General features: G+C 37.3%; 1 protein-coding gene, 1 long non-coding RNA gene, 1 other non-coding gene and 1 pseudogene across 3 annotated transcripts; 2 read left to right on the top strand and 2 right to left on the bottom strand.

Moving 5' to 3' along the window:
* Positions 1 to 54,962: 54,962 nt before the first annotated feature.
* LOC140517955 (serine palmitoyltransferase small subunit A) lies at positions 54,963 to 87,756 on the bottom strand. Its single transcript, XM_072629639.1, has 2 exons — positions 87,560 to 87,756; positions 54,963 to 57,015 (listed from the first exon to the last, which is right to left on the bottom strand). The coding sequence occupies exons 1-2, from the start codon at positions 87,669 to 87,671 to the stop codon at positions 56,912 to 56,914; spliced, it is 216 nt and encodes a 71-aa protein (XP_072485740.1). The 5' UTR covers positions 87,672 to 87,756; the 3' UTR covers positions 54,963 to 56,911.
* LOC140517954 (ferritin heavy chain-like) lies at positions 74,723 to 75,783 on the top strand (annotated as a pseudogene).
* Positions 87,757 to 99,091: 11,335 nt separating the features above from the next.
* On the bottom strand, positions 99,092 to 101,950 carry LOC140517953 (uncharacterized). Its single transcript, XR_011971793.1, has 2 exons — positions 101,817 to 101,950; positions 99,092 to 99,519 (listed from the first exon to the last, which is right to left on the bottom strand). It is a non-coding gene; the product is annotated as an uncharacterized lncRNA (long non-coding RNA).
* A 4,216-nt stretch (positions 101,951 to 106,166) lies between these two features.
* On the top strand, positions 106,167 to 106,329 carry LOC140521920 (U1 spliceosomal RNA). Its single transcript, XR_011973187.1, has one exon. It is a non-coding gene; the product is annotated as a U1 spliceosomal RNA (small nuclear RNA).
* Positions 106,330 to 116,058: the final 9,729 nt, after the last annotated feature.

The raw sequence follows: 116,058 nt of genomic DNA, 5'->3' as shown, positions 1-116,058 counted from the left end.
GTTTGGACTGAGTAAGCAGGCATAATTAGGGCTTAAAAAAAAATTTCTATTGGAGTCTCCTATTTATTACATTATAATAATTATCCCAACTATCTGTTCCCCTACCCCTTCCAGAGAGTCATCCCATATAACAGTATTTTTTAAATAGAAAAAAAATCAGCACAACTGATACATACATTGGGAAAATGTCCAAAAACATGTAGAATATGTAGCACCTGTTGATTTCCACCTCCATGAATGAGTAGATTAGGGGCTGCTTCTAATATTTTTCAATAGAGTCGTGCTTGATCTTTATGATTTTGTTACATTCACTGGTAATTTTTTGGTGTGAGGATGTTCTTTCCACTTATATTATTGTAGTTGTCCTTTCTTGGTTCTGGTTACTAAACTTTATGTAGATAAAGATTTATGTAGATCTTTCCATGCTTCTCTATTAATCACATACCTGATTTCTTATAGCACAACAATACTTTATTACATTTATCTACCACAGTTTGGTTAGATATTCACCAAATAATAGGTATCTACCATGCTTACAATTCTTAGTTATCACAAAAAGTACTGCTTCAAATTTTGGAGTATATGGGGATTTTCTTCTTAGCAATGACTTCCTTGGTCTGTAATCCAATAATGGAGTCTTTGGTTCAAAGAGTATAGCTCCTTTAGTCATTTTAATCATTCCAATTTGATTTTCAAAATGGTTACCATTTCTCAGCTCCCGTATTTCACAAAATATCTCAAAAGTTGACAAAATAATCTATCCTTTATGAGATAAATTTACTAAAGTGGGAAAAAAAGTTTGCAAGAGAAATTTTAGTAAATAGAAGTGGGAGTAAAATGGATGGAAATTCAAAGAAAATTGAAGTCTATTTGCACTGACAGTATGAATACAGGGGTTTGAAAACCAAGGGTTTGAAGCTTTGAAAAGAACTTTGTGGCAGGGGGGAGAGGGGGTTATTCTATTGACATGGATCACAGAAACTTTTGGGAGAAATATCTTGTAGTAATTTCAGACAGACAATATTCCATCAATTTATAGCATCTACAAAATGGAACCACAGAAATACATTTGCAGGGGGGTGGAGCCAAGATGGCGGAGTAGAAAGATGAACCAGTTGTAGTTCCACGCCCCCCATAGCCCATAAAATACCTGTAAAAATGACTCTAAACAAATTCTAGAGTAGCAGAAGCAACAAAACAACGGAGTGAAAGAGATTTCCAGCCCAGGGCAGCCTGGAAGACCAACAGAAAAGATCTATCACACCAGTCTCAGAGTGCAGTGCAGCCCATGAGCATAGCCCAGCCTTGGCCATGAGGCACTACACAGACAGGACCAGAGCAGGCTTCAGGGTGCAGAATCAGGTAGCAGCTGCGGTTGCCAGACATCTCAACTCACAAATGCCAAAGGCAGCTTCAGAAGTCAGGGAGAAAGATCTTTCACCTGAGTGAGAAGGGAGCAAGGTCCCCCCCAAGCCCTGGTCCTAGGTGGGAGCAGTATCCATTTTTGGAGCCCTTGGCCTAAAGACCCTGGGGAAATTGAGCCACTGATCTGGATCTCAACCCTGAGTGGTGGTCCTGGGGTGAGGAGGAGCACTGGCTGGTGAGCTGGTGGAGGCTGTGGAGAGAATCCTACTCAGAGATCCTGGGCAGAAATGTTTGTGGTTGCTCCTAGACCAGAGCACAGGCCAAGAGAAGAGTAAACTCCTCTCCCTTGACTGTGCCACCTTGGAGGAACTGAGAACTTACAGGTCCCTAGAGTATACTCTTCACTTGACAAAGGACTCAAAAGTCAAGTAACTGGCTAGGGAAATGCCCCACAAAAGGGGGAAAATGAGACTATGGAAGGTTACTTTCTTGGTGAACAGGTATTTTTCTCCATCCTTTCAGATGAGGAAGAACAATGCATACCATCAGAAGAAGACATAATTGTCAAGGCTTCTGCATCCAAAACCTCCAAAATAAATGCACAGTGCCCTCAGGCCATGGAAGAGCTCTAAAAGCATTTTTAAAATCAAGTAAGAGAGGTAGAACAAAAATTGGGAAGAGAAATGAGAGTGATTTTAAAAAATCATGAAAAGCAAGTCAACAGCTTGCTAAAGGAGACCCCAAAAAATGCTAAAGAAAATAACACCTTTAAAAATAGACTAACTTAAATGGCAAAAGAGGTCCAAAAAGCCAATGAGAAGAATGCATTAAAAAGCAGAATTAGCGAAATGGAAAAGGAGACTGAAAAGCTCACTGAATAAAATAGTTATTTAAAAATTACAGTGGAACAAATGGAAGCTAATGACTTTATGAGAAACCAAGAAATTACAAAACAAAACCCAAAGAATGAAAAAATAGAAGACAATATGAAATATCTCCTTGGAAAAGCAATTGACCTGAAAAATAAATTCAGGAAAGACAATTCTAAAATTAAGGGACTACCTGAAATCCGTGATCAAAAAAAGAGCCTAGATATCATCTTTCATGAAATTATCAAGGAAAACTGCACTGATATTTTAGAACCAGAAGGTAAAATAAATATTGAAAGAATAAACCGATCACCTCCTGAAAGAGATCCAAAAAGAACAACTCCTAGGAATACTGTAGCCAAATTTCAGAGTTCCCAGGTCAAGGAGAAAATATTGCAAGCAGCTAGAAAGAAATAACTCGAGTATTGTGGAAATGCAATCAGGATAGCACAAGATCTAGCAGCTTCTACCTTAAGGGATCAAAGAGCTTGGAACATGATACTCCAGAAGTCAAAGGAAATAGGATTAAAACCAAGAATCACCTACCTAGCAAAACTGAGTATAATACTTCAGGGGAAAAAAATTGTCATTCAGTGAAATAGAGGAGTTTCAAGCATTCTTGATGAAAAGTCCAGAGCTGAATAGAAAATTTGACTTTCAAATACAAGAATCAAGAGAAGCATGAAAAGGTAAACAGGAAAGAGAAATCCTAAGGGACTTACTAAAGTTGAACTGTTTACATTCCTACATGGAAAGATCATATTTGTAACTCTTGAAATTTTTCTCAGTATTTGGGTAGTTGGAGGGATTATATACACACATATATAGACAGAGGGCACAGGAGTAAGTTGAATAGGAAGGGATGATATCTAAAAAGTAAAATTAAGGGGTGAGAGATGAATATATGGAGAAGAGAAAGGGAGAAATGGAATGGGGCAAATTATGTCTCATAGAAGAGGCAAAAGCTTTTTCAATGGAGGGGAAAAGGGGGGAGGTGTGAAGGGGAAAAGTGAAGCTTTCTCACATCACATGTGGCTTAAGGAGAGAATGACATGCACACTCAATTTGGTATGAAAATCTATCTTACACTACAGGAAAATAGGGGAGAAGGGTATGAGTGGGGTGTGGGGGGATGATAGAAGGGAGGGCAAATGGGAGGAGGGAGTAATTAGAAGTAAACACTTGGGGAGGGACAAAGTCAAAAGAGACAATAGAATATATGGGGGGCAGGATAGGATGGAGGAAAATATAGTTAGTCTTTCACAACATGACTGTTATGGAAGTCTTTTGCATAAGTACACATATATGGTCTCTACTGAATTATTTGCCTTCTCAGTGAGATTGGGTGGGGAGGGAGGAAGGGAAAGAAGTTGGAACTCAAAGTTTTTAAGGAATGAATGTTGAGAATTGTTTTTGCATGCAACTGGGAAATAAGAAATACAGATAAATAGAGTATAGAAATCTATCTTGCCCTACAAGAAAAGAGAGAAGATGGGGACAAGGGAAGGGAGAGGTATGATAGAAGGGAGAACAGATTGGGGGAAGGGGTAATCAGAATGCATGGTGTCTTGGGGTAGAGGGAGGGGAGAAATGGGGAGAAAATTTGGAACTCAAAATCTTGTGGAAATGAATGTTGAAAACTAAAAATAAAGAAGGAAAGAACACAAAGTGTTAGAGGAACAACTCCAAGGAGGTTACTGAAAGTAAGAAAACATGTGTGAGAAAGTATTCACAGATGTACTATTTAGAATAGAAAAAAATCGGAACTGGATTCTGAAATATTGGAGAATGACTGATCAAATTGTGGCATCAGAATGTGATTAAATATTACTGTGATATAACAAGACAAATATGCAGAATTTTAAAAATGGAAAGGCTATCAAGTGATAAAGAGTAAGCAAAGCATAACCATAACTCTATATGTGTGTACACATACAACTATGTAAATGAGATATTGAATGATAATAAAATTTAAGTAAAAAACATGTTATAACATTGGTACTAATTAAGAAAGCATATTCCTCATTCTTTTACACCACCTTGAGATGTGAAGGTGGTAAGAAAAAGCAACTATGGATCAATTGAAAAACTGCTGAAATGAAAGGGTGCATATATTATTAGTTGCAATCACTTCTTTATATTGTTCCTGTTTTTATTAAACTATTTTAGGAATTGTCCATGGTTGTGAATAAAAACCCTTTGGAAACCATAAAGATCTAAAAAAGAAAAATTTGCAGCACAGAATCATTTGAGTACAGCTACTAAAATTTTGTCCTTGAAGGACCATTAGAAGGGCATGTGCCAATGCTTAGAGACTCTTGGGATTAAAAAAAAAATGACTGCCACCATGTTTCTTTGAAAATGAGCTTACTGGAAGCAGTGGGCTCTGTAATTTTACATCGTGGTCCTTTCGATATCTGAGATTTTGAATGTTACTATTAGTGACTGTAAATCTAGATTTGATTTGGTTGAAATTTGTTCTGAAACTTATACTGTGGTCTCCTTAAAAGTAAGATGTGTTCTACTGTTAGGATAATTAGGGAACTCAGAACTTAATGCAAAATAGATTTCGTATTTAGCATTAAGGTAATATCATTGGAATCTGAGTTTAAATTCAGTCTCAGAAATTTAGAAATTATAAGTCACTTCACCTGTTTGCCACAGTTCACTCATCTGTAAAATGAGATAATTGCACCTACCTCCCAAGGAAGATTAAAGGATAAAATAAGATAATAATTATAAAGTGTTTAATACAATTCCTGGCACATGTGACATACTATTTAAATGTCAGCTGTTACACTAGGTGCAATTATTCTGTGCTGGTTTTTTAGTATGATTAGCATAGAATGCCAAATTGATAGATGATTATTTTCTATATGAGAGTATTTGAAAATGCATCCAAATGAATTGATACTATTTGACAGGCAAAAAGTTTTATTTTTAAAAATCCATAATACTGTGTGTGTTATTGTTAGAATTCTAACTCTTCTTGTCATTTGGGGGAATCTATTTTATAAGAAATGCTATTAATCTGAAAAATTATACCCAGAGAGTTGTGGTTACAATTTTGGAAAACTCTTAGCAAAGGGTATATTTTGATATTTGGGTATGTTTTGTTTTAAAATAGACAAAGTTTGGGGACTTTCTATTTGCATTTTGTCATAGGATATACCAGCCAAATATTGTAAAATTATAAAGCAATTCAGTTTTAGAAAACAGAATCATGTTTCTTGGCTTCTAGGAGCCAAGATGGTACAATAAAGAGTGAGTCATTCTCACTCTCCCTTATTGAACTCTAAAAACCTGGAAAATATTGCCCCAGGAATAATCCTGGAATAGCTGATCTAGCAGAAAAATGGAGAGGAGCATTCTCTTAGACCAAGAGACTTGGGAGAACAGTGGGAAAGACCCCTTTTGCTCTGGGAGGAGAGCAAGGTGGAAGTAGAGTGGAAGAAGAGCACAGTCCAGGACTGGAGACATCCCAGCAAGTCAGCAACAAGTCCCACCTCAGCAAACCAGTGGGAGATCCTGAGCCCTAGGGTGGTGGAGCAGGCAATGACGACACCAGAAGCTTTTGTGTGCCTTGGTGCAGCCAGGGGAACTGGCAGACTCCAGAACAGAGAACCACTATGTGTGCCAGCGGGCAAGCATTCTGCTGGGGGGCAGGGCCCAACCCCTCCCACCCCCCGGGGTCCCCCAGGCCAACAGGTCTCTGATCAGCAGAGCCTGTCAGTCTTGGTTGAGTGAACTGTGAGCAATGAATGAGGCTGGAGACAAGATGAAAAGCAACTCCATTTATTCAGCTGAAAGCCAGGGTTTATAAAGGCTGTAACCATACTCACATGCAGGCTGAGCTCATCCCATTACTTCACCAATTACTTCACCATCTCATGACTATCCCACATCCTTATACCAGAAGTAAGTAAGGAAGCTTATCTTGTTCCTGAAGCTAGTTCCTGGGTTCCCAGGCCCACTTGTAACTTTACTGTACAGAACATCAGTATCCACAGGAACATCAGGTTCCAGGGTCATGGAGAGCTTCTGCCAGGGTTTGAGTAAGCACAAGTCCCATGGGAACAGGCTTTGCCTCAGCTATAGCTTTGATCATGGGACTCGCACCCCCCTGGGCCCTCTACACATTCTCCAGCAGCCACACCTCTCCATACTCAATGCAGCTCCAGGCAGACAGGTGCCTTCCAACAGTCAGATCCCACCCCAACCCCATCCCGTGAGCTTCAGTGTAGCCCTGGGGAAATGCAGAAAAAACCCAGGACACCACCTCTAGAACCCCAGCTCAGCACCAAGTGAGCTGCCATGTAACTACAGCCTCCATATGACAGCACCTAAAGCCCATAAGGCAAAAGAGCTTAGATTACAATTCAGGATCAACTACCCAGCAAAACTGAGCATAAGCTTTCAGGGGAGAAGATGCACGTTCAGTGAAATAGGGGACTTCTAAATTTTCTTGACGAAAAATCCAGAGCTGAACTGAAAACTTAATCTTCAAATACAAGACTCAAGAGAAGCATAAAAAGATAATTAAACTGTTTACATCCCTACATGGGAAGATGATACTTGTAGCTCTTGAGAACTGTACTTTATTATGAAATTTAGAAGGGGTTTATATAGACAAAGGTCTGGACAATAGTTAACTCATGTGATGATAAAAATATTAAAGGGGGGGATATACTGGGAGAAGAGGAAAGGAGACAGAAAAGGGTAAATTAAGTCACATGAAATAGTGCAAAGACCTGTTATATTAGAGGGAAAAAAGAGAGGGAGGCAAGTATAGTTTGAACCTTACTCTCATCAGATTGCTTCAAAGAAGGAATATCATAAACACTTGGGTAAAGAAATCTATCTTATCCTATTGGAAGTAGGTAGGGAAAGGGGGAAGAAAATGGAGGGGTTCAATAGAAGGGAGGGAAGAAGCAGTAGGGGGAAGGTAAAAGAAAAGGGAAGGGGGGCTGATAGAAGGGAGGGCAGATTGAGGGAGGTGGTGGTCAGAAGCAGAACACAGGTGAGGAGGAAAAGATAAAGTGGAAAGAAAAACATAAGTGGGGAAAATAGAGTGCAAAGAAAGACACAGTAATCATAGCTATGAATGTGAATGGTATGAACTCTTCTATAAAATGGAAATGGATAGGAGAATGGATTAAAAACCACAATCCCACAACATGTTGTTTACAAGAAACACCTTTGAAGCAGAGAGTTACATACAGAGTAAAGTTAAAAGACTAGAGCAGGATATGTTATGCTTTAGCAGAAGTTAAAAAAAAAAAAAACAGGGACAGCAATCTTGATCTCAGACAAAGCAAAAGCAAAAATAGATCTAATTAAAATGGATAAGGAAGGAAACTACATCCTGTTAAAAGGTACCATAGACAATGAAGTAATATCAGTATTAAACATATATTTACCAAGTGGTATAGCATTATTAATTTCTTAGAGAAATTAACTGAGTTACAGGAAGAAATAGAAAAACAGTACTAATGAGGGGCCTCAACCTCCTCTCTAGATAAATATAACTAGATAAATATAAGCACAAAATAAATAAGAAAGAAATTAAAGAGTTAAACAGAATCTTAGAAAACTTATATATGGTAGACCTCTGGAGAGAATTGAATAGGAATAGCAAGTAATATACTCAGCAGTATATGGCACCTTCACAAAAATTGATCATATACTAGATCATAAAAATTTCACAATCCAATGCAGAAAGGAAGAAATATTAAATGCATCCTTTTCAGACCATGATGCAATAAAAATCACAAGTAATAAAGGGCCTTGGAAAGATAGGCTAAAAATTAATTGGAAATTCAGTAATCTAATCTGAAACAATGAGTAGGTCAAACAACAAATCATAGAAATACTCAGCAACTTCATATAAGAGCATGACAAAAATGAGACAACATACCAAAAATTAGGGGTTGCTGCCAGAGAGGTTCTAAGGGAAATTTTCTCTTTCTCAATACTTACATGAATAAAATAGAGAAAGAGGAGATCAATGAATTGAATATGCAACTAAAAAAGCTAGGAAAAGAACAAATTAAAAATCTCCAATTAAATACCAAATTAGAAATGTTAAACAGGTGAACTGTAGAAAAATCTGTAAAGATGTACATAAACTGATGCAGAGTGAAGTGAGCAGAACCAGGAGAACATTGTAAACAACAGCAACATTGTTAACAGCAACACTAACTTGGTAGACTTAGCTCTTCTCTGCAATGCACAAATCTAAGATAATTCCAAAAGACTAATGATGGAAAATGCTTTCCACATCCAGAAAAAGAAATGGAATCTGAATGCATGCTATTTTCTTTTTTGTTGTTTCTTCTTTCTTGTAGTTTCTCCCATTGTTTCTATTTCTTCTTTTACAATATGACTAATGTAAAAATGTTTAATATGAATGTATATGCATAGCCTATATCAGATTTCATGCCATCTTGGGGAGGGGGGAGGTGAAGGAAGGGGAGAAAATTTAGAATTCCAAATCTTATGGAAGTGAATGTTGAAAGTTAAAACTAACAAAAGAAAGAAAAATTTAAAAGAAAATAGAATCACTCTCAAAGTGGGGGAACACAAGTTTGCTTGTAGTAAAGAGAGAGTTTTATTTTATAGTTTCATCATTGTTTATAAAAATTATGAATGTACATAGAATAGTATGTGTTGACATAATATCTTTGATCCAACTTAGTAATAGATTTCAAATATTTCATTTTGGCCCTAAAAGTTAATAAAAAATACAGATGTTTGTCTGCTTTTGAGTAATCATTGTGTATGTGAAACTGCAAAATGTGGTTATTCTTAATTTATAAAAGAAGGATGAATACGATGTCCTCATATGTGATTATTGTTAACCATTATCACAGTGTGAGAAAAATAATAATAACCTAGCCCTGAGCTGTAATTAGTAAAATTTTGCTACTTGGGATAATACCAAGGACAGTAAACTTGAAATCAGTTTTGATTTCAGGTATATTTGTCTGAATTGTCATGAAAACAACAATCTACCACTCATGGGGAATGATATATGCTTCCCAAAGGGACTGTGGTCTGAGAACTGCAGGTATAGTAGGTGTGCCTGTGCCTGCGAAATGGAATCACCTTGCATGGATGAAGGTAGGATCCTCTTGACTCAGGTTCCCCATCATGGTATTTCTTTTCTGAACAAGATTTTTCCCACCTGCTTAAGTCTGAGCCTGGCTATGATACCCTGTGAATAATGTGGAACTTTGCTGTATGATTTGCTGTTAACTAGAATCAAACAGAGCTAAGGAAGTTTTCCCCCTGTTATGCTTATATCAGTTCAATCTGTAACCTTGATACAGATCTGTAGTCTTGATACTGTTGCCTCTCCTTGAACCAATAATCAGGGCAGATAAACTATAGAAGTGTTTATCATGGTAATACTAGATCTATTAGTTAATAGATCAATACTAAAACATCTCTGAGTTATTGTAATAGGATATAAATATGAGAGATCTCACTATTTTTAATCTTAATTTGTGGTCTGTTCTATATCTTAAGTTACTAGGTAAACGAGTTCTTAGGTTTTCTAACCTCTTGCTGATAGTTATATATTCATGTACAAAATTAGGTCATTAAAGTTTCTCATTCTTTCAGAATAATATGTATGCTCAAAAGAAAAGGATAATATAAAGATATGAAAATTTTTAAACTTGATGGAGTAGTAAACTTTAGGAAAGCAAAAAGATTAGACTTTTCTCTAAGAACTGGGATATATGTTTCTGTGTATGTATATTTGAATGTTTGTATATAAATATATATTTCTATGCATACATGCACATCCTTAAATATACATACATATACATATGTGTGTGTGTTTTTAATGGCACAGGATTTCACAAGTAAATTTTCATTAATAATTTTAAATTGTGATTTTTTTCCTATTTAAATCCCAGTCATAACAGTTCATGGGGTCATTAAGAGTCAAATATGACTGAATGACTGAATAACAACAGCAAACATGAAGGTCTGAATTCCATATAATGTAAAACTTCTAGAGAGGGAGCCACACCTCTTTTCTAGCTAATTCTCCTCTACCAAATAACCTAATAAATTTTTTTCTAAAAAAGTATGTCAGATTTTGGGGTTGGTTCTCATGAATAACACTTATTGATATTTTATTGACTTGGTTTTTCTCCTGTCTTTTAAAAAAATTAAAGTAACTAAGCATTTATCAATTTTATTAGTCTTTTCAAAGATCTAGCTTTTAGTATGTCATTTCATGGATATTTTGTTTCCAATGTATTTCTCATTTTTAATATCTCCTCTCTTGTGTTTATTTTAGGTTTGTTTTAGTTGTTGGCTTTCAAATTTTAAATATACATTAAAAAATGTATATTCAGTTCATGAATCCCTTTTTCCCCCTATTTTGTTAATGTATTGTGAAAGAGGGTATGTGTGTTTCCTGAAGATTACTTCAACTGCTTTCCAAAAATTTTGATATGTTTCATCATTATCATTTTCTTTTATACAATTATTGTTTCTTTTATTCTTTGATACACACCTTGTTTATGATTTTAATTGTTTCCATTTGAGTCTGTTGCTTTTGGTCCTTGAACCAGTCATTATTTTTATTGCTTTATGATTTGCAAAGGCTGTTTTAAGTATTTCTGTTTTTTATATTTTTTGCAGTGTCTTTCTGCCACAGTACATGGCCCATTTTTGTCAAAGTTCTATCTGATTCTGAGAAATACGAGTTCTCTTTTGCAGTCACATATTGGACATGCCATAAGTCGTCTAACTAGTTCCTTCAGAAATTTATTCTGTTCCACATTTTCCCTTTTATTTATCCTTGTTAGACTTAAAACTGAGAGTAGGTTACTGAAGTCTCTTGTCATTGTTGTGTTACTGTCAATATCTTCTTGTTAATGTTTCCTTTGTGAATTTGGATCATAAAGCATTTGGAGTGTATAAATTTCTTACTGATACTGGTTTGTTTTCTGTGGCTTCTTGCATCATAATTCAGGTTTTTTTTGTCCCTTTTCATTTTTTGAATAAAAGCATTCATTTGTAATAAAATCTTGCTTTTTCTGTTAGTATGATGGCAAGTCTTACTTTTTTTGGATTCACTTGATGCATAGTAAATTTTTCCATCTTCTCAGTTTTTATTTTGTGTAAATCTTTGTTTTTTAAATGCATTTCTTGTAAGCAATAGATCATAGTGTTTTGTTTTCTTATTATTTTTTTTGTTCTTGTTGTATTGATTAATCCATTAGCTTTTCAAGTTATATTTTCCTTCAGGTTTTGGGTTTTTTTTCAAGTTGTATTTCTCCCTATTCTTCTGTAGATATAGTACCATGTTCCTTCAGTTCCTTTATCTTAAATCTTTTTTTTTAAGGTGACTATTTCATCCGGCCCTCTTCTGCCCATTCTTGATTCTCCTTTCTGTGTTACCCTTCTCTTTTTGTGGTTTTGCTTTTTATATATTTTTCTTTTCTGCCTTTACCTAGTTATTTAATTTTTCCACCCACCCTCTTTCCTTTCTTTTCTTTCTTTCAGTGCTATTCAATAGTGTTAATATTTCATTTTGGGGGGGCTCCTTTCTGGAGAGAATTTCTCTCATGCTCTTCATTATCCATCCTTTCTTTCTGTCTACTCTCAATCTCTGATTCATGACCCTTGTAATTAGCTAATCTTTCTCTTTGTATCCTTCATGCAATCAAAATTTCCAATGCATCCATTCTGGTTATCCAATCCAACAGTTTCTGTCACTGCTTTGCAGAGCTTTTCCCAGGAACTCCCCTTTTCCATTGTGCCTTACTCCCAGAACAATGCCATTTACTACAAGTGTCAGAGAGTTCACTGTCCAATGGTAAGATTGCCCCCTCCTCACAATATTGATTATACAGCCCAGTTGTTGTTCAGTCATTTTTCATTCATGTCTGACTCTTTGTGACCCCATTTGGAGTTTTCTTGGCAAAAATACTGGAGTGGTTTGCCTTTTCCTTCTCCAGTTCACTTTACAAATGAGAAAACTGAGGTAAACAGGGTTAAGTTACACAGCTAGTGAGTATCTGAGGTCAGGATGAGTCTTCCTGACTGCGAATCTGGCACTCTATTCACTATACCACCTAGCTGCACTATTATACAGCCCACCACTGTTTTATTCCCTCCCCCTTGTTAACTTCTTTCATTTGCCTCAAAATATCATCCCTGGTTTCATGCCTTCCAACTCCCCTGAGTGTCATTTGTTTCCAGGAGTTACAACTCTCTTACCTCTCCAGGTAGGATGAGTGAGATTTTCAAGCACCAGATTTCCCAGACCACACTCATTGCAAGGTCCTCCAACTTCCTTCACAAAATATCTCTCTTCACTCATAGAAACATTCATCCATGGAACCCCTTCCCACAACAAAAGCAAGGTCTCCATTTTTCCTCATCCCTTTTCAGTCCTTTTCCTCTGCTTCTCACCTACTCCCTTACAGGCTTTTCTTTCCTGAAGACTGTGGAAATCATCTTCCCCACATTTTGTGCCCTCAATTTGACCACAGCATCTGAAAAACTCCTCTCTATCAATTCCCTCCTTTAATGCACCGTCTCTTTTTGTAACTTAGTCCCATCAAATAACAACAACAAAACAGTGATTCATCCATTGGCATGGTTGTTACTAGATTCTGTCCTTAATAGCCCAGGCCTGCCTCTTCACTATTACCTCCACTGGATTTCTGTCTTTAGCACAATCTTGCTGTGTACGTTTAGAAAGAAGTCTTTTTTTTTTCTGATCTCTCTGTTGACACTCTATTATTGTTGTCCTTTGCTGAGCATTTATTCACTCTTTTTGTATTTCTGTTATCTGGGGTGTTAGAGAAGCAAACAATCTCTTCAGGTCTAGTTTTCCCTTTAAGAATGTTTCAGATGCCTCTTTATTATTGGCTGTTCATTTTTTTCATTTATGGTTAAGCTCAGGTTTGCAATGTTTATCACTCTGGGCAGCATCTTGACTTCCATTTCTCTTCAGAACTCATTATTCCATTCCCTCCTGCTTTTTCTGGTGAATTCAAAATAATCTTGTGTTATTCTAATTTCCTTTCCTTTTATTTGAAGGTCTTTCTCATGGTCACTTGCAGAACTTTTTTCTGAATCAAATTGTTAAATTTAACCACTATGTGTCTTTGAGTTTGCAGATTTGTTTCCACTCTTTTTCTCCCAACTCCCCCTCTCCCCATCCCCTCACACTGAGGGATGATCTATGAATTCTTTTAATTGGTATTGCATTTCCTGTGTGCAGAAGTTCTGGACAGTTCTCTTGTATTATTGCTTGCACTAACAGTGTTCAGGTTCTTTGTCTTGTCGTATTCTTCTAGGAGAGTATTGATCCTTAGTTTGTCCCTATGTATTCAGTTTTCAAATATGTTTTACTTTGAGGGAATTGAGGATTAGGACAGCAAGTGGTTAATTATGGGAACTGACTGAACCACACTGATTCCATTTTGTGACTCAGTTCTGGAGGTAGATCAGTTCCCTTTCTATTCAATTATGGGTCTAGTCCAACTCTTGTCTTCTGAGAAAACATGATTCAGGTGTGGGAATAGGGAGAAAACCTTATTGCATTGTTTGAACCTAGCTGTGAGTGACTAGAAAACTGGACTACCTCTATCCTATCTGCTGTTTAGAGACCCTTAACCAAGGCTCTAGGTCATGCTGACTAAAAGCCAGTCAGATCCAAAGACTGACTGATGCAAGGAGTTTCTCACAGTTTATGTTTCTTTGATTGTTCAGAAACACTTGGGAAGAGTGTGACACCTCTTTTTCTAAATTCAAGGAATTCCACCTGTGCATTCACCCCTTTCCAACTTGAAAAGTCCCTAATCTTTTCACCAATTAGAAATCAGGTTGCCTATATCGTGTTGTTTCTTTTTACTTAATTGACCCTATTTGATTGTTTTCAATATATAAAAATCTGTCTACCCCTGTATTCATAGTCCAGACCTAGGCAAATGGTAAGCATTGTTTAATAAATTGATATGCTCAGAAGATCAAACCTAATCTCAGTCATTTCATCTTTTTCCCACCACAACTTGGATAGTGAGTATATTTTCTTTTAATTTGTGATGTATGAAAAGTTTGAGAGATAGTTTCTAGATAATTAATCATTTTATTAATTATGGCTAGTGAATAATGAATAAAAGGATGGTCATTGGCTTTCTCTTGTAAACCAAAGACAAATCATGGAGGCCTCTCAACACTCATATGCCCTTAGAAGAGTGGATGTTCCCAACAGGTGGAAATAAACTCTGATTGGTTAAGAATTAGCAAGGGGGTACACATATTAATGAAAAGGTGAGCAAAAAGTCTTGAGTTCCTCCATGACCTAATCCTGATACTCAGTCACTTCCAGCAATCTGGGCAAAGGAATCCATCTCTACCCAGACCTGGCTGATTGATTTTCCCTTTCAGAAGCTAGGCCACCTCAAATTCTGATGGAAGGTTCCAAGGACAGACAGGTGTTTATTTCCTAAGGGCAAGATCTCACTTAGACTGGATTCTGTTTGTAAATCCTCCTAGTTGGGTGCCCCCTTGAGATAAAAAAGCATGTACCCCAAGGAGTGGACAGTCTCATACATCAGCAATGTCCTTCAGATACTGGATGAATATTAAATAGAAATGAATAATAAAATAAAATAATAAATACAATATAATAAAATAAATAGAAAAGGGGAAATTTTAATATCAACAATTGCTTATTAAGAGAGAAATAATTTCTCCATTTTATTGTTTCTTATTTTACTTCTTCCAGATTGTTCTTCAGTTCTGTGTATTTACATTACCAATCTATTGTTCTCTAGGTTAAAAAAAAAGTGTGGACAGTTTAATCACTTTATTTGCATAATTCCAAATGGTTTTCCACAACCATTGTGCTGATTCATACCTCTACCAACAATGCATAAGTTGTTTCTTGCCCTCACTACTGACTATTCCATCTTTTGTCATTTTTGCCAATTTTCTAGATGTGAGGTTAAGACTTCAGAGTTGTTTTGATTGGCATTTCTCTACTAATGATTGGAAACTTCTTTCCAAATTATTATTAATAATTGCAAGTCTTCTCTTGAGAAGTCATTTTTCCTATCTTTTGACTATTTTGACAATTTTGTTTTATACATACATAAATACATACATATATGTATACCTCTTAATTGTCTACATATGTTTCTGTTAGTTGTCTGTATATTTTAAGTACAAATCTTTATCAAGGACATTTCATACAATGATTTTCCCCCATTGACTACTTTCCATAATATCCTATATGCATTCATTTTATTTGTGCTTTTCAACTTCATGTATTCAAGGTTATCCATTTTACCATTTGTAATTGCCTCTGTCCATTGTTTTATTCAGAATACATGATACGATATCTATTTCTTTTTTTTTTTTTTTTGTATATCCTTTAATATTCAGTTCAGGTATCAATTTTGAATTTGTTGTGCAAAATGGCCTAAGGCATTGGTCTTAGCCTGGTTTCTTTCTACCAGACTGAGTTCTGGTTTTTCCAGGATTTCTTATAAAAAAGTGATTTCTTTCCTACACAATTTATGGTTTTGGATTTGTCAAATTGTTAATCAGTGCATGCTTTGTTTCTGCTTTTTCGTTATCTAGTCTGTTCCATTAATCAAGTTCACTGTTTTTAACCAATATGAAGTGTTTTTGATGGCTGCTGCCTTTTAAGATAACTTGTATTCTCTTCTATTTTTTCCAATCTTGTAATTTTATTCTTATATTTCTTGGTGCCCCATGGAACCATTGATTTCTGTTTAGTCTGTTTCAATTTCAGAAATGTTTTTTCTTCAATAAGATATACCATTTTCTCTTCTAAGCCACTTACTCCAAGAATTCTGTCTTCCAAAGATTTAATTTTAAATTTCTAGGTTAATTTCTTATTTGTATCCATCTAGTCCCTCAATTTCTTGCTCTTGTTTTATTATTACACAAACATTTCTAGCACTGTGTTTAATACTAGTGGATGATAATGAGTATTTTTTGTAATATGAAGGCTTCCAAACTTTCACATATACATATGTGTATATTATGTATACATATGTATATATATATACATACAAACATATATATATACATACATATATATATACATACAGGCTTATATTCTCCAGTTCTAGAAAAATACTCTAATTTCACAAAGACCACAAAAATAATAGGAAATGTAAGTATTCATCTATTTCTTCTACACTATCAGTCTTGTCGGAACGTAGTTGGGCAAAATAATTTCTAGTCATTTCTTTTATTTGTTTTTCATTTGTTTTTGAACATCTTACTGATCTCTTTATAGATTTTTAGTTGTTTGTTTTTTTCCTGTGCAAAACTTTGATTTCCTTTGTATTATATATTTGAACACAGAACCCTCTCATACCTGTTGTGAGTTCCTTTGTCATGCCTCCTACTGACTGACACATTAAGAATCAAACTGTCCTTTTTTAGTAAATATTGTCCTTTGTAATAAATAATCACTAATTTTAAGTAAAATTTAAAAATATGAAAAATAGTATTCTTTGATCTCCATTCAGATTCTTTGTCTGGAAGTGGCTAGCATTTTTCATCCTAGTTCCTTCAGAATTGTCTTGGATCACTGTATTTCTGAGAAAAACTGTCTCAACATTCACAGTTGATCATCGTACAAAATTGCTGTTACTGTGTACCATGTTCTCCTGGTTCTGCTCACTTCATTTTGATTCAATTAGTGTAAGTCTTTTCAGGTTTTTCTGAAATTATCTTTCTCATCATTTTTTGTAGCAATCACAACTTGTTCAACCATTCCCCACTCTATGGGCATCCTCTCACTTTGCAATTCTTTGCCAACACAAAAAGAGCTGCTATACTTATTTCTGTACAAGTAGGTCTTTTCCCTGCCCTGCACTGCACTTTTTTATATATCTTTGGGATAGATATCTAGAAGTGATATGACTGGATGAAAGGGTGGGAATAGCTCCAAATTGCTCTTCAGAATGGTCAGATCAGTTACCAATTTTCCCATCTCTCACATCATTTATCATTTTCCTTTTCTGTCACATTAACCAATCTGATAAGTGCCTCAGAGTTGTTTAAATTTGCATTTTCTCTAATCAAAATTTAGATGAAACATTTTTTCACATTTTTTTCACATTTTTTTTTTACTATAGATGGTAAAGGACTTTTTCTTAATTGTTTCAACTTCTTGATTTTCTCAATTTCTCAATTTTCCATTTCTCTAAATTTTCATGACTACTTTCTTCTGGTTCTACTACATATCCAACAGTTTCTTCTTAGTCTCGTTTGTTGCATCATCATCTAGGTCATATGAAGTTAGTGAGTACTAACCATACTGTGTCCCAGGGTTTTGTCTGGACCCTCTCTACTATTTCACTTTGCAATTTCCCCAGTTTCCCTGGATTAAATTATCATAGCTATGCAGATACTTAGATCTATTTATCATGTTCTAACCTCTCTCCTGATCTCCATTCTTACATCTCCAACTGTCATTTGGCCATCTTGAACTGGATGTCTGATAGACAATTCTTAAATTCAACCTATCAAAGCCTTCCCTCCCTTCTTTCTTTTGTATTTATTTTTATTAATTTATTTTTAGTTTTCAACATTAAGTTCCACAAGCTTTTGAGTTTAAAGTTTTCTCCACCTCCCTCCACTACCCTTCCCCAAGATGGCATGCAATCTGATATAGGCTCTATATATGCATTCATATTAAACATATTTTCTCATTAGTCCTGTTATAAAGAAGACTTAGAACCAATGAATGAACCACAAGAAAGAAGAAACAAAACAAAACAAGAGAGAGAGAGTGAGCAAATTGTATACTTGGATCTGTATTCTGCATTCAGACTCCCTACTTCTTTCCCTGAATGTGGGTAGCACTTCCATAATGAGCTTTTTGGAGTTGTCTTAGAACATTGCATTGCTGAGAAGACAGATAAGTCTATCAAAATGAATCATCACACAATGTGTCTGTAACTATATAAAATGTTCTGGTTCTGCTCACCTCACTCGGCTTCAGGTCATATATCCTCCTTTCTTCCTAACTTCCCTATTTCTGTAGAGGGCATGTCACTCAAGTTCACAACCTATTATTTCTACCTTCATAACATCTCTCACTTTTCTCCTCTGATACTGCTACCACTCCAATGCAAACCCTTATCACCTCATTCTTGGATTATTTTTTCCTCCCTTCCTCTCCTACCACTTTATTCCATTCTCCACTTAAATTGATTTTCATAAGCTTAGAGTCTGAACATGTCATTCGTGTGTGTGTGTGTGTGTGTGTGTGTGTGTGTGTGTGTGTCTTTAGTATCTCCTTATTATCTCCAGGGTCAAATATAAATCCTCTGGTTGACTTTTTAATATTCTCTGTAACTTCCTATTTTTCCAGACTTCTTACACTTTACTTGCCACCATGTCATATGTGATCTATCCATACTGGCTTTGCTCTACTTTACGCAAGACACTCTAGCTCTAGAATTCATGCATTTTCACTGACTACAGCCTCGCTCCCTTTTCATTTCTACCTCCTACCTTGCCTGGCTTTGTCCAAGTCTCACTGAAAATCTTTCTAGATTCTGCAAGAAGCATTTCCCAGCTGTCTTGAATATTGGTACCTTCTCTCTGTTAATTCTCTCCAACTTATCCTTTGTGTGTGTGTGTGTGTGTGTGTGTGTGTGTGTGTGTGTGTGTGTGTGTGTGTGTGTGTGTGTGTGTGTGTGTGTGTGTATACATATATCTTGTTTGCACAAAATTATTTTCATGTTGTCTCCTCCGTTAGGATGTGACCTCCTTGATACCAGGGATTTCTTTTCTCCTTTTTTTTATCCTCAGCATTTAACACAGTGACTAGCACATAATAGCTGCCTAATAAATGCTTGTTTATGTGACTTGACTTGATGTAAGGAAGTGTTCATTTTTGGTGTATATGTTCAAAACTTAAAAATACTAATGATGTTTTTTTTATTGTATCCTTGTCTATAATCATGATTGTTATCCCTTCTCTTCTGACACATAGTAGATTCAGCTCCAACTTCTTACTTTAACTCTATTGGAATATGTTTAAAGTATTTTGGGAAGTAATTTTTGTTGGATTCTGCTTATTAATCCATTCTTCTTTGAGTACATTCACAATTGTGTTATTAGTTCTGACTGTTAATTGTTTATTTCCATTCATCCTATCCTCTTATACTTTTCATTTTTTTGACCCCTCTTTACAAAGAAAAAGTTGGTGAAAGAGGAGTTTCCTTAACACTTGTGATCCACAAATTACCTTGCCTGATTCTATTCTTTCATTTCTTCACCATGCTCTACTCTCTATCATAGATTTTTACTTTTGTTTCTTTCCCATTAAAACCCTATTTATGCTCCTTCTGCTGACTTTTGTCTTGCTTATCACTATTCCTTCAGCTATCAGCCCTCCCTCTTAAACTTCCCTCTCCCTGCCCATCCATTTCACTGTCATTTTAATATATTTCTACATTATATTTTGTGTTTGTGTTTGTACAAGTGTCCTAACTCTTGATTGTTCAGATACTTGTTACTTGAACCCCTCTTGCCATATTTATATAGTCTCCATTTCATGAGATACTGAGTTCCTGCTCTTTCTTCCTTTCTTTCCCAATGTAGTGTCCTCTCCCTCTTTCCTTCTTTTCTTAAACTCATCAAAATGGAACAAAACCACACAAAACATGCACTTGTCTTCATAACTTCCTCCATGATTTCAGAAAACTTCAAGATGTTGAGAAGATATTTATTTCTTCTGCCTTTTTCCTCCCTAGCTATGTTTTGTTGAGTTTCTTCGAGGTACTCTTGTAGTACCTGTGGTCAGGACAGTCTTTCTGTGAGTCTTTACTTGGAATTGTAGGGGCAGCTAGGTGGTGCAGTGGATAGAGCACCAGTGCAGGAGTCAGGAGGATCTGAGTTCAAATCTCACCTCAGACATTTGACCCTCACTAGCTGTGTGATCTTGGGCAAGTCACTTAACCCCAATTGCCTCATCCTGGGTCATCTCTAGTCATCCTGATGAATATCTGGTCACTGGATTCAGATGGCTCTGGAGGAGAAGTGAGGCTGGTGACCTGCATAGCCCTCCCTCACTCAAAACAAAGTCAAGTGCAAGTCATGTCATTATTTCTCTAATGGCATGGTCTTCTTCGGCAATGAAAAATGAACACACACATACTTGGAATTGTGGAGTTACTATCTTTTCTTTGTCGAAAGTATTGCATTCTCAAATAATCCTTTTGAACTGATTTTTTCTTTTGCTTCCTATAATTTAACTTCAAAGTGTCTACACCTGGCTGTTTCATCAGGAACACTTAGACATCTTCGATTTCATTAAAAATCTGTTTCTCTCCCTTGGGAAAAGACAGACAGATAGAGACAGACAGAGAGAGAAAGAGAGACAAAGAGATATAGAGAGAGGAGTGATATTAAGGGCTCACTATATACCAAGCATGGAGGTAGAAATATAAACAAGCAATATTGTCTCTACTCTTAAGGAACTTAAATTCTTGATGAGAAGGACTGGGGGAGAATCCAGGTGTGAATCCAATGAAGCTTAACTGGGGCCCTGGCTTAAAATGGTTATCCCTGGGAGGGAACCACTGAGGAGCAGAGGAGAGGCTCAGAATCCTTGGGGCCTTCTCACTGTGAAAAAAGGACTCAAATGTAGCGAGTTCTTCATAGGAACTTTTGAGAAAATTTGAGAAAATGCCCAAGTCACTTATCCTCAGTCTTCTCTTGGATCTGCTCCTGATGATTGAGCTTCCCCACTTTTTCCCTTCTCAGGTACCTCAACCCCTACATATATGCACATGTGCACACACACCAGCCACTCCAGCACCCTTTCATATGTTGTTTCCCCTATTAGAATGTGGATTTCTTAAGAGATTGTCATTCTTTTTGCTTTTATTTTCATTCCCAATACTTAACACAATACTTGTTAATTGCACCTTAAAATTGCTTTACCTATCCGTATCTCGGACAGAAGTTACTCAGGGTAGCAATGCAGTAGGCAAACAGTGGATAATTACAAAGAACTCCAGGTGTGAGTGAAGTTTATACTCAGTCTTTCTGAATAACATCTTTCTGTGGTAACCTTTGTCTTTGGCCTTATGGAATACTGTATTTGAAACTATTTTCTCCTTTACTATAATAGCTGCCAAGCCTCGAGTGATCCTGACTATAACCCCTTGTTATTTGAACACTCTTTCTGGCTTCTTGCAATATTTGTTCAATGACTTCAAACTTTCAAATTTGTTCCATGATCGTCCTAAGGAGTTTTCTTCTTTCTGTTATATATTGTCTTGGGTTTTCTTTAGAAAGTGACCAGTGGGTTCTTTTTATTTTCAATTTGCCCTCTGATTCTAAGAAATCTGGAAAGTTTTTGTTGGTGAATTATTGAAATAAGAGATCCATTGTTTTGGTTTTCTTAGTCAGAATTTTCAGGTAGTTTAACAGCACTTAGAGTATCTCTCCTGGACCTGTTTTCTACATCAACTATTTTAGATAAATTACAGTATATTTGCTTCTGTTTGATTTTTTTTACTTTTATACTACTTTTGGCTTTTAAATTTGGTTTTCAATATCTTTGTGCACTAATAGGTGGTTAATGGTTTTTTTTTTCTCTTTCTTTTTTTCATTAAATTTATTTATTTATTTTTAATTTTCAACATTCATTTCCACAAGATTTTGAGTTCCAAATTTTCTCTCCATCTCTCTCCTCACCCACCCCAAAACACCATGCATTCTGATTGCCCCTTCCCCCAATCTGCTCTCCCTTCTATCACACCCCTCCCTTCCCTTATCCCCATCTTCTCTCTTTTCTTGTAGGGCAAGATAGATTTCTATACTCTATTATCTGTATTTCTTATTTCCCAGTTGCATGCAAAAACAATTCTCAACATTCATTCCTTAAAAACTTTGAGTTCCAACTTCTTTCCCTTCCTCCCTCCCCACCCAATCTCACTGAGAAGGCAAGTAATTCAATAGAGACCACATATGTGTACTTATGTAAAAGACTTCCATAACAGTCATGTTGTGAAAGACTAACTATATTTTCCTCCATCCTATCCTGCCCCCTATATATTCTATTGTCTCTTTTGACTTTGTCCCTCCCCAAGTGTTTACTTCTAATTACTCCCTCCTCCCATTTGCCCTCCCTTCTATCATCCCCCCACACCCCACTCATACCCTTCTCCCCTATTTTCCTGTAGTGTAAGATAGATTTTCATACCAAATTGAGTGTGCATGTCATTCTCTCCTTAAGCCACATGTGATGTGAGAAAGCTTCACTTTTCCCCTTCACACCTCCCCCCTTTTCCCCTCCATTGAAAAAGCTTTTACCTCTTCTATGAGACATAATTTTCCCCATTCCATTTCTCCCTTTCTCTTCTCCATATATTCATTTCTCATCCCTTTACTTTTTAGATATCATCCCTTCCTATTCAACTTACTCCTGTGCCCTCTGTCTATATATGTATGTATATAATCCCTCCAACTACCCAAATACTGAGAAAAATTTCAAGAGTTACAAATATGATCTTTCCATGTAGGAATGTAAACAGTTCAACTTTAGTAAGTCCCTTAGGATTTCTCTTTCCTGTTTACCTTTTCATGCTTCTCTTGATTCTTGTATTTGAAAGTCAAATTTTCTATTCAGCTCTGGACTTTTCATCAAGAAAGCTTGAAAGTCCTCTATTTCATTGAATGACTATTTTTTCCCCTGAAGTATTATACTCAGTTTTGCTGGGTAGGTGATTCTTGGTTTTAATCCTATTTCCTTTGATTTCTGGAGTATCATGTTCCAAGCCCTTTGATCCCTTAATGTAGAAGCTGCTAGATCTTTTGTTATCCTGATTGTATTTCCACAATACTCGAATTGTTTCTATCTGGTTGCTTACCTTGCTTTTCTCCTTGACCCGGGAACTCTGAAATTTGACTACAATATTCCTAAGAGTTTCTCTTTTTGGATCTCTTTCGGGAGGTGATCAGTTGATCCTCTCAATATTTACTTTACCCCCAGTTCTAGAATATCAGGGCAGTTTCCCTTGATAATTTCATGAGAAATGATGTTTAGCCTCTCTTTCTGATCAGGGATTTCAGGTAGTCCAATCAAAACTGTCTCTCCTGGATCTATTTTCCAAGTCAGTTGTTTTTGCAATGAGATATTTCACATTGTCTTCTATTTTTTCATTCTTTGCGTTCTGTTTTGTAATTTTTTGGTTTCTCATGAAGCTTCCATCAGCTCCATTGTAATTATTTTATTCAGTGAGCTTTTGAACCTCCTTTTCCATTTGGCTAATTCTGCTTTTTAAAGCATTTTTCTCCTCATTGGTTTTTTCAGCCTCTTTTGCCATTTGAGTTACTCTATTTTTAAAAGTGTTATTTTCTTCAGCATTTTTTGGGATCTCCTTTAGCAAGCTGTTGAGTTTGACTCTATTTTCATGATTTCCTTGCATTGCTCCCATTTCTCTTCCCAATTTTTGTTCCACTTCTCTTACTTGATTTTCAAAATCCTTTTTGTGCTCTTCCATGGTCTGAGACCATTGCATATTTATTTTGGAACTTTTGGATGCAGAAGCCTTGACTTTTATGTCTTCCTCTGATGGTATGCATTGTTCTTCTTCATCCAAAAGGATAGAAAAAAAACCTGTTCACCAAGAAAGTAACCTTCTGTAGTCTTATTTTTTTTCCTCTTTGTGAGGCATTTTCCCAGTCAGGTACTTGATTTTTTGAGTCCTTTAAGAGGAGGGTATACTTATACTCTGGGGACCTGTAAGTTCTCAGTTACTTCAGGGTGGCACAATCAAGGGAGAGGAGTTTACTCCTCTCCTGTCCTGTGCACTGGTCTGGGAGCAACCAAAAACTTTTCTGCCCAGTATCTATGAATAGAATTCCCTCTCCAAAACCATCTCCAGCTCCAGCACGCCAGCGCTCCTCTTCACCCCAGGGCCACTACTCAGGGTTAAGACCCAGATCAGCATCTTGATTACCCCAGGGTATTTAAGCCAAGGGCTCCAAAAATGGACACTGCTGTGTGGGGCTGCCTGGGGCCAGGGCTGGGACAGGAGCGCCCTGTTCCCTTGTCACCCAGGTGAAAGAACTTTCTCACTGACCTTTGAAGCTGTCTCTGGCATTTGTGGGTTGAGGGATCTGGGAACCACAGCTACTGCTGGTGGCACCCTGAAGCCTGCTTTGGTCCTGTCCCTGCCACACCAAGGCCAAGGCTGGGCTGCACTACACTCTGAGACCAGTGTGATAGATCTTTCCTGTCAGCCTTTAAGGCTGCTTTGTGTTGGAAATCTTTTTCACTCTGTCATTTTGTGGCTTCTGCTGCTCTAGAATTTGTTTAGACTCATTTTCTACAGGTATTTTATGGGCTGTGGAGGGAGAGCTCTTACACGTCATCCTTCTACTCTGCTATTTTGACTCCATCCCCCAGTTAATGTTTTGTAAAGGTTGCCTTGCCATGCTAATATTTTAATAATCTTTAATAATTTAACAATTCCTTAGCTTTAGTTTTGTTAGCAATTAGTTCAGTTCTATTTCCATGTTTAATCTGTTATATTTGTCCAAAACTGAGAAAACGTTAAAATCTTTTGCTATTATATTAATTTCTATGTCTTCTTGTACTTCAGTAAATTTTTCCTTTACAAATTAATACAATAAGGTAGTTGGAACACGTAAGCTTAATATCGATACTGTCTATGATTCTGTACAATACAATGTAGTTTCATTATTGATCTCTTTTTTGTATTTTGAATTTTTGTTTTTTGCTTCCTCTGAGAGCATAAGTTCAATGTATTGCTTTTTCTGAGATGTCTGGTGAAGAATAGATTATATTCCACTCCATTATTCTGCAGATGTCTTTGCTTCATAGGAACACTTTTTGTACATAACAGATTGTAGTTTTGTTTTCTTAGCTAACCTCTCTCATTATGTTGGGTTTTTGACATATTCAAAGTTAAAGTTTTCATAGTTAGGTTTCCATTTCCCTCCATATGTCTTTAATTTTTTTTTTTAATCTAGAATTTTTTTGCCTTCCTCTGTAAACAGAGGACTTTGTCTCTTCAATTTTTTTTTTTTGTTTTGTTTAATACATCTTAAACCAACTCTATATCTATAGGCTCTCCTCCCTAATCCTGAAATCCTATTCTTGTTTCTCACATCTTTTTCTAGTTTTGGAATTTTACTTAACTTAATCTTTCTTTTTTCCTTTGTTCCATTTATCTGGCTATCTAATTCCTTTTTTTTCCTCAGTTAAGTAATTAAGTAAAATTCTGCTTCCTTTTCTTCTCTTCAGCTTCGTTTGTTTGTTACCATCTCCTCTTCCACATTTTCTGCACCTTTTTCTAGACAACACTTCTTTCCCTCTTTCTCTTAATTCTCTTCCCTTTTCTCCTACTCTAGACTTTCATTATTTGATTCATTGCTCTTATTTATTCCTTATGTAGTTTCTATACTCTTCATGGAATTAGGTACCTATTTTGAGATCCCTCTTCTAATCAAATTCTAAGTTATTGCTTTGTAGTTCTTGTTCCTTCTCCTCTTTTTCTGTTGTGCCTCATCTTTAGGAATATCAATTCTTGCAGGAGACATAGAGACAGAAGTATTGTAAAAGAGTAAAAATTTTCCTGTGTCCCTAATTATGTCGTTCATTCCTAACCCTTACACTCATCATGATAAATTTTCCCCATTTCCCATTAAATCTCTTTTCTCATTATATGTCTTCAAACTTTGCTGTTGTCAATTTCCTCCAGGAACTCTGATTACTCTGCTCCTGAGTAAGAATGCTATCCATGAAGGTATAAGATTCTCAGAAGTCTTTTAAAGCACCAAATTCTTACTAACTATATCCATTAAAGCACCTCATTTCCTATTACAGAATCTCTCAACCTCCCTCATTGAGGGCACTTATTCAATAAGACCTTCCCCCTTACCACTGAATCAAGATTTCCTATTTTCTTCCATCCCACTCTGTTTCAGTCCCTACCTTTGTCAGGTGGCACTCATTGTGTCTGTCCTCTTAATAGAGAATAGAGAAGTTGTTTTCTTTTCATTGACTTGACTGGGGTACATTGCTGGGCCTTATATTCCAGGTCTACCCTCTCGTTTTGTTCACCTTTCCATTGTGCACTTTACTCTTACCAAAAATTTTTTTTTTTATTTACCCACTGATAGGCAGTATTGTGAGTTTCCAGCCACATGGAATTTTTAGATAAGGCCATCCACCATCATTTCTGTTTAAATTCTACTTTCACCCTTATCTTGTTGTGTACTTTTTGAAAGAAATTCTTAATGGTCCCTCTGTTGCAGTTTTTCCTTGTTTGTTTTGCTTACTTTTTTTTGTTGTTTTTAGAAAGTAAAATTAAATTGGGAGGGAGATCATGAGGAACAGGGAGTGAGGAATCAGGAACCAAAGATTAGATTAATTAGAAATGATCAGTGGAAAAGACTGACATTTGTTCCATTATTATTTTAGCACATATCAGACATTACAAGAATACAATATAGGAGAGAAAACTTTTGACCTGGAAGAAGTCTGGAGCATGAGTTACTTCTGGGAAATTCTGGAAGGGGATCTAGGACAGGATGAATTTACTCAGGCCTAAAAATCTGTGAATCTCTGAAATTTGTATTCGATTCTACTGCACCTCAGTTTGACCTCTGAGCTTTCTTCTCTGACTGGATCAGAGTCTCTCCCTCTGTAAAATAGAGGTCTTAGATGAGATGATCCGTGATGTTCCTGCCAGTTCTAATATTGTTTTGATACTTTGGCTGTTTTGATAGAGTGGATTTAAAGCCACTTTCAGTCCCCAAAGCATTAGTTAAGTTACTTGGATGCCAAATTCAAAGAAACCATTGATCTAATACCTAATTATTAAGATTAGGAAGCAGTCAGAAAGCTTTCTTCATCTCCTCTGGGGTCAGCTTCCCAAGTGGAGGCCTCATGGTGTCTCAAATTGCCCTTCCATAGTGATCAGTGTCCTTGTGTCTGTCTTCCCCTCCACTATTTGAAAATCAGGACAACTTTCCTTCTACTTACCCCACTACTTATCTGGAATTGGTAAATATAAGAAAGCAACTGAGCTGAGTCAAGTCAGTTTGTCCTTTGTATTTTCTGACCTTTTCTACCATTCACACTAAAAAATGATCTGTTCAGCACTTTATCAGTTACTTTGAAGAAGGAATGTTTTGTCTTCTTATCAAATTTGTCACTGACATGAAACTTGAAAGGATGGGTCTGTGGAAGAAATGGACAATATTACCCTCCCCAGATGAATTCTAGAGGCTGACTTCAGGAAGCTTCCTGACATTGATACCTTATGGTGAGCCTGCTTGCTCCCCTTGCCTTAATATACCTTGACAAACCCCGAGTATTGGACCATGAGTATCCTTAACATATAATAGTAATGCATAGACCCTCCTCTTTTTAGAAACAACCCTACTTGAAAGCATACTGCCTCCACCTTGTTCTGTATCAGGTAACTTGTTATAAATGACCCCTAGCAGAATTGTGAGATAAGTTCCAGCAACTCAGTGCCCCTTTTCAGCTCTTATCAGTACAGAAAGTTGTTTGTCTTTCATTCTCATTCTTGAAGTGGAGCTACTTAGGTGTTAAAGGTGGAAGAATCTTGAGACTGAGGAAAGTTCTCTTCCTTGTCTGGGTCAATGAGCAGATTTCTTGGACTTAGTGAGTTTATCTGCATTCATATGATATCTCCCTTATGCATCTCTTGTAAGTAATAATATACATTTTTCTTCAAGTATACTGTTGCTTTTTGTATAACAATTTATGGGTTATGATGAGCCATCTTTCTTGTATTTCACGTTACTTTCAATAATGTTTCACTTATGGATACTGCCCTAAAACACACAGGTATGTGTGTATATCTATCTATCTATCTATCTATCTATCTATCTATCTATCTATCTATCTATCTATCTATTCATGAAAATATATACATGTGTACATACACAAATGCATATACATATACATAACTACTTATGCCAGACTCATCATAGATGCCATCCATCTTGGTATCTACAAGAGCTGGCCAGAATAAATGGCTATGTGCTTCATTATTAATTGACTCTTCACTGTTATTATCTGACTCTGACTTCAAGAATCTAGATTGGTGAATCCCTGTTATTTCCCCCCAAACCCTCACCCCCCCCCCATGCCCAAATCTATTACAGATAAAAGACTTAGAAACACAAAAGATTGACAGATGAGAATTAAGTCTCTAGTCAAACGTAATAAGGACAAGTGTAATGCCCTATAATTGTATTTATTTAAAATCAGCTGCACAAATTGGGGAAAATGTGGCTGATGAGCAATTTATATGAAAAAAGACCTAGGGACTACAAGCTGAATTTAAGTCAAAAGTATAACAGGGCAGTGAGAAAAAGATAATTTCTCAACTTTAATTCAGAAAAGTATTAGTGGCTAGATCAGAGGAAATGAAAGTCCTGCTGTGCTCTGCTCTTCTCTGGCCACATTTTATTTATTTATTTATTTTTAAGTTCAAGCACTTATAGAGTGCACATCCAGTACTATCCTGGAGACAAAAACCTGGTGTGGAACCCATCAGATTTATACCCTTGGGGTTTGTATTGTCCTCATTCAATAGATTTGGTTATTTCTGTACAAAGAAATGGCACACTGCTACAAATAAGCAAGAGGTATCTAAAGTGCTGACTCCAATCTACCTTAATCCATTTTTGGGGCATCCTACCCATGTTCAGGCCTCATCAGGAGGCCTTTCTTTCTTTTTAAACTAATATTACTGGTTCTATCATTAAGTAAATTAAGAATGCTGTTTGGATTGCTCTATGTATTGTCAGGATCTTTTCAGAAAATTGTAGGTAAGCTTACATGTTTCATGGTCCCAGGGGATATTTTTTTTTCAGACTTCCAGTTGGATTGATTTATATGCTGCAGGGAAAAGTTGAGATATTAGCACCTAGAACACTGATTTCTTACTTGCAGATGACCACTGCAATACATTTCACAGGTGTCCTTTCAACATTTAGAGTTCAACAATTTTTTCTCCAGAGAATCCCTGCCAAATGTATGTTATTATATACATGCCCTTTTACACTAGTGTTCTCATTCACTGTGTGCTTTTCTAGGGAGGTGACTCCCTCCTACCTTCCCTCTTACTGCAGAGGCCAATAACTATCCTTCCAGTCCTTCAGACTCACAACCTAAGAGTCATCCTGAACACCTATGTTTCACAGCCCCATGTCCAATCTGTTGCCAAGTCCTATAGATTTCACCTTTGCAATATCTCTCAAATATGCCTCTTTCTCTGCTCTAATGCTGCCACCACTCTAGCACAAGGCCCTCATCCCCTCATTCCTGGACTATTGTAATAGCAAGCTGATGGGTCTCTCTGCTTCAAGTCTTGCCTCACTCCAATCCACTTCAACCACTATAGTGATTTTCCTAAAACATAGCTGTGATCATGTCACCCCAGTAGTCAGTATACTCCAGTGGATCCCTTTTGTCTTCAGAATCAAATACACAAAAAGCCCTTCATAACCTAGCTCCCTCCTACCTTTCCTGTCTTCTTACACTTTACTTCCCAACATGTACTTTTCAATCCAGTAAAACTGGTCTTCTGGCTATTCCACAAATAAGACACTTCATCTATCATCTTGACAGTTTCTCTGCACCTGTCTCCCATGTCTGCAACACTCCCTCCTCAACCTCACCTGCTGATCTCCTTGGCTTCTTTTAAATTACAACTAAAACACCATTTCTTGCTGAAAGTCTTCTTTGACCCCTCTTAATTCTAGTTCCTTCCCTCTATTTAATTATTTCTGACCAATCACATATATAGCTTGCTTGGTATGCATTTTTTGTCTATGCCATTAGGTTGTAAGCTCCTTCAGGGAAACAGTTATATTTTATCTCTTTTTGTATCACCAGGACTTAACATGATGCCTAGCATATAGTAGGTACTTAATAAAGGTTTATTGATTAATTGGCTGAAGTAACCAAGAAGGATAATAATGATCGGGAATGTGCATGTGCCCATATGTGCTAGTGTCTGTGCTTCCCCAGGGATCTTGAATACCCTCTTTTTAATTAGTATGCATGACAGAGGGCAGGAATCATTTCACCAGGATATTCCTGAGATCACATAGTAAATCACATAGTAAAAAAAACAAATTGAACATCTGACAAAAGGAACTAAAATTCTGCCCTCTCTAGAAGAATATTTGAGTTCCAGACATTTCATATGAGAGATTCAAGCTAAGTCAGTATTTTCACATATTAACTTCTAAGTCAAGGAGAAAGGAATAACAAGATTCAACGTAGAACTCAGTAGAACTCTGACTCATTCATTTTCCAGTTGTTCTCTGAGGCAGAAATAGCTCAATTAATATTCAGAATAGGAGTAACAACAGAACATTCCTAATACTTATGCACGGTCTATATTATCCATGGCAATGCATCTGTCCTGGTAGATTAAACCTCCATTGTTTAGCAATCTAGAGAACATTTTACTAGACAGATCACAAACTCATTCGCCACTAGATGGCCTCATCTCTAGCTCTACATCAACAGCTGCAGAAATGGAGGTAATAATCTCTTCGTACTTACTTTAAGGGGTCCTCAGAACTCTCACCATTTTTAAAAGTGCTTTGAATTCATCTTGCTTTATAAACTAAACGTAGCTGTGATATTCATTTTTCATTATTATTACATTACATTACATATTACAATTCATTCATTTGAGCCTTTAAAACTTTACCCCTTTAAAATAATGTTTCAGAAATCAGCTTTAATCCAAATTTCCTGGCTCATTCAATAAAAATAAAAAAGGCCTCTGTTTAACACTAGACATGTAGTACTAAAACTCAGTTTTTGTACAGGACGTAATGAACAATTTTGATTGTACACTAATAAGGAATGACTCCAAATCATATGTGACCCTGGAAAACAATAGTCATAGCTACCTAATAATCACAGCATTACTTAACATCAGAATTAGCACTTCAAAATAGTGTATTAAATGAATGTTTTGCCTTACCTACTTGCAACATTTTCTTTAGATTATAATGTATTTGCATGACTAGAAAAGTCATAAATGAGAACTGCCTTAGAAGGTCATGTGCTGAGTATATAGTTCATTAAACATGAATGATTTTCATATTAGAATAATTTCCTCACATCCATAGAAACAATACCTTTTTGCATGATTTTGATAACTATCCCTAATTGGGATAATCTTGTTTTTCTTATAGACTAGATTATTAATGGCATGTGTATAGTTTATGTAAGTAAAGCAAGTGTGTTGATTCCCTATTATTAAAAAAAGTCTATATGTAAATTTCTAATTTTAAAATACACATTGTCTAGGCTGGTTACTTCTAACTAATATAATAAACCTTAAGGATGGGCACAGGAAGTGAAAACATTTTTTTTGGCATCAGTTTCTTTCATCTGTTAACTGGATGAACTGAAGATAATATGGCATATGAAACACACCAAGATATAAGTATTAAATATGTACTCTTCTGGAATATACCCTAGACTTGTGGTTTGGATTCCCTCAGGGTAGCTACTCCTTCAGGTTCTAGGGATACCTCAGTGAGCCTATACTTCAAACAATATAGACCACAATGATTAACAATCAGACACAGTCCTATTAACAGTCAGACACAATTCACTCTTAGTGAAGTCCTTTAAGTTGATGTAGTGAGAGCAGTAGCTACAAAATATTGCCCCCCCAAAAAATTTGGTGCATACTCTTCCACAAATACACAAGATGTTCATAGGAAAAGTGGGTTCAAATGTAGAGTACAATGGTAATGAGGAACAACATGTGAAGGATAGATACACGTATGACAAAGGCAACTCGTAACTGTAGTCTTAAGGTCCTTTCGTCATAGAGGCCCCCACTGGGTGCAGTGTCTCTACTGAGGTTACTCATCTGGGTTCTCTAGGGCTATACTTTTCCATAGCCCAGCTCTCTCTTCTGTTCTGCCAGGGGGTCATGTTCCTTGAAATTACTTCCTCTTTCTGGTTACTATCTTTCCATATCCATGTCCATCTGGAATCTATAACTGTACTCCTGATGCCTTAAGAAGTATCTCCTACTAGTTGAGTTGCTCCCTCCTCCTTCTTACTTTCTATTTTTCAAACATTTGCTACATAGAGTACTCCAGGTTACAATGGCTCTAATTTTCCAGAGTCTAGTTAAAGTTGTCAGAGAAAAAGTGTTCACTCTTGATAAAGAAATGCCTGATGTACCATCATCTTTGCAGTTCATTAAATACCTTGTGATTGCATTCTAGACTTTCTGTCAAAGGATAAACTCATCTAAAAATCTGTAGTTGGGCATATTTGCTGTGGTGTTAATGAGTGCACGTCTTACTGGAGTCCAGAATTTTGTAACCATTGATTTGATAGACTTTGGGGGTGGTGTTTGTGGAAGGATGGTGCAAGAAACAGTAGCCAAAATTATTGTTGGATACTTCCTAGCACAACTCCTGAATAAGTGCATACAATTTATTTTTAAGATGAAACAAAGTTTAAATCAAAGTAAACAAAAGCAAAACTAATAGAGGGAATTTGTATCTATTGTGGTGGTGCTTGGTGAACTGGGCAGCAGTGATTAAGAGGCTATGTGTACTGGTAGAACAGTCTCTCTTCCTTGGAGATGAACCATAGCTTTTTTGATTTATTGATAGGATTCAGAACCTGGATGTATGGGTCTGACTCTGTCAGCTTGGGCATATTAGGAAAGGCTTCAGCTAGAGGAGATATGGCAGAAATGGTTGAAGGAAACCTGTTCTAGCTTTTGGCTAGAACCCTGCATTCATTGTGTTCAGGTGAAGTCCCTGACTCATATACTTCATATACTTCTTCTAAAGTATGTGGCTTGCACAGTGTGTGAGGAATTTTTCTGGTAGACTTAGCTCTTCACAGCAATGTAAGGACCTAAAACATTCCCAAAGGACTCTTCAGACAAAATGCCATTCACATCTAGAGAAAGAACTATGGAACTGGAACCCATGGTGAAGCAGAATATTTTTTATGTTATGTTTTGTTTTTTCTCATGGTTTCCCCCATTTATTTTAATTCTTCTATGCAACATGACTAATGTGAAAATGTGCTTGATGAGAATGCATGTATAGAAACTATATAAGATTGTATGCAGTCTTGGGGAGGGAGAGAGGAGGGAGGCAAATCTAAGACTTATGGAAGTGATTGTAGAAAACTGAAAACAAATAAGTTAATAAAAAAAATAAAATATAGTATGTGATGGCCAAAGATCATGACAGATTGTGATACAGGAGAAAGGGCATTGGCTTTGGAGTCAGAGACCCAAATTCAAATGCTGCTTCTGATGTTGTATGGCCATAGGCAAATCACTTACTCTTTTTAGGTTTCATCTAAATGAGAGACTGGACTGTATGGCCTCCAGGGCCCAAACCAGCTTCAAAATATGATCCTATGATTTTTCAGAAGCAGTTATAAGCAAATCATGGTTATGGCAAGTTTACGGAGATAGCAAGATTTGTTTGATTACAGAAGAAAATATAGCATTTGGTGATCTGGCAAAGAGTGAATCAATGGAAGGCCTCATAGACCAGAGAGAAAAGTTTGGATTTAATACAAGAGATAGTTGTTTCATCCCATTGTTCAATGAGAAATGATCCAAGCTCAAACGCTTATCTTTTTCTAACTTCAGCAAGATAGTCAAACCTCTATGGGTCTCAGTTTCCTCAGGTTCTTTCTAATTGTATGCTCCTATGATAAAAATAGCATATGAGGAAGATGGTCCTGATATCTGTAAATAGGCTATACAACAAGGGATAGACTTAAGAGTTGTAGAGATCAACTCAAGACTTTAGAGGCAGTCCAGGTATGATGCACCTGAGACCAAGTTGTTGACCAAGGGAACAGAAATGAAGATCTGAGAGATGTCTTGAAAAATTAATGTGCAGGTTGGTGATACCTAGGGACAAAGAGGAAAGACAAGTCTAAGATCATGAGGCTGAGAAATTGGGATAATGCTGGTACTGATGGGGTTCAGACTCTGAGAATCTCCCTGAACTCTCTTTGAATCTTCCCAGTTAACCTGGCCTTTCATACTCAAATCTATTGCCCTTGGCCTAGCCTGGCCTTCCATTGTCCACCCTGCTTCCCACCCAAGCCCAGCATTGTCTGATACCTCTCAGTTGCCTCCAGGTATTTCCCACCTTTGATTACATTACTGGTTACCCTAGTCTCATCAAGATCCTCCTTAGATCCTCCTCCCAGACTACTAGATGACCTCTAGACTTTCCCACGGACTTTCTGTATATAAGTTCCTTCTTGACTCTATGAAGGTGCTCAGATTCAATCCAACACAGACTCTGTCTAGCTGAGATTCTATCTAGCCCACTTTAATACAAACATTACAAATGCTTAGGCTCAGGAGTCAACCCACTTTGGTGAATCTTTAATAAACTTTGCTTTTCTTTGGCTTTAAGAAGGCTTGTGTTGAATCCATTTCAGCAGGACCCAGTGTGTTAGTATTTCGGGGTCCCCACCACCCCAAACCTCAACAGTACAACTGTCTGTGATACAAAAATCAAAAAGGAATATATTTTTGCTGGAATATAATGGTATGGGTTTTTAAAATATATATACACATATATTTAATATTTGGATATCTTAATAATTTTCTACATGGATCTTCTTTATTAGGTGTTACAAGAAGAAAATGTAAACAATTTCAGAAAAGTTTTATAAGTTCATAGATTTCTTAATGTCACAGATGTGGAAACTTGTATAAAGGGAAAGATCAGGGCTGAATACAGGCTATATATATACATATATACACATATATACACACATACACATATATACACATACATACATATACATGTACATAAATATATATACATATACAGTCAGACACATATACATACATATATATATATATCTGTATATCTGTATGATCTAGTAGTAGCTGAAGCCACAGAAGAATGTATAGCTCCCCAGAAAGTAAGTTTAGAGGAAAGAAAGCCAGTTGTGCTATATAACTAGGAATCTTGACTCCTGGGGAAAATTCATTTGGGGGTTTTGGGCAGAGAGGGCATGTGTAGACTTTCTAGACTTAACTATGGGTAGAGAGTCTATATTCCAGAGAGTTTGGCTTGGGTGAGGCCTTTCCTCTTTCGAAGACAATCAGTGACAGGCAGCAGCTAATGAGATCACTCTCAGAAGCAAGAATAAGACAGGGAGTTTTTTGGGGTAAGGATAGCAAAGAAATGCATTTATTTGAATTTATAGTCAGTGAAATCAGGTTAAATGAAGACCCCTCAGGCATGAATTCCCCAACCCTCTGGCCAAACCTAAAATAACTAAGTATCCCCCTTAGGCAAATAAAATGCTCCAGGATGGGAGAGAACCACCAAAATCTTGGCCATGCAACCTGGTATACCCCTCCCCCTTCACTTCCCTTCACCATTCCTTATGCCACATCAGCACTCTTCCCCTAAGTTCCATATTTGGTAACAAACACCCTCATTGCTGAGCAATGATCCTTTCCATGATTTTTGTCTCTGGGATAGATTCCCACACTTAGATTGTATGCCTGGATTCCCAGCCAAAGGGAAGAGAGACTAGTGGGGTTTTGTTTTAGGGACTATATAATGTTGTACTGCACTCTGCTCAGGTGCACTCCTTTGTTGACACTACCCATGGTCTCATTGGAAGTGCCCCTTCTCAAAAGATTGTAATAAATTCCCTTTTGCCTTCTACCTTGAGAAACTTCTGAGTTTAATTTGAGTAAGGGTTACTGTATCCCACACAGTTTGGGATATAACTTGGAAAGATAAAGGATTTGATTGAAGATGAAAGTCAGATAAGAAGGTTTCAATAGTTCTGGATGAGTTAGTTTCAGATGGTTTCAGTAAGTAGTGAGGGTGTGAGGAAGTATTTTAAGAAGACAGAAAAAACATGCAACTTGATTTGTTAATTAACAGCTCAATCAAATTTAAGATGACTCTATCTGAAAAGATATCAGGTGATAGAGTGTGCCCACATAGTGGTAAAGAGATGAATTACTGTGCAAGGTGATGTGGAAATGCATTCAGCTAAATGAGTAATGACTTATCTAAAGTTTTAAGTAAACTTAAATAGTTTATATTAGGAATTCCATTGTTAAATTAATGAATTGGTTAAAAAAGCTGTTACGAATTCTGTGTAAGAGTTTCTGTGTTGTAGAAGTCCTATTAAGCAAATGAGAATCCTTGGAAAAATGCATATACATTTTTATATATGGGTGTGATTTTCAAGCCTGTTCCATCTAAGGATGTATTGAGTATATTAAAAAGTTCATTCATGCTCTAAAGAAGGAAGTTTTAACTAAAATTGTTTTTTGTTATGAATCAAGCATTTACAAAAGTATGTTTGTAAAAGGAAACTTATGGGCAAATGTGAAAAGGCTTGGATTTTAGATCTTGTAATTTTTGCCAATTAGGTTCATGAGGGTTTTGTGATAAAACGTAAACTCTTCTTAAAAGAGGGAGGAAGATATTTGTTGGATGAAGAAACATTTTGTAAAATCTTTTGTATGATTTTTGAAAGACCTACCTACCAAATTTCTATTTGTAAGTTAATTTGTTATAAATACTTCAGGTTTTATGGGGGGTTGGAAGATAAGGGACAAGATAAGGGAGACCAGGAATTCTGCGGCTCCAGAAAGGTCTATAATACTTTTAAGACAAAAAGGCTCCTGGTCCTATCCCCCTTTCCTTTTGAAGTCCAGTCATTACAGAAGGACTTCCTAAGATCTAATCTGAACTCAGATGGAATTCCTAAACAAGGAACTTGTTTTGGTGATAAACAATCTCTAGTGATTGGTTCTTAGGACAAATTTAATATGTGAGTCCTAGTAAAATGTTTCATTAGTGAAACCTGCCATCTGATGTATAAGCTGGTGGGATTGTACTCAGAGGGGAATGTGACTTACAGGCAGAAATATGCCTCAGGAGACAATACTCTCCTCAGTCCGGGATGGGATCCTTCTGACTGAGTTTCCCATTGTGTTCCTTTGAAAAGGAATGTTTTCCCACTTGACTATTTCTGAGTCTGCCCATAAGGTGGAGATGATATCTAATTAGGTCCTTGCTTTTCATCTTCATGGCATGTTTCTATAATCAAAGCAGATAGTTTAAGGTGTAAGCACAATGCAAGTAGTGGAATCTTGCTGTTTTCAATTAATTGAGGAAATGGGTACTCTGGTATGGTCATGTGAAAGATAAAATCCCTGAAATAGAACATTTTTCTGAATGTCATGGGAATGATTAGAGAAAAAGGAAACCAAAGTATAAATTTGATACAACTTATCATTCATGAAGCTCATTGTTTTAGATTGAGTATGGTTAGAAAGGGACAAAGTAGTTTGGGAAACACATATAAATCTATTAGAACAATAACATGGTTATAATGGTAAATTTGATTTTATGATTGTTACTTAATCAGGAACTAGAAAAAGTATGGAAAGACATGCAAGCTACTTAAGACTTGCTTCAAAAAATGTTCCTTAGCTGATGTGAAGTTATACTCATATCTGAAACTGATTACTGGAGCTAGCTATTTTAAGATTGTATGGAACTATTAATTGACTGTTCTTCTGAGTCTAAGTCCAGGTATGGATAGCAAGAAAGGTAGTCTGAGCCACTGATCCATGATGCCAGTGAGCCTGTGAGATGCTGATATGAACTGCAAAAAGGTGATCTCATGGGAAGGTTGGGAGAGCAGCTGTTCAGCCTGGGCCAAGGTAGGATTCTCCTGACTCAATTTCCCCACTGACACCTGGCAAACTTTTAGCCTGGTTGAACATCAGTTGACAATCTACTCCTGCCTGGAACTGACATGAAGTTAGGGAGATGTTGTTTCCCTGAAATGTCCCTACTCTAGCATAGTGAGATCATTTTGGTCCTCTTCAAGAATGGAGGACAACAACCAACCAGTACTTGAGCTTAGTTTTAAAGGATCCCACAGATTCCAAAATGTGGATATAAGGAGGGAGTTTATTCCAGCACAGGGACAGCTTTAGGAGACAGTGTTGTATGTGCAGAGCACCAAATAGGGCAAAATAAGGCTAAGCCACAGATTTTAGGAAAAGAAATGCTAGTGAAGGTGGCCTAGCCATACCAGATCTTAAACTGTATTATAAAGAAGCAATCATCAAAACCACTTGGTATTGGCAAAGAAAAAGAGTGGTGGATCAGTGGAATAGGTTATGTACACAGAACACAGTAGTCAGTCACAATCATAATCTTCTATTTGATAAACTCAAAGACCCCAGCTTCCAGGATAAGAACTCACTATTTGACAAAAACTTCTGGGAAAAGTGGAAAAGAACAAGGCAGAAACTTGGCACAGACCAACATTTAACACTGTATACCAAAATAAAGTTCAAACTGATACATGATTTAGATATAAGGGCTCATATTATAAGCAAATTAGGAGAGCAAGGAATAGATTGCCTGTGAGATTTATGGAGAATGAAAGAGTTTATGACCAAACCAGAGATAGAGAACATTAGAAAGTGCAAAATGGATGATTTGTATTACATTAAGTTGAAATGTTTTTGGACAAAGCCAACGCAAGCAAGAATAGGAAAGAAGCAGAAAACTGGGAAAGAAATTTTACAACCAGTATATCTGATAAAGGTCTCATTTGTAAAGTATATAGAAAATATTTAGAAAAGTGAGTCAAATTTATAAGAATACAAAACATTCCCCAAATGATAAATGATCACAGGAAATGAACAGGCAGTTTTCAGAGGAAGAAGTTAAAGCTGTCTATAGTTATAATAGCAAGTAAAATAGGATCTTTTGATGTTTTTGTTTTAGTATAATGCCTTATTTGAATGTGACTGAGGAGGATCTTTCCTACCCAGGGTCTGGCCTGGGAAGATTTGTAAGAAGGTCCATGCCTCTGGTTAAGGAGGCACTGGTTCTCAAGGAGTGTGATGCCCTCTGGCTTTAAAAAAGTGTATAAAAATTCTGAAGTAGTTTTACTTGGGGCATAATTTTGGTCAGAAGATTTGAGTTCCAGATGAGGACTCTGGGAATCTGCCAAAGATCCCTCCCCCCACCCCCAGGTTTGAGAACCCAGATGTCTCACTTCCCTCTCTGGTAACTGGTCAGACAGCTGTACCTGTCTGTTGAATTGTGGTCAGACGGAGGAATCCATGTCTGTTGATTACTTTGGGTTTCAGGTTGTTGACTCCCCTGAATTAGATGAATGGTATATGTGCTTGAGTAAAGGATTGATACATGTGTTTGATTAAAGTGATTGTTAACCTCTCAAAGGTTCCTTTCCTTTATGAATGCAGATGTAAGAACATGTGATAGCAGGTGCCCTTGTGTATGTTGGGGTGCTTAATGTTACAATAATCATATGAAAAAATGTTCTAAATCACTACCAATTAGACAAATGCACATAAAAGCATCTCTGAGGAGTAACATCACACCTATCAGATTGGCTAACATGACAAAACAGGAAAAATATAAATGCTGGAGAAGATGTGGAAAAATTGGAACACTAATTCATTACTGGTGGAGTTGTGAACTGATCCAATCATTCTGAAATGTAATTTGGAATTATGCCCAAAGGGCTATAAAAATGTATATTACCTTTGACTCAGCAATACCACTTCTAGGACTGTATCCCAAAGAGATCACGCAAATGGGAAAAGGACCCATATGTAAAAAAATATTTATAACTGCTTTTTGTGGGGGCCAAGAAGTAGAAATTGAGGAGATGTCCATCAATTTGGGTTCAGCCATTCAGCTGAACAATTTGTGGTTATATGAATATAATGGAATACTATTGTGCTATAAGAAATGATGAGCAGATGGACTTCAGAAAGACTTGGAATGATTTATATGAACTGATGATGACTAAAATGAGCAAAACCAGAACATTGTACACAGCAACAGCCACATTGTGCCATGACTGACCTTGACAGACTTAGCTCTTCTCAGCAATGCAAGGACCTAAAACAACTCCAAAAGACTCATGATGAAAAATGCCATCTAAATCCAGAGAAAGAACTATGGAGTCTGAATGCAAATAGGTACTATTTGCTCTTTTTTTTTCAAGGTTTCTCCCATTCATTCCAATTATTCTTTGCAATATATCTAATGTGAAAATGATTAATAATAGTGTGTATGTAGAGCCTTTATCAGATTGCATGCCACCTAGAGGAGGGTGGAGACGAAGGAGGTGGAAAAAATTTAAAACTCAAAAGCTTATAGAAGTGAATGTTGAAAACTAAAATTAACTAAATTAAAGAAAAAATTTTAAAAGATGTTGGGAAAATTGGAAAGAGATCTGGCAGAAACTGCATATAGCAGCAAACCTTTTTTTCATGGTTGCAGTTGCCCTCTGCAGTGATCTTTGAGCCTGAGACTATAAAATCTGATACTGCTATTTTTTCTCCTTCTACTTACCCGAAAATAATATGACCAGTCACCTTCAAGATCTTAGTTACTTTGATGTTAAGTTTCAAGGGAGCTTTTACACTATCCTTTTTCACCCTCATCAAGAGGCTTCTTATTTCTGTCTACAGCCGGAATTGGGTCCACAGTCCCATCAATGCTTTCTGCCTTGATGTGTTAATGAACTCCTTTTAACTTTTACTCCCTGTGTTTTGCCTCTTTAATCAGGGTGAAGGATCAAACTTAGAATTTTTCTTTTAACATAACTTTACTTACCTTTATTCTCACGATGAAAATTTCTTCCCCATTTGCCTAGAAATCTCCTCTTTGGGATCATGTTTTCTTATCCTTCTAGACATCAGTATCCCTAATGTGGTCTGCTACCTCTTCTCCTATAGGAGGATGCTGTCTATTGAGGCACAGCACTCTTTCAGTCTCTCCAAGCACTAAACTTCTGCAGTTTATACACACTTTAAGGTCCCTTATTTACTGCTGATTTAATTATACATTATATTTAATTATACATTGAATCATATATTGCCCTCTTATCTGCTTCCTCCCCTCTCTTCTTTTATATGCCCACCCATTATATGCAGTTTGGTTCCACAAATAATAACATCCATTCTACCTGTAGATATTGTGAGATTCACTCCATAGTATTTCAGGTCTGTTCCTCCATCATCTATTTAAGTTCGATTTTCCTATATCTTTTTGTGTACTTTTAGAAAGCAAACTCTTAATGAGTTTTTGCCACCATGGATTCAAGTTGTTCCCTGTTGCCAATAATTTCTGCTGTGTAGGTCATAAATTCTTCTCTTGTAATTATTTCTATGTTGAACCATTCAGGAGCATCCTGCTGGGGTACCATACACTGAGAAATTCACATGGTCATCTTACTCATCAGGATTTGATTAATTTTTCTTTGTCTTATAATATTTATTCAGAGGTATTTAGACTTTATTTTCCTTGTTGATTGACTGCTTATCTGAAAGGCTTTCATTTGACCATTTCATTTCCTCCTCAGATCTTTGGAAATTTCTCTCTTTTCCTCTTATATTGCCCTATCATTCACTTTTTTGTAATTCCTTTTCTTGTTTTCCCCATGGGCTGGAACTAAAGGCTATCTCAGCCTCCTCTCTTGCTGGGGAATTCCCTTTCAACTGACATCAGTTCCTGTGACTTCAGAGGGGACAGAACTATTCCTACCTGGATCACAGTTCCATTTTATTAGATCCTGTTGTCTCTTTTCCCCAAATCTCACATAGTGGTGCTCTGCCTCAGTTCCCTGGTTTTAAATTATTTGCCTGATCATTGCTGCAAGCACAGTGGGCATGCTAGCACCCTTAGCACACTATGCCTTCACCTTTTTCTACCTTGACCTCTTCTGAAGTGCAGGTATTAGGGGTTGGGGTACAGCTGAGTTCTATTGCTTATGTCACAAAATGGTGGGGTGAGGGCAGGGACATGGGTGCATGTTGGCAGAGGTTGAAACAGTAGCAAGGGAATTCCTGAGTGAATGCCAGAGCATAAGCCCTTGAGTTCTTTTGTACAACCTTACCAAAATGTTGGGATTGAAGGAGTATGTAGTGGTAAATGAGCCTGTTAGGCATTAACCTTCTTTAACATCAGGTTATCTTCTTAGTTTTGTTTTGATGCTTAAGCCTGTGCAGGTAGTTCCAACTGCTTTACTTCTTATGCATAATACTACTGTTGGAGAGTATTCAGATTTCACTAGATTTGGAGAAAATTTATAGTCTCCTTCTTGGTAGTCATGTTGCAACTAAGTATTGGGGATGGTTTTAATACTTTTTAAGGAAAAACTAGCTTGGCTTGCATGTCAGCCAGTCAAGCAGGCAATAAGCATTTTTAAGTGCCTATTATGTGCCAGGCACAATGCTGAGTGCTGTGGATACAAAAAAAGGCAAAAGGCAAAAAGATAGTCACCATCCTTGAGGAGCGTGTAATCTAATGGGGGAGACAACATGCAAAGAATCAAGGACAAATGAACTATATACAAGATAAACAGAAAATAATCAACAGAAGGAAAGCATTAACATTAATAGGAACTGCAATAAGTGGCATTTTAACTGATATTTAAAGGAAGCCAGAGAAACCACAAGAAAGAGAAAAGGAAGGAAAGCATTCCAGGCCAGAGAAAATTCCCAGTCAGTTGAAGAGAAGGTGGTGGACGGGTGAACTTAAAGTATAAGAAGACTGGCAGGGTAGGGTAGGGTAAGTAATGAAGGGCTTTGAATGCCAAATGGAAGATTTTATATTTAATACTGGAGGTGATAGGGAGTTCAGGAGTTCACTGAGCAGGGGAGTGATGTGGTCAGACCTATACTTTAGGAAAAAAATCATTTCAGTGGTATAATGCAGAATGGATTGGAGTGAGGAGAAACCTGAAGTAGGCAGACCTATTAGCAGGCTATAATTGCAATAATGGGGTGTCCTGGGTGTTCAAGGAAGAGTAGCACCTCTGGTGTGAGGGCTTACTGAGCCCTTTTCAGGGTTGTCATATACCTTCATTGTCCATCTGGCACTCACCTCTCACCTGTGGCTCCAAGGAGCTGTAGCAGGCACAGTGGCCACACCCTAGTAAACTGTCTCAGCAGATGGACTAAACCAGATGGAGGATAATGGAGACATCCCAAACCCATCAGTGAGTCACAGGGGTGTCTATGTCCAGCTTGTGAAGACTTCCCACAGTAGAATGGGCAGAAGAGAACAAGTTTGTTGCAATGGCCATGAAGGTGGCCGCCATCACCAATAGTCCTGATTTTTGTTGTGTCACTGGACTTAGACATCACCATATGTCATTGATCCTTTTCAAAAAAAAAAAAACAAAGGACAAACAACATTTCAATGATTCAGGTGTGAGCTGATAAGGGCCTGCACCAGAGTGGTAAGAAGATCCCCAAGGAGATAAGGGAGCATATTGAAGAAATGTTGCAAAGGTGAAACTTGCCAACAGATTGGCTATGGGGAGAAACAGTGAGGAGCAAAGGCTTACTAATGTATTTCATGATGCAGCCTATGAAACAGTTCAGATTCAAAAGCAGATTAAAAAGGTGCTCCATGAGCAGCATCTACATTAACTCAACTAACAATATGTCAGCAATGATGTGCTGACAAATCATGTGGATTTATTTTTGGAAATGGGATGGGGGGACAGGGGTTTACAAGGGAAAGAAATTTGGGATCAGCTCATTGCCATCATGTATTACAGAAAGTTTGTTCCTAAGGACCCCAGACTTCATGGTCAAGGAAGATTATACAAAGAAAAAGTAGAAGCTGTGCAACACATCACTATAGATTGAACCTACTGGAAACCTAGCAAGATGTAACCTGGTGATTAGGATAACATATCTGAAGCTCCCTATCTTTCATGGACTTGGAAATAATAAATGCCCATACTATAAATGCAATCTTCAAAATATCCTTAAAAACTGAAGCAATAAACCTTACCGAAATTCCAGTATTATCACAGATTTGACTTGTTGGCTACCACGACACAGCAAAGATACATAAAAACTTAGGAACATTTTAAAAGATGTCACACGCCAAACCAAATATTTATAATCTCTAAGCTGGAATAAAGATCCCTCAAAATTCAGAGACTTACAACACTGAGAGGTAACTAGACTTTTCAAAGTGTATCATGGTCAATAGTAGTGCCATATTATCAAAAATAACAATGGCCAACCTTGGCCATGTGAAATTGAAAATTAATATCCCACTTTATTTTGTATCCTTTGTTAGTTATTGAGAATTATATCTAATCACTGGAATCAATATTTGTGAATCAAACACAGACTTAAATGTATAGGCCTCACTGGTAAAACTTGTAAGAGTTTAACTTCCTTATTCCTATGGGTCTAAATCTAACCACAAAGATTTGACTCTGTGAGCTTATGCAGACCACCGCATGGGGGGGGTGGAGTTTGGGGGCAGGGGACAGCATGATCACAGGGAATTTGACTCATATCCACTAAAAGGTCTCAAACTAACAATCCAGAGGATGTTAGCTAACTGTGTTTTTCTCTGTTGTTCAGGGTTATGACAATCATCCCTCTGAATCAGGTCATGTAACGCCCATCCTTCATCTCTGTGTGACCAATTACAGTCTTAGTTTAGTTTGTATCACTGGACTGCTTCTTGGGCCTTATGTTACTAACTGTAATGAAGAGATGCTTTGATAGTCAGATGCATCCTTGGCTACTGATGAGCTTTGGATCCCTTTTATTGGCAAATACCAGCCTGTGTGTCTTAGTCTATTATTATTATTACAGATTTTTATCACAACAATTGGTAAGAAAGATGGGAGCTAAGGGATGGGCACTCCACCCCAGAACATGAGTTCATATAAGTCTTATGTTTTTCTGAAAGTATCCTACTTGTCATTTCTTACAGTACAATTTCTTCCATAACAATTACATACCACAGCTTCTTCAGGCATTTCCCAACTTATGGGAATCCTCTTTTAATTTTAAATTCTTTCCTGACACAAAGTGAGTTGCTATAAATATTTTTATACATATAGGTACTTTTCCTTTTATCCTTCTGGGATACAGATAGTATCACCACACAAATAGTAGTATTGCTGGGTCAAAAGGTATGCAGTTTTTATAACCTTTGGACATAGTTCCAAATTGCTCTTCAGAAGGGTTGGAGCAGTTCACAACTTTACCTAGTGCATTAGGGTCCCAATTTTCCCACATTTCATTCCAGCATTTGTCCTTTATCATTTTTGTCATGCAAGCCAATCGAACAGGTGTAAGTTGTTTTACTTTACATTTTCCCTCATCATTAGTGATTTGGAGCACTGTTTTCATATGATTATTGATAGTTTTGATTTCTTCTTCTGAAAACTGCCTGCTTTTGCTCCCAAACTTTTAATCTTTGGATTTATTAAACACTAGTTTATTACGATCATTTACTACAATGTATTGTGTATCTAATCCATTCCACTCTTTCTTAGTCACATTTCTTAGACAATACCAGATTGCTTTGATAATATTTTATAATATAATTACCACCTTATAATACAGTTTGGAACCTGATATGGATAGATTACTTTCCTTCACATTTCTTTTCATTGTTTCCCTTTATATTCTTGTCCTTTTGTTGTTCCAGATGACTTCCTTTTGTTGTAACAAAGCAGAATGACTATAATAAGAATAAAAGTTAAGTTGACTCAATGCATTCAGCAAATGGAGAGAGAGCTGTTGGCTTCTGAGAATTGAAAAAAACTGAAAGGCAGCTAATAGGGTCCATAACAGTACAAATAAAAGGGAGTCTGTTGATGGGGATGGGAACACAAGAGCCACTGATGGACTGAGACTGGCAAGTACAGTTTCCAACCTCAGAGATTTCACTGCACTGAACTGAGATCAGAATCATAAGAGAGGAGAATCAGAGTAAGAGTGAGGCAGAGACTTAGGAAGTATGGTAACAAAGTTCCTGGTATTTCCTATTTACTGTTTCTCCAAGGGAGACTTCTTCCACCCAAGGACTAGGGTTTTCACCACTAACCTAAATTCAAATCCTACCAGAGACATGAAATTGCTGTGTGACCCTAGGCAAGTCACTTAACCTCTCAGCCTCAGTTTCCACATCTGGATATTGGGGATAATAATAGAACCTACTTCACAACAATGTTGTGAGGATCAAATAACATATATTAAATGCTTTGCAAACCTTAAAAAGTAATGATGATGATGATGCAACTGAGGAGGTTGGAAGAGAAGCTCAAGGAGCAACCTAATGAGTCACTGGAACAATGGCTGCTGAGGGATGGTCAAATGGACCTCATGAAAAGCTTTTCTCACTAGTAGAGATCCATAGGGAAGTTCTCAGAAGACTTAACTCACAAAGCTGGTTAAATTGTTACCCAATCCACATGGAAGTTATATTTTGTCCCTTTGTAGGGAGATAAGTTAGGGTATTATATATACCTTGTCCCATAAAGATAAAATGATGCTGTACCTTGCTTACCAATGAGGGTCTGCAAAGGAAGGGGTCAAGTTCCTAAAAGAAATGGGTTTGATAAATCGGATTCATTCCAGCCCTAAAATGACCTGCCATAATCTACAGCTAGTCTAACACAGGGGCAAGTAGATACTGCCTTCACCACTCAGATAACATCAGGCTTTAGGTGTGGGTTTTATTAAACACTTATACAGGAGTACTCTGATAAACTAGTAATATCTGAAGCAGAGATCAGGACAGATGTGACTCAGGTAAATAATTGATTCAGATAGGCACTGCAGGAGGCAAAGAGTCCATCGTACTGCCAAGACTGATGATAACCTCTTTGGGAGGGAGATTTGGGTATGAGATTCTTAAAACACAGAACTGATAATAAAATAAGTAATGGCAAGCCTATGGAGGCATCAGTAAAACTATACCAGGAAATATAACACCACAGCATTACAGCTCTTCAGTTTCATCTAACCCCAAGGGAAGGGGTATCATGAGGTCTTGGGGGTCAGCATCAGTACTGAGTCTCTTTTGGGAACCTCTATGTAGGCTATTTTGCGCAGGATACATGGGAACACTTGGTGTTTTCTGAACCATCCCATGTAGTTAACCAAACAATACTGGATCTCTGGGGGTGGAGGACCATGGTGAAACATATTTCTTCATTAACGATGGAGACGACAAAAGCAGAAGCACCTCCTAATTTCCCACACTATAAATCTGTGTGGTCCCTGAGGAAGGTAGGTGGCATCTTGCCACAGGGAACTGAACAAAGTCATGCCCATCAAAACTAACAGTTGTTCCAATTGGTCAATGTCATTGACCAAGTAGCTCAAGCCCAGGGTGAGTGGTATGGAATTACTGACCTCATCAATGCATTTTCTTAGTTTCTATGGCTCACACAAGTCAGGAACATTTTGTTTTCACCTGGAAGACTCCAGTATATCTTTGCCATCTTTCTGTAGGACAACTTGAACAACTCTTATTATGTTAGACGACTTACATGATTGTGTTACGTAGGACAGCTCTTACTGATATGTTAAGGTGGGAGGTTTCCCTTCATGAGGGCATTGATGTACACCATTACACTGATGACAAGGTTGACTGTACCAGATAAGGCCACAATGACTGAAGTCCTAGAGAGGAAGGTAGCCTGGCCCATATCAGGGTCCAAGACTGGGCAATGAAGTCTAAGAAAGTACAGGGTGCAGCCTGCTAAGTTTTGGGGAATATAGTGAATAGGGAAAATTCAGAGGATTATAAACACTGCAGACTGACTCCTATTTGCCTGACAGTGACTTCCCCCTGCACTTGAGAGACTTCTTCCTCAGGTGAGAAGAACAAGACTTTCCTCTAACCAGAAGACTTCTGGTTCGTGTTTTTGAGTGATCCCTTAGGAGAGGCTGCAATAGGTTAGTGGAATGACTTCCATCTATGTCAGCACAAGACAAGTTCCACTTTTTGCTGCAAGCCTGATCTGCTACAGAGAAAAGGAGCAACCTTCCCTTTGACTTCAGGCCTTGCATCTACTGTGTCCATCCCTAGAGGGAAGAGAAAGAGAAAAGGGGAAATTTATTATGTAGGCTCAACTTCCATCTCCAGGCTTATTATCCAGCCTTTGGAGGGTAGAGGATTAGTGAATGAATTAGATCCTCCTGTTTGAGTGCTTTCCATCTTATGCTGCATTTGTTCCCAGTCTGAACTTCAGTGTCCTCTGAAAAGAGAAGTAGTACCTTCCACTTAGGTTGTATCCTACAGATCTTAGTGATTCTGAATGCTTGTAGGTCATCATCCAAACCCTGTTTCCCATTCCCTTCAACCATCCTACCTCAAATACCATTCACTTCTATTATAGCCTCTGGAATGCTTGTTCCACAGGCAGCAAAGTTCCCTCTCTTACTCCTTCCATTCTCTATTTGAAAGCAGGCTTCCCCCTGTGACCTAACTTTTCTGGCCACCCTTTCCAGTACTGGCTATATCTTTTGGCTCACTGGTCAGGACAAGGAAGTTGGAATACTCCTTGACCACCATTGCCACATCCAGGTTCTCTCCTGACTTCTATCACTCAGTAACACCTTTCCTCTTCTGAGGTTCAGGCAATTCATATCTACACCGAATCAAAATCCTGGCAGCTCTTGTCAACAAATCTTCAGGTTACTCCCCTTGTTTGCTCAATGAATTTTGTACCTGCCTCACAATTTTTCTCTCTTCTCTAATTCCTCCTTCAACATACATGTTGACATTCTCTCACTTAAACCTACTTCCTTAACCTACTCACTTCCCATGATCTATTCCTCCACCCCACCTCAGCCATATACAGATGATTATACCTGCAATCTTTCCATTGTCCACAAATGTACCACTTGAAATGGCTTACAAAGCACTTTGCAAAACTTAAAGCACTTTCAGAATGTCTTACTTTTAACATCAGGGAGTATCTTCCATCATGTTTTGTATCCCCAGGGTTTAGCACAGTGTCTACCACAGAGTAGGCTCTCAATAAACATTTATTGACTATCTATCTAGCCCAAGTCTCTTCTAAGTTCCAGTCCTGACTCATTGACTGCCTTTTGGCTCTCCTATAGGTATCCCAAAATGAACATTTCCCAACCAGAAGCCAGATTTCTCCTAAACCTACTCTCTTCCCAATTTTCCTGTGCCTTTGCATTAGGCTTCCTGGTTTTCCTAACTTCCTTGAAGGCTCAGCTAAAATACCATCCAAAATAGCACTGTTATCCTATTAGGGCAAGACCAGATTTTACTTTTGCAATGTTTAGAGACAGGTAAAATAATGGCATACCTGTGCCCGGAACACATGCAAAATGTGGTAAAAACAAGCATTGACAAACTTTTTTTTACATAAGTGGGGGATTAGTTTTTTTTTTAAGCCTTTGATAAACACTTTATTAATTGTAAGTAACAGGTTTATCCCACAATGCAGATATCAACAAGAGTCAACACGACTATGTACCAGGCCTTCACTAAGAGCTAGGGATACAAAGAAAAGCAAAAGAACTTTCCTTGCATTTCAGGAAACTCAGTCTAAGGGAGAGACAACTTTCAAAATATGAACAAAGAAGGTTTGTTGGGGGTGTAAGCTCAGTTTTCACGTGGACAGTCTCGGGCAGGCAAAAGTGAGGACTTCTAAACCTCAGAGTTCTCACGAGGCCCCCCAGGGAACAGCTGGGGATTGAGGCGTGAAACATGGGCTATCTTGTGTATTTCCACCTCTTCTCAGTGGGAAACTTCCTGGAGAGAGCATCCCACCCTTGAGATTGGTCCGTGGTCTGAGCACACTTGTTGTTAATTAGCTAGGGGCTGAGAGCACGCACGGTATTCAAGTGCAAACTATTTAGCAAGAGAGCTTAAGTAGGGACAGGAAAGCCTGAAGGCCCCCTTCTTGCTGCGGGGCCCTTGGAGGGAAGAGGGTCACTCCCCTCTTCCGCTCCCATCCACTTGCTGTATGATCCTTGGCCCTTGGGAGGAGGAGGATTCCTTTCTCCTAAGGAAGAACTCACCATGCATATGGATAGGTAACTAAGACCCTGAATAAAGCCTAACCCTTGTTTGACTCTGGGAAGTCTCTTCTCTCAATATGTTTACCCAGCTGATCACCGAAGACCTGCAAAAGGTAAGAAGGCTCGGGTAGCCCATTGGCCTCTAGGCCAAACAAAGGTTAAATAGGAGGAAATGCACTAACATTAACAAAGGCTTCTTGCAGAAGGGATTTTAATTGAGACTTGAAGGTGAAGGTGAAGGAGAGAATTCCAGGCCTAAGGAAAAGCAAGTGAAAATACAGTAGAGATAGCGTGTCATGTGGGAGAAAAAGCAATGAGGTCAATGTCACCAGATTGTAGTTTGTGATGAGGAGGAAGGAATAAAAAAAATGGAAAGGCAGGTAGGGACTGAATTATAAAGGAGTGACTGAGTACACAGAATGAGGGAAGGGGTGGGATCATATGGTCAGACTGGCACTATAAGATCACTTCTCTCTAAGAGGAGGCTTCACTATGGGAAAATAAGGCCAACTTATGATTGGTTCTAGCCTTGTCACTGGTTCAGTTAATTTAGTAAAGTATTTTGAACTGTATACTTTGGTTTTTTCTCTATGTAAAAGAGGGATATTTTATCCTCATTAACTCCAGAAGAATGACTTTCTATGAAAATTCACAAAACATCTACAATCTCTGTAGGGACAGGTACTGTTTTATTAGGTGGCTCAGTGGATAGCATGATGTACTTGAAGGCAAGAAGACCTGTTCCAATTCTGCCTCAAGTACTTACTGTGCCCTGTACAAATCACTTAATCACCTTCAGTCTCAGTTTCCTCATCTGGAAAATGAGCACATTGAATAGCAATTACCTTATAAGATTGTTGGGAGGATCAAATGAGATAACATGTAAAACAATGTATGTTAGCTATTGTCATTATTATTTTTTTGTATTAGAGTTTTATAGAACACCTTGCATGTAGTAGGTTTTCAATAAATATTTGCTGAATGACACTAGGTGAATTGTTTCTTGTTTACTCATGAAGCGCGCATTACCATATGTCCTCATTACTATGTCTTAAAGAGTGCTTAATTTTTGTAATGACAAATTTCTAATAACCCAAGCTTTGCTTCTCTAATGAATCTATATTTACCACTTCAGTTAACAGGCTTTTGCTCTCTCTATATATACCTTTTCTTCCACCCTTTTAGATGTTGCCTCTCAACTGTATTAGTCATGCTGCGTCACTTCTCCTTCACAGTTCAAACTATCAATTAATCAAAAAACATTTATTAAGCACCTGCTACTTTTGAGGCACTGTGTTAAGTGCTGGGGATACAAAAAGATGTAAAAGACCCTTCCTGCCCTCAAAGGAGTTTATAATCTAATGGGGGAGACAACATGCAAATATACACAGAGCAAGCTACACAGGATAAATAGGAAATACCTAAAGAGGGAAAGCACCAGAATTAAGAGGGGTTAGTGAAGGTTTCCTGTAAAAGGTGGACTTTAGCTGGAACTTAAAGGAAGCCAGCAAGGTCAGTAGGTGGAGTGGAAGAGGGAGAATATTCACAGCATGGGGCACAGTGGGGGAAAATGCCCAGAGCCAAGATACAGTGTCCTATGGCTTGAATACCCAAGAGGCCAGTGTTATTGGATGGAAAAATATATGTTGGGGAATAAGAGGAATGTTATAAAGATAGGAGGGGGGAGGGTTATGGAGGCAATGGAGAAACAATGGAGTTTGCTGAGTAGGGGAGTGACATGTTCAGACCTGTGTTTTAGGGAGGCAGATACACCAGCAGGCTATAATGCAATAATCTAGGCATGAGGTAATGAGGGTCTACATTGTCAGAGGACAGAAGGAGACATATAGATGAGATGTTGCAAAAGTGAAATTGGGAGGCCTTGGTAATAACTTGGATATCTGAAAGAAAATGAGGAATCAAGGATGACTGCAAGCATAAGCGACTGAGAGGATGGTGCATTGCCTTCTACAGTAATAAGGAAGGGATGAGCAGAAAAGAAAGCGAGTTTTGTTTTGAACATACTAAGTTTAAGATGACTTCTGGATATCCAGTTTGAGATGTCTGAGAGGCTGTTGGAGATGCAAGATTGAAAGGTAGCAGAGATATTGGGATGAAAAGGCATATTTATGAATCATCAGCATGGAGAGGATAATTAAATCTATGGGAGGTGATGAGATCATCAAATGAATTAGAAGGAGAAGAACCCTGAGGGACATCTATGGTGAGAGGGTGTGATCTGAAGGAAGATCCAGCAGAGAAGACAGAGAAGGAATGGCCAAATATGTACAAGAGCCAGAAGAGAGTGACCAAGAGAAAATAGAACATCAAAGGAGTGAGAGGGTCAAAGGCTATAAAGTGTCAAAGGTCAAAGAAAATGACCACTGAGAAAAGACCACTGCATTTCACAACTAGGAAATCTTTACTAACTTTGGAGACAGCAGATTTAGTGGAATGGTAACGCTGGAAGCCAGACTGTGAGAGGAGAGAAAATGGAGGCACTTATTATATAGATAACTTTATAGAGGAGTTTGGTTAAAAAGGGCAAAAGAGATATAGAATGAGAGACAGCAGGGATGGAAGAATCAAGTGATGTTTCTTTCCAGGATATGGAAGACATGGATGGGCAAGTTTGCAGGCAATAGGAAATGAACCAGTAGCTATTTCAAATGTCTACTGTTTTGTTGGAAAAGTCCCTGACTCTAATCATTATCTCCATTTCTTCCTCACAGGAACTTTGGACTTGACCCTTGGAATGAACCAGAGCTCTATTGTATGGGTTTTTGCTTTGACCAGCCTTCCCTGACACTTTTTGGCAATCTCCACGATTCAGATTCCATTTGTTATTTTCCTCATTAGAATGTATGCTCCTTGAAAACTTGCTTTTTTGCACTTGACTCACTGATACCATGCCTGAAATAGTAAGCACTCAATTTATTAACTTTTGAAAATTATTTTGAAGATTTGCTTATACTCTATATTTTGACTCACATAAAATTTAGTGCTGCTTAATAAAAGTACAAAATTAACTCCATTGTAAGACCTATAAGTAGGGTGTAATTTAGTCCCAGAAAGTTGGTTGGAGTCCCTAGAGGTTAAGTGATTTCTCATGGTCACATAGCTATATGCCGTATGTGTCACAGATGGGACTTAATCCAGGCATTCCTGACCACAAGGCAGGATCTCTATTTACTACTGAAAGCCCTTTCTTCAAACTGCTAATCAAATTAAGCAATGAGAAGTGAAGACAAGGTTCTACCTTACTGCAAAAAGCTTAATGAAATTTGCAGCAGGTTTCAAGTACCAGATTATATTAAGAATGGTACTGAACATGGTACTAAAAGGAAAAGTGATCAATTTGTGTTTAAATATTACTGCTTAATACTGACTATGCAGAGAGTTGGAAGTTAAATGCTTTGTGTGCTTGTCCTATAAAATAAGAGAACTTTTAAAAAGCATGGAGTGCAAGTAGACATATTTGTATTTAAAAAATGTTTAGTGCAACATCTGGCATTGTTGGCATACAATAATCAGTACACATAATATTACAAGTCCAGTGAACCATGCAGTATTTCAGCAAGTAAGGAAGAAGCAGTGTTAGATGGTGGATAGAGTGTCAGTATTGGAGCAAGAAAGACTTGTCAAGACAATCAAGTCACCTAATTTCTCAGTGCCCCAATTAACTATGTGATTCACATGAGCTGCTGATGTGCATGGACCTTCTCTGTTAAGTCTTAAAAGACTTGCTGGGGCACTAAGAGGTTCCTCATTCAATGTCACTTAACCAGACAGAGCCAGCATGTCAGAAGCAGAACTAGGCGCAGATTCCCCTCAATGCAGATCCCAACTCTCATTCCGCCATGCCAGAATGCCTCTCTAATGAAGAATTAACTACGAATTATTTGTGTCATGGACACCTTGGACAGCCTACTGAAGCCTAGGAGAGTAAGTTTAGTTTTTTTATATTCATAATTGAAGGAAATTCAGCTAGAGACTAGTGAAAATAAATTCTTTTTTTCCCATCCAAGTTCCTGGATCCCCTTAAATCTATTCCTGGAAGAGTTTTAGATGGTCTTTTCTAAGTCAACTGTGTTATAAATAGCAAACTCCTCTCCATAGCCTTAAAACATTTTAAGGTTTACAATGAGGTAATTACCAAAGTATTATTATTCTAATTATTCATTTAAGGGATAAAGACACCTAGGCTCAAAGAAGTTTAGCAACTCCACACAACTAGCATCAGGCTTACAGATTGTTTCCTTTATCTTTTTCTGATTGTGAGTCAGTTATTCAGGTCTACCTCAAATATGTGATTAGAAATGCTTCTGTGACCTCTGGCAAGTTACTTAAGTACTCTAGGTCCAAGCTTCAGTTGTACAATGAGGGAATTAAGCAGTCTATCTCTACCTAAGGTCTCTTCCAGCTTTACGTTCTATGATCCAAAATAAATATTTCAAAACAACAGAGTCTAGACAGCTAAAATTATTCCTCGGCATAAACTTACAAAAAAGTTCAATTAAAATATTCCCTCTACTGCTTATTTTTTCTACACCATTTTAAGTGTACCGCAAATACTACCTGAACTATCAATACAGGAAAAAGAATACTACTAGCCTGAGTCAGAATCCTAGATTTTAACCCAGGTTATTATATCAACTTGGCTGTATTGTTGAGGTCTGAGGGGTGCTGGGGACCCTGAAACATCGACACACTGGGTCTTGCTCGAATGAATTCAACACAATCGTTCTTAAAATCAAAGAAAAACAAAATTTATTAAAGATTCGCCATATTGGGTTGACTCTTAAGGAACCTAAGAATTTGTAATGCTTGTATTCACAAGCGGGCCAGACAATCTCAACTAGACAGGGTCTGAGCAGCTTCATGGAGGCAAGATGGAACTCAAAGACAGAAAAGACTGTAGGAAGGATCTGGGAGTGGTCTGGTAGTTTAGGGTGATGGGAGGATGGGTTTAGGGAGGGTCTTGAGAAGTCCAAGGAGGACCTCAATGGGACTGGAGTGACTGGTCAAGGGTTGGAAACAGCTGGAGGTAATCAGGAGACATCAGACAATGGAGGGTTTGTGTTGGAAGCAGGTGGGGCAATCCAGAGGTCTTGACGGGAATGACCAGTACCAAGGGGTGAACCCAGATCCAATCTAGGGAGGATCTTGATGGGAGTGGTCAGCAGCCTGGGGAATGGGGTTCTGATACGATCAAGGGTGGGGAGTGCAACAGAGACCTAGGCACAGAGATCATGAAAAGTCCATGGGCTTATGAGGACTGCAGGATTTAAGAAGAATTCAAGGAGGTTCCCAGAGTCTGAATCCCATCAATATGACCTGAGAAAAATCATTTAACCTTTCCTTCACTTATAAAAAAAGAGTTGGATCATATCTCAAATTCTATGAAATTGTCTTTCTTTTTGTCTTTGCATGCATCCAAGTGCTTGATACACAAAAGTTGTTTAATAAATATCTGCTGATGATTGGATTACTTTTTAAAGTTTATAAATTCTATAATGTGGGGAGAAACTGAAAACTAATCAGTTAAGAATGATTAATCTTCAGTAGCAATAAATTTAGAATGGAAAAAAATACACATGAGATTAAAATCAAGAATAGCATTAATCTTAAACAAAGAAGTTTTCCCATCAGTTGATTTTCAATTTTGATAATCAGCCTTCACCACAGAAAAATTCTAGTTTGGAAACATAAATTTTTACAATACACCCCAATGTATACACATCACAAAGTGTAAAATGCTATTTTAAAAAGTTTGTAAAGCTCCTTGGATTATAGTTTTACTAATTATTCACTATGAAAAATAATACGTTTTTTAAATTTTTCAGCACCAGCTACAATCTTGAAATCCAATTTCACAGGACTACAAATGTTAGTGATACCCTTTAGGGAAATCTTTTACTATTTACTTAATAAAACTACCATCTGAAGTCAGTATTCCATAATAATGTTGTGAAGTAAGTAGATTACTTCTCTAAAGCTTTCTATCACAGAACTTTTTTGTCAATGTGAAATTCATAAAATAGGGCTAACTATTAAAAGGTTAGGTATTCCTTTATTCTAACTGTAGAAGAATCTTCTTTGCTCTTTCATTATTAAGGGGAGAAATACTTTGGTTTTTTTTATAACATTAAAGTATAATTAATGTTTTATAATGAGGAGTCCAGACAGCTGAAACTACTCCTGAGTATAAACTTAGAAAGAAGTCTCTTATATTCAACTGAAGTATTCCCTCTTCATCTTGTTATTTCTACAAAATTGTGGTAAATACTTTAAATATATCCAAGGTAGATATCTGTGCCAGACAAATGCTGAAGCAAGAGGCCTAACTAATGATCTCAGATTAAACAATATAAAGCAATCAAAATTTTCTGAATGTTACATTACGAAAAGCTTTCACAGAACAATAGTGAAACAGTTCCAAAGGCTAAGAAAATACCGATATTTAGAGTACAAATCACCACAATGTCAAAATAGATAAAACTATTATATGAAGGAACACTTGAACCGGGATTGCTTGAGTTGGGATTGGTTCCTTGTCTTAATGCTTTCTTGAAATTTAGTCTTCATATTCATAACACATATCTGGAATCTTCTGAAGTCTCATTTCACCAAGGGAGATGGCTTCTTCCCTTCAACGGATCTCTGGTCTGTTGCTTCTTGAGCACATTGTGTTCATTGTACAATTTCAAAGTAGTGTAATATTGCCAAGATATGTTGAGGCATGAAGATGTATCCAGTGTATAATGCCATTCCAACAATGGAAATCAACATGGAATCTGAGTTTGTAATTAAGGAAAACTATGAGACTGTTTCTCTTAGAATGATCGAGAATTTTAACAAAGATAATTTAAAATATAAAAATGTACAGTCTAAAAATGTAAATTCAAAAATTTTTAAATGAGGAGAGCTTTCTTTCCAAACTGCAGTGTTTCATAATGAAATAATCACAAGTGGCAAAGCATCAAAAAACAATACTGGATGTAACAAAGTAAAATTATAAAATATAAACACATCTTCAGTTTATACTATGTTACTTCAATTCTCAATCTTTTCAATACATTTTACAAGCACTTCTGTATGGCAGCAAAATCTGAAATGCCACTGCCTGCAGAGGGCCATTGAGGACCATAAAGTGAATGTGAGCATACTGCAAAATACAAACAACTAAATCTCCCAAGAAAAACAAGAGTAAAGGATGCTATCAATAAATTGGAAGAGAGGAAGAGTAGTATACAGGCCAGGCAATAGTAAGGGGATAGCAAATGGTCAGCCAGAACAAGAACCTCATGATGTCATGAGAAAGCAAGGAAGACCTTCAACATAATGGGTGGACCCTCTGTGGCAAACTTTAGGGAGAACATGAAAAAGTAAAAACTGTTGAGGTAAAACCAACCCATCCGGCCTAACCAATAACTATGCATTTTATATTTATTCCCCAAACCTGCCCCCAGCAAAATTAGTTAAATCTATACAATGTAGAAATATATTGCTAACAAAAGTACATAATCATTTCTTTCCTAAGTGCTATAGTAAGGATGAAACAAGGGGTACCTCAGGGCCATAATCTAAAAATCATAAATAAGTCTGTAACTGGAAGAGACTTCAGAGACCATATAGTCCAAACTTCTCAATTTATAGGTTTGTAAGGAGGTTAAATGAGGTACCCAAGGTGTTAAACAAACAAGCAAGCAAACAAACAAACAAAACCTGGCAATTGCTTTCAATACAGTTTTTCTTTGTATTTTGTTTCATTTTGCATTTTCTTTGTATTTTATGTATTGAAAAAATATTATTCTTAGAGGGGGTCCATAGGCTTTACCAGTTTGCCAAATGGAGTCATGACATAAAAAGGTTAAAAAGCAACAACAAACCCACACTCTAGAACAAGCCAGTGTTTTTTCAACTACCTCTCACTCTCTTCCCAGACAAAAAATCTAATCTGGGATGCTCATCAGCTAATACCATAATGTTATTAACTGATGCCAGCTCCCAGTTTCCTTTTGTTACCTATACAGAGAAAGACAAATGTCCCCACAGGAAACTTTTAACCCCTCACAAGTAACACAAAGATAATTCCTGCTCTCTGAATTCAGGCCTGAGTGGAAAGGTTCCACCAAAGTTAGAGATGATCAGCTGGGAGGTAGAGAAAACAAGGGTGAGGCTTAAGGAGAGAAAACATTTGGAGCAATTTCTATGAAAAATACGCTAGAGAATCAAGTAGGAAGATGAGAAGAAGGAAGAAGGAAAAATGAGAACAAAAAAGAACAAGAGGAGGAGGAAGCAGATGAAAAAGAAATAGCTAACATTTAAATAGTGCCTCAACATGTCAGGTACTCTACCAAGGGCTTGACAAATATCTCATTTGATCCCCACAACAACCCTGGATGATATTCTTGTTCCCATTTTACAGTGGAAGAAACGGAGGCAAATAGAGGTTAAGTGACTTGCCCAAAGTCATAATCTAGTAAATGTCTGAGGCTGGATTTAAACTCAGGTATTCCTGCCTCCAAGCCCAGTGCTCCATACAGGAACTCACCTATTACAGACCAGAGGCCAATGTGCACTGGTGGAAAAAAGGGTTTCCTCACCAGGGATTCCCTATACCTCTGAGATCACTGCTCTGGAGATTTGGACATATTTGTTTGGATAGAATTGTTTCTAAAATTGTTTTTATGTTGTCCTAATGTAGGATATAACTAATTTGATTAAGTTAGTTATTAAATTAAATTAAATTAAGTTAAATTAAAAACATTAAGAAGGGGCAGAGCCAAGATGTCAGAATAAAGGCAGAGATTTACCTAAGCTCTCCCTGAAACCACTCTAAATACCTTTAAAAAATGACTCTAAGTAAATTCTGGGGCAGCAGAACCTACAGAAAAGATGAAATGAAACAAATTTCTAGCCCAAGATAACTTGGAATGTTGGTAGGAAAAGTCTGTTGTATCAGGGTGAGGGTGGGGCACAGTCCAGTGTAGGATGTGCCAGCAGAGTTCCAGCCCAAGCAAACCAGGAGCAAGCCTTGGGTGTGACTGAATCAGCAGCAGTAGTGGCAGCAGCAGCTTCTGGAGCTCTCAGCCCATAGATGGTAAGGGGAGAGAAAAATATTACAGGGATCTTTATGCTAGCACTGAGGCAGGACTCTTGCTTTGCTCACATGGATCAAGGCCACAGTCCAGGGTGGCAGTCCCAGGGAAAGAGGGGCATGAGCATAGCACAGCTTTCAGTCACAGTGGAGGATGAAACCATCCTCACAGTTCTAGGACATAAAAAAGAGTGCTTGTGGTTACTCACAGACCAGAGAGAAGTAAACACCTCTCTTTTGATCATACCTCCTTGGAAGAGCAGAAAATTAACAAGTTCCTAGAAGTATCTCTGAAAACAGCTGTACAAAACCTCTAAAGTTTGGGATAGTGCATCATCCATACTGGAAGTGGAGTCCTACCTAAACAAAAAGTTAAAAAGTCAGGTAATGACTTCTTATTGAAAATGAGTAAAGAGCAGAAAAAACCTCAGATTATAGAATCTTTCTTTGGTGACCAAGATCAAAACATATAACCAAAAGAAGATAACAAACTCAAAGTTCCTACATCCAAAGCCTCCAAGAAAAATATCAGTTGGTCTCAGGCCATGGAAGAGCTCAAAAAGGATTTTGAAAATCAAGTAATAATGGCAGAGGAAAAATTGGGAAGAGAAATGAGAGTGATACAAGAAAATCATGAAAAACAAGTTAACAGCTTGCTAAAGGAGACCCAAAAAAATACTGAAGAAAGTAACACCTTAAAAATACCCTAACCCAAATGGCAAAAGAGGTCCAAAACGCCGAGGAGAAGAATACCTTAAAAAACAGAATTGGACAAATGGAAAAGGAGGTCCAAAAGCTCATTGAAGAAAATAATTCCTTAAAAATTAGAATGGAGCAAATGGAAGCTAATAATTCTACAAGAAATCAAGAATTGTAAAACAAAACCAAAAGAAGAAAAAAAAGAAATACAATAAGAAACATCTCATTAGAAAAATAACTAACCTAGAAAATAGATCCAGGAGAGATAATTTTAAAATTACTGGACTACATGAAAACCATGATCAAAAAAAGGGCCTGGACATCATCTTTCAAGAAATTATCAAGGAAAACTGCCTAGATATTGTAGACCCAGAGAATAAAACAGAAAATGAAAGAGCTACCAAACACATCCTAAAAGAGATCCTAAAAGTAAAACTCCTAGGAATACTGTAGCTGAATTCTAGAGTTCCTAGGTCAAGAAGAAAATATTACAAGCAGTCAGAAAGAACCAACTTAAATATTATGGAAACACAGTAAGGATAACACAAGATTTAACAGCTTCTACTTCAAGGCATCAAAGAGCTTGGAATATGACATTCCAGAGGCCAAAGAAGCTAAGATTTAAACCAAGAATCACCTAACCATCAAAACTGGGTATCATACTCCAGGGGAAAAAAATGGAATTTCAATGAAATAGGGGACTTCTGACTTTCAAATACAAGAGTCAAGAGAAGCATGAAAAAGTAACAGGAAAGAGAAATCATAAAGGACTCATTAAAGTTAAACTCTTATATTCCTACATGAAAAGATGGTATTTGTAACTCATGAGACTTTTCTCAGCATTAGGACAGTTGAAGGGAATGTAGGGGCACAGGGTAAGTTGAGCATGAAGGGATTGCTATCCAAAATAAAATAAAGGTACAAGACAAGAATGTACTGGGAGAAGAAAGGAAGAGGTTCAATGGGGTAAATTATCATGCATAAAAGAGGCAAGGAAAAGCTTTTACAGTGGAGGGACAGAGGTTGGAGGTGAGAGGGAATCAGTAAATCTTACTCTCATCAGATTTAGCTTAAGTAGGTAATAACATACATACTCAATTGGATGTGGAAATCTATCTTAACCTACAGGAAAATAAGGGAGAAGGGATAAAAGAGAGGGGGAATGATAAAAGGGAGGGAAGACTTGACGATGGGGTATCAGAAGCAAACACTTTTGAGGAGGGACAAGGTTAAAGGAGAGAACAGAATAAATGGGGATGGGATAGGATGGAGGGAAATACAGTTAGTCTTTCACAACACGACTATAAAGGAAGTGTTTTGAATGATTACACAGGTATAACACACACACATACACATATATATATATATATATATATACCCACACATATACAAGCAATATACATTGTTGCCTTTTCAATAAAGGTGGATGGGGAGGCAGGAAGGGAGAGAATTTAGAACTCAAAGTTTTAAAAATGAATGTTAAAAACTATTTTTACATCCAACTGGAAAATAAGATATACAGGCAATAGGGTAAAGAAATCTATCTTGCCCTACAGGAAAATAGAAGGGAAGGGGATAAGTGAAGGGTGCGGGAGGCTGATTGAAAGGAGGGCAGATTGCAGGAAGGGATAATCAGAATGCATGGTGTCTTGAGGTGAGTGGAGGGGAGACATGAGGAGAAAATTTGGAACTCAAAATCTTGTGGAAGTAAACGTTGAAAACTAAAAAAAAACTAAAATACCAGGCAAAGAATTAATCAAGAAAAGTAAATTAAACAAGAAGTGGTGGCATGTGCTTATAATCCCAGATCCTGAGAAGGCAAAGGTATTTCTCTGGAGTTCCAGAGTTCTGAGGTGCAGTGGGCTAACCTGGTTAGGTATTCATACCAAATCTGGCCATTTCCATCTCTCTTTCCTGCTAAACTTCTTTAAAAAAAAACAAAACAACAACCTAACCTTATGCCTCCATTTTAATAATCTCAAGCAATATGGCTTCTATATTTCAGTACTTCTCTAATGAAACTAGTCTTTCAAAAAGTAAGCAATAACCGTTTTAAAAAAAATTGTTAATATGTAGGGGTGGAGCCAAAATGGGGGAGTAAAAGAAGAGACTCACTTGAGCTCTCCCACAAATTTCTTCAGATACCTCTAAAAATTGAATCTGAACAAATTTAAGAGTGGCAGAATCCGCAAGGATTCGCAGAATCCGCAGACTTCCAGCCCAGGACAACCTGTAAGATTGATGGATCTGTTTCACTGGGCAGGGAGAAGAGTGCAGTCTAGCACTCAGGTTGCACCAGCTCATATTCAACCACAGGAGAGCTGGAGTGGGACTGAATCACCAGCGGCAATGGCTATTCCTAGACCCGTCAGCACAGTACAGCTCTGTTGTAGCTGGGTGAAAGAGAAGCCTATGGGAGTAGAAGCTACTCCTGAGGCTATCAGCTAATAGACTAAATATATGAAAGGCACTTATTTAAACTTCGGGGAGCCAAGATGATGGAGTAAACAGTAAGTGCTCTCACCCTCCCTTGCTGACCTTGAAAAATCCAGAGATTATTGCCCCAGGAAAAATCCTGGATAGTGGAGCCAGCAGAAAAGTCTTTTAGCTCGGGAGGCTACGGGGATTAATGGAAAAGGTCCCTCTTGCTGTGGTTAAAGGGAATCATTACAGGATGGGAGGGTCCCAGAAAGCTAGCAGTAAATTCCACCTCAGTGGACCAGCAAGAGATACTGAGGCTAAAGATGGTGGAGTTCGCAAGCACCAACACCAGGACCCCAGGAGTGTCTTTGCACAGCATGGCTGACATCTACCAGCAGCTATGCTCCAGTGCAGCCCCAAGGGAGGAGGAGACCTCCTGTGGGCAGACCACCCCTTCCATACACCTCACGCTGAGATCTTCAGGGTAACCCTGGGGAAATGAAACACTTCATTTGGCCTCATCACACACCAGCTAGCTCCAGCTCAGCACCAGGTATGCTACAGCATTACATACCTTCCAGCAGCCAGAACCAGAGGCCCCAGCACATAATGCCAGTAAGTAGGCCCCTAGTCCCCTGCACAAGCAGCATGGGGCAGAGGCCCCTGTGCCCCAGATGCAGAGACCCACTTTAGAAGTCAGGAAAAAGGAAATCACAATGAGCAAAAAGTAAATTAGAAAAGCAAAGACCACAAATTCTTACCACGGGGATGGCGAACATCAAAATATGAATTCAGAAGAGGACAGCATTGACATGATACCCACATCTGAAACCTCAAAAGGGAATATGAACTGGTCTCAAGCCCCCCCAAAAAAATTTTGGAGGAGCTCAAAAGGATTTTAAATTTGAAATGGCAGAAGAAAAATCAATCAATTCTTAAAAAAAAAAAATACAACTGACAAAATGGAAAAAAAAAATTCACTTAAGAAAACAACTTAAAAAGTAAAATTGGCCAAATTGGAAAGGAGGTACAAAAGCTAACTGAAGAAAATAATTCCTTTAAATTTAGAACCGGGCAAGCAGAAGCCAATGACAGTATGAGGCAACAGGAATCAGTCAAACAAAATATAATGAATGAAAAAGTAGAAGAAATGTAAATTATCTCATTGGAAAAACAACTGACCTGGAAAATAGAACCAGGAGAGATAATCTAAAGATTACTGGTCTAATAGAAAGCCATGGTGAAAAAAAGATCCGGGACAGTATCTTTCAAGAAATCATCAAGGAAAACTACCTAGAGGTCCTAGAAGCAGAGAATAAAATAGATATCTAAAGAATCCAGCAATCACCTCCAGAAAGAGAGCCCACATTGAAAACATCAAGGAACTGTAGCCAAATTCCAGAATTATCAGGTCAAGGAGAAAATACTACAAGCAGCCAGAAAGAAACAATTCAAATACTGCAGAATTACAGTCAGGATCACACAGGACCTTGTAGCTTCTACATTAGAAGATCAGACGGATTGGAAATAAGATATTCTGTACGGCAAAAGAACTTGGACTACAATCAAGAAACAACTACCTTGCAAAACTCAATATAATCTTTCAGTCAAGGAGATGAACATTCAATGAAATAGGTGACTTCCAGATACTCCTAATTAAAAGGCCAGAGCTCAATAGAAAATCTGATCTTCAAATACAAGACTCAAAAGAGGGATCAAAAGATAAACAGGAAAAAAATTTTTTTTTAAATCATGTTATTCAATAAGGGTAAACTGTTTATATCCCTACATAGGAGGATGATATTTATAAATCTTAAGAACTGTACGTTTATTATGACACTTAAATGGTATATATATATAGACAGAGGGTGTGAATATAAATTAACTGATATGACAGAAAACCTAAGGGATTGTAATGGGAGAAGAGGAAAGGAGGAGGCAGAAGAGGGTAAATGACACCACATGAAGAGGCACAAAAATATATTATAGTAGAGTGAAAGAAGGGAGATGAGCACTGCTTTAACTTTACTCTCATCAGATTTGGTTTAAGGAAGAAATAGTATACTCAGTTAAGTATAGAAATTGAACTTATCCTACAGGCAGTAGGAGGGGAAAAGGGAAAGAAACTCGTGGAGGTGATTAGAAGGGAGGAAAGAAGTAGTAAGGGAAAAAGGAAAGAAAAGGGCGGCAGGCTGATAGAAGGGAGGGAAGATTGAGGGAGGTGGTGGTCAAAAGCAAAACTCTTTTGAGGAGGGTGAGGGAGAAATAAAAGCATAAAGGAGGGAGAATGGGATGGAGAGAAATCATTATAACTGTGAATGTGAATGGGATGAACACTCTCATAAAACGGAGGTGGATAGCAGAATGGATGAAAAACCATGATCCTACAATATGTTGTTTACAAGAAACACATTTGAAATGGGGATACACAGAGATTAAAGGTTAAAGGCTGCAGTAGAATATATTATGCTTCAGCTGAAGTAAAAAAAAAAGCAGTGGTCACAATTCTGATCTCAAAGCAAAAACAAAAATAAATCTAACCAAAAGAAATAAGGAAGGAAACTATATCCTGCTAAAAGACACCATAGACAATGAAGTAATATCATTAGTAAACATGCATGCACCAAGTAGTATAGCATCCAAATTCTTAAGAGAAGTTAAGGGAATTACATGAAAAAATAGACAGCAAAACTATACTAGTGGGGGACCTCAACTTCCTTCTCCCTGAACTAGATATATCTAACCACAAAATAAACAAAAAAAAGTTAAGGAAGTAAATAGAATTTTAGAAAGGGCAGATACAGTAGACCTCTGGAGAAAACTGAATGGGGATAGAAAAGAATATACCTTTTTCTCAGCGGGACATGGTGCCTACACAAAAACTGACCATGTATTGGGACACAAAAACCTCACAATCCAGTACAGAAAGGCAGAAGTATTAAATGTTATTTTTTTCAGATAATGCTGCAATAAAAATTACATGCAATAAAGGGCCATGGAAAGATAGACTAAAAATTAATTGGGAACAAAATAATCTAAGTCTAAAGAATGAGTGAGTCAAACAACAAATCATAGAAAGAATCAGTAACTTCATTCAAGGGAATAATGATGAGACAACATACCCATATTAATGGAATGCAGCGAAAGCGGTTCTTAGTGCATGTTTTATTATCTGAATGCTTACAAGAATAAAACAGAGAATAAGGAAATCAATGAATTTGGCATGCAACTGAAAAAGCTAGAAAAAGAACAAATTAAAAATCTTCAAATACTAAATCACAAATACTGAAAACCAAAGGAGAGATGAATAAAACTGAAATTAAGAAAACTATTGAACTAATAAATAAAATTAAGAAGTGGTTTTATGAAAAAAATCAATAAAATATGTAAACAGTTAGTTAATTTGATTTAAAAAAAAGAAGAAAAACAAACTTCCCCTATCAAAAAAAGAGGTGAATTCATCACCAATGAAGAGGAAATTAAAACAATACTTTGGAATTATTTTTCCCAACTGTATGCCAATAAATTTGACAATCTTAGTGAAATGAATATTTACAAAAAGATAAACTGCCCAGACTAACAGAAGATGGAGTAAAATACTTAAATGAGCCCATATCAGAAAAAGAAACTAAGTAAGCTATCAACGAACTCCCTAGGAAAAAATAATCAGAGCCAGATGATTTAAAAGCCAATTCTAACAAACATTTAAAGAACAATTAATTTCAATACTATATAGACTATTTGGAAAAATTGGCAGAGTCCTACTAAATTCTTTTTATGATACAAATATGGTACTGATACCTAACCTGGGAAGAGCCAAAACAGAAAAAGAAAATTATAGAATAATTTCCCTAAGGAATAGAGAGGCAAAAAAATCTAAAAAAAAAAAAATACTAGCAAAAAAATTACAGCAACTTATCATGAGAATAACACACTTTGCTCTGGTAGGATTTATACAAGGAATGTGGGGCTAGTTCAATATTAGGAAAAATATCTGCATAATTGATCATATCAACAACAAAACTAACAGAATCCATATGATTACTTCAAGAGATGCAGAGAAAGCTTTTGAGAAAATACAACACCCATTCCTATTAAAAACGCTACAGAACATAGGAACAAAAGGAGCCTTACTTAAAATGACAAGTTTTGTCATTGAGAAAATACAACACCTATTCCTATTAAAAACACTATAGAACATAGGAATAAAAGGAGCCTTACTTAAAATGACAAGTAGCATCTATTTACAACATTCAGGAAGCATTATATGTAATGGGGTTAAGCTAGAAAAGCATTTCCAATAAGAGCAAGGGTGAAACAATTATGTTCATTATCACCACTATCATTCAATATGATACTAGAAATGTTACCTAACAGAACAAAAGAAATTAAAGGAATCAGACTAGGCAAAGAAGAAACTAAGTTTTATCATTCTTTGTAGGTGATATGATAATTATACTTAGAAAATGCTAGAGAAATCGTGTGAAAAAACTACTTGAAATAATAAACAACTTTAGGGAAGTTGTACGATATAAAATAAACCCACACAAATCATCTGCATTTCTACATATTTCTAACAAAGCCCAACAACAAGAGATAGAAAGAGAAATTCCATTTAAAGTTACTGTAGACATTACAAACATTTGGGACTCTACTTGTCAAAACAAACCCAGGAACTATATGAACGCAATTACAAAACACTTTGCACACAAATAAAGTCAGATCTAAATAAGTGGAAAAACACCAGGTGCTCATGGGTAGGCCAAGCTAATATAATAAAAATGACAATTCTATCTAAATTAATTCACTTATTCAATGCCACACCAATCAGACTATCAGATAATTATTTTCTAGAGCTAGAAAAAATAATATCAAAATTCATCTGGAAGATCTCAAATATAAAGCAGCAATCCTCAAAACCACTTGGTACTGGCTAACAAACACAGGGGTAGACCAGTGGAATATGTTAGGTACTCAAGACAGAGTAGTCAATGAACATAGCATCCCACTGTTTGATAAACCCAAGGACCCCAGTTTCTGGGATAAGAACTCAGTGTTTGACAAAAATTGCTGGGAAAACTGGATAACAGTGTGGCAGAAACTGGGTATAGCCTGACACTGTACACAAAAATAAAGTCCAAATGTATATATAACCAAGGCATAAAGATTGATACTATAAACAAATTAGGGGACCAAGGAATAGTGTATTTGACAGACATATGGAGAATGGAGAAATTTTTGACCCAACAAGAGGCAGAGAACATTATAAAGTGCAAAATGGATAATTTTGAGTACATTAAATTGAAAAGTTTTTGCACAAACAAACTGAATGCAACCAAGATTAGGAAGGAAGTAGAAAACTGGAAAAGAATTTTTGCAACTAGTGTCTATGATAAAGGCCTCATTTCTAAAATAAAATGAGTCAAATGTACAAGAATAAAAGTCATTCCCCAATTGATAAATGGTCAAAGGATATGAACAGGCAGTTTTCAGAGGAAGAAATTAAAGCTATCTATAGTCATATGAAAAAAATGCTCTAAATCACTATTGATTAGAGAGATGCAAATCAAAATAACTCTGAAGTAGCACATTCCACCTAGATTGGTTAACATGACAAAACAGAATGATGATAAATGTTGGAGAAGATGTGGGAGAGTTGGAACACTAATTCATTGCTGGTGGAGCTGTGAGCTGATCCAACCATTCTGGAAAGCAATTTGGAAAAATGCCCAAAGGGCTACAAAAATGGGCATACCCTCTGACCCACCAATATCGCTTCTAGGACTGTATCCCAAAGAGATCACAGAAATGGGAAATAGTCCCACATGGACAAAAATATTTATAGCAGCTCTCTTTGTGGTGGCTAGAAACTGGAAACCAAGGGGATGCTCATCAACTGGGGAATGGCTGAACAAGTTGTGGTATATGAATGTAATGGAATACTACTGTGCTATAAGAAATGATGAACAGGAAGACTTCAGAGAGCCCTGGAAAGACTTATATGAACTGATGCTGAGTGAAAGGAGCAGAACAGGAGAACTTTGTACACAGCAACAACTATAGTGGGTGAGGAATTTTTCTAGTAGACTTAGTATTTCATTGCAATGCAAGACTTAAAAAAATTCTCAATGGACTCTTGATGCAAAATGCCTTCCACATGCAAAGAAAGAACTATGACCTTGAAAATGGATAATTTAAGAATTACTGGTTTAATGAAAAACTATGATCACAAAAAAAGCCTAGACAGAAGTTTTCAAGAAACTATGAAGGAAAACTGCTCTGAGGTTCTAGAATGAGAGGGTTAAATAGTCATCTAAAGAATCCACTGATCACCTCCTGAAAGTGATCCCAAATTGAAAACACCAAGGAATATTGTAGCCAAATTCCAGAATTGTCAGATTAAGGAGAAAATACTGTGAGCAGTCAGAAAGAAACAATTCAAATATCAAGGAACCACAGTCAGGACTATGCAGGACCTTGCATCTTCTACATTAAAAGATCAGAGAGCTTGGAATATGATATTCTGTAAGGCAAAGGGGCTTGGATTACAACCCAGGATCAACTACCCAGCAAAACTGAGCATAATCTTTCAGGGGAGGAAATGACCATTCAAAGAAATAAGGGAATTCCAAACTTTCCAGATGAAAAGAAATTTTCAATGGAAAATTTGATCTTTCAAATACAAGATTTAAGAAAGGCAAAAAAAAGGTAAAGAGAAAAGGACAAAAACAAAACATATTACTTAATAAGGGCAAACTGTTTATATCCCTACATGGGAAGATGATATTTGTAACACTTGAGAAGTATATCTTTATTACAACATTTAGAAGGGATAGACAGAGGGGGTGGTTATAAATTGACTTTGATGTGATTAAAAAAAACCTAAGTGGTGAAAAGAATTGTAATGGGAGAAGAGGAAAGGAGAAGGCAGAAAAGAGTAAATCACATCACATGAAAAGGCACAAAGACATATTACAGCAGAGAGAAGGAAGGGAGGAAGATGAGCATTCTTTGAACTTTACTCTCATTAGATTTGGCTCAAGGAGGGAATAACATACTCAGGTATAGAAATCTAACTTGCCCTATACGCAGTAGGAAAGGGGAAAGAAAAGGGAGAGAGCAATAGTAGGGAGAGCAGATTGAGGGAGGCAGTGGTCAAAAGCAAAACTAATAAAGAGGGAAAGGGAGAAAGAAAAGCATGAAGAGGAGGAATAGGATGAACAGAAAGACACAGATAATAATCATAACTGTAAACAGAGGTGGACAGCAAAATGGATTAAATGAATTAAAAACCATAATCCTAAAATATGTTCTTTACAAGAAACACATCTGAAGAAGAGGACGTTCCCTGAAGAATAGGGTAAAGGTAAAAGGTTTATAACACATTCTTTTCACCATCAATGACAGTGAACATTTGGACTCTTTAACAGCACAGTCCCTGATGCACTAAATAAAGTATAAATTACATTCATAAAAACAAAGGTGAGTAGAGTAGATGAACAAAAATCAAGTATGCAGTCCATGCTAAAAGCAAGAATTTTCAGTGCACTGAGAGAGAAATTGATTCTCAAGGTATGTGAAATATGGGAAGACACCTAAGACTTGGGGAGTAAGGGATAAGGGGGGAAATTGGGCTATTTTCACCATGAAAATGAAACCAAGAGAATATGAATAGCTCCTGATTCACATACCCAATTTCCAATCTCTTCAAAGTGGAGGTGGAAAAGAGCAAATAACTGTCATATGCATATACATATACCACAGAGAAAGCATACTTGATAAAGGTATGAAAGAAAAGAGAACAGGTAAGGCTTTGATAAATATTATTCTACAGCAGTTATTTGTAAAGGTCCTGTTTGGTTTTTCAAGTCCTTCATAAAGTGGCCAAATCTTACCTTTCCAATCTTCTTGCCCCTTAATTCCTCCATGGATTCTGCAATCCAAGGACAGTGGCCTCCTCTTCTGGCTGTTCCCTGAACACACTCCACCTCCTGACTCAGCATTTTCACTGCCTATCCACCATGCCTGGAATGTTCACCCTGTTTTGTCCCTGCTTCCTGCCTTCCTTCAATTCTCAGACAAAATCCCACCTTCTACATGATTTTTTTCAGTACTTCTTAATTTCAGTGTCTTCCCTCTGAGATTATTCCCAATTTATCCAGTAAATATCTTGTTTGTACATACTTGTTCATATGTTGTCTCACCCACTGGCTGAGTGCCTTGAATACAGGAACTGTCTTTTGCCTTTCTTTGTTTCCTGGACACTCAGCACAGTAATTGGCAAAGAGTAGGTGGTTAATAAATGTGGCAGCCTGACAGTCACGTAACTGATTTATAAGTAATAGAGATTTCAATATTCCACTATGCTTACCTTTTGTTGACCTTAAAAAACTATGATTTGGAAAATATGTTATTTTGCTGAACTACTTTACCTCCCTTTTTAAAGTAAGATTTTTTTATATTGCTTAAATTTTTTCTGGGTAAGGTGGGTGGTGCAGTAGATAAGAGTGCTGGGCCTACAGTTGGGAAGACTCATCTTCCTGAGTTCAAATCTAGCCTCAGACACTTAGTACCTTAGCTGTGTGACCCTGAGCAAGTTATTTAATCCTGTTTGCCTTAGTCTCCTCACCTGCAAAATGAGCAGAAGGAAATGCCAAATCACTTCATTATCTTGGCCAAGAAAACCTCAAATGGAGTCTTAAAACAGTAGGACATGACTGAAACAACTGACAAACAAAATTTCTTCCAGTATCCCTCACCCCTCAGAGAGCCATCACATAACAAAGAATACCTTTTAAAGAAAAAGAAGGGTTAAAAAAATCAGGAAAACTCATCAATACATTGAAAAGGTCTGAAAATAAATGCAATGTTCCAAACGCAAGGACCTCCCACTTTTGCAAAGGAGTAGAGAGAGGTTACTTTTCATATCTCTTCTTTGGGGCCATATTGGTTCTTCGTAATTTTGCAACATTTACTTTCCACTATTTTATTGTAATTGCTTTATTCCATTAACATTATTATAGTTGTGCATACTATTTTCTTACCTATGCTTACTTCATGGTATCAGCTGATACCTTTCCATGCTTCTCTATAATTATCATAGTCACTGTTTCTTACAGCATAATATTTCACTACATTCATATACCACAACTTGTTTAGCCATGCCCAATCAATAGGCATCTACTTTGTTTTCCACTTCCTTAAAAATCTTTGTATAAGGGACTGCTTACTAAATTTTAGGGGAAGGAAGGTAGTCAGAAATGATTTCATGAAAATTGGAACTGATCAGAGAAGTGAGGCTGAATTAACATCTCTGAATTCCAGAAATTTACTAAATTTTAGATGTATCAGGCCTGAATTAGACTCTATTATGGCCCAGTTCTTTGTAAGAAGAAAATGACAATTATTATACAATTAGCTATTGTTGCATCTGGGCTTAAAAGAAGATTTTGGCATTACTTAAAACATACATTAGTCCCAGGATTAAGTTTGGGGATAATAGCAAATTTCAAAGGCCTGAAGAACTTGATATTGTTTGGAAGGGACTATGTATAGCAATCTACATGGCAAGTTAGATTACCAGGAATAGGAAGTCTAACTTGGTGACTAAAATATTGGAGGATTTCAGCTTTAAACACAAATTGCTGAAGGACGTTCAAAAAGTGATTTCAGATCATGGAGTCTTTTACAGTAACACATCTGTTCCCTCAATCACTGAAAATGTTGTCATCAGCAAATGATTTGAAAAACATCTTTAGTCTAACTACAAGAAAAATTAACTGAAAGCCTGTCATCTAGACTATAATTTACAGTGGATAAACAACACACAAATACAGTGCACAAGTACATATATCTTAGAGAGGTACTAAGATGGACGATGAGCTAGAGTAAGGAGAAGGGAATGAATTGTTTATAGGAAACTGCGCATCACTTTTGAATGACTCCAAGTTTCTGTCTGAAACAAAGATCCATCAGTAATCTTCTAGGGGTGATATTATATGGCTGCATGTTTTGTAATACCACAAAGTCTATAAAATTGAATTTGAGGCACACCTAATAGATAATATTTATATTGCATACTATAAGTACTACAAAGCAGCACTTCTTAAACTATGGGTCGTGACCCAATATGGGGTTGCATAACTGAAAGTGTGGGGTAAGAAAAACTTGACAACAATAAAAGGTTTCTGAAAGCACAACAATCAAAAATTAATTCAAAATCAAATGCATAATTAATCCAAGGTGTTTTCGGCAGCCCTTGCCCTATTGTATCACATACTGCACATGTCATCATGCCATCCAATGCCAATGAATGCTGTCAGAAACACCTAGGCTCAGATTCGAGACTATTGTATGTTATGAATGGCAGTGTTTTTATTGTACACACACAGTTTTCTGTTCTTACAGAAACATAATAGTTTAATTACAGTAAACAAAGACTAATACTTTCCTACCATCATTCCTCAGCATGTAAGTATCAAATTAGTATATTTTTGGATTCTATTGTGTTAGAATGTTTGATTTTAAAAATTGCTTCTTTTACAGAAACATAATTGTTTAATTGCAGCAGAACAAAAGTCCTTTAACAATATTTCTCCACCATCACCAGATGTGTATGTGAATATCAATTTTTAAAATTAAGTACAAATATAATTTCATAAACTAAGGCTAGTACTTATTCAAGTAATTATTAGCAATATTTATTTATATTTTAGGACAAAAGTATTTTTTTTGTTATGGATAAGTGGCTAAATTTAGACAGAAAAGGTAAAAATACCGATGATAATGTGGCACAGTCTTTGTTTCCAGGTTGTAGTACACCTAAATTGACAAGAAAAAGAAAATATGTCAAGTAATTTTTCCAATATGGATTTACTTCTAATAATGATGATAGCAAGAAAAAACCTCTTTGCTTGATTTGTAACAAAGTTTTGACCATGGAGAGCATGAAACCAGCCAAACTAAAATGACATCTTAATACCAAGCATGCAGCATACTGCAAAGAAAACAAAGGAATATTTTGAACAACTTTCAAAATCTTCAAATAAAGAAAAACAATGTTTTGAGAAATTTACTTGCAACTTGTGAAACTTCTTATTTAATTGCCCAAACTAAAAAGCCCTATACAATAAGAAAAGCTCTCCTGTTACCTGCTGCTATTAAAACATCAGAAGTAGTTCACAGGAAAAAGTATGGGGACAAAATTCATAAAATTCCTTTATCAAATGATAGTGTGTGCAAAAGAATATCTGAAATTATTAATGACCAATTCCAGCAGCTTATTAATAGGCTTAAGGGCTTCCCAAAGTTTGCAATTCAGTTAGATGAAACAACTGATAATTCTAACATGTTATGGCTGTTATTTTATGTAAGATATGTTTATGAAAGAAGCATACATGAGGAAGTATTATTTGATTGCCCTTTGAAAGATATATCTTAAAGTGTAACAGCAATGTAAATGGAAAGGTCTTTCTCCTTCATTAACAGGCCCATGTGACCTGCTTAAATCACTTGGAAGCCTAAGACACATGTGGAGGGAGGAGCTTGCTGAATGGGTGGAATAGTAAGGGTGGAGCAGAAGCAAGAAGAAGTGAGTGAGCACAGTTGGGGCAGAGGAAAGAGGACACAGGTAGACATGGCAAGACTCAGGGTCGTGGTTTGCCTGTGACAAGGCCCTGGCAGAGGGGAAAGGAGGAGGCTTGGGAATGATTTTGCCCACTGCCGTGGTTATCTTTATTAACTTCTTGCTCAGCGTGACAGATTTAGCTTTCTGCTTCTGGAATTTGGCTTTCTGGTATCTAAATAAATGTTTTTCTTCTGCTTTTCATATAGAGAGTCTTTTATACTTTGCAATTGAGAACTACACCAGCATATTCATAGTCACCACCAGTGCTGTGAATATTGCCTTTGTGATACATAAAGTTGATGAATTTTTTCCAAATGAAGGTTTACAGTGAAAAAATTGCTTTGGAACCTGTACAGGTAATGCTGGAGCCAAGATGAGGCAAGAATATTGGATCTGTAGCAAAAGCTGAAGGGGGTAGCAATGAATATATCACTTTTGCTCACTGCATGATCCATCAGGAGGCCAAAGAAATAACACCAGAGCAAGATGTTATACTTCATGATACTATCAAAATCATTAACTTCATTAAAAGCCTTAACAGTCATTCTTCAAACCTTTGGAAAGACATGGACTCTGATTACAAAAGCTTATTACTACATATAAGGTGGCTCTCAAGAGGGTGAAGTTTAAACAGATTATTGAAACTGAAAGATGAAATTGTTGTATTTTTTGACTGAGCAGAAATTTGATTGTTAATTTTTTTCATAATGACATGGCTTTCAAAACTGTTATTTGTTGGGTTTTTTTTTTTAAATAATTTAAACAGGCCAGAAGCGCAGGGAAGGGGAGTCGCCGCGGTTTCCTGCTTCAACAGTGCTTGAACGGAACCTGCCGCTCGATTCCCAGCTGGAGCCGCCCTTAGCCACCTGTCCACCTTCACCTCCACTAACCAACACTTCGTCCGTCCTCCCGTTCGCGCAGCGGCCGCCCGCTCAGCCGCCCCCGGCCTCCGCCCCAGCTCAGCCTCAGCCGCAGCCACCGCGCAGCCTCTGCCGCCGCCATGACCACCTCGTCCCCCTCTCAGGTGCGGCAGAACTACCACCAGGACTCGGAGACTGCGATCAACCGCCAGATCAACCTGGAGCTCTACGCCTCCTACGCCTACCTGTCCATGTCTTACTACTTTGACCGAGATGACATAGCGCTGAAGAACTTTGCCAAGTACTTCCTCCACCAGTTCCCTGAGGAGAGGGAGCACGCTGAGAAGCTGATGAAGCTCCAGAACCAGCGCAACGGCCCATCTTCCTGCAGGACATCAAGAAACCCGACCGAGATGACTGGGAGAGTGGGCTGAATGCAATGGAGAGTGCTGTGCACTTGGAAAAAAATGTCAATCAGTCGTTACTGGAATTGCACAAGCTGGCAACTGACAAGAATGACCCCCATTTATGTGATTTCATCAAAACCCACTACCTGGACGAACAGGTGAAGTCCATCAAACAACTGGGTGATCACATCACCAACCTGCGCAAAATAGGGCCCCCCCCCATTCTAGCATGGCGGAATATCTTTTTGACAAGCACACCCTTGGAGACAGTGACAACGAGAGCTAAGCCATACCTGGCTTCCCCCACACCTGGGAACTGTGGTCGTGAGTCCTACTGGCTTTCAGTGCATGTATATTTTGGTTATCTGACCTTTTCATAATCTGTACCAAAAAACTACCACCATTTACATCCCAATAAAGTGACTTGGTACTGATGAAAAAAAAAATAATTTAAACATGTTACTTTAAGGAAAAAATGGCAACATATTTATGTCAAAAGATAAAACTGAAAGTTTTAATTAAAAAGTTAACATATGAAGAATAGGGTGGAAAATGGCTCTTTAGAAATGTTTATAGCTACAGATGATTTTACAATTGAAAATAACATTCCCAAAGATTTAATTGTAAGAATTATAATTGATCATCTGAAGTGCCTGGAGATGCAGTTTCAGAAATACTTCCCTTCAAATTGTGATTCTAAAAAACTAAGTTGGGTTCATAAACCATACTCGACTGAAATAAAAAACATGTCACTTGCCATTAAAAGTTCAAGAAGAATTTGCCAAGACATCAAGCAACACAGGTTTAAAATTTGAGTTTCCTTAAAAATCTTTAAATGAATTTTGGCTTGGGATTAGGACAGAATTTCCAACAATTTCTGAAATGGCCCTAAATATACCTCTGTCATTTTTTTACTATATACTTATACAAAGCAGCAGTCTCAGCACTGACAATTATAAAATCAAAATATCAATCAACTCTGAAAAACGCTGATATGTTCTATATCCTGCAATATCAAATGTTCCACCAAGCTCCATCTTATTAGTAGGGAAATTTGATTTCATCTTTCATAAATGATAAAATTATATATGTATACATACATATATATCCCAGAGAATTGTTTTAAAATAAATTTCTTTATGATTTATTATCAGTAAATGTTTGATTTGTATACTTTTTTTATATACCCAGAGTCATGTAAAAGTTTCTCAGGCAAAAAGGGACTGCAAGTGGAAAAAGTTTAATAAGCTCTGCTACGAAATATTTTGGATCTCATTTGATCCTTATTGTCTCCATTTCACAGAAGACAAACTTTATGTATATTGAGAGAGATCAAGTGACATGTTCAGGGTCTAAGTCTAAGGACAGATTCAAAATGAGGTCTTTCTGATTCCAAGTCTACTACTGTTTACCCACGTTATCAGAGGTCTCAAATATGCATTTGGCCCACAATACTCCAGAGTGTGGCTCAAACCAGATTAAAATGGCATTGGGAAATATTTACCGAAAAAAATACAATAAAACAGAGATAATATTAATATGCGGTTTTCTAAGTCAACATGCAACCCAGGGATCCTAATGTTCAATTTAGTGGCCCTCTTTTCTTTCGGAGTTTGACATCACTGCACTATATCACACTGCCTCACAGGATAAATGGAGACATGCATGAAGGGTGTGAACAAGCAGATTACAGAATGATGTATGACCTGAAAGTATGGTGAACTGGTCATATCAGAACTTGCAGAGGAAAGACCATAGGAAGTTGGATTAATACCCTGTGGAGAATGTAAGGACAAAAGTAAAACAGAATTAGAGGTAATGGATAGGGTGCAAGCTCTATTGTTAGAGAAAGAGAAGAAATTGTTGGGAATGCAAATCGATCAAAGCATCCCCAGAACTTAAAGTTCATAGACACTCTGAAATCTATCCACAGACTCCCTGAACCTTGTTCTAAATCTTCTTCTTCTGTTTTCTTGGATTAAAATAAGATCCAGTCACATGCCAACTGCCTGCTGGAAATCTCCACCTGCATATTTCACAGGCCTATCAAGTAATTCAAGCAATCCAAATAAAAGAAGATTTCATACCATCTCCCAAACTCTGCTTTAAAAAAATTCCTACCATGCTTCTAGTTTTTGTTGAGAGCATCACCATGCTTCCAGTCACCCAGATAAACAACCTCAGGTCTTTGACCCCTTGACCCTTACTTCCCTATCCCAATCAGTTGCCAGCTCAACTCTGCTTCAAACCTGTTTCTCAAACTTGTCTCCCACCTCTCTCCATTCACTCCTGCCATTGCAGTTACCACTACAACTACTTAGTTCTCATCTCACTGATACAACAGCCTCACTAATGCAAGCCTCCTAATTGGTCTTCCTACTTTGAATACATCTTTCAAAAAACTGTCAAAATAGCTTTCCTGAGGTCTGACCATGTCATTCTCTCAATCAAGAAATTTCATTGACACCTTACTGAACTGAAGATAAAATACAAACTTTTCAGCAGACATTTAAAGCCATTCACATACAACTTGTTTCCAGTCTACCTTTCCAGACATTGCACAATATTCACTTTATATACTTTAAATCCCAGACAAACTAGTCTACTTAACCTTTCCTGAAATTCAGCATTCCATCTTCTGCCTGTGTCTTTAAACAGGTTGTTGGACCCAATCCTGGAAGATACTGTCTCTCACCTCCACTTCCTTGAATCCTTGGTTTCCTCCAAGGTTCAGGTCCAGTGCCATTTCTATTGGAAGCCTTTACTGGTACTCCTAGTGCTCTCTCTTTTTTCAAATTTTATAGTTTCACAAATGCCTAGTATATGGTTTATTAATTGTAAACAATTAATACTTGCTGAAGAAATTAGCAATATTTAGCCAGGATGATTTATTATAGTACCACGAGATTCATAGATTATTAGACATAAAAAAAAAGGGTTCACTCTGATCTGATGTGTGTCCAGTTCTGTCATTTTATAAATGAAAAAACTAAGACAGTGATATGAAGTGATTGCCTTGTCCAAGGTCCCAATAGTACAAAGCCAGGACTTCTTGTCCAATGCTCTTTCCATTATACTAGATTGTATCTTCCACCGACTAACATGAACTATCAAAAGAGAACCAGCAAAATATATTTTCATCTGTCTTGCTTGCCTTGGAAAAAAAAAAAAAACTGTATCCTTTAGATATTTAATATAAGACAAAATAAATGCTGGATAATTTACGTACGTATTCAAAAAAAGAAAACAGAAGACTGGAGATATAGCAAAAAGAGCACTAAAGTAAGAGGCAGGAAATTTGGGTCTGAACCCTGGTTTTGCACCTTTCATAGAACTGAGTAAACAATACTTAACCTCCCAGGACAGCCATTTCCCTGCTTGTCAAATGAACAGGTTAAACAAAATAATCTGAAAATTCCCTTAGAAAGTCTCTAAGGGAATTTGGTTAGCATATTATTACTAATGGCTTATTTATATGCCCGGTGGTGTTTAGATGATAAAAGAAGTGGGAGACAAGATTCCAGTTGTACAGGATCAAGTTACATATACTGAGATTAAGAAAAAAAAAAACCAAAAAAAACCTCAAGACCATAAGACTTAGTTTGGCAAACACAGCAATACATCTGATTCATATTTATTTGACACAACTAAGGTATAATTATGTTATCTTGGCATGATCCAAATTCAAATTAAAAAGTTTATTTTTCATTTTTCTCCTACTCCTATACTGTCAACAAGACCCTACAAAGTGTGTTTCATACTGGATTTGCATCAATTTAGGGTGGCTGCAAAACAAGTTCAAACTTGACAACACTATACACACCCTGTTGCACTATCTTCTTGTGTCTCACATGATTTTTATTTTTCAGACCTCCCTGAGGAAACTCACTGTACCAGTGATGATCTGGTAGGTAAAGCTGCTCTGCAACTTAGAGGCTTACAGAGTAGTCTGGAGCACTGAGAAGTTAAGTGACTTGCCAGTATGTGTCAGAGACAGATAGTGAAGGCAGCCAGGTTTTCCTAAATACAAGGCTTGCTTTCTATTCACTACACCATTTGCTTGTCCTACAAAATATTAAAAAGTAATGCTTTAAGACAAGTTAATAGTATACCATCATACCCAAACAGCAACTTCAATAGAATACTCATATTCACAATGGACACTGGCAATCAACAAGGAAGTATGTTGATAAAATAAATCTACAAAATAATTAGCATTTCAATATATTACTTCAATAAGAAGGTAATAAAAAAATTTATTAGAAATAAATACAAAACCAATAAAGTAGATAACGCTGGCTAATATGATTTTTAAAAAGGAAAGAAAACAAATTACTAGTATTAAAAATGAAAAAGGTAAATGCACAACCAATGAAGATGAAACTAAAGGAGTTACTAAGATTTATTTTGCCCACCTTTATGACAATAAAATTGACAGTCTAAATTATATGGGTGAATATCTACAAAAATATAAATTGTCTAGATTAACAGAAAAGGAAACAGAACTCTTAAATAATCCTATCTTAGAAAAAGAAATCAAAGAAGCCATAAATGTGCTCCAGAAGAAAAAAAGTCCAGAATCAGATGGATTCTACCAAATTCTACCAAACATTTAAAGATCAATTAATTCCAATTCTATGTAAACTGTTTAAAAAAAGTAAAATGCTATCAAATTTCTTAGATGATACAAATATCATTTTGATACCTAAAGCGGGGAGAACAAAAACAGAGAAAGAAAACTACAAGATACTTTCTCTACATCACACAAAAATTTTAAATAAAACACTAACAAAGAGCAATATATCACAAAGACCATATAACATGAATAGGCTAGGTAGGGCTAGTTCAACATTGGGAAAAGTATAATAACTGAACATATCAATAACAAAAACAACAAAAATTATATGATTATTTAGTAGAATCAGAAAAAGCTTTACAGAATTCAATCTTCATTCTTATTTAAAAAACAAAACACTAGAATGTACAGAAATAAATGGAACATTTCTTAAAATAACTAGTATCTATCTAAACTAAGAGTAATAATAATAATCATTCTCTGTAATGGGGATAGCTAGAATCCTTTTCAGTAAGATTAGAGGAGCAGTATGTCAATTATCATGATTACTCAATACTGTACTAAAAATGCTAAATATATCAATAAGACAAGAAAAAGAAATTAAAGGAATAAGCCTAGACAAGAAGGACACAAAGCTATCACTTTTTGTCGATGATATAATTGTATACTTAAGAGAACCTTAGAGAATCAACTAAAATAACTGACACAATGAATAACTTTAACAAAGTTGCAGGATATAAAATAAACCCATACAAATCATTAGTATTTCTTTATGTTACCAACAAAACCCAGTAGGAAGAGTTAGAAAGAGAAAATCTATCAAAAATAACTTCTTGTTGTTCAGTCATTTTATAGTCATGGCTGACTCTTTGTGACCCCATTTGGGTTTTCCTGGCAAAGATAAGGGTTGTCACTTACTTCTCCAGCTCATTTTACAGATGAGGAAACTGCAGCAAACAGGATTAAGTTACTTGTTCACTGTCACACAGCTAAGTGTCAGAGGGCAGATTTGAACTCAGGAAGATGAGTCTTCCTGTCTCCAGACCCTGCACTCTATCCACTATACCACCCAGTTGCCCCCCATTTCAGTTATGTCTGATTCTCTGTGATTTCATTTGGAGTTTTCTTGGCAAAGATTCTAATATGGTTTGCCATTGCCTTCTCCTTCTTTTACAGATGAGGAACTGAGGCAAACAGGGTTAAGGGACTTGCCCAGTATCACACAGATAAGTGTCTGGAACTGGATTTGAATTCATGAGGATGAGTCTTTCTGTTGCCAAGTCCACTGTTCTATCCACCGTGTCACCTAGATGCTAGCTAAAAAGAAGTGCAGACAGCATAAAGTACTTGGGAGCGTACCTGTCAAGGCATACACAGCATCTATGTGAACACAATTTCAAAACACTCTTTGCATAAATAAACAGCAGATCTAAACAACTGGAGTAATATTAATTGCTCATGGGTGTAGACTGGGGCATTATAATAAAAATGACAATTTTACCTACATTGATTTATTTATTCAGTACCATGACAACCAAACTACCAAAGAATTACTTTGTAGAGCTAGAGAAAATAATAATAAATTTCATCTGGAAACAAATGGCAAAGAATATTAAGGAAACCAATGAACAGCAAAATTATAAGGATGATCAACTGTGAAAGATTTAACTACTATGATCAAGACAATGTTGCAAGGCAATTCCAAAAGACCCCATGATAAAAAATGTTATTCACTCCCCAAAAGAAAACTAATGGATTCAGAGTATTTTCTGATAAAATTCTCATTTCTCAAATATTTATAGAAAACTGAGTCAAATTTATAAAAAAAATAAGTCATTCCACAATTGCTAAATTGTCAAAGGATACAAACCCATAGTTTTCTAAAGAAACAGAAGTTTTCAATTTTTAGTCATATGAAAAAAATGCTCTAAATCACTAATACACCACTATGATTACAGGCCCTAATCACTTCACATCTAGACTAATCCCATAGCTTTCTAACTGACATCCCTGCTTCCCAAATCCAGTTCATCCTCCACTCAGTAGTCAAGTGATTTTCCTAAAGTACTGATCTAACCACATCATCCACTTTCCCCCAATAAATTCCAATGACTCTCTGTTAACTACAGGATTACATATAAAATTCTCTCTGTGTCCTTTAAAGCCCTTCATAACCTAGCCCCTACCTTTCCAGTCTTCTTTTACCTTACTTTCCCCCATATTATCTGCCACCAGTGACACTGGCATTTTGGCTGTTGCCTGGAGAAGACATTCTTATTCTCTACTCCATTTATTTTAATTGGTTATCTTTTATGCCTTAGAATACTTGCACTTATCTCTGCCTTCTGACTTCCTAGGCTTCCTTCAAGTCTCACTTAAAATGCTAAGGTCACACAGCTATATTAAGAGGATTTTTCTAAGGAAAAGGATCTATTAGTACAAAAATATTTATAGCAGCTCTTTTTGTGGTGTCAAAAATTGGAAACTGAGGATATTCATCAACTGGGGAATGGCTAAACAAATTGTGGTATATGATTACGATGGAATACTATTGTTCTATAAGAAATGAAAAGCAGGATAGTTTCAGAAAAACCTGGGAAGATTTATATGAACTGATTCAAAGTGAAGTGAATAGAACCAGGAGAATACTGTATATAATAACAGCAATACTGTAAGGATGACCAACTGTGAAAGATTTAGGTATCCTGATTAAGACAATTTCAAAGGATTCATATGACAAAAGCTACCCACCTCCAGAAAGTGCAAACTAATCCCCATTCCAACCCCACCCCCCCAACCAGAGAAGTTTCGGTCCTAAAGTGGAAGACCTGTGAAGTGGGGCTGTACCATTATTGCTTCTGTCACCCTCTGCTACCAGCTACCAGAAGTCAGTGCCAGAGCTCAGGTGGGGTCCTGCTGCCCCACTACTTTGAGTCATATTTGTGTAAAATGAAAACTATTGGTATACTATTGGAAAACTATTGGTTTACTTTTTCTTTTGTGTTTTGTAACATAATTAATATGTAAACATCTTGCATGACTTCACATATATGATATATTGCTTGCATCTCAATGGGTAGGGGAGAGGCAGAAGAAAGGGAGAGAATTTGGAACTCAAATTTTTCAAAAACCAATGTTAAAAATGTTTTTTGCATGTAGTTGAAAAATATTTAACAAATTTTTTTTTTTAATTTAAAGAAAACCTTTTCTGATACCCCATAATTCTACTCCCTTTTCTCTAAGAGTTTACCCTGTATATCTCTCGTCAACTTCCCCAGGAGTTCAAGGATGCCTCCATTGTCCATCTCTTTAAACGTAATGGGAATAGATTGCCCCACAACAATCACAGGAGGGATTATCTCTCTTAGTAAATGCTGGCAAGATTCTTGCTAGAATTAATAGGTTCATCCTTCACCTGGAAGATGGTCTTATACCTGAAAGCCAGTGTAGCTTCAGAAAGGGCCGAGCAACAGTCGATATGGTGTTTGCTGCCCAACAACTCCAGAAGAAATGCCAGGAGCAGAACAGAGGTCTGTAAACAATGTTTGTAGATCTGACCAAGGCCACTGACACTGTTAGTCATGAGGGCTTATAGCAAATTATGTCAAAATTTGGTTGCCCAGAGAAGTTCATCAGCATTGCACGTTAATTTCATGATGGTATGTTAGAAGGGTTCTGGATAGTGGACAAAGCTCTTGTGCCTTCCCAGTCATCAATGTAGTGAAACAGGGCTGTGTGCTTGCTCCCATGTTTTTTAGCATGTTTTCAGCCATGTTGTCAAATGCTTTCAGTGAGGATGAACACGGCATTAAGGTCAACTACTGTACTGATTCTTCAATCCAAAAAGGGTACGAGCCAGGACCAAAGTAGAGGGAGTGTTGATGCATGACTTTCTGTTTGCAGATGACTGTGCACTCAACGCAGCCTCTGAAGTTAAGATGCAACAAAGTACGGATCAATTCTCTGATGTTTGTGCTAATTTTGGTCTAATAATCAACACCAAGAAAACACAGATGCTCCATCAGCCACTACCACACCATCCACACATGGAACCATTGGTTACAACAAATGGAGAAGTTTTGAATGCTGTGGATAAGTTCACTTACCTTGGTAGTGTACTTTCCAGGGATGTACACATTGACAATGAGGTTGATTCACACATTGCCAGAGCTAGCTCAGTGTTTGGGAGGCTCCAAAGAAAAGTATGGGAGAGAAGAGACTGACTACCAAACTGAAGGTCTACAGAGCCATTGTGCAAACCTCATTGTTGCATGCCTGTGAAACATGGACAGTCTACCAGCGCCATGCCAGGAAACTGAACTGATTCTATTTGAACTGTCTTAGGAAGATTCTGAAGATCACCTGGCAAGATAAGGTACCAGACCCTGGGGTCCTTACTTGAACTAAACTGCTTAGCATTCAAACTACTTCAGAGAGTGCAACTCTGAAGGGCTGGTCACATTGTTCAAATGCAAAATTTTTGCTTGCCAAAAAGACTATTTTATGTAGAACTTTACATGATGGTCAGAAACGATACAAGGACACTCTCAAGAGCTCTCTCAAGAACTCTGGATTTGATTGTGGGACATGGGAGACACTGGCACAGGACCACTCTGCATGGCATGCTGTTTGGAATAACCACTCCAAATGTTCACACCGACTATCTGTGCCCAATCTGTGGTAGTGCATTCCAAGTTCATACTGGTCTGATGAGCCATAGTAGGACGCAATGAAACTTCACTTTATCATGGTGATGTCATTTTCGTCCTCTTAGAGAAGGGCAACAACCAACCAATCTGACTAATTTAAGTAAGAGCCACTCCCCAGATGAAAAAAGGTCTAAAAGGAAGAGCAGACAGTATTCTAAGGAAAAAATTTAACCTTTCAATAGCCATATGAAAAAATGCTCCAAATTACTAATTAGAAAATTAGAAGCAACTCAGGTTTTACTTCATATCCATGTGATTGGCAAAACTGACTAAAAAAGAAAATGACAAATACTGCAGGTACTATGAAAAAAAGGTCATGCCTAAAAACTCTTCTGGTTACTGGCATTTTAGGCACTAACTTTCAGAGGTAACCCTTTAGTAGCACCCAAAGGGGTTTGTGATCCAAGAGTGGGTAGAGGTGCTGGCAATGAAAGCACTCCAACCCCTGCTAATTCAATTCTCTGACAATCCAAGCTTCTTGACTGTTGCAGTTTTAGGCACAGATTTTAGAGTTTGCACCAGTGTTAAGAGGGGAAATCTTTATAAGAGGATAGGTTGAAGTTTATTTAAAAAGAAAATAAATGGCTGTGTAAGAGTATGAAACATGGAGATTTTGGAGAGGGAAGTCCAGAAGTGCAGGGCTATTATAATTATGTGAAATAGCAGAGCAGGAAACTGAAAAGTAGGAAACAAGACCCTAGTTCAAAGTTTTCTCAAAGCACCTCTCTAAGCATTGTCCTGGGAAACCCTTTCTTCAAAACTAGTTGATGGAGGCCAGCTCATGAAGAAAATCAGTTACAGATAGGAGTGATAAGCCCACAAAGGTGTCTCTGGTAAAGGTAGAGAACAGCTCAACTGCTGAGGTCACTCCAGTCTCTACACAGCTACGAGGCAACAAGTCACTCTTACTCCTGGACAAACCTTGACATTATCCAACCCTAAGCATATGATAGGAGTGTGAAGTTCGAGAAAAATTAGTAGTCTAGTTTATATAGAAAGTAAAAAATACTGGAAAAAGCAGGGGTCACTTAATTGGAAAAGGTTATAAATGCCAAGGCAAAGAGTTTGAACATTTTCCTACAGGAAATTTTTTGAGCTTTGTGAGTGACAAAGGTTCAATCTGTGACTTAAGGTTACTTTGGAAGTTATGTAAAGGATGGATTGGAAGGGATATAGTGGAAATAGAAATATCAATTAGGAACCTACTATATTCTCTGGGTTCTACAAGGTCTCAAATCTCCAATGTAGTTTTGAAGTCATTGACAACAACACCTTTTCAAAAACTCTGTGATTAGAAAAACCTCTTATAAATGTAATTATTTGTTAGAACATATCAACCAGTGATGAAACTCATGTTTGTAGCAGTGCCAAAACACAGACTAGAGGAACAAATCATTTAGTTGTTGATATTATCTTCAACCAATTAAAATAACTAAATCAATGTATCTTTCAAATTAGTCACTCAATTACTCCTGCTAACTAAATGGTGCCAGGGCATGGATAACCAAAGAATTACTTGTTTGAATTTCAAAGTAACAATAATATTCTGAAACCTCAAAGTACTTTTATAGATAGATAGATAGATAGATAGATAGATAGATAGACAGACAGACAGACAGACAGACAGACAGACAGATATCAAGTTACAATAGTATCACATAACTCACAAAGAACTAGAAATCCAATCCAGGAAATATGAATAGAATTCTCACTTTCCAGTTCCAAGAGATGAGACTGATAGCATTACCTCTCAAACTATTATCAGCAAAGCACTACACTAAACTAACCTATCCTCTAAAATTTCTTACAGGATACTTGAAAGGACTTAGGAGTTCAAAGTAAGGTGAGGGTAAACAGAAAGGGCTAAAAATGTCTTTAAGGATGATTTGGCATTAATGGTTTTTGGTCACTATATTAATCCCATTAGCATGTAGTTTTAAGAGAATCTGGATAAATATTTTATATAGAGTAGTAATAGGATTACTTCAGTACTTTACTTTTTACACATTCCTTTTAAAAACTAAGTCACCTCCAGAAAACCATATTAAAAACAAAAATGGTATACAGAAACGAAATATCATTTGCCACTGACATGGCACAAAATAATTATACAGGATGGTCAAGTAAGTAAATGTCACATTCTTTCCTCTGAAAAATCACCAAAATCACCAAAATCCGCTTCAGTAAGGTCTATATGGTCTTATTATTAGTTGCTAACTCTTTCTAATTCAAATACAACTAAGCATTCCTTTCCTTACCGTATACAAATAGTATATATGTATATATACATATATACTACATATATATATATTGCATAAATAGTTCAGTGTTAATAAATAAAATCTGAAACTTAAAACTGATCCATCACAAAGATAAATCTAAACTGTTTCTCTTGCACCAAATATTTCGAAACTTTGAAAAAGGCTGATATAATGAACTTCAAGGTGTTGCGCTACAAGAGGCACACAGACATCTCTGCCTCTCTTTCACACACATAAGAGGAATGCAGGTTACCTTCAGGCCAACCACACGAATCTAAGCTCCCCACAGCTTCTGCAGCATGCATCTTCACTTGCCTGGACACTTTGCTCAGAGGTCACCCTCACCTCGTTCGTCTCCTCCCCTCCCCAATCTCAGCGGTATCCAGCACTAGGATGCACGCGAGCGCTTACCACCCACCACCCCACCCCCTTTTGACCACCCCCACTTCTCCAGGCCCTTTCTTCCACAGGTACCCATCAATCTTTCCCACGCACTTACAGGCCTACACTTGCCGTCTAGTCTAGCTTTCTCCCCACAGATCTACCTCAGACTATCAGGAGCTCTCCCCGCCATTCAGCATCAGGGGCCTGGCCCCTTTATTACCGCCCTCCCTCCCTCCGCGCCCACCCACCTCCAAGTCCCTCACCGCCCGCCCCCGCAGCCAATCGAGCAGGATACTGAAGACAGTCCTCTCCCAGGGTTCCAGCATATAGAGCGCGGTGACGAGCAGATACTGGTAATAGAACCAAGACATCTGCTGCCAAGCCCTTCCCAGCGTCCTGCCAGCCATCGGAACCTCTACCGAGAGATGTGTCTTCCGTGTGTCTCCTTGGTCCACACCCACTCTCTCCAGCTAAGCCCGCTCTCAGTCCGTTCAGCCTAACGAAACACGTACGTCACCGCGCACGCTCAGCTCCGTGTGCGTGCTGACGTCACCTCGCGTTCCTCCGGGCTCTCGCTTGGCTGCACCGCTTGCCAGGATGGGTCGCACCCCTCTCCCCTGCACCGGTGCTAAAGCTGGATTCGAGCTTGTCCCTCGCTGGTTTGAACTGATCGTGCGGTGGCTCGAGGGGCATCGCTGGGGAGACGCGGGCTTGAGATGTCAATAAGAATGTCCTAAAGAAGTCTTAGCCGAGTTGAAGGAAAAAGTAGCTGGAGTGAAAGTACCTATTGGTAGGATAACTTGAAAGGTCACCAAATGTCAAGGATGACCGAGGGAGAGGACCTGGTAGTTCGCTCCTCGGGGTGCCCTGCCTCCATAAAGTTAAATAGCAGACTTCCTTAGAGCCCGGCTGGACATCTCTTAATCCTGCTTCCATAGGACCACTGTGACCTGGAGTGTACAACTATAAGCATCTACCTGTCTGTTGTTAAGTCGTTTCAGATTCTTTGTGACCCCGTTTAGGATTTTCTTGGCAAAGAGACTGGAGTAGTTTGCCATTTCCTTCTCCAGATCATTTTACAGATGAGAAAACTGAGTTGCCCAGGATCACAGAGCTAGCAAATTGTTTGAGGCCGGATTCGAACTCGGTTAGAGGAATCTTCCTGACTCCAGGCCCAGCGTTCTATCCACAGCACCACCTAGCGGCTCCCAAGCATCTACCTACTTATACATTTTTTAAAGTTGTCTGTTTCTGTAAGTGACGACCAGATCAGGAGAAAGGAGAAAGGAGAAAGAATCATTTGTAACTTCAAGTCCAACTGTGCATTCATTTCCTTACCCTGACAGGAGCTTTCACTGCCCTAGTATTTCCAATCACAAAATGAGCAAAACCCAAAACAGCATAAAATGGAGAGAAAGGGCATGAAAACATTAGAGTGAGTTCACATGTATCCTATGATTGGAGAGGGGGGAGGGTGGAGAGAGACAAAGGCAGAGAGAGAAATGGGAGTTTATAGCTTTTTTCATTGTAAAGAAAACTATTAATGCAGAAATTATATAGCATACTAATGTGTAATAATGATGGTTCTAGGGATAATTTCAGAGAGTGAGAGAATAATATTTTCTCTCTATGTTGGGCTCCCATCTCTACCTCAGTTACTGCTGAAGGGTAAACAATATCTCAAATTCCTTTAAAGGCAAAAAACCCTCTTCTCAGCCGACATTAAATTAGCCACGTTATAAGTGGTGCCCAGTTTTTAATAAGTGAAAAGGCATTAGTTTAAAAAAAAAACTGATAGAACACAGCTTAGGCTCTAGCCCAAATTATCTCTGACACTTTTTCTTTTTCTTTCCTCTCAGTAAGATGGGAAATCAAAAGTAAGCCTCTTTTGTTAAGCTAAGGACCAAGCTCCCTTTAATGAGGGTACTGGAGTGGGGTGGGACAGGGAAGGGAAGAAGAATCAGAAAGGCTAGAATTTTCCTCCTTCCTTCAGGAAGTCTCAAATGTCTATAGTCTAATCCATATGGTAGGTGATGCCAAATATTTGCATTTCACAGTGCATCTCTTAATGTAGGATGGTGAAAATGAACCAAAACAGCACCAGAAACATCAATCATTCAACTATCATTTATTAAACATCTGATATATACCAGGCAGTATGTACTAAGTGCTGGAGATACATAAAAAGGTAAAAAAAAAACCCAATCCCTGTTGTCAAGAAGTTCAGTCTAATATGGGAGAACATATAAACCAATAGGTATAAACCATAGGCACTTCACACTTGTGCCCTCTCTCTATGTATACTACTTCAATAATGATAAAGTTCTTAGGAGTTACAAGTGTCATCTTCCCATATAGCAAGGTAAACAGATTAACCTTATTGAATCATTTATGTTTCCTTTTTCCTGTTTTCCTTTATATGCTTCTCAAGAAAGTCAAACTTGGCAGAAACAACATATTGACCAATACTTTATAGAACATACCAAGACAAAGTTAAAATGCATACATGATTCAGAGATAAAGGGTGATACCATAAGCAAATTGGGAATAGTAAGGAATAGTTTACCTGTCAGATCTGTGGAGAAAGGAAGAATTTAAAATCAGATAAGATAGAGAGCATTACAAGATGTAAAGTGGATAATTTTGATTATATTAAATTTAAAAGGTTTTGCAGAAACAAAACCAATGCAACCATGATTAGAAGTGTTGACAAAATTTTAATGGGCCAGTCTCTAACGTGAGAATGATGAGACAGAGCAGGCCAAAGACAAGGTGCCAGTAATCAAGTACCAGTTTAATTTATTTGTTTCATTAGGAGGAACAGATCTGCAATTTGAGAATTCTCCTGATCAGTATTCCAGCTTGCTGTAATGAAGGCAGAAATTATGTACACAAATCACAAGTGGGAAAGAAGGAGGAAGATGTATTGCAAACAATCATTTGCAGGACCTGAGTGGTTTCCCAGGACAAGCCCACCAAAACAGGTGTCTTGGAGTCTGTGGGAACAGCATTGTTTCAAGTCCTTGGGAGTCATTACTTGGTGGGGCACAGGACCAGAGTTCTGCAATGGGAACAGGTTCTTCAGTCTTTAATTCCATTCACTTAAAGTACACAGGCACAGGAATGTAGTGATTGTGAGAGTATTGTGAAGGGTTTCATTGATCATTTCAAGCTACGTTGTAAGCTTTTCACTCCCAAGCCAGAATCTGCTGATGAAATGGGAATTTTGAGGAATCTAAATTATAAGTATATTCATTACATATATCATATTGATTTACATGGAAATAATAATTCCCTTCCCAGAAGGAAAGCAGAAAGCTGGGAAACAATTTTTTACACCAAGTACATCTGATAAAAGTTTCATTTCCCTTATATAGATAATTAAATCAAATTTACAAGAATACAATTCATTCCCCAATTGATAAATGGCCAAAGGATTATGAACAGGCAGATTTCAGGTGAATAAATCAAAGCTATGTATAGTCACATGAAAAGTCTCCAAATCACTTTGATTAAAGAAATGCAAATTAAAACAATTCTGAGGTACCACCTCACACCTATGGGATTTGCTAATATGACAGAAAAGAAAAATGATAAATGTTGGAGGGGATATGGAAAAACTGGGAAACTAATGCACTGTTGGTGGAGTTGTGAATTGATCCAACAATTCTGAAGAACAATTTGGAACTATGCCCAAAGGGCAATCAAACTGTGCATGCCCTTTGATCCAACAATAGCACTACTAAGTCTGTATCCCAAAGAAATCCCCCAAAAGGGAAAAAGGACATGTTTGTGCAAAAATTATTCATAGTAGTTTTTGTGGTCGCAAAGAATTGAAAACTGAGCAGATGCCCGTCAACTGGGGAATGGCTGAACAAGTTGTGGTATATGATTGTGATGGAATACTACTGAGCTATAAGAAATGATAAGCAGGTGGATTTCAGAAAAACCTGGAAATTGATGCACAATGAAGTGAACAGAACCAGGAGAACATTGTCCACAGTACCAGCAATACTGTATGATGATTGACTATGAATGATTTAGCTGTTCTAAGCCATGAATTGATCCAAGCAATTCCAAAGGACTCATATTGAAAATGCTACCCATAATCAGAGAAAAAACTGATGGAGTTTGAATGCACATCAAAGCATACTATTTTTCACTCTTTACTTTTGTCCTAGGTTTTTTCTTCTTTTGGACTGTTTCTTCTTTTGCACCATGACTAACATGGAAATATATTTTATATGATTACACATGTACAACCTATATCAAAATGCTTACTGTTTTAGGGTGTAGGTGTGGGGGAGGGAAAAAGTTTGGAACTCAAAAAATTTAATTGAATGTTAAAAATTGTCTTTACATGTGATCAGGAAAAAAGGAATTTTAAAAAATGAAAGTCAAATTTTTCTATTTAGCTTTTGTCCTTTCATCAGAAATCCTTGAAAGTCCTTCATTTCATTGAATATTCATTTTTCCCCTGAAGGATAATACTCAGTTTTCTGGGTAGGTGATTTTTAACTATAATCCTAGCTCCATTGCCCTCTGGAATATTGTATTCCAAGTCCTCAGATCCTTTAATGTAGAAACTGCTAAATTTTGTGTTATTTTGACTCTGGCTCCACAATATTTCAATGGTTTCTTTCTGGATGCTTGCACCATTTTCTCCTTGACTGGGAGCTCTGGAATTTGACTATAATAATCCTTGGAATTTTTATTTTGGAATCTCTTTCAGAAGGTGATCAGTTGATTCTTTCAATTTCTATTTTACCCTCTAATTCTAGGATATAAGGGAGATGTTTCCTTAATAATTCTTGTAATATGATGTATAGGTTCTTTTTTGATCATGGATTTCAGGTAGTCCAGTAATTCTATTTTTCCCCATTCTTTTAATTTTCTTTGATTGTTTCTTGATGTCTCATAAAGTTATTAGCTTGCAGTTGCCCAATTCTAACTTTTAAGGGATTGTTTTCTTTAGTGAGGTTTTCGCCTTTTCCATTTGACCAATTCTACTTTTTAAGGAGTTCTCTTCAGTTAATTTTTTTATATCTTTTTTCTTTTGGCAAATTCTGCTTTTCAAGACATTTTTATCTTCATTGAATTTTTGTTCCTCTTTTACTATTTGACCTCTTCTTGTTTTTAAGATGTTTCTTTCTTCAGCACCTTTACTGCCTCCTTTACCAATCTGTTAACCTTTTTTTTCCATGATTTTCTTGCATCATTCATTTCTCTTCCCAATTTTTCCTCTACCTCTCTCACTTGATTTTTCAAATCTTTTTTCGAGCTCTTCCATGGCCTATGACAAATTCATATGTTTCTTTGAGGCTTTGGATGCAGTAATTGTTACTTTGTTGTCTTCTGAGTATAATTTGATCTACCTTATCACTTGTTATTTTCTATGGTCAGACTTTTTTTTTTTTTTGCTGTTTGCTCATATCCTGGTCTATTTCTTTACTTTTAACTGTGCTGAAGTGGGACTCTGCTTCCCATGTGCAGGGGGCACTCTTTCAAGCTTCATTGTTTTGTCCAGCTGTTTTCAGAGGTAATTATGGGGACTTGTAAGTTTTTGGCTCTTCCAAGGTGGTACAATCAAGGAAAAGGTGTATTTACTACTCTGTTGTACTGTGCACTGATTTGTGGGCTATCCCCAAGCACTCTTTTCAACCTTGGTACTATGACCAGGATCCCCACACTCCTGAAGTCACAAATTCTCCTGTAGATAGTTCTCCTCCTTTCATTTTGACTTAGACCCAGGTCTGTGACCCAAATCCAAGTATTGGCAGTGCTATAGAGTCCTGCCCCTGGTACCAACAAAGGAAATCCCACAAATTTCCATCTAATCTGTTGTCTGAACCCCTTAATGTCTGTGGGTTGAGAGGTCTGGAAACTGCCTCTGCTGTCACTGATTCAGTCACCCTAAGGCTGTTCCTAGTTTCTGTGGCCCTGTCTGTGCTGATACAGCCTGTGCTGATCTCTGCTCCTCTCTCACCCTAGTGCAACAGACTTTCTTGCCAATATTCTAAGTTATCTTGGGCTGGAAAATTGTTTCACTGTCTTTTTGTGGGTTGTGCCACTCTAGAATTAGGTTAGAGTCCTTTTTAAAGGTATTTAGAGGGGTGTGGGGGAAAGAACAGGTGAGTCCCTTCCTTAATTCTGCCATTTTGGTTCTGCCTCCTGGTCCAATATTACTTAAATTATCTTTTCTTGATCTCAATTTTTTTTTCCAATGGCAATTATTAAATTTTTCTGCTATTTTTAAAAATTCTTTTGGTTTGATTTTGTTGTCCTTGATATCTCATGAAATCTTTAACTTTCACTTGCCCAATTCTAATTTTTAAGGAATTATTTTCTTCAGTAAGCATTTGTACCTCATTTTCCATTTGACCAATTCTGATTTTTAAGGATTTTCTTTAGTATTTTAGGGTGTCTCTTTCATCAAGCTTTTGACTCTTTTTTCAATGATTTTCATGCATCACTCTCATTTCCCATTTTTTTCCTCTCCTTCTCTTATTTGCTTTATAAAATCCTTTTTGAGCTCTTCCAGGAATTCATTTTTGGCTCTGAGACCAATTCACATTTCTCTTTGAGGCTTTAGATTTGTTTTAACATTTTTTCTTTTTCTGAGTTTTTGTTTAGATCTTTCCCGTCACCATAATACCTTTTATCATCACTTTTTCTTTTTTTGGGTCTTCTTTTGGCATTTGCTCTATTTTTCAGTCTTTTTCATGACTTTTAACTTTATATTAAAGTTAAGGCTCAGCTCTCTCTGTCCCAAGCTTCAGGCTTTTTGTTTTTGATTTTATATGACTTTTCAGAGATAGCAATGTGGATGTGTAGATTTGTGGAACTAAGGAGAAGTGTGATCATTGCTCTCCTGGCCTCTGCTCTGTTCCATGAATAGTCACAAGCATTCTTTTTTGTTATGAAACTGACTAGGGTCCCTGCTCCTGCTAATGCTCCTCCTTGCACTAGCATTGCAACCTGGAAACACTTATGAACAATGCAACTGAGACCTGCATCCAGTGCCAACCAAGGGACCCTTGTGTAAGATGTGAAAATTATGTTTCCACAGAGAAGTGATAAGATAGAAGAAATGTGGTTCCCACATAGAAAAGGAAGATGTTAATTTAGCTGAAGTCAGCCAGCAACAGGATATATCTATACAAACCAGAAGAAACCAACGAAGATAGGCATTGTGGTCAAGAACTTAGAATACAGGACAGGAGTCACAACTCCACTTGCAGTATGCCTACTTAATAGCTTCATGAATATTAACTTCTCCTCCGTGGGAGCAGTTAAGCTCATTTAAATGCATATGCAATGTATGTAAAGGAAGGGAGAGCATATCAAGGGGAAACATGCAGTAGGTGGACCAGCAAGTTGTGCAACCTCAGAGTACTCAGCCAATGAGGAAATGAGGGAGGGACATTGCATTTCAGGGCAGGGATATAACTGTTTGCTCTTACTTCTGTACCTTAGTATCACCTTAACAGCACACCCTCTCATTGCAAGAACATAAATGAATGAGCTTGCCTCATCTACCTTAGGAGTCTTTGTTTTTCCTCTAGAGATTTTATTCCTAAAACTTACAATCTTCTTCTGACCTGGTGTCCAATCTTCTTACCCTCCATGGGCTGAGAGATCCAGAAGCCACCCTAGTACCACTAATTCAGTTGTCCCCAAAGGTCTGCTACTATCTTGACTGGGGTGACTTGCCCTGAACTGCACTCCACTGCTCTCCACTCACACCTTGGTGAGACAGACATTTCCTGCAGACCTTCTAAGTTGTCTTGGGCTGGATTATTGTTTCATCCCATTTTCTTGTCAGTTCTGCCACTCCACAATTCATTTTGAGTCATTATTTTAAAGTTGTTTAGAGGTGAATTTGAGAGAGCTCAGGCAAGTGCCTTCCTTTACATCTTGGCTCTGCTACCTCTAAGGGGGAAGCTATTTAACAGCAAGCTCTTCCCCTTTTCTCATGCCAAAGGACATTTTTCCAAAGAGGAATATTCAGTAAGGGAACCCATCATTCCCTTAAAGGGGGTATTTCTTCCACAGCAGCTTAAGGTTAAACTGTCTCAGAAAACACCTGCCCCAACAATGTGAGGTCTTATGGCCACATCAGCTTCACTATGAGTGCTTATCTTAGCTCAGAAGAATTTGAGGTTCAGGATAGAAGTCCAGCCTTTGGGAGCAGTCTTCTGTGAAATTTTTGAAAATCAGTGATAGAGGGTCAAGTCTTGTCTCAACCTGTTTGCCTTTGCCAAAAACTATGTTAGCTGAAATATGAAATGAGTAGGGAAACAAAGGTTCAAGCTTCCAAACAAATCAAGTTATGGAGCAATGAGTGCCAATTACATAACAAATCAGGATCATGCCACCTCAGTTTTGCACTGAAATGGGAAAACAATTTTTATGCATTAGAAGAAAGCAATTAAAGGATAAAAACAGGATACAAGAGTAGATAATCTGATTTTTAATTGGAGGAAAGATGTAGGATTTTCCAAGTTGGAGGGTGGACAGATGAGTTTTGGTCAAGTTAGGAGGGGGCAAGTGGAGAAGTGCTCCTTTAACTCTCTAAAATCTGGGTTACTTCTTTATCATCCAACTGAAACAGTTTTTTTTTTAAAGCTACTAGTGATAATTGCCAAAGCTCATTGAAGTTTCTCAGTCCTCATCCTTCATGACCTCTCTTCAACCTTTGACACTCAAGTCACTTTCTTCTCCTTGATACTCTCTTCTCTCTAGATTTTTGTGACACTACTCTCTCTGAGTTTTATTTCTGCCTGTTTCCATTTCTGGATCTTATCTAGTTCATGCCTGCCAATCATGAGTGTCCTTAGGGACCTTAGGGTCTTAGGTCCTCTTATCTTCCCCCTCTGTATTATTTCACTTGATGATCCTTATTAGCAATCATGGATTAAATTGTCTTCTCTATAATATCTAGTCCCAATTAAAATCCCACCTTCTACAAGCTTCTCACAATCCAATTTAAAGCTTGTGTCTTCATTCCCTGATTATCTGTAATTTATCTTGTATATATCTTGTCTGTACAAAGTTCCCCATTAGATTGCCATGTCCTTACACTATCTTTTGACTTTCTAGAGACTGTCTTTTGAATTTGTATACATAGTAGGAACTTAATAAATGCATTTGGTTGACAAATTTTGATATGCAAATGTATTAAAATCAGAAGAGAAATAGGTAAAAGGGATAAAAGGAGGGACAGAAAGAGGTATTTAGGAGATATGGCAAGATAAGTAGGGACATAGTTGTGTTAATTTTGAAAAATAAAGATAGCTCACAGAATTTATATGCGAAAAAAAAAAATTCTGTTCCATTGGAGGAGAGAAAACTAGACACTCATGTCAGGGTCCAGTCTAAGACAAAGACCAAAGGCACTGGGGCTAAGCCTTTCTCTCTCTTTCTCTCTCTCTCTCTCCCTCTCTTTCTCTCTCTGTAAGGGAATATATGTATGTCTAGGATACATGTGATTGGTCAATGAGTAGTAAATGTCTTTATGACCCAGTACACAGCTGGTACAGACTAATAAATTCTATAGGCACAGATGGCTATTGTAGAAGGAAGAGACATAACAGTTTTGTCTGGGGCAGGCTGTCCCTGAGCTGGGGAGAAACTGCCTGAAATAGTGTTTTGAGGCTAGGGAGAAGTGTGATTTTTAAAGAGAAATGTGATTTTAGAATTGGGATCCAAGTACATGCACCCAAGCACCCCATCACTTGGATTAGAGGTGGTCTGACTCTGAATTCTTTGAGATGATTCCACCACAACACATCATGAAACCTCAACAGTGTTTGGTGTTACTGGGTTTAAACCTCAACAATATCATGCAGTGATATCTTAACTTGTGAACTGAATTAGGTGAGCTGGAGTTGTGAAATTTCTTCAGTACCACTCTCTCTTTCAGTCGCTGAAGTCCAGTGGCAGAACAAAAGTCAAGATGGCTGGTGATATCCCAGGATATAGTGGATGGCCTTGATGTCTGACCAAGCTCTAAGCACTCCACAGTGCCTGCTTCAGTTTGCCTTTGGAAGAAATTGTTCTCATCTATCCATTCCACTGCGGGAAGTCTTCACATATTTGGGGCAGACATCCTTCTTACTCATAGGTGGATTTTAGGCCTGTCAGTTACCCTCAAGCTGGTTTAACCCATCTGCTGAGACAATTTTACCAGGCTTTATCCTCTGTCCATACTACAGATTCTTGGGGCAACAGGTAAGAATTGTGTGCCAGATGAACACCAAATGCAGATGAAAAGTCCTGAAAAGGGCTCAGAAAGCTCTTATAATAAAGGTGCTAGTCCTCCTTGAACACCCCATATCCTTGAAGGAGGTAAATACACAGTTAACAATCTTAACTATCAGTATGAACTCACCTGTAAAAAGGAAGCAAATAGCAGAATGGATGAGAAAGCAGAATCCAAATATATATTGCAACATATTTGAAAAAAAAATTACTTGGAATTAAAACAAGGGGCTAAAGCAAAATCTATGCTTTACCTGAACTAAAAAAAAAGCAGAGGTAGCAGACATGACTTCAGTATGGTTGTAGTAAATGTAGATGTCAGGTTCCCCATGCCAAGACAACCCCTCTCTTTTCATTCCTCTCTTTCATACTATTAGGAGATGTCCTGTTTCCAGGAAGCAAACTTTGCCCTGATCTTGATTTAACAATAATCCTTTGTGCTTACCATCTGGATGAACTCTACTGAAGCAAAATCCCAGATTATTTCACACAAATTCCAAGTAGTCCCTGGGCTCAGACAAGCACCTGCAGTAATCAAACCCTGTTATGAATCAAACTTACCATTATTACCTACTCATTTCCACAGCTATAGCTCATTGCCTGTTTCTTTGTCTAGCCACTACTATCTATATCAAGGCTCAGCCTTGCTGCTTTGGATCTCCTCAGTACTAGAGCCGACCCAGCGTGTATATCTAGTTTCCCTAAGGAAGGCTTTTTGCCTATAACCTCTTTGGTTCTTTTTTATTTTGCTTTATTTTTCAAGTGTTGACAAATGGTATAATTACCCTTGTGGCTATTTGTTCATTTATCTTCACAATTTGACAGTAAGATAAAAAGAAGGAAATTATATTATGCTTAAAGGCACAATAGGTAATGAATTGATATCAACAACTTGTCACATTGCAGTTGTTCAATTGCTTTCAATTCTGTTTGACTTCATGAACCCATTTGAGGATTTCTTGGTAAAGATACTGGAGTGATTTGCCATTTTCTTTTCAGCTAATTTTATAGATGAGGAATTGAGGCAAACAAAGATTAGGTGACTTGCCCAGGGTCATACAGATAGTAAGTGTCTGAGGTAAGATTTGAATTCAGAAAGATGAGTCTTCCAGACTCCAAGGTCAGCATTGTACCACCTAGCTGCCCTGTTCCCAGCTACAGATTGGCATTTCCCCTAATCAGCAGAACCCTTTTCACTTGCTCCATTAGATGTCCCTCATTTTTCACTACATGGTCATGAGAAGCCATGAACTCCATCTCTACCTGCTTAATATGTTGGGTCAGTTTAACTTCACATATATCTCTTTCTGCATTTTAGTTTATCCTTTCTCTGTCATGACATGAGATGCATATTTCACCTTCATTTGAACACATTATTGCACTGAATCAGAGTTCTAAGGTTTTTTTCTCCTATGATGTTATTGTTATTATTATGATATGAATTATTCTCCTGCTCCACTTGAAATTTATGTAGAGTTAAAATAAAAACCCTTGTGAACTGCTAAAATGGAAGAAACCTGAGGTTCAAAAGGGAGACCCAGAATGAGCCAGAATCAGGTCACAATTTACAAAGATTATAACTGTATTTCCTGAGAAGCAGCCTGTAAGCTGGAACAGTGAGACAATGTTCTCAACTGTTCAAAGGGAAGTAGGAAAGTGTGGAGGTATTTGTACATATTTGAGGTATTTAGGACTTTTTGAGTGGAAGTCAGGCAGGAAGTGGAGGGTCTAGGGAGAAGATATGTTTAAATACAATAAATCAGAAAGCAAGGAGGACTGTTGTTCTTTGGATAAGTAACAAAGCAAGATATCTTCTTTTCTCTCTGAGTTGGTCAAAACTGGTTTCAGCAGTTGCAGGAGTCTTTGAATTCAGCTAAAGGTTACTCCTCAAAGGATCCATGGTATGTCAGTCAGCCATGAGTATCAGAAGTCCTCTTGATTTGCTAGTTGTTGCACTACTCCATTATATTGTTTCTCTGTGAAAAAGGGAAACTGTAGTATATTTAACTGGTTAGTACAAACATTACAGAGGCCATGTCCATAATAGCAAGACTAACTGTTTCCAGTATGGCTTGTTTTTTGGGTGTTCTTAATTAATAGGTTGGAGGAGACAATAGTCAGTGTGCATCCTATGCTTTTGAATCGATCCTTTACCTGTAAATTAGTATGTAGTTACAGGTAGTCACATTGGCCTCTCACCCCATCCCTTTTATCTCTAATCTTATTTCCCTATGATTTCCAGTAGGGAAGGAGCTGAGATGAAGTGGCCCATCCCCTTTTGGTGATGTGAGCTTATGAGATTTGTCTACTCCTATTACAAAAGTCATCAATAAAAGTGTCTTCCATCTTGAATTCCAGGCTGATCCCTTTGTGGGGTCAGCCCATTAAGATGTTTTCCGTCTTGGTATTTTCTTTTTTTTTTTTTGGCAGGGGACAGGCAAGGCAATTGGGGTTAAGTGACTTGCCCAAGTTGACATAGCTAGTGTCAAGTGTCTGAGGCTAGATTTGAACTCAGGTCCTCCTGACTCCAGGGCCAGTGGTATATTCACTGCATCACCTAGCTGCCCCAGTCTTGTCATTTTCCAAAAATAAACTCCTTTTAATTTTTTATTCCTGAGGACTCCACCCCTATAGACATCAGAAACAGGTACTTCCTGGTAATGGGGTGGAAATGACTCCCCTTAGGTGGTTATGGTGTGGTACTTCGACCCCAACCCTTAGGATCATATCTCTCCCTAGCCCAAAGACACTATCTTTGGAAATAACTCCTAAGTGAGCCCCAGTGAAGCAAACTCTCTCTCTCTGTTACAAGAAGAAATTGACCTATATAGAGTTTCCTTTGTATAAACAGGACTATCTTGTACTAACTCCTAAGATATCTTGTACCAGCACAACTCTTAAGTGCTGATTCCCACAGTTATTGTATACAATCCAGAGGTCTAGCTATAGATGACAGTTCCTGAGGCTATCTTGTACAAATAGGACAGTCATTCCAGTAGTGAATGACTCCTGCACTCAAGGTACAGAAACTGCATGTTCCTTTAAGATCATTCCTTGATTCCACCCCATACCATCCAATTAGTATACTTGGCACACCATTCACTGTACTTTTCCTACATAAGTTTAATTTTCATCCCCAATAGAATTCCCTAAGGACTGCTTTATTAGTGCTACAATAAACTTTTGCCACTTGACTGTAAGACTAATGAGAATTCTTTCCAGATGACTCCACCCTGTACCATGATAATTTTGGGGTCCTGAACCCCTAAACTGCATCATTCCTATGAAGGAATGGAAAATTTGACTCCCACAAACTCTTGATGAATAAATGAGAAATAAATCACCAAAATCAAATCTTGATTTTTTTCCTCCTCATTTGTGCAAGTAGAGGAAGGTAAGGCATGTATGTAAGAGGCAGGCAAAAAATGGGCTTGCAGGCATGGAAATGTCCCTCATTGCAAAGGAAATGCTAGTATTTTAAATCAGAGACAGCAGACTAAACTTCCTGGGGACTCCTGGGTAGACAAGCTATTTAAAGCATCAAATGGTAGTGGAGGGGTGAACCACATGGAGGAAAATACTAAATTGGAAAAAAAAAAAAAAGATTTCCATATGAACAGCCTAGGCCAAAATGGAATTTTAGTTGTTTTGCCAAATTGTATTTTGTGTCTTGGCAAATTAAACTAACTCTTTCCTGTGATCTAATCAGCCCAAAAAATCCTGTGTGGAGAATGAAAACTTCCTGCTGAACTTTCAAATTCTTCAAAAAAAAAAATTCCCTTCCTCTACTTTTCTAACTAGACAAACTGATAGGGCAGATAAAAGACTCATTAAAAAAGAAATTTCCAATTTAAAGAAATTTAGCATTATGAACTAGAAGTTCAAATTAGTGAATAAAATGTAATATCTTTACTGTAAATTTCCAATTTATGATAACTGCAAAATCATCTTTGCATATTTTGGAGGTTTACACATTAAAGTTAAGGGTAAACCATTTCTCCCTTCTGGAGGGTTTACAGGGGTATTATTCAGTAGATGAGTTGAACTTGAAGGCAATGAAGGTTAAAAAAAAGATGTAGGAGGAAAATGAGGAGAAAGTTAAAGAAAGTTGGAGTCCCTTTTTCTCTGATTATGGGAGTGGAGAGAAACTTGGAGGGAAGGATCCAGAGTTAGGAAAGTGGTTTGAGAGAGATTAGTTCTGAATGGAGAGAGATGGGAGAGCTGGTTCAAATTTGAAAGAATTCACTTAAATTGTTAGGGGCGTAACCCTGATCACCGCATCAACTTACCCTGCCCAGGGGTCATCTGACGTCTCCGGCTCCCCCCTTTGGGGGTCGGGGGGAGAGAAATTATCAGGCAGAACTCCGGAGGTGGATAAGAGCACCTTTATTACATGATAGTCATCCAGAAGTCCCCCCGTCCCCTTCCGTGTTGTGCCTTATATCCCCCAGAACTTGCCCTCCTATTCCGGGTAAGCCCCTCCCCAGTTCCTCCCTGAGGGCGGAGCCCAGCCCAGTAGAGCCGCCCCAGTGCCACCGTGGCAAAGCCACGTCAGCAGGTCCAGACTCTCTGGCGTCTCCTGTCCTCTCAGGGGGCCCAGGTCCAGAGCGCCCCTCACACCTTTTTCTCTGACTATGGGAGTGGAGAGAAACTTGGAGGGAAGGATCCAGAGTTAGGAAAGTGGTTTGAGAGAGATTGGTTCTGAAGAGGGAGAGATGGGAGAGCTGGTTCAAATTTGAAAGAATTCACTTAAATCTTCTCTTTAGCCAAAGGGAGCTTTATTGATGCAAAAGCAGCAGCCCTGGAGGAAGGACTAGCAATTTACAGAGGGACAGGGGAATATTACGACCCAGGATGGGGGAGAGGAGACAAGGAATTCCATGGTCCAGGATAAGGGGGAAGTTTTATGGTATTCCAAGATAAGAGAAGATGTTAAGGCGCCAGGGAAAGAGCACCTCAACTTCTTAGTGGGCCTTTGTATCAAGAGACTTTAAGGCCCCTTTAGAGGATGAACCAGGGAAAAGGCAACTCAACCTTTAAGGTACCTCTGTATCCATATCATTTCCCTCCTCAATCACTAGGTAGGAGAATTCTTTCAGGAAAAGGGGTGAAAGTCATTGTCTTCAGTAGCTGCTTCCTGTTGAAAAGGGGCGAAGAATCCACTTCAGGGGTCAGAATAGGTTGGGGGCAGGGTGATCAGCATGGGTGCAGAATGTGGTGCCAACTGAGTCCAAGGTAGAGGAACAAAGGCAAACTACTCGGGGTCATCAAGTTAAGGGGTTGGTATCCTAAAAGCTGCTGCTGGAGAGAAGATACAAAGCAAGTCAGAAAGAAGGTGAAACAAGCACAGACCAAGTATAAGAGCAAGTAAAATGACCAATAATGGGGTCACAATAAGGTGAAAGAAGGAAGAGAAATTATGACCTGCAAGAGGAGGCAAGGGACAATATCAGGCTGGAGTGGATGTCTTGCATTCAAGAAGCTGCCTATAATATTTTCTGAGTCCTCAAAGGAAAATTTCCATGTAGGATCTTCAGGGAATACAGGAGGAGAGCTATGAAGAGTAAGCTAGTATCCTGGCCATGATGGTGACACACCCAGCGATCATGTACTCTGCCCCACTCCACAGAGTTCCCTATTTGAATTAAAGGATTATACTTCCAAGTCCTGAGGAAGCAAGTCTAAACCTGGGCACAGGGTGAGCATTAGGAATCAGGGGACTAGAAGCAAAAGTGATTCAAAGTGGGGCCCAGAACACAGTATAGCTAGAAAGCACACAGGCAAGTCCCCATGGTGAGGGGCTTCCATGCATAGTCTTTTCTGGCTAGTCACACCCTGCATCCTATCTCACATCTCACATCCTGCCTCCTGCTTGCTTCTCTGCCTCAGCACTCCTGTCTGCTTCACCATCCACTCAAATGCTTTTGAGAGAGGGACAAAGGAACTGTCCCTGCTTGAGTGGGGGTGGGGAGGAGAATAAAATGAGACTGAAGCAGCATCCAGGGGATGAGAAGAGTGTAGAACAGGTAGCAAAGCTGTTAAACTAGTTTAGAAGTAACAATTAGATGTTACAATAAATGCAGATTAAATTTGGTTGAAATTTTGTTCTGAAACTAAATTATAAGTGTGGTAAATCAGAACTTCATACAAAATATGTTTGCTATTTAAGCCAATAATGCTGGAAAATATGTGAGTTATTAGCTGTGTGATCTTGGGCAAGTGCTTCACCTCTGTTTCCCTCAATTTTCCCAGGACTGTTGTGAAGATCCCATAATTGTAAAGTGCTCAATACAGTGTAGATAGTAAGCACTATGTAAATGTTAACTACTGCCATTATTAAATGTAATTACTCCCTATGGCATTATTTTATACTGAGTTTCGGATATGGCTAGTATAAAATGCCAAAAGTGATAACATGTATGATTTTCTAGATAAGATAATATGGAAATGCATTCAACAGAATTAATGTTACCTGATTGGTATGTTCTTACTCTGTTTCTAAATTTTCTTAAATTGTGAAATTTTTGTATACCATATGTCAGAAATGCTGTTAGAAAAGTAACATCTGGATAATATTAGATCATGAGTTGAGCTGTTAAAAGAATGTGGTCAGAATGTTTGAAAACTGTTAAAGATTTAATAGGGTATATTTGCTTTAAAGTGGATAATAATAACTTACTGCTGAGAGAAAAATACTACAGACCCTTTAAGTTATCCTTACCTGTGAGGTTCCTTGGGGACTTTCTAGTTGTGTTGGATTATAGATTTTTTATCTGCCTTGCTGATCATATGCTGCAAAAATCCTGAAGCACTGTAGTTGACAACCTCGGACAATTTCCAGCCAAGGTAATGTAATTTAAAAATTTGCTTATGGTGAAGTGTGAGTTCATCTAGCATTATTTGACCATCACTTAGGAGAATTATTGTGAGAGGTGAATTGAACTTATATTTTCACAGAAAATATGTAATATTTTCATACCAGTGATAATCATTTAATATCATTTTTGATTCCTCAATAAGGGCCAGAGCCTGAAGTAATCAACCAGAAGAGCCTAGACTTAACAGCTTCTTACCTCTTCCTGTGTCAACAAGGCCAGATACTGACCAAAGAGCATTCTTTATGAGACCCTTACCCCAAGACACTATCTTGAATAATGGGACTCTTCCTTAATATTTTATGGATACATACTATGCTATGGTATGTTAATGGTAAAGAAAACAGATATCCTGTGTCATAATTTCAATGGACACTTTGTCATCTTATTGTATTTACCACCTATTCAATTAAAATATCACTTAGCTTGTTTGCCTCTTTAGCCAAACTTTCAGATCGACACCAGAATGATTATAAATCAGTTAAGGGAATTCTTTGGGGTGAACCCGGGAGTATTGGCAAATAGAAGGCAGGCAGCAAATTCAAATTGAAAGCAGGGCATAAAAAGGTTTGCATTGGTCTAAACAAATATAACAGTCCATTAGGAACTATCTGTTCATTCAAGGGAAATGGATATAAAAATTAATAAAAAGCTTTCCTGATTACACAACAATTATTCTTTATTTAAAATAAGCATATTTCTCACAATTATGTAATTGTGTTTGTTAATAAATAGTATGTATTGAAGTTACATCTTTGAACCAGTGTAGTAATAAGAGTCTTATATTCAGAGATTTTATTTTGTGAATTTTTATTGATGACTGATTTATTATTAATTTTATTGATTACTGATTAAGAGTTTTTTATTAATCACTGGAATTAATATTTATGATTCATATTCAAATTTAAATTATAAGCCTAAGTAGCAAAGTATGTAAAAGCCAAGGTATGTCAAATCCTGAAAATACATGACCAAAGAGTCACAGAGGTTTTGCAACTGCTGATAACTCTGGAAAATACCAAAGAGCTCACAGAGGCAATACTATAATTGTTAACTCTGAAGAATAAAATAAAATAAAACCAAAGAGTTAACCGTGGTTATAAATAGAAAGCTTCATTCACCTGGAGGATGGAAACTAGACATGGTTACTAGGGTCAGCTCTGATATTGAGGAAACCCACAACAGTGAGACTGAGTGTTGGTAAAAGCAGGGCTTCATGTTCAGAATGTGGTCTGGACAAGCAGGTGCTCATCTGAGCTAGGGACTACCTGGGGCTAGTGTGAAACAGTTTTGGGACTTTGCCCAACAGAGTTCATAGAGAGGATAAGCACAAAAAAGTGTTGTTATACCAAGCTCAGGGCAAAGTTTGCCTGCTGGGCCTTAGCTCTGGAAAACAGTATCCCCTAATGGTAAAAAGAGAGGGGTGGTCTTAGGATGGGGATCCTGACGTTTCACCTTTTGGCCAAAGGGAAGGGATCTATAAACTGTGAAAATGAAATTCAGAGCTTCCCCCAGTCTCCTTCTTCCAAAGTTCAGTTTCTTCTTCTGAAGGACACTGCTGATAATGAGATTTCATTGAGTCTCCTTATCCTGGTCAAACCCCAACCCAAGCTTGGAAGTAATTCAATCAAAGGTACAGAAGCTCCAATGTGTTCTCTTCAGGCTTGGGTGGAGACAGATTCTTTGTTTAGATAGCCCGAGGCTAGGCGTATTGGGAATGGTATTGGGGGTGGGGGGACCTCTCTGATAGAAGGGGTATTTCTTATACCTATCTGGCAGGGGAGATTCCATGATCACTAAGGTAGTTTCCCCTGGGCCAGGCTTATCCATTGCATTCAGGATGGGTTGACCCTGTGATTTCCCCAAATGCAGGAAATTCAACTGCATAATTTGTGATAGTGGGGGACTGCATTCGCACTCTCCCCTGGATAGAGTCTTGAAAAAAAACAAGAAAAGATGAGATATTTCTTATGTCTAGAGGCAAAATGATGATGGGGTGATATCAGTCCCTGTTGAAAGCATATATAAACTATATGCCCCAACCCCAAAAGGAGCTTTCAGTTCCAACTGTTAGCTCTCATGCAATGCATGACTACCTGCTTTGAGAGAAATAAATCATGGTCTTGGACAACCTAATTGTGTTTATCTTTCTTAAGCCAAGTCTGAGACTGACAAGTCCAAGATGCCAAAAGAGGTCAGTTAGATCAGGATGATATGTTGAGCTGACAGATAGCTGTGGGCTTAGGTTGATGAGCTTAGGGGTTGAGACGTCAAATCCAATAATTTATTAGCCCTTCTCACTTAGCAATAATGAAGGATACATGAAGAATGGCATTTTTTAATCCCAGGAGGATAGTTTCTTTTTTTTTTTTCCTTTTTCTAAAATGAGTGATTTGGACTAGATGCCTTTTATTTATTTATTTTTTTGGCAGGGGGAGGCAAACAGGGTTAAGTGACTTGCCCAGGGTCACAAAGCTAATAAGTATCTGAGGTCACATTTGAACACAGGTCTTCTTTACTCCAGGACTGGTGCTCTATTAATAATGGTGCCACCTAGCTGCCCCAGGAGGCTAGTTTCTTGAGGGGACTTATTGCGAAATGTATCTCAGGTAGCATCACAAAACTCTGAATAGGGCAAAAAATATAAGCAGATAGAGTAAGAGGTCTTGTCTAGCCATTGTCTGTTACAAACAGAAGACAGAGGGGAGCCAAGAATGTAAAAGGAGAAAATGCCAACATACACTTAAATCAAGGCCTTGGTGGTTGCGTACATAACAAGAGGGAAGAGGAAAAAACTAGGACAATATGCTCAGCCTTCATCTAGAATCTTGGGACAGCTGTCTTCTACAGATGTTGGCTTCTTCTGGGTCAGTATTACATGAACTTTGATGTCCCCAAAGGGTTCTGCCATCCACTTAAGAGCAGGGGCTTTCTTTAGATGATCCAGGAATCCACACCCATAAATTTGGCAGCTGTGGGAATAGTCAAAAGGACCTGGTAGGGGCCCTTACATTGAGGGGGTAGAATGAACAGGTGCAATTTTCTGAATTTAGAAAAATTGGTGTCCCACGCCCCAAATATCTGTAACATGGAAACAATGACTGATTGATCAGGACAGGGCCAGTTTTCAGATAAGAAACATGGATTGCTTTAGATGTACAATTGTGAGAAAACTTTCATTGATCTTTGGATCTGAGTTTCTAGTAGACAACTTAGGTCCTTGATCCTTGGGCTCTAAACAGCACATACGCATAGATATAGTCCATATATATCCACATATAGTCCAGTTTCCCAACCGTGAAGGGATAGGTTCAAATAATGCAATAAAGCTTGTTTTTTGTTTTTTTTTCCCAGTTCCCACAAGTGAATAAAGTTTTCTCACAAGACAGAAGTTGGACTAAGTCCATCACTAAATAGACACTAGCCAGCACATGCCTGGTAAATGCAGAAGCATTGGGGCAGGGATGCTGCTGGCTGTGGCCACTGACAGGAGGCTGAAGGCCTTGGTTTTGATTTCAGGCCAGAGGGGAGAACAGAAAGAGCATCTGAGGCAAGACGTACTATCCCCCATACCCCAGGGCTAGAGGTGATAACAAAAACTAAGTGCTAAAAATTTTTTAAAAAGTGAATAGGCAAAGGAGAAAGAATCCAACCATAGAGAATTACTATATGAATAGAGAAGACCAAGATTCATCTTCAGAAGAGGACACTGAAGCAAAGAAACCATTTTCTAGCCCAAAGAGTAAAGTCAAATGATCACCTGCCCAAGAAGAATTCATAGAAGAACTTTAAAAAGACTTTAAAAATCAAATGAGAGATTGAGAAAAAATAAAAAAGAACAACCTAAGAAAAACAAGATTATGAAAAAAAAAGCCAACCAATTAGAAGAGAAGATCCAGAATCTTAAGGAAGAAAATGACTCCTTGAAAATCAGAATTGGGCAAGGGGAAGTTAGTGAAGTTATAAGAGATCAAGAAATAATAAAACACAAGATAAAGAATGAAAAAATACAAGAGAATGTGAAACATTTCATAAGAAAAACAACTGATCTGAAGAATAGATCAAGATTAGAATAATTAAGATAATTAATTGATATTAGAATAATTAAGATTATATATAATAATAGAAGATTAGAATAATCAAGAAGATAAGACTAATTGGACTACCTGAAAGCTACGAAAAAAAAGAATCTTGATACAATAATACAAGAAATAATTGACGAAAATTGCCCTGAAGTATTAGGACAAGGGGGAAAAGTAGAAATAGAAAAAAATCCACCAATTATTACCTGAAAAAGATCCTATGAGGAAAACCCACAGGAATATCACAATCAAATTCCAAAACCTCCAGCTTAAGGATAAAATATTATGAGTAAAAGAAAAAAAACAATTTAAATATAGTGGTGCCACAATTAGAATCACACAAGACCTCCAGTGGTGACACTAAAAGATTGCAGGTCTTGCAACACTATATACTGAAGAGTAAAAGGACTGGGGTTCTGGATGAAAATATCATACCCAGCAAAGCTAAGCATAATCCTCAATGGAAAAAGAAGGATATTTAATGAATTATCAAACTTTCACAACTTTGTGTAAATAAAAAAAACTGAACTTAATAGAAGATTTGATATATGATAAATATAAGGTACATACTAAAGATAAGGAACTCAATAATGACAGACTATTTACCTTTTATGTATATAAAATGTAAAACATATGTGTAAGATTGTTATTAGTAACTGGGTAGTTTGTAAAAAAGATTTGGGTAGACCTGAGCATGATATGATTTAAAAAGTAAAACCCTTTAGGAATAGCTAAAGAGTGTAATTGTTTTATATAAATGACATGGGAGAGGAAAAGGAATTAGATGGAGGAGGAGGGCTGGTAGTTCTGCAACCTTATTTTCATGGAGAATGTGTTCAAGAGGGAACAGTACATATATATCTAGAAGACTATAAAAGTCTTTAGAATCAGAAAGGAACAAAATGCTAAATGAGGAGAGGATAAGGGAGTGACCTTTAGAGGGGAGGGTGAGGGAAGAGGTTAAAAAGGGATATAGAAGTGTGTTTAGATTAGTAGGGGATAAGGGAGGGATTGGAGGTAGGTAGGTTAAGTAATAGGAGGGCAGGGTATCAGTAAAGTAGAGGAGTCAGGAGGGATGGGGAATAAGAGGTACATATAAACATAAAATAAAGATCAGGAATAAAATTTGTTAGGGAAAAAGGAGCAGGGGTGGTGATAATCATGGCTTAGACAAAGTTAAAGTTAAAATAGTTTTAATCAAAAGGGAACAATAGGGAAACAACACTATATGTCAGCCATATTTATCAACACTGTTTTGGACTATTTAAATCAACAATACAGTATAAGGTAGGAATATTGCTGTGATGTAGGAAATGATGAGTTGGTGGACTTGAAAAAAATATGTAAAGACTTGGACTTATTAAGGAAGAGATCATCCATCCTTGGAGAAACAGAGGATAAATAAGTATAGTATGACCTTACATAGATGCATATGAATATTTGTATCTATATCTATATATGACTATGATTATCAATATCTAAGTATATGTATGTGTAAATGTATGGGTGTATATCTGTTTATGTATATGTGTATATTGTGTGTATATGTCTATACGTGTATGTGTATGCATGAGTACTTTTAGGTACATATGTGTGTATATATACATATACACCACACACACACAATCTGTGCTTAAATGTAGCCTTCTGGGGGAGGAAGGAGGATAAAAGAACAAAGTAAAACAGGTGCACAGCAGAGAACAAAAGAATATTTACAAAGAAGCAAAGATGGACAGTTCTCAGCACAATGTATAGTATTTATTATATAGACTTTCTTGAAAGGGAAATTTAATGCTGCATATTGTGAGTCCTCTTTCACATTCTGCTGTGCACATGGCAATGCTGTTGTCTTTTCTTATTTTATACTATTTTAGTTTTAGTATTTAAGTTTGTTTCTTTATTCTTTTCTTATTTTGTATTTAAGTTTAAAATTTTAAAAAATTACAAGAAACTTCCAAAAAACCTAGAGGTCCCTAGATAATTCTGCTAGTAATAAAACAATACAATTAGTACAATCACTTAAACTGGGTTCTCCAATTTTCAAACTTCAGAGCACTTCAGTTTTAATTATCATTTGCTGTTTCTATCCTTACCTAAATCCTGTGCCTGACATACAAATATTAAAGGTCCAACTATAAAATAAACTCTTCTGCCTTTTAAAATTATCAGATAGTTTAAAAATGGGAAAATAATTTGACTTTCTTTACCATTATCAGTACAGCTTATGTGTAAAATTCTTAATCCAGTTTTGAGAATTTATTACTAAAACATGAGCAAAACTGAAATTTCCGAGATAGATAAATTTGGAAGTTAATCATATACCTTTCTATACTTCTTAAACAAAACAGTCTAATCCTGTTGCTTTCTCAAAATTTGTTGTTCTATTTAATTAGAAAACTTTTAAATTACATCTTTGTCTTATTACTTTGTACTCCCTATATTATAATTTGTTCACAAATAGAGGTTAAAATTGTGAAATTGCATCCTATCATAGTAACTCAGAGATGTTCCAGTATCCATTTATTATTTAATAAATTTAATATTGTACTTATAAAACTTCTTGATGATCAAAATTTTCTACAAAAAGAAAAGGAGGGGCATGTCTATAATAATGTCATATAACAGGGGGAAAGTTCCCTTGCTTTGTTTGAATACAGGCATGAGTCACATCAGAGAGCCAATCGTAGCCATAGGATGTCAAAAACAAGGCTCAGGATTAACCAGGTGGGGAAAATTTCCTTTTCAGAGAGGAAACAGTACATTGGAGAAATAGAGTCAAGAGGATCTTACCTTAGGCCATGCCAAAGTAGTTCGCAAAACTTTTCCCAGGCACAGACATCCACTTTTAGCAATTCCCAGACTGCAGCATATGCCATTTTCTACTACTGGATTCATGACAGTTCAGACAACCATCCCCATAATTAAAACTTATAACAATAGTAAATTACAGTTCCAGGAATTTTTACCTCAAATATCAAAATTTCACTAACCCTAAATTAGAGTTTGCATATCTTTCCTGAAATTTCCCTAACAGCTAACATTTCATTTATTCTTTACTTAAAATTAAAACTACCCATATTCTGGGGTTTTAGACATAAAGCAAATACCTGACAGTTGACTCATGATTAACATGTTGAAACTACATCTTTAAATTACCCTATATACTTTCATAATAGCCAAATTTTTCAGATTAGTCCTCTATTATGGTAAATTTATAATTATTACTATCCCTTTTATAACAAAATATAACTTATTAAATATTTTACAGTTTTCAAAAATCTATTTTGTCATATCATTTTAAAAGCTAAATTCATAATTTAAAAAGCATCTAGATTAAAAAGGAAGTTGTTTTATCTAACAGTATTTGTGTTACAATAATCTCTCAAATCTCACGATGTAAAGAATTTAGAAATACAATAACAATATAAACAATATCATGTATCTGAACATGAAACAAAACTTCAGATAACATCAATTCAGTTAACTGTATTTTCAAATTATCCCATAAAAATAATTAATCTTATTGCCTTTGGAATTTTAAACCCACTGCAGAGTTATTAGGCATGGAACAACCAATTAAAAAAATAACAATAAAATACTTACCATATGCCAATCACTGTGTTAAGCACTTTACATTAGATTATTTTATCCTCACAACTGTGGTAGATGAGTACTATTGTCATTTTTCTCTTTACAGATAAGGGGACTGAAGCAAACAGAAATAAAATAGCTTGCTCAAGATTACACAGTTAATAAGTTTCAGTGACCAGAATCTAATTTAAGTTTCCCTATATTTTCCAGCATTTTTTTTCCCAACACCTTTATTTGGGAACCTGGTCTGAAATAAGAGGGGTTAAGAGCATAAGAGAGAGAAGTTCTCTGAACTGTGGGAATCATAGTAGATCCTTGGTTTAAACAATCTTTTCTCTTTCTGTGGTCAAGAAAGGTAAACAACAGGTTAATAAAGTGCAAACCATATACCTGGTTTTTTTTCAGTCTGGGATTACTTCCAAACCAGCTGCCTTTCTTCATTGCTCTAAAACAATAAGCTATTCACCTGCAGTGGGAAAATTTTATTTCTTATTTTTCCTTAAAACGAATCTACAAAGTGATACCCCAAAACTCACTAAAATACTTTAGCAGGGATTGAGTTCCTGGAATTACCCCAAATCCCAAGAGTTCTCCCCTGCAATCTTAAAATTATTAATCTCCAAACCTTCTTAATGTAATAATATGTTTTTAGCAGTTCTACAAAATTTGATTGTCTGACTTTATTTCAGTAATTCCAGTGTGGACAAGGCTGAAATGATAGGAAAGAAGTATCTTGCAGGTTTTTTCTCCGTTTCCTTCTTTTCTTATAACTTAATCTCCCAGGGAAAGCCTAAAGTGGAAGTCAGTCTTGCTTACTAGAATGCTTCAAGTATGAAAGTTCATTAACATTTTCAAGCATTCTAAATTCTTTGCAGTCTCTTAAAAATTTTCTGGCTGGCTACATTTTCCCTTCTCAGAAATCTTCAAGGTAACAGAATATACAAACAACACAAACACAATGTAAGACAAAGGTTTTCTGACATTTTACAAAGACACAGAGACAAAATGAAAAAAAAACCGACAGACAGGATAATTCTATCTAAGCTTTCCTTAAAGGCATTCAAGTTACAAATGGCTTCTCATTTGGTGGTTTCAAGTAGCCATTTATTAAAAACATGCTTTTTGGGGTATTTAATTTTCTTGCTGGCTTCATCAAGACATTTCTTATGGTTTTAAACGTTGAATCCCCAAATTTTATATTGATAATTAGATAATTTGACTCCCTAATTTTACCTTCCTACTTTTGTCTCCCTAATTTTAACAATTTTACTTACTAGTCTTAATTCTCTAATTTTGACAATTTGACTTCCTAATATTGTCTTTAATTTTGACAACTTGATTCTCTAATTTTGAATAGCTAGTTTTTAACATTTATACACTAATTTTGACTTTTAATTTTATTACTATCTGTTTTATAACAAAATATAACTTATTAAATATTTAAGTTTTCAAAAATCTATTTTTGTCACATCATTTTAAAAGCTAAATTCATAATCTAATAAGCATCTAGATTAAAAAGGAAGTTGTTCTGTCTAATTAAATTTTAACTTAATTTTGACAATTTTGCTTCTTAATTTTAGCTCCTGGATTTTGATTTTGTAACACTGACTCCCTAAGTTAATTTAGACAATTTGGCTGTAATGTTAATGTAAAGTTAATGGTGGGTGGGGGGAAGAGTTAAAGATCTTCCCTGCCCATTAATAGGCCTCAATACTTCTTGTTAATTTTTGTTGAGGCATTGGGTCAGAGGGTCATGCTTTCTGGCTCTGAAAAAGTGGATAAAAACTCTAAGGTGAGGTTTTACTTTGGGGCTTACTCACTGGAAGTATTTGTTTGGCCAGATGAGACTCTGGGTAGCCGCTAAGGAGCCTCCTGGCTTTGGCAACCCAGATGTTGGTGTTTCTCTCTCTGGTAACTATGAATATATGTAATGGTCAGACAGTTGGATCTATCTGTTGATCTGTGATGTATGTATTAATTATAGTCAGGCAGTTGGAAGTCCTTTCTGTTGGTCTTTATTTCTCTGTTTGTATTTTCTCTGTAGGACAGGGTGCTGACTTTTACCCCAGAATGTGAAGTGAATGATATATGTGCTTGATTAAAATATACTGTTGACCCTTCAAAAGTTGCTTTCCTTTTACAAAAGCAGATCTAAGAACCTATACAACAGACCCTCCTATATATGCTAAGGTTATTTTGTAATATCGACTCTACAAATTAATTTAGACAACTTGACTTGCTAATTTTAATGCCCTAATTTTTACAATTTCACTCCTTATTTTAGCTTCCCAGTTCTGATTTTGTAATTTTGACACAGTATGATTCTCTAATATTGATTTTCTAATTTAAACAATTTGATTCACTAATGGTGATTTCCTTATTTTGACAATCTGACTCATGAACTGGGTTCCCCAGGAAAGAGAAGGGTACCTATGTTGGGTGAGCATGGAGCTCTGAACCAAGCTGTAGAAAGATGAGGGAAATTCTCTGTTCTCTCTGAGAGGTTTATTGTGTGTATACCTAAGAGGGTATCATATTCACGTCTCAATTGGTCTCCCACCCACACTAAGCAATGTGGCCTTTGTGGAGAGACTTACACCATTTTAACAACTTGATTCCCTAATTTAGACCTCATAATTTTGTCTATTTGTCTCCTTAGTTTGGATTCCTTAATTTTGACCATTTCATTTCTTCATATTAATTCTCTATTTTTGACTTTTTAATTTCAAAAATTTGACTCCTTCAAAATTGACTCCCTTATCACAAAGTGTGACATAGGTAATTTGACTCACTAATTTTGCCAACTTGACTCATTAGTCTTGACTCCCTAATCTTTTTTTTTTCTTTTTACAGTCTGTCAAGTTTTATTATATAAGCCAAATAGAAGAATACTATGTACAGAGGAGATAGAGGAGGATCATTTCTTAGTCTCCTCCTCCTTGGAAAAAGTCTTGATGATCTCTCCTTTCTTAGCCTGTAGATGCTATTCCTGACACTTTCGTGCTTCCTTAGTCTTGGACCGGCGAGTTTCAGCCTGGTCAGCCAAGAGCTTCTTCTGGGCCTCATCTGCCTTGAGTTTATGAATGTGTTCCAGGAGGATCCACTTATTCTTGAACACATTTCCCTTCACCTTCAAGTACAGGTTGTGGTACATGCGGAGGTCAGTCTTTTTGGATTCATAATATATTCAGAGCAGATGGTGCAAAATCCTCATTCACCTCATCCAGGTCACCTTATCAGGTTGTTGGCTCTAGATCCCTAGGATTTTCCGATTCATAGCTAGTTAGTTGTTCTCCTACAATTTTCCATGAGCTTATAGAGACCAGAGGTCTCTCTTTTGTCCAAGGATAAATTTTTTCTATTTCCTTTAAGAACTCCCTGATCACTTTCAATTGAATGGCAACCCCTTGTGTCTTAGCTGATTTGTAAATTATCTTCACAAAGGTTTCTCTGTCAGCAGTCTCTACTGATTCTGCTAGCCCCATAGTAAGATTTCCTATCCCTCTTACTTCACTGTCTTCTGAACAGGTTACTCACAGATTGTTGTCTTCCTTCTCTTGTCCTCTTGAGTACACCAAAATTCGTCTTGGACTGGTCCTGAGGCTCCTCAGGGCATGCAGGTGCGTCTTTTCCCCCCCGCTAAAGGATACCGTCAGCTATCCTGATTTTCTAGTTCCCCGCCCGGCATTTGGGTGCCAATTGTTGGGGTTCTTGAGACCCCCCCCCCCCCCACCCAAGGCTCTTGTCCAACAAGAGACCTTGATCCTGTGAGTAATGAAGGAGGTGGGAGGCAGGATGGAGATCAACTTTGTTTATTCCAGCTAGCTCACATACATTTATAATCTTGATGACGTAAACATACCTAAGCATATACACTGAACCTATCACCTAACATTTTTCCTTATATGGATGTCTTCTCCACCGCGCACCTGGAACTGTACCTGGAACTGCCACGTTGCCAACAAGGACGAGACCCTTCCTCC

This window comes from Notamacropus eugenii, chromosome 1 (assembly GCF_028372415.1).
Source record: "Notamacropus eugenii isolate mMacEug1 chromosome 1, mMacEug1.pri_v2, whole genome shotgun sequence".
Taxonomy (NCBI): Eukaryota; Metazoa; Chordata; class Mammalia; order Diprotodontia; family Macropodidae; genus Notamacropus; species Notamacropus eugenii.
This window is presented reverse-complemented; position numbering and strand designations above follow the sequence as displayed.

Excerpts from the sequence above, each read along its gene's own strand:
- LOC140517955 (XM_072629639.1), bottom strand. The coding sequence starts at position 87,671 with ATGGCTGGCAGGACGCTGGGAAGGGCTTGGCAGCAGATGTCTTGGTTC. Across the intron at positions 57,016-87,559 it reads CTGGGAGAGGACTGTCTTCA|ATTCCATGTTGATTTCCATT; the intron begins GTATCCTGCTCG and ends TTACAAACTCAG.